Source organism: Arachis ipaensis, chromosome B1, assembly GCF_059453495.1.
Source record: "Arachis ipaensis isolate K30076 ecotype BB chromosome B1, ASM5945349v1, whole genome shotgun sequence".
NCBI classification, from domain to species: Eukaryota; Viridiplantae; Streptophyta; class Magnoliopsida; order Fabales; family Fabaceae; genus Arachis; species Arachis ipaensis.
In genome coordinates, this window is record NC_142436.1 from 149,039,541 (window position 1) to 149,180,941 (window position 141,401).

Genomic DNA, 141,401 nt, shown 5'->3' on the forward strand with positions numbered 1-141,401 from the left:
TGAAAATTAAATTTGATTTTTAAAACTGTTTAAAATTTTCAAAACAAAAATATACTTCATCGAATTTTCTTTATTTTTTTTCTTTGGGCAGGAGAATATGAGTTTTTGGCAAAGACGGAGAATACGTTTAAACTTTGGGTTGGATTTTGCAACAAAAATAATGAGGCACAGCCCAGCGTACTTAGCTTATTAACCAGTCTAGTCGGCCCATAAACGTTTAAATTGTGTGGCTAAATTAAAGTTTGGACCTTCACATTCTCTATCATATTAAAATTAAGCTCAATGGCCAAAAAAAAAAAAAAGAAGCTCGTTATCACTCCCAGTCTCCCAAAATAAATAGTCCCCCCCCCTTCTTCCAAGTGCAGCAAATAAAAGAAATGATTATAATTAGAATTAAGAAAAAGAAATGATTTCTTTAATAATTGAGAGAATGAGAGCCAAGAGGAGTTTCGATTTCATATGATTAGTAAAAAAACATAAACTCATGTTTCATTTCCACGACCAAAAAAAAAGGACTCATGTTTCAATTTTGATTGAACATGTATTTTTAAGGGCAAAACGCGCATATAAGCCCGTGGCAAACCAAAATTTCACAATTCAGTCAAAAACAAAAACGATACATGAATTAACTAGAAGTACATTTTTATATAGTTCGAATTAGTACAATTCGAATTACACATTTAAACGCACATAAGTACTAATTCGAATCAAGGTGATTTGAATTACACATACACTATCCACACTAATTCGAATTGGGTAGCTTCGAACTACTCAAGTTTTAGTGCCCATAGTAATTCGAAACAGGGTGTTTCGAATTACTCATGTTTTGCCTATAAAAGGAGTTCGAACCAACCTCATTCGAACCACCATTCCAACACCTTACCCCACCAAATCCTAGAGAAAACGACCCAAAACGACTCCAACAAAGGCTTGAGCATAATATTTAGCCGATGGGGGATAATCTGGACAGACTTTATCGTTTGGATGGAGTAGCCTATATAGCTGGTGTCATCAACGAAGAGGTTAGTATGAACTTGTTCTTTTAAAAGTAGGATCGAGTAACTTATTTTTTTTAATATATTTTATGTTAGTGGTTTTGATAGTGAATGATGTTGGTGACATTGTTTGTGAATGATTTTAGGGTTTTTATTAGTGATTTTGATGGTGAATGATGTTAGTGGTTTTGTTAGGGATTTTGTTAGTGGTTTTGGGGGATGAATGATGTTAGTGGTTTTGTTATTGGTTTTGTTATTGGCTTTGTTAGTGAATGATGTTAGTGGTTTTGTATGTGGTTTGGTAAGTGGTTTTGTTAGTGGTGATGTTATCGGTTTTGTTAGTGGTTTTGTTGGTGGTGTCGTTAGTGGTTTACTTAGTGGTTTTGCTAGTGAGATTTTCTAGTGGTTTTGTTAGTGATATTGATAGTGGTTTTGTCTGTGGTTTTGTTGTTGGTTTTGTTGGTGGTTTTGTTGGTGGTTTTATTAGTGGTTTTGTTAGTGAATGATCTATTGTTAGTGAATGATTAAAGTTGTTTTTAATTTTCTGGTACATTATATTTGCAGCCCCAACGATGTATTTCGAGCATGCGATGGCAGCAGGGTATGCGTCTGGACGAGAGGTACGTTCCATACTTGCAGATGGCCGGCTTATACCATCTTGCGAGGCTGAACGAGAGATGGTTCAGACTGGATGAGTCCCTGGTCAGTGCTTTCGTTGAGCGCTGGCGTCCAGAGATGCACACATTTTATATGCCATTCGGGGAGTGCACTATTACACTGCAGGACGTGGCGTACCAGTTAGGACTGCCGATCGATGGACGTTATGTTAGTGGTTGCCTGACAGATTTCCAGACGTACATCCAGGGTGGCCGCTCAGCTTGGGTGTGGTTCCAGAAGTTGCTTGGTGTGTTACCTCCTGCGAACCAAATACAGAAGTTTGCAGTGAACTGCAGCTGGTTCCAGGAGACCTTCGGAGAGCTCCCTGAGGGAGCCGATGAGGCCACAGTTAGGAGGTATGCCCGGGCCTATATCATGATGCTGTTAGGGACTCAGCTATTTGCCGATAAGTCCGGCAACCGCATTCACATTAGGTGGCTCTCATACGTAGCTAGGCTTGAGGACATGGGTGGCTACAGCTGGGGATCAGCTGCTCTCTCGTGGTTATACCAGTGCATGTGCCGAGTGGCGAACAGATATGTTGTGAAGTTAGTCGGACCGTTACAGCTACTTCAGTCATGGATCTTCTGGCGCTTTCCTGGATTTAGACCTGCTGGATATGATACGTTCAGCAGGCCCTTGGCCTCGAGGTACTGTTATTTTTTTTTTTGTTGTTGTCGTCTACTATTATTTTATTCTATCTACGTTTAGAATGTTATATTAGTAGGTGTTATTTTCATTTCGTGATACCACGGGCGTGAGTTGTATGTGGTCAGGTCACAATCCTTCAACGAGCGAGAAGGGACCTCGAGTGCAGATGTGGAGGCTCAGGATAGACCTCTTAGCTGGGGATGTAAGTATATGAACCACTCCTTCATATTATATAATCTTTCACATTAGCAAGTGTTGTTGGCCTAACGCTGATGCACCATGTATTCGCAGTTTATATGGATGCAGGATGCCGTACAGTTCTCCTGACGTTCTTCAGGTTGTGCATCCGAAGATATTGGAGCCTAGGCATACGACGTTATGGAGGTGTGTCACGGCGCTGATATATTTTGCCGTCATAGAGTGGCACCAGATCAGGTGCTACTGCAGTTTGGTGGAGTACAGCCCCGACCCTAGCCCGCCCTTGACATCGATTTCTTGATGTCGGAGGATGGCAGAGGTGGTGATCGTTGGTTTCCGTACAGCTTGCAGTTTTGGCACTTTTATTGGGAGAGCCGGGCGAATTATGTTTTCCGATTTGATGTTGTGCCAAATCCAAATCCGTCACATGATTTTCTGAATTGATGGGGTCAGCATGGTAAGAGATTTAATTTATTTTTAATATATATTTATATTTTAATATGTATTTTATACTGAAAACTGACTTTAATAACTAATTTTGATAAGTTAATAATTAATATTTAAACTAAATTGAGCATAATTTTATCCCTTTTTTGTTTCTCTTACAACAACAATAATTTCATCAGCTCCATACCGAGGCTACTTAACTGAATAATCATATGATTGAGACATCTGTTTTTCATTTTTCTGTGTATATTTGCCTTTCTAGCAATTATATTCACATTTGACATTTCCAAGTTTCTATGGTAACCCTTTTCACACTTTTAAAAGATTAAATAAAGAAAAGAACATTTTCACTTTGGAATACAGAATGTCAAGCATGCCCTCCAGATAGTTTCCGGGTAATTCCACAACATTTCCACTCTTTTGTCTGCAGACTTCCAAAGTTCAATTGGTCAACCACGCCATCAAAATCAAAACGCAGCACAACACAACACAACACAATAATACCGTAATCATAATTATATTAGAATGAATAAAATAAACAGTTAAATAAATATATTAATAATATTAAATTAATATAGGACTATAAGATTGAAGAGTATATCATACTAGAGACGGCAATGAGTTATATACGTCAGAGTCCACCATTGCTTTCTTCTTTTTTTCTCTTTCTAAACTCTCTCTGTGCATCTCTCTATGCAGACTTTGCTGAATAGTAAATTCTAAAATTATTTGATTCTTCTTATCTGTTATATATATTAAACAAAAACACAATCTTCTGAATTATTTTCAAGTGTGAAACCGGATTTATGAAATTTTCCTCCATAGCCGCCTCTTATTGTGTGTGTTTGTTTCTTTTCCCTTCTTGCTATGCTTTAATCTCTAACCCCCTTTCTTCCTCATTTCCCAAATCCCAAAATCCCAGCTTTCCTTGGTTTTCAGCTCAAAGTTCTGTCCTTTTGTCCTATTATGCTGTCCACGTGTTTCGCCTATGCAAGGAATTGAGTAATCGGAGTTGTTCTAAGTTCTAACAACACTTGATAGCTTTCCATGGTCTTGGATTCCATGCCAGCTGGCTCCTTGTGATTTCTTTTTGTCGGATTCTTCGAACTGGGTGTTTGAGGTTGTTGAAGAATTTCAAGCACCCGTGATAAAAAAGGCAACTTCTCTTTTGCTTTGATCTCTCTTGCCTTTTTTTTTTCCTGCACAAATTCATCTTGGCCTTCTCATTTCATGATAGCCCAATTCAATTTTTCCAGTGAATTGGGCTAATAGATTTATCGATTGTTGCTAGGATAGTTCAGAGAAAGGGGGAGAGAAAGGGGAAAAGCTTCTCCTTTTGTTCAGTGTTTTTGAACTGTGACACCAAGAGTCATTTGGGGTTTGGTGAAGTTCCAGGTACTATTTAGGGTAAATTGTGATATGATGCTTTGATCAGGTTTCTTTTGGTTTTGTTTGGCAGAAGTTGTATACACCAGCTTCGTGCTAGCTTCTCTAGGTGTGTGTTACAGGGAAATGCTTTCATTCTATAGTAATACTGAGAACTGCAATTGGACTGCACTGTTTAGTTGAGAATGGCCATCTTTGCATTATTATTGATGCTGTTACTCCAATTGTCAATAATTTCTAGCTCAGCAGTTATCTTGAGATCAAATGATTGTGGCACTGATTGGGTAGCTCATTCATATTCTAGTGATGGTGAAGAACTGTTTTACATAAATGGGAATGTAGTTAACAAAGTTGCTTTCTGTGAGGCCCTCCAATTGTACATTGCAAATGGTTGCGATTTGAAGGACTACTTTGGAAGTAACAACTGCGTGATGGATGGCTCATTTGGTATGGATCACCGAGATGTTAGTTTATGCACAGGCTAAATTTCCAGAATTGGAAACAGCTTCTCTTTTAACCGTTGTATTACAATCTATTGTTTGCAGTTAACTTACCTTCGATGGCAGGAAGGAAACTACTTCAGAAGGATTCGAGCAGTAAATCCGAATCGCAAGGGGTTTCCAAAGATGTGTCTCCCAAAGTTGGGCTTTTCGCGGGTGGAGCATTGTTGGTATGTTGTGCTGTTCTTTGTCCATGTATTTATGGGAAGAAACGAAAAGCAACTGCTCATGCTGTTTTGACCAAGGACCCGAATTCAAGTGAGTTGATTTTAGCACTGTTGTTTATCTTGTTTTTGGACTTTCCTTTGATAACCTCTGTGGCAGGCATTTTAATGTAATAATATTATGAATTCTGGATAGGATCTTTTGCTGTATCATTTTAAATGTTCAGCTTACATTATCATATGAAATTGTGCTTCCCATCATACTTAAATGAGGAATAACGAAAATTTTGCTGTAGTATTGGACTCAGCTTCCTCCTTCGAAGCAAATTCTGTCCCGGAAAAGGTCCAAGTCCCAGCCAGTCCACTTCGAGTGCCACCTAGTCCTTCAAGATTCTCAGCGTCTCCAAAACTCAAAAGAATTGAATCATTGCATCTCAACCTCAATCAGATTGCAAGAGCTACCCGTAACTTCTCAGAAACATTGCAGATAGGAGAAGGAGGTTTTGGAACTGTCTACAAGGCTCAGTTAGAAGATGGCCACGTCGTGGCTGTAAAACGTGCAAAAAGGGTAAGAAGTTGATTGTCATATGTAGATTGAAATTCTGTATCCTACTTTTAATGCTAAAGTTCTGGATTCTGTTTCTAAGGGGATTAAGTATAAGTTGATTTTCAATCTCTTAAAAGGGTAGAAGTACTTATTTTCTCTTGCTGAAATGACTTAATTGTTTAGGAACATTTTGAGAGCTTGAGAACTGAATTCAGCAGTGAAGTTGAACTTCTGGCTAAAATTGATCATCGGAACCTAGTGAAGCTACTAGGTTATATTGAAAAAGGACATGAACGCCTTCTTATTACAGAGTATGTGCCGAATGGTACTCTTCGAGAACACTTAGATGGTAAGAGCCTGTTCTATTCTTTACAAATGGTTGTCTTCAAATAGAAAATGATTTGGAATCTCACGTTCATTTAACTCACAGGTCAGCGTGGAAAAATCCTAGACTTCAATCAGCGCCTGGAAATTGCTATTGATGTTGCTCATGGCTTGACCTATTTGCATCTGTATGCAGGTCAGTAATCTCTCCATTTTGCAACTCTCTCCCGTTCAGTCTTTTTCCATTCTCTCTTTTTATAAGCCTTATTCATTAATATTGTACACTACAGTTTAGATGATCAGAGTGTAAATAAGACTCCAAGAATCTAAAGTTAAAAGAACTTTAAATATGGTTAGTGTGTTATTTTTCATGGAAGCACACTCTATTCACATGGCATAATGCTCAAGTCATGATCATTGATACCTTTTCAACATATGCTTACTTTTTCCCGTTTTGGGACCGACTCTCTCTTTACATTGATAATGTCCAGTTATTCATGATTGATAACGTTTTTTTGGCGGGGACCAAATAAAGATAGATACTTGTTCCCTTGCACAATTGGCATCTTTGTGCAATAGTCTACTCTTTATAGATCTGCCAATTGATTCCTAGCCGTTGTCTTGGAACAGAGAAGCCAATTATCCATCGAGATGTGAAATCATCCAACATTCTTCTGACAGAAAGCATGCGAGCTAAAGTTGCTGATTTTGGATTTGCAAGGATTGGCCCTATGAACTCCGATCAAACACACATTTCTACCAAAGTGAAGGGAACAGTTGGTTATTTGGATCCTGAGTATATGAAAACATACCAACTCACTACCAAGAGTGATGTTTACTCATTTGGAATTTTGCTTTTAGAAATTTTAACAGGTCGTCGTCCTGTGGAGTTGAAGAAAACTGTTGAAGAGAGGGTTACACTCAGATGGGTAAGCTCATAATATATTCTTATTTAGGTGAATTGTGTGTTTTTTCATTAGTGTTAATTGTCCATTTATAGTTGCTTAGTACTATAATCCAAAGCTTTGTTGTCTTTCCTCGTTTCATTTTCAAGCATTTAAACTAATACAGCTTGGATTTTTTTTTTTGCAGGCTTTCAGGAAGTTCAATGAAGGAAGGGTGGTGGAGCTGGTGGATCCGTTAATGGAAGAAGCTGTAAACTCTGATGTTCTGATGAAGATGTTTGATTTGGCATTTCAGTGTGCAGCACCCGTCCGGACAGATAGACCTGACATGAAAGCAGTGGGAGAGCAATTGTGGTCAATTAGGGCAGATTACTTTAAGAATTCAAGAAGTAATTAGTGAAAACTTCTTGATGGGATTGTGAGTTCTCTTGTTTTTGGTTCTTTTTTTCTTCTCTTGTATCCTGTCTAAACATGTTTTCTTTCAGGCATTGTGAATTGAAGTTTATTTCTTTCTATTTGGGTCTTGTTCTCTTTTTTTTTTTTTTTTTTATTTCTCTAACAATAATACTGTATAAACTCGTTCTCAAAGTGGGTAAAGTGGAAGGTGAAGCAAGTAGCAAAAAACATGAAAAACTGTTACAAAACTACCTAAAGTAGAGTGAGGAGCTTCCACTTGTTTCCAATGTAATTTTTTCACTGTATAGTTGATAATGAAATTTGAAACAAAAGATTATGTTAATGAATTTATTCTGTGATTCCTGTGGACCACAACTATCCCTATAAACAAATAAAAAAGATGGCTACAAATCTGAGTAGGTATTAGATGATTATACACCACACTTCATATTTTTTTAATATGAAGAGACCAATTATTATGACATTTGAAGTATGAAGCTATAAAATATAAAAAGAAAACCTACTTCAAATTATAGCCCTACTTTTCATGGAATAGCATGACATTGCCAAAGAACAAAATTTCATGTGAACATTCCGGGGCAATCATGTTTCTTATTTGGTCTATCCACTGTACATATGCGAATCAATAATTGAAGAAAAAGTGACTTATGGGCATAGCATGGCTAGATTTTCGTAAGAACCAAATGTGATTCTCCCCATTAGCACCTTCATGAAGCTGGGTACTGTGTACTCATGAATATGTAAGCCTTGTCCAACACGAGAATATCTACCATTGTTGCAAGTTCAAGCTTTGGTAGCATTACTCAGAAGCCAGAGAAGAGATTTCCCAGACAAGGGAACCGGAACCTTAGTCTTTTCCACCTGCTACTTACCAGCAAAGGATGCACCCCCAATATATGTTCCGGCATGAAGTCGTGTCGCGTTAGTATACCCACTACAGGTGATCTCTGCAGCCAGCATGCACAAAATTTAGATAGAGAACAATAATGGTGAATTCCTGGTGTGATGATCTAAAAGAAGCTTGTGAATTGAAAGGTAGATAACACAAGACATGTGACAAACCAGTTCCACTCCACCAACCTATTACCTAATATAATTGCATTGTTATAGGGGAAATAAAACAAGGACACACTACATTTTCCAAATTAGTTTAGCACTCAGCTTTTACCAACCACAAAAGCATTTAACTTTTTCCATAAGAAATTGCAGCAAGGAGAGAAAATACTTACACCAGTGATCTTGGGTATCACTAGCAGGTGCCTTAAACCTACTTCTCGAAAAAGTGTAAGGGCCTTTCCCAGTGACATTGTCTCCACAACAGTATATGGTGATGTATTTGTAAATGGATGTAAATCTATGAACATTTCCATCTCTTCCTCTGTTAGTTGTATATCTTCTATCTTTTCACCTTTGTTTGAACCCTTCTTTGCAAAATCATCTGATGTAAACTTCTTGAAGCCATCATCCCCTATCGCCCTTGGTGTGGATGAAAAAACTTTATTCTTTAACAAAGTAACAAGATGGTCACGGAGGATTAAACCTGATAAAACTGGTGCTTCAGAAAGTGGAGGCTCATCGATAACAGGAAACCCATTGTGCCTTGTAGTTTTGAGAATGAACACTATATTGCGGACTTTCTCAATGCCGTTAAACATCTGAAGTGGCCCCGTGACAACGTCACCTACCGTTAGCTGCCTCATATACGGTTCAGCATGAGTTTCTAAATAAGGGAAACCTTTGGCTTTCATAATAAGGTCATATATATTTGCATTGAAAGCATCAGCTACAGTCTTCGATACCAAAAGCACCATCATGATCAATGGTAGCAATAACAAATTATTTGTCAATTCCAGCATAATTACACATAGCGAAACTGTTGTCCTCATCGATCCACCGAGAAAAGAAGCAGCACCAAGAACAGCATAAAGGCCGTGGTGAAGATTGGTCCTTTTACCTACCAACATGCCAACAAAGCGACCATAAGATGCACCAGTAACAATAACTGGCACAAAGAGACCAGCTGGAGCAACAACACCATAGCTAAAGATACTTAAGAAAAAGCATGTGATGAAAAAGATGAACATTGATGAATACTGAAACTCTTCATTAGTGTCCCTGCTAAATAGATTCCTAATAGCATCATCGTTTGTGTTAAAAATGAGGCTGGCAAGATCATTGTAGTGATCGGGTGGGCATTGGAATTTCTTGAAGTTGCCGGATCGGCCTATTGTTGGACAAGGCTCTGCTGCATCAAGAGGACAAGGTTGGCAAGATGCAAACCATGGCAATCCAAAAAGAAGAAAGGAGGTAAAAATGGAGATTACACAGGCAAGCACAATTTTGCATATGGTGCCTTTCCTGCAATATTAAATGATGACGAAAATTAGCTTGGAATAATACATTATACAATATTATAAAATGTCTAATTTTGTTGTAAACAATTAAGTATAGTTATGCTTACTCATTGATAAAATTGTATACACGAAGAACTTTGCTAAGCATAAAGTTATATAAGCTTCCAAGAATCCCTCCTATAACGCCAAGAATAAACACAAGAGGAACTTCCGCCAAATGATATGAAATACTTGCTGAATAAACATCAAACATTATCAGTCCCCCTTTACCAAATAACCCACATTTACCACTTAAACATACATCAATCATAGCACGAAGCACAATTGCAACTATTGCTGTTGTGAAGAAAGCTCTCCAGAGAAGTGCACTTCTCCACCTATAGAACAGAAATTAATGCTTAATTAGCTTCTTTGTGAGATACCGAGGGGAACAAAATTGACTTGTGGATTTTGAAGTTAACAAGATAAATCAATGACAATGTATTGAGCAGAATTGGAAGAAAACCAATTTGTACAAATAAAAACACAAAAGTGCAATTATGTGACTGCGATTCCAGTTTGAAGGTTGAAGAAGTTTCTCAATCAACCCTTTTTATGTAAACATTTATAAGCAGAATTCAAAGTGTCTGGATTAATGTGTATGATATCCATTGTAAGTAGGAACCATTGACTACAGAGAAATTGCACATCAAACAAAACCAACAACAAATCCTTTTCGAACTCGCCGATGAGAGAAAAAAATTGATTCGAATCCTTTAGCAAAGTAAGTAAAGTTAACAGAATTTACTAGAGTCAATAAAAATTATAATGACATATATGCATAGCAGTACAGGAGTTGGGAAAACACACCAAGATGTCATCTCTTCAAGAGCAAACAACACCCCACCAACTGGGGCACGAAAGGCAGCAGCAATTCCAGCAGCTGATCCACACATTACCAAATCTCGTCGATCTCGGTCATTCTTAAAAAAGCGTAACCACTTCCACGTTAAACCATATCTCTTCGACCCGCCCTGCCCCAACAACGATGCCACACATGCACCTGTATGGACCAAGGGCCCTGCTTTCCCAATAAGAAGAGATGATGACACTGCTGTAATGCTTCCAATAATCTGTACATAAAACCAAACAGCACAGTAAATCTCTACTTCAGTGCAAACAACAATCCTTGCTAGACTGAACAGATTGAAGAAATCCAGAGTACTAATTAGGAAACAACAATTTCAGTAAATACATTATGAAGCTGAAATCATGGAAATTTCAATCCGAATTAGAGCTCCATGAATGTGAGAGCCTGGTATTTGTGTACCTTAACAAACAGAGTCCGTACAGTAAAAATTCCAGGTGCATCCACCCCATTTAGGTAAGCCTTCACCTCCGGTATACCGGAACCAGTAGCTGCCGGTGCTATCAAAGCCGTGATTACAGCAGAAAAGATAGTGAGACCCAAATTCGAAGCGAAAAATACTGCAAATGCCAACAGAAACCTGTAAGAAATTAATACATAGACTTTATCAGCAACTTCACATTCTAAAAACAATTCAATTCATTACTGCACACCAAAAAGCACAAATTCGGAAAACAGAAACACAGTTTCACAACACTGTTTCCAATCCATCAAAACTAGAAAAGAGAGGCAAGGATGAAAAATTGAAAAGTAAAAGTACCTCCTTTCCAACATCATATTGGATGTGATAACAAACTTGATGCCAGCGAGATTCTCAACAGCGAGATTGTTGCAGAATGCGATGAGGCTAACGATCAAACCAATGAGGAAGCACAAGAGCCACTTCATGAATATGTATTGGAATATCTGAGAGGCCCCTCTGCTCCTCCAATCCTGCTTGAAGAACTCGTTCTCTATGATCCTGCACAAACCAATGGGATAAGATTGGGAAATGGATAACGGAAAAGTTTCCAACTTTGGAAGAAAGAAGGAAGAAGAAAAAGGACTGACTCGTAGTCAAGGCTCTCAATTGGGGAGACATTGGAGCCTACGATGGCAACCTGAGAAGTAGAGTTGACTAAGGATCTTTGGGAAGAAAGCAAAGGTTGGTGAAGAGACTCAGGGTCACCATTAACCGTGTCTTTCCTCAACGCCAACGGCATGGCTTCCACGACCGCCGTGCTGCTGCCGCTGCTGGTGGTGGGTGCGTTTGGTGCTCTCTCTTGTCAAGTTTTTTGGTTGCCTGTTGAGTAGTGAAGTGAAATTATATACTACTTTTTCAGCTGGAAAATATCAGTTTTTTTTATTATTATTTTAAAAATATCATTTAATTGAGTTTGAAAATTTTAAATATTTTTTATCCAACACGCTTAAAATTTTATTACATTTAATAAAGTGATAATACATAGTTAAATTATTTATATAAAATTATTTTATACTGATTAATATATAAAAATTAAAATAATTTTTTATTGTCGTGAATGTTTAGTATTCTAATTTGTGACCTGAAATATATCAATTAAGAATATAATTATGTTATATATATATTAAAATTAATTATTAATATAAAATATATATTAAAAATAAATTAAATAATATATAATATAATTAATTTTAATGTATAAATAATATTTTTTTTACTCAGCATGATGAAGGAAAAGTATGAGTCAAGCTTTAAAGTGATCCGTGAAATTACACCCGAGTCTTAAAGTGGTCCTGAAGTTAATAGTTATCCAATTTTATCATTGAACTTGGACTCCGGAACTCATACTAGTCCTTAAAACACTTTCCGATCATCAGAACATTGAAACGACGTTGTTTTGTATTATATATATATATATATATATATAAAACAACTCGAGCCTCCACCTCCTCTTCCCTTTTCCCAACGCCTATTCCTTTTTCTCTCATCTCTGGCATCCTTCTCTAGCCACCACCAATGCCCGTCTCAACTTTCTCTCCCTTTTTACCAAAATCTGCATCTTTCACCTCTTAGAATCACTTTCCACTTCTTGGGCTTCTCGCTTTCTACATCAAACACGCAAAGAAAAAGATAAAGAAAAAATAATAAGTCTTTTGGACTTGTACCATGTTTTCGCTAGAAGGAGAAAGAACAAGAGCTATCCTCTGTTCTGCTGTTTCTCTGTGTCAATGAGAGATTGGTGAGCTGGAGGGAAAAGTTGGGGGTCGTGTTCTGTGAGTGATGATGAGGTCGAAGGGAAGGAGCGAGCCAGCGGCGCAAGGTGGTGGCAGCGGTGGCTGGTCTTGCGCAAAGGGGAGGAGAAAAATAAGGAGAAGAAGAATATGAGGAGGAGGGAAGAATAAGGGGTTGTGGGGTGGTTTCTGGAGTTGCTAGTGGCTGGCAGCTTGGGAAGGAACGATAGAGGGAGACGTCGCGGCGGTCTGGGTTCGACAGCGGCACTAGGGTGGTGGCAACCGGCAGCGAGCTTGTGGAGAAAAAGGACTGGCTTCGGTGGTCCTATGGGTTGCACCGGTAGTCCGCAACAGAGAAGTCAAGGAACAAAGAATAATGGAGAAAGAAGAAAAGAAGGAAGGGGAAGAGGGAGGGTCGGAGGGGGAGGTCAGTTTTTTTTTTTTTTTAAATACAAAATGACATCGTTTTAGTGTTCTGATGAACGGAAAGTGTCTTAAGGACTAATATGAATCTCGAAGTACAAATTTAAAGATAAAATTAGGTAAGTATTAAATTTAGGGACCACTTTAAGGTTCGAATATAATTTTAGAGACCACTTTGAGACTTAACTCGAAAAAATATAAAAGTAGAGATAGATAGAAGGAAAAAAGTGACTAAATCCCCATTTTGATCCCCGAGATTCATGGGATTACCCATTTTGGTCCTCAAAATTCAAAATTATCTATACTGGTCCTCCAGATTTAAGTTTGGACACCAATGTAGTCCCTCGACTTTTTTCGGCGATGACTAGGTAAATGGAATGCTGAGATGACACCTTTCCTACCACACTGATGATGAGTAAACGGCGTCATTTATCCTTGGCGCTCAAACAAGTTAGAAAAGTCGTCTAAGTAGACAACTCTTTTAAACAAGTCAGACTTTTGAGGCTCCACAGTGTTGTCTACTTGAATGACGTTTCTAACTTGTTTAGGGGCTAAGGATAAACGGCGTCGTTTACTCATCATCCAGTGTGGCAGAGAATGTGCTATGTCAGTACTCCATTTGTCTAGTTATCGTCGAAAAGAATCGAGAGACTACATTGGTATCCAGACTTAAATCTGGAGAACCATATAGATAATTTTAAATTTTAAAAACCAAAATAGATAATTACGTGAATTTCAGAAACTAAAATAAAAATTTAGTCGAAAAAAAAGGGTAAAAAACTACTACTATTTATACTCATTGGTATTATTATTAGGTTCCCCTGTTAGTATTATTATGTTATATATAGAATACTTAAAAGACATTTATAGTTAAAAGATATGTAATAAGATCAGTTTAAATAGCACATTTATAATTACTTTTATCTAATTAAATTATAACTAAATCAGTTAAGGATAAAAAAGTATATTTAAATATTTCATAAAATGATACATGTACTTTTTTTTTTAATGGCTAGAATATATACTGTCGAACATATTCGCCAACCTTTTGCTTATTTCAAAATACTTTAATTTATAATATTTTTATTATATTATATTTTTTGGCATATGGGATTGGGAAGAAAGAATAAAGTGGGCGTGACTCACTTTTTAATTGCATACTTGTATATTTCGTTTGCGAAATTGTCACCTTAGTACACATGAATTTAAAATTACAAGTGTGGACCTAATGTCTAAGGGCATCGTACATATTTATTATTTGCAAATAAAAAAATGTTTCATACTTTTGAGTGACAATAATGTGTTAGTGACTTAGTGGGACTTAGTCGATTGCGATAGAAGCAGTTCTCTCTAGCGAAAGACTTCATTTTTATATTTTTTTATTGTGAATTTCTAGGAGAATATCATTTTGATGTCAAGTTATTGGCAACTCCATGCTTAATCAAATAATCAAACTATCTGACACTTATTTGATTAATAAAATATTATATACATAAGATAAAATTAAAATTTTTAATATTTATTTAAATAGATCATAGATGAATAAATTGACTACATGACAAATTTAGGTTGAATTAATTCTGTATACTTTATTTTGATTCTTTTAAGATACTACATTGCTTATCACATTCGTCATCTATGAGTCGCTGAATTAATCCATCTGTCCAGATGAGTCACTAAATTGATCCATCAATCAAAGGTTGAAAATTATGTTTTGGTTTTTAACGATAAACTCAATAGAAGGAAGTGCTTTCTACTTTTAGCTATTAGCTTTTCGCATTTATTCTTGTGCGCGTGTACCAATTACATATTTACATTGCTACCACTGCTTCTTAATTACTATTATTTTATATAATAAATGTTTTTTAATTTTTTAGGTAATCTAGAAAGGTTATTATATTAAGAACTTGCTACTTATTATGTCAAATGTGAGCGGATTTTATAAATTGAAGTAGGAAAAAATGATATAGATCCATGTGGCAATGTATATAATAAATTTTATTTTAATATACTGATAATATAAAATATTTTATATAATTATATATCTATTTTTTTAAATAATTATTCATACGGTGAATAAAAATAATAATTTTCTTAATGATATAATATTATTGTAATAAAAATTAAATTTTATATTATACCTATTCAATTCGTATAGTCTAAATGGTTCATAACGTTTTATATCTATTCATTTATTAACGAGAATATTGAGATTTCGATTTTCAATTCATTTTGTTGGATCTTCACCAGAGAAACATGCGGTGAAAGAAGACACGCAAATAAAACAAGGGACGAAATGTTAAGGTAATTACTCGTTTATTCCTTTTTAAATTATACTACTTATATACTAAAATTAACAACTCAAATAAATTATTAATATAAAATATATATTAAAATATAAATACACATTAAAAATAAATTAAATTATATATATATTTATATATAAATACATTATTTTTTTTATTTTTTATTTTTTTTTACCAAAGATAGGAGACTCGAACCCGCAACCTCTTAATTGAGTATTGAGAGTCTATGCCATTTGAGCTATTACTCATTGGCATATATAAATACATTATTAATTGATTTTAATATACAAATAACATTTTTAATTTCATTTTGGGTCTAGCACATATATCCTGCAAAGGCAGAATTGTACTTTTAAAGAGGAAGAAAAATAATTATTTTTCATTGTTTGGTTGTGAAGAGAAATTAAAAAGGAAAGAAAAGGGAGGAAAAACTTATTTTCTCTCACCACTTTCAATATTATCCTTTCACTTTTTTCAACATATTTTATAATACAAGAATAAAATTGTCTTTTTATAACATTTTTTTTCTTCTTATTTTTTTATATTCAAACACATTTAAAGAAAATAAAAATTCACTCAATTTTTTTTATTTCTTTTCTATTTCTTTTCTTTCTATTTCTTTCCTTCCAACCAGACATAGCCTAAAGGAAATTCTTTTTTAAACTTTAAATATTATTTTATTTTAAACAAAAAAAATTTACTAGAGTTTGAAAAAAAAATATTACGTATAAATAAAATAAGTAATTATAATTAAATGAAGTAAACATTTAACATAATCTACTCTACAAGTGTCTCGGTTTTAATTAGCAATGAGCAATGAGCGAAGCTTCCTTATGCAATGGCGGCAATGCCAATGAGTATGTGTTTGGTACATTCACGAAATTGTTTCACACATGCATACGCAATAATAATTGCATTTGATTAGATAACTAACCTTCCGTTCAAAGGAAGACCATTAGACAAGCACCTAGGTGTAACCAACCAGAATTGACTCAAGTGGGGTATGTTTGAGGTTTCTGTGTCTCGTTTATATTATTGGAAGAATTTTAAGTATACCGAAAATACTAGTATTTTAGTTGTTTTAACCGTTGATTTGAATTATAAAAAATATATAAAATATATATTAATTAAAATTAACAGTTAAAACAATTGACTAGTGTTTTCAGTACACTCGAAGTTTTTCCTTATTATTATTCAAGTCAAGTTGCTTCTATCATGAAGATAAATAATGTAAATGATACATCTACTGATTGTTCCTACTGCATCGTAGTGATTCATTTCACATTCCAATATCATCATAATAATCACAACTTCCCCGAGAAGGGAATAATGTATGTAAATAGTGATCATATTATTGGGAACAGGAGCGTATATGTATATAACGTTCAACATGTATATCAATTATGATAAATTAAAGTTACTTGTTACTAGCTACTACCTTACAAATTTGATTTTTGATTTTATAGCTAGGACATGGGCATGGTAATGAGTGGTGTGGAACTGGAAACGCATTATATCATTTTTCAGTGATATCTGATAATACTGTGCTAGTGTGCTGCAACTTTTTATTTCATTGTTAGGGTGGGTATATTATTGAAGCCATTTATGAACTGACAAGGAACAATAATAACATGTATGTAACATTATTATCATTTGCTTCCTTAATTCTTTTTTTTCATATATATATATATATATATGTTATTTTTTTTTTCCTGAAAATGTCAAGAGAGAGTTGTTTTTAAAGACTTTAAACCTGCATGAATAAATTTTGTAATAAAATGTCAAGGACTAATTTTTTAGGGATGAATTCGAATCTCTGATATTTTTTTTTACTAATGAATTAATCAGATAAATTTTATTCGGGGGGGGGGGGGTCAAAGGGTTGATGTAGTGATATCTGTTATTGGGCTTGGACTATGAGGAGCCCAGTTATGTTGTGATATCTAAACCAATGAAAACCTTGTATAATGCGCTACACTTTTCATTTAGCAAATCAAGCTCAAGCCCATATAGCCCATAGTTAAAAGCCTCTTTACAAATTTCAATAATAAAAATGCCTCTCCGCACACTTGACCAAAAATATAAAATCACATCACACAGATAAAAAAACAAACATTCATCTTGTAGTATATTTTTTGGAAAAAACCCAAAACAGCCTGATAATTACCTCGAAAGACAACGAAGTCCTTGACAAAAATAATACTCAATTCGGAGCCCTTGACAATTATTTCGAAAGGTCAATAAAATTCCTGTACAAAAAAAAGTCAATATTATTTTCTTTGGCATAAAAGCTAATTAGTCCAAAAAAAAAAGATCAGAAACCAAATTAAGTATTTTTTTTTTAGGGTCTCATTATCCTTTCGAAATAATTACGAGAAGTCGGGTGGTTATTCACTCTATATTTTTTGTACAGGAAGCTTATCCTTGTGATCTTGTGCTCCCAAATTACGCTTTCAAGAATAGTTCATTTTATTTAGTTTCGTATCTCCAAATGGCAATTGGCGATTGGTGCACTAAAGAGCTGGAAACCTGCTCAACAAGAAAATGTCCTTTTCACCAAACAGAAGAGTCCATTTGTCACAATTTTAGGATTTGTCATCAGGCCAATATAGTCTAGGTCAAGTACTAATCATTTCTTAAGTAATTTTTGTTCTTGTCTACATAGTATTTGTTAATTTGTATATAAGTGGGGACCTAAATTTAAACTACATGTGCCTTAAAACTTAAGACTGGACTTAGCCCGTGCTATAAAAAATATCAATTATAGATTTCTAGCCAATATTGTCATGTAGCAATCTTTTAACGCTTCCTATAAAATGCAAGGGACCAAGGGTGACCTAGTCATGCGTATCCACATATAACCATTCACGTTATCCTAAAAAATGGAGAAATTTCTTTAAAACCATATAAAATATAAAAAGATCTCAACAACATGACATGAGTAGACGGATCCCTATTCCCATTATCTTCAGCCGAAAATGGATTGACTTGAATTTATCGAATAATGAGTAATTAATTAATTAATTAATTAATTATGTTTACTAATTAAAAAAAATAAATGCTGACATGGCGATATTCCATTGGTGGGACGGCTTAAACCTTAATAAACGGAAGAAATTCAATTTAACGCAACCAAAGAGTGCGTGTGTGCGTGACTCTCTGACTTCCAATGAAAAAAGAAAAAGAACGTAGACCGAAGTCAGAGTTTTTAGTTAGTTGCAGTAATAACTAATGAGGTGGTTTCGCTGTCTGGCTCTACCTCGATTAAACCGTAATAAACTTCTAAGTTGTAAAATTAAGCTCCCGCTTAACAATAATCACTATCACTAATCAGTAATCACCGCTTCCGTACAAGTACTACTCCACTAGTTACTGTAGTAACAATTATTGTGATTCATTTCATTCTTATCACAGAGAGAGAGAGAGAGAGAGAAGGAGCATCGTTATCACACGTTTTTCCTCCCCGGGATCACAAACAAGCACCGAATCGGTGTGACTGTAGAAGGAAGCAAAGAAAAAGAAAAGGATGGGTTTCGTGTTTGGGTTGGTGGTGGGGGTAGTGGTGGGGCTCGCCGTCATCGTCGGATTCGTCCGCTCAGAGAATGCTCGCTCCAAGCAGCGATCTCAGCTCGCCGCCACCATCGCTGCCTTCGCCAGGATGTCCGTTGAAGATTCCAGAAAGCTCCTCCCGCCTCAGTTCTACCCTTCTTGGGTCGTCTTCTCCAACCGCCAGAAGTTATGCTCTCTCTTCTTGTTCGTATTCTTTGCATCTGGCAACTAATTAACTCATTCGTTAGACTCTCACACTGTTCATTTTCTTTTCTTGTTTTTGTGTTTGTGTTTCTTCAGTTAACGTGGCTCAACTCGCATCTTACTAAGATCTGGCCCTATGTTAATGAAGTAACTTCAACTTTACTCTCATTATGACTTCTGATTAATGAACATATCTTGGATTTTGGTTCATTAATTCGCCTAATTCATAACTGTTTTGTTTTGTTTTGGTTTCTTTCTATAATTTATTAACTGTTTTGGTACTGTTAGGCTGCTTCTGAGCTCATAAAGATGTCGGTGGAACCGATTCTAGAACAATACAGACCCATTATATTGGCTTCTCTCAAGTTTTCCAAGTTTACTCTTGGCACTGTTGCACCACAGTTTACAGGTTTGGAATTTTCTTAATTCAGTCTTTCATTTGCTTCAATTGAAATTTAGAATGGTTATTTGTTTTCTAGAATGTGGACTTCGTGTTTTGTTTGTTTTATGCAATCGTGTTATTCATCTTAGTTTCAAATGTTTCTTACTGGAGCTTCTGCTAATGGATGTCATGAAATTTCGCTGTTCTTTAGGGGTTTCTATAATTGAAGATGGAGGGGATGGTGTTACAATGGAGTTGGAAATGCAGTGGGATGGCAATCCAAGCATTATACTTGATATTAAAACTTTGCTTGGTGTTGCACTGCCAGTGCAGGTGAATGTCTTCACTTTTACTTATGGCGGTGTATCTGATTAGATCTCTTCAAATTAACCGGTTGCCTACTTATTTATTTTGACGTCCACTTCTCCAGTCCTTATATTCAGTTTCCCTGCTAATTTTGCCAATGTATAGAAATGTTTATGATTGAGGCTTTCTAAATTCAAACATCATTCGTTTACACAAGTCACGATATTAAGTTGATGTATTCATTTAATCATTTCCATCCAAAAATGAAAGAAGGATTGATGAACTCCTTGAACGGTTATAGTTGATTTTGTATTCTTGCTCCTCTCTCTCGTTTCAGGTAAAAAATATAGGATTTACAGGTGTTTTCAGATTGATTTTTAAGCCACTAGTTGATGAATTTCCTGGTTTTGGAGCCATTAGCTATTCTTTAAGACACAAGGTACGATATTTTTTTCTTGAATTTAGGCACTTTCCACGTGTTTCAGTGCATCTGCATTAGTATTAGGCTTCCAATGGTGGTATCCAATGGGGACAAATGCAATCTTGAGGTTCATTTTCAGTCAAGTTAAACTGAGGTTATATGTTTTTGCAAGATCATCCAAGTAATATATAAAAAAATTGCATTTAGGTGTTTATTAAATTTCTTACATATTAGACAAGGCTAGGCACAACAGTAAGAGTGTTAATTCTGACTTGATCTGAGGTACTTGCCATGGGAACTGTCTCTTTGCTCATAGCTCGTATATTTAGTGTTCTCAAATACACCCACACTGACCGCATGCAGTGCCTTCATCCCAACATTCTCAGTTTGTCCACTTGCCAAGCCATATTTCTACAAAGACCTGAAAAGCTCAAGAACCTATGTGTAATATATTTAATTTTTCAGAACTTTTAACTTTCAGAAAAACTTGGATTTTACGTTGAAAGTCGTTGGCGGTGACATATCAGCAATCCCTGGATTATACGATGCAATTGAGGTTTTAACTGCTACCACCATTTCCAATTCCTGCCTCTAAGATGAATTGGTTACGTGCCTAAAATCAAGGTATTTTATAATAATTAGGTCTACTATATTGTTTCAGGGGGCAATTCGGGATGCTGTTGAAGATTCTATTACATGGCCTGTGAGAAAAGTTGTAACTATCTTGCCAGGAGACTACAGGTATTCAAGTTATAGGAGTACTTTAACTACAAATCAGAAGATACTGTGGTATGATATTGGTTTGCTATATTCCAGATTTGCCATTTTGGTCCTCATTGTATTTTATGGTTCAGTGATCTGGAGTTGAAGCCTGTCGGGATATTAGAGGTAAAGCTTGTGCAAGCAAGGGAATTGACAAACAAGGATATCATTGGGAAATCAGATCCATATGCTGTCTTATACATACGGCCTTTACGTGACAGAATGAAGACTAGCAAGACAATTGTAAGTTAGATTCATCCATCCCTTTTCTGTCTCTATTATATACCATTCTTTTGCAAGCATTTAATTTATTAAATTGTGGAAGAAATAACACTCTTTTTCTTCTTCCCTGCAGAACAATGATTTGAATCCTATTTGGAACGAGCACTTTGACTTTATTGTTGAAGATCAGTCCACTCAGCACTTAGTGGTTAAAATCTTTGATTCTGAAGGTTTACAATCATCTGAATTGATTGGGTGTGCTCATGTCAAGCTTAGTGAACTTGAGCCTGGTAAAGTTAACGATAAGTGGTTGAAGCTGGTTAAGGATTTGGAGATCCAAAGAGATAACAAGAACAGAGGGCAGGTGAGAATTCCTATTTTGTTGGAAAATCTACCATCAGATGACTTTCTAAGAGCCTTAGATGATAAATAAAGTCTATTTGAGCCATCATCAACCTATCCTTCTGGGATTGTTAGTTTGTCAACTGTCTTATCTTCCTATATATTATGAGAAAAACTTAGCTTGTTGGCTCCATGTATTGGGTATATATAACAGTTATTCGAAAAATAACTTGGTTGCTTCATGTAGAAATGGGATTATGCACTTTGCAACTGAAGTCCCTTTTTTTTTTTTTTTTTTTTTTTTTTTTTTTTTTTTTTGAGTGACCCTCTTTCATTCACACTGAGCACTTGTCCATTTTAAACCACAAAGATGTAATATCATTTTTGAAGTGTAGATGCTTTTGCTTTCCATAGTTCAAAAACTGAATGGTACTAATCAATAATGTTTGAAATTATATTCATTTTCTTTGTTTGAAAGCATTTGTTTATATATAAAAAAAAAAAAAAAAAACTGTTGTTAAAAACATATTTTCCACTGTTTGTCTGACATAAAAAGATTTTGTTTTTCTCTTAATTTTTGTTCTATATGCTCAGGTACATTTGGAGCTTTTGTACATTCCTTTTGGCATGGAGAATAGCTTTACCAACCCATTTGCTCCCAAGTACTCAATGACATCCTTGGAAAAGGTTCTCAAAAGTTCAACAAATGGAATAGAGTCTAATGGAAATGAAAATGAATTTACACAGAAGAGAAAGGAGGTTATTATTAGAGGAGTCCTTTCTGTTACAGTGATATCTGCTGAAGATTTGCCTGCAACCGATCTCCTGGGGAAATCTGATCCTTTTGTTGTTCTTAGTTTGAAGAAAGCAGAAACTAAAAATAAAACCAGGGTATGGTCTTCTCATTTTGATGGACCAAGTACAAAAAGTAACTTGCACTTCAGGATCATTTCGAGAATCATAGAAATGGGTCTGAAACAAATATAGTTATAGTTAACGAACTCTATTATACTTACTTTTATATCTTTTTCCTTTACTCTTGGGGTGGATTATGGGGGAATTGTGGATGATATCTAGAATGGTGCATTTCATGTTTTCCGCTGCTTTATATTATTGCAGCTTAGTTAATTATCAATACATTATAAACTTACCTGACCCAGGAAGCTTGTTAAATTCACAGGTTGTCAATGACTGCTTGAATCCTGTTTGGAATCAAACATTTGACTTCGTCGTTGAGGATGGATTACATGATATGCTAATGGTGGAAGTGTATGACCATGACACATTCGGAAAGGTAAAATATTTGCACCGTTTGTTCAATTATTTACCAAGATTGCCCCATTTTTAATGTCTCAATGAGTTTAAAGTCAATTGGCTCTAAAGTTTATATACCAATTATGTGTGGACTGACAATGTTGTATCAAGAGCATTAACAGCTGAATGGAGGTTATAAATCTATGGATGTGTCTTCTGTCCACACAAAAAAAAGATGTCAATTTATCATTTTCTGATGGTTGCGCCCTTAATTGATGCAGGATTATATGGGAAGATGCATATTGACGCTTACTAGGGTCATATTGGAGGGGGAATACAAAGAACGTTTTGAGCTTGAAGGTGCAAAATCTGGTTATTTGAATTTGCATCTAAAGTGGATGCCCCAACCAATTTACCGTGATTCTTGAGTTTCTGACACAATATGTAAGTTCATAGAGAGTACAGTTGTGCATAACGTAGACCATATTGTCACCAACATACTTCTGCTATTGTATTGTGTATTTTGAATCTTTCTACTGGTTACAATAAGCAATGTACATACTCATCAAACATGGTAAAGATATAAACATTTTTGTACCACATTATCCCTTGAAATCTTCTTGCCCTGTTAATTGCTTTGATCATTAGCTCTAACCTCTAAGCCACCGCCTCTTGTCATGCTTATATTTTATCGACCTGCTGTTTTCTGTCCAACGTCATATACACATCCAAAACAATTGTGAAACCTAAAATCGATTTCTATTTATAAAATGAATTTTTGGCACCTGTCAATATACTTTGATATCAATATAGTTAAAGGAAATAAATCTTTAAAAGGCCACGATCTCATTTAAAATTGCTATTCTATCCAGCCACCAACAAAACTGTGGTATCAGATTTGATCATTGACAATAACTAAAATTGAGAAAAACAAACATTTATATATAGGTATGACTTTTTTTTCTTTTTTGAAAGCAGGAGCTCAACACAGTAAAGTGGAGCATATAGAACTAGACAAAGATCAAAAGTCTACTTAAAAATAAAATAACGCAATACACGTAAAAGTTCCCATGTCATTTTCGGCATAGTCATCAACAATCAAAGGGATCAACACCTTTTCACTTATTAACGCTCGTTACGGTCATGTTGATCACTTCTTCAACACTTCTGTTCTAGTTCTGGAAAATCTTCTTATTCTTTTCCATCCATATGTATAACTCTTGCTGAGTACTGAAATAATAATAATAATAATAATAATAATAATAATAATAATAATAATAATAATAATAATAATTGTACTGTATCCCTAGTACATCGAATGAATCGAGTTATACCTCGGCACGTTAAACTACATTCAAAAATTAAAACGACTTTATCCTAACAAACCATTCCCCATGATCTCGCCCCAAAGTCAGTCACGAAGATCTCGACTCAAGCCGATGACTCATTCAGTACCAACCAGTCTATAAATCAGGAACAAGGCGGACGACGGGCACCAAATCATCCAACACACCAAACTTACTGATTATATACTTAAAGTGATCTTTTACCGACTTGAGCGTCGGAGTCCTTTTTGCAGGTACCACGCTTGGGTCCGAGTTCACGAGGATACTCCAGATCTAGATCGAGCTGTCAGGCGCTCCGGGTTAACACCAGACCGACATATAGCTCGGAAAGAGTATTTTTTCCAGAACATTTGGCGCCCACCATGGGGCTACACCTCGCCATTAGTTTTGATCTAACATTACTATATTCGACTTGTATCTTCTTTTCTTTTTAGAAGCCGAAGCATGACGGATCATTCAGTGACTCCTCAGACCAACCCAATCAATGCCGAACTCTTAGCTGTTAATGCTGCTCTACAGGCGAAAAACTAACGAATGTCCGAACTGTTAGCAGCGATGCAGAACAATGGCGAAGAAAAGAACGACAAGAAGGCCAATGCCGACCTCCATGAAGAACGCTAGTCATAATCAAACGCGAAGACAAGAGAAACACCTCTCAAAACAGAAAGACAACGGACTGTCCCTTTTTCTGAAGAAATAATAAATTTTAAAATGCCAAAAAATTTTATACTTCCAATGATTTTAACACCATACAAGGGAATCGGAGACCCTAAAGTTCATGTCACAAAATTCGAATCTATGATGTTTATCAATAGTGACTCCGATCCCATCTTGTGCCGATCTTTTCCAACTTTTTTAGATGGAGTTGTTTTATTATGGTTTTCTAACTTACCTGCCGGTTCGATATCCAGCTTCGACTAATTTGCCAAATTATTCATAAACCACTTCGCGGCGTCCAAAATCTATGTGCGAGATTTAGACTATCTCAGACAATCAAGCAAGGACAACATGAGAGTTTGAAGGACTACTGACGCGCTTCACAATAGCAGCCATGGAAATCCTAGACCTCAATCCAGAGGTACAGCTACACGCAACAAAGAGTGGCCTCCGACCTGAAAAATTTCAGGAAGCAATAGCAGTCGCAAAGCCAAAGACATTGGAAGAATTTAGGGACAAAGCGACTGGGCAAATCGAAATTGAAGAATTATGTGAAGTTTGGAGAAACGAAAGACCATTATCTTGGAAGGAAGAGGAAAAGCCTCCCAAATTTCAAAGCAAGGATCTCCTAAAGCCCAAGCACTGGTCGACTTCATCTCGGACTTTACAAATACAGAAGAAACGGTCAAGACATGGCAACTATATGTAGATGGTGCATCGAATGAAAGCGGATGTGGAGCAGCGATCCTACTAAAAGACGACACTGGCGTACAAGCCGAACAGTCAATCAAATTCCTTTTTCAAGGCACCAATAACCAAGCCAAATATGAGGTACTTCTAGCAAGCCTCAGGTTAGCAGAGAAAATAAAAGTAAAAAATATATACGTATACTGTGATTCTCTCCTCGTAGTACAACAGGTAACTGGCTATTTTCAGGTACGAGATCCACTCTTAGAAAAATATTTAACTTCGGCAAAAAACATGATACAGAATTTTCAAAATTTTGAAATATCACATGTACCCAGATAACAAAACTGTAGGGTCGATATTTTATCCAAATTAGCTACATATAAGGTAACTGATTCATCAGACAATTATATCATCTCAGACTAATAGAACCAAGTCTAGATGTCAAATCTATTCTAAGTGTGTCACAGGAAGAATATTGGCGAAGCCCATTTATTCGCTATTTGAGAACTGAAGAAATACCAGAAACAGAAAATCTGAGGTCATTTAGACACTAAGCGAGCCATTACACCATAACAAGGTATCTCCAAACCATTACTAAAATGCCTCAGCCAAGCAGATGCAGAAAATGCCATTGCCGAAGTCCACGATGGCATCTGTGGACACCACACTGGAGGTAAAAGTTTAGCCATAAAAATCCTATGGGCAGGATACTACTAGCAGACGTTACGAGAAGACTGCAGAAATAAGGTACAAAGGTGTGATGCATGCCAGAAATGCACACCACTCATTCATAGCCCACCCGAACTTACACACTTCAGATGTCAGTTGGCCTTTTCACAAATGGGGAATGGACATACTCGGACTGTTCCCGGTATCGCCAGGATAGGTAAAATTCATATTAGTAGCTATTCATTACTTTACAAAATGGATAGAAGTACAGCCACTTGCGAAAATAACGTCGGACAAGGTACAAAACTTTATTTGGAAATCCATTATATGTAGATTGGTTTACCTAGAGCAATTATTTACGATAATGGCAAGCAATTCACAGATAAGAAAATTGCTTCATTTTTAACCGATCTGCATATCAAATATCATTTTTCCTTCGTCAAGCACCCGCAAAGTAACGGACTCGCAGAGGCAGCTAACAAAGTTATTTTGCAGGCCTTAAAGAAAAAACTAACAGATGCTAAAGGACGCTGGGCCGAACTCATACCAGAAATATTGTGGAGTTATAACACAACACCACAATCCACAACAAAAGAAAGCCCATTCCAATTAGTATACGGCACAGACTGCATAATTCCCATAGAAGTCAGTTAGGGGTTGGTGCAGAATTTATAACCCACAAAATAACCGGTAAGTGTACCAGGTCGTACCAAGTAATACCTCAGGTGAGTGAGGGTCGATCCCACGGGGATTGATGGACTAAGCAACAATGATTGCGTGAATTACTTAGTTAGGCAAACAGAAAAGAGTGTTTGGGTTTCAATTGCATTAAACAGTAAATTCAGAGAATTAATAAAGCAAGCAGTAAATTGGTGTGAAGAATATATGAGTAAAACAGTTAAGGTTTTAGAGATGTTTATTTTCTGGATTAACTTTTCTTACCAACTATTTTAATCATGCAAGATTCAATTCATGGCAAACTATATGTTACTAAACCCTAATTTCTTAGACCTTTTTAATCTCCTCTAACCTTCATCAACCGCCAATTCCTTGGTCACTTGATTCCGATTAGAGGGTTAAGTTCAAAACTAGTTTATGTGCCACAAAAACCCTAATTATCCAAATATAAAAGGATCATATGTCACGTATCCCGTTAAGTCTAGATAATTAGTGATTTAGGAGAATTTGTTTTCAAGCTGTTGTTCAGGTAAATTGCTTTTTCAAGGTTTACAAGAACTCAATTTGAATAAAGGTCATACTTCCGTTTCACCCAGATTTATAAGACAAAGAACGAAAACAAATTCTTGAAATTAAAATCAATACATGAATTAAAATAGAAAAGTAATAGTATCAATTCATACAATAGACAGAGCTCCTAACCTTAACAGTAGATGCTTAGTTGCTCATGGCTCAAAGAGAAAACTAGGATTCTGAAAAACTATAAAATGCGGAATCAGGTAAGAGAGACGAAAAGAGTCTGAAGGGCTGAATCTTTTCCCTTTTATATCTAATCCTAATTAATGTAAAATATATTTTCTAAACTAAATAACATCTTTTCCTATTTTAAAATAAAATAAAGTTTAATAAGAAATTAATAAAATCTTCGCGCTAGCTCCTTGGACGAATGGGGACCACCAAATTCACTAAGGGTGGCGCCAAACTTGAGTTGAGCCAAGTTTGGCGCCATCATACCGTGTAGAATCTTGCAATTACGGTGCTTATGAAGTTAAATTTGGAAAATTCCATGTTTGACTTCACTTCAACGCCACACACTCTTTCTGATTCTTTAGCATTGGTGCCAAACTCCAAATTTCTCAAGTTTGGCTTCAATTCCACGTCATGCATTCCTGGAGGTAGGTGAGTGTGGGGCCAAACTTGGAGAATCCCAAGTTTGGCGCCACCAAGGCAGTGATTCCAGAAAAAAATATAGACTATTATATATCGTTGGAAAGCTCTAGAAGTTAGCTTTCCAATGCCGTTAGAACTGTGTCAATTGGACTTCTGTAGCTCAAGTTATGTTCATTGGAGTGCAATGAGGTCAGGATTAACAACATCATCCACTTTCTTCCTTTTCTTCTACACGAACGCTGTCAAATCTGTCCAAATATTACCTGAAATTAATCAAATTGCACACAACTCAAAGTAGCATCATAGTGGCTCAAAAATACTTAAATCTTGATTAAACTTAGTAAATTCGAATGCAAATTCACTAGGAAAAGATAGGAAAGATGCTCACGCATCAGGGGTAAACTCGAACCGAATACTTTGACAAAAGCACCAACATGGAAGCCAGATCAGCCGAGCTTGATACAATAAGCGAAGATCGATGCCTAACCGAGCTCAAACAAAGATCCATGCAATTAGCTATGCAAAGGCAGTATAACAAGAAAGTACGATCGAGAACTCTAAAACAAGGAGGCTTGGTGTTAAGGCAAATAGAAGAAGTTCGGAAACCACCAGGGCAAGGAAAATTAGCTGCGAATCGGGAGGGCCCCTTCCGATTATCCAAAGTCATTGGAAAAGGAGCTTATTGTCTCGAAATGCTAGATGGAACAGCCCTCCCCAACACTTGGAACATTTCGTCTCTGAAGATCTATTATAGCTAACTTCTCTTTGTAAACAAAGTGGGGGTGGACAGGTACTCTTTTTCCTGATCACGAGGTTTTTTCCCTAAGGAGGGTTTTACTCGGACAGGTTTTAACGAGGCCGACCACCCCACACCTTTCAAAAACTGAGAGGTCTTTGTCACATATAAATAAATCTAATCCTCTTTCTCTCTCTGATTATTATAACAAACTATACTTTGTCAGTCATTAATATCGAACCAACAAAACAAAAGTTGGAAACAACATTCATATGTATGCAACACACATCCAAAATATTCATAAAGTCAAAACCGACATCATACGTCGGACAAAGTATTCCAAAGTAAAACCGATTCAAATATCGGTACCCAAACTACAATACCAAACAAAGATAGTCATATGTTTCAAATTACAAATATCAACAATTTTTTCAAGAAGGGGGAGGAACATTCTCAGCATGGCCCTCGCCCATCTCATCTTCCACAAGCTGTCTATCAATCACGGTCTTCGTCACATCAAGTCTTCCGACATCAAACTCGGGAGAAAACAGAAGGACCTGACTAACAGCACGGTCAAACCCTACAGCAAACATTTCAAGCCCCTCTTCCTCCAGTTCATGAATTCGAGATGTCATATCACCCTTGGTCTTGTCATTTTCCTTAATCTCGGCTTGGAAGAGACAAATCTGATCCTGAAGCTTTACAATTTCCTCCTCCCCACTTTTCATCTTTGTAGTTACGTTAATAATGACGTCGTCCCTCTCCTTCACAGATCACTCTAAGCTAACCACTTTGTCCACGACAACCTGCTGCTCCGCTCCCAACAACTTGGTCGCACAACCAACACATAACAAGCGCGAAGCCACAATCTACATAACAGCTAATCAATGACGAGTACATATCAAACACAAATTTATAAAGCAAAAAATTCACTAACCTGGATGAATTTTTCCATTCCTTCTACACCAGTTCGCCAAGTCAGCCGCATATCCCCAGAATAATGGGAAACTCGGTCAGCAAGCTCACCAATAGGAAATTGGTAGCTCCAAAGGGACTGGGGATTCACTCCCTCAATAAACCTGTGAAGTCTTTTCTGCCTCTCGAATACCAATTTATCACCAACTACGACATCCATACCTTCTTTGGATATGACTTCCAAAGACTTATCCGACTCATCTCTCTTCCTCTTTAAAGATACAGAACGTTGAGCAGCAGAATGAGCAGCGTCTCCACCAGTTTCCTTCACCATTCCAGAACCACTACCAACTTTTTCCTTTTTCCGACTCAAAAAGGATTGGAGCCGAGAAGTGTTCAGGTGAGACACTCGTCCACCTACAAGAAACAACAACAATACGTCAACAATCAGAAATCATTAAAAATAAAAACACAGGTTCAGAATTACCTATATATGCTTTCAACCCTTCTTTATCATTTTCCTTCTCAAAACGTAACAAATCAGGAATAGACAAGTATTCACCAGCAGCAAAATTTTCTATTAGAAAATCTAAAAAGAGGTCTTCTTCCTCGCTCCTCTCAGTAGTCTCAAGAATCTGCATTGGCTCCGAGCACCAATACAGAGGATAATTCTCTATCAGTTCACTATCTAAATAAAAAGGGTACTCGGTCTCTAAAGATTGAACCTTTACAAACAAGGATTTAAAGTTTCTAAAGGAAGACTTATACAAAAGAAAAATGGAGCGTCCGGAAAAACTACAGAGAAAAACCCAAAGGCCCTTCCGCACTCCCTTTGATTGAAATAAAGAAAAGAAAACATTTAGAGAAGAGGAAAACTCCAGAAAATCCATCAAACATTCATACGCACGCAAAAATGTCCAGGAATTAGGGTGTAATTGCGAGGGAGCACAATTAAGTTGAGTCAAGACTTTGCATTCAAAATAAAAAAAAGGGGAATTGCACATGCAACTCAGTAAAGCAAGGAGTATACATGTAGAAATACTCCCAATTAGAGGTGTTCGCGGTGCGGTTTGGATCGATTTTGAGTGAAAAACGCATCCGACCTGAACACTAATTTTACTTGCGTTGCGGTTTGGATTGGATGTTTTTTTTTTTTTTTTTAAATATGATCCGATCCGCTCCAATTTCAAGCGGTTTGGATTGGATTGGATTTTCGGTTTTGTAAATTAAAAAAATTAAATACATATAACAAGTCTCAACATCAAATTTTAAATAATCAACAATGATATAACAAGTCTCAATAATATCTCAAAAAGCTAACAATAACATAATAATAAAAATAAAATTATAAGTTAGTTAAAATAAATAAATAAATAACATTTTGAACATAAAATATTTATTAAATAATAATAATACATGAATAATATAAAAATGTATAACGAATTGAACATGTTATAAGTATAATTGTAAATATAATAATAAAATAATAATATTATAGTACATTGTCCGGTTTGGATTGGATTAGATCGGTTATGAAAAATAGATCTGAAATCCGATCCGATCCAGCGGTTTGCAAAAAATAGAATCCAATCAAATCCAAATTAGTGCGGTTTTAATCGATTTTCGGTTTGAATTGGATTGGATGAACGGTTTAATTTGGATCGTTTTAGATTTGAACACTCCTACTCTTGATCCCCCTCCTTTCGCAGACTCTCTCCTCACTAGCACAGGAGAGAAGTTCAACGCAAATCCCTGACCCTTCCCTAGCAAGCTTCAGAGCTTCCAGCTCACGAAGCAACTCGGCATCACAGTACGATGACGCGCGAATCTTCACATCAACATGAACCGAATGGTAGAGATTTTTCTTGTTCACTTCAACTACTGTGACTTTGTCTTTTTCCTTTTCTCTAACCATTTCTTTTCGAAAAAAACTGAGACAAAGAAAGTGACAAGAAGGGGAGAAAACAAACCTTTTGAAAACATATCCTTTTCCCCACTCAAGCAAAAACGATCTGACTCGTGCATTGTATTTCTTCCCAATGAGAAAACGGCAATAAAATTTAATTGCAATCCACTAATTTAGAGGAAAGTTAAAAACTAAAACTGTCTACATACCCAATACAAACAGTCCGTATCCCAATTGGTCAAACAATTTATTACAGCCCAGTTAACAAGGTAAACCATTATTAAATCCCATTTTTTCTTTTTAAAACCGTTACATATCTAATAAAATTATGAACAAAAATAAAACCCAAGCTTGAAAAGTCAGCAACGAGCGTTGAGTTTGAGGGCTACAATACTTACTATTAAGCACCGAGGTATAACTGTACAGAGTAAACTCAACTTGTTAAACTACATTTTTCAAGTCAAGCTTGGGGCTATGTACTATATCCCTAGTACATCGGATGAACCGAGTTATATCTCGGCACGTTAAACTACATTTAAAAATTAAAACGACCCTATCCTAACAAACCACTCTCTATGATCTCGCCCCAAAATTGGTCACGAAAATCTTGGCTCAAGCTGATGGCTCATTCAGTACCAACCAATCTATAAATCAGGAATAAGGTTGACGACGAGCACTAGATCATCCAGCACACCAAACTTACTGATTATACATTCATTTTCTTAAGTGATCCTTCACTGACTTGAGCATCGGAGTCCTTTTTGCAGGTACCACGCTTGAGTCCGAATTCACGAGGATACTCCAAATCTAGATCGAGCTGTTAGGCGCTCCGGGTTAACACCAGACCAACATATAGTTTAGAAAGAGTATCCTTTCCATAATAATAATAATAATAATAATAATAATAATAATAATAAAAGCAGTTGAATTGAATTTTATATGCACGTCCCCGTTACATTACACTTGAAGTAAGGTATAATTACCTTGACGCAAAACGTTGATTATTTTCCCTCCCTCAGTCCTCATCTCCAAAAGTCCAAATAGTAACACTAATTAAAAATTTAAAACAAGTATGGACTCGTGACTGGTGACTTGATCATCCTTCTACTTAGTACACAGAATAGTAATTTGGTTTAGGCTTTTTCCTCTTCAGCTGCAATCTTGTGATCTCACAATCATTAGCGTGATAAGCAGACGCTTATTACATTTCTAAAGACCTGTATTTCACTCATCCCAAAACTATTGAGCAGAATATACTAGCGAGCGAGCGTTTTTGACTTTATTCTTCTTCACTACCCCCAACACATGCATTCTTCGAGCTACTCTCTTAGATGGTGGTAATTGTATCTGCATCAAATAGCCTCACTAGAAGATGCTTGTTCAGCTTTCTTCGCCTATGACTTCCCCTGTAAATACAACAAATGGGAATTATCATATGGCTTTCACATAAATGTAACATAATAAGCCTCATAACAAGAAGATGCATCATTCATTTACAGATTAGTGAAAAATGAACCTACCAATACTGGTTATGCAACACGAATGAGTCAGTTTTGACTTTCTTGCCATCATCATTGCGATTCCAGTGGTAGACAGCATGGGTCCTATTCATTATTTCCAAAGTGGAGTGTCCATAGCTGGCTTCTCGAAACGCAGAGTATTGAGGCTGTGGTTCCGTAAACCTTGGCCAATAAAAGGTTTGAAAATTGAAAATTACATTACATCATTGATAAACGATTACAAAGGACACGAACCTTGAAGAGATTAACTAGAAATGAAAGCAAATATTAAGTGATCTTTTTTTGAACAAGATTAGCTGCCTATACTGGACAAAGTCAAAGCATTTTAACTCACCTTGAAGCAAGACCTTCTTGATTTCCTCCATCTCCAACTGTTATGTAAATAGGTGCTGATTTGTCCGGTACGGGATACCGGTGACCGCTGGTGATGTTGTAGTCAACATTGGAGTAACGATACTGAAAATGCGGGCGAAAAAAAAAAATTGACTATTGAGTATATGGTAAGATATCACAAGGGTACAACACTTAAGTATAATTTATTTTTTTTCCGAAAATATCAATATTCTCTATGCTAGACTGCTAGTATCTCCAAAATCATGTATTCACATGCTATCTATCGTTTGGGTAGTGCAAGGACAAAAACCATATCAGGAAAAGAAAAAAGGGTAGAAACCATACTGATCTTTCATAAGCATGAACATGACCAGCAAAGATCACATCAACTTTATGATCGATGAACCAGCTCTCGAAAGCTGCTCGCATGCTTTCACCCTCCATGTAATGCGCTTCATTACTGTTGTAGAGTGGCACATGCATTAGAACAATGAGCCAAGGTGTCTTCTCCCTATCAACTCGATTGAGCTCATCTTTGAGCCAAGTCCACTGAGGTGTGTACTTCACTGTCATGACATATCAATATTGTTAGGAATATGTGTATATATATATATATATATATATATATAGAGTACACTCTACAATAACATTTTGAAAAAGAACAGCAAGTACAGCAAAAGATCGCAGTTCTTTTGCAACTAGTACAGATGGGCTCTTACTATATGATACTTTTAAGGCTGAAAAAACATAAAAAAGTGGGTCACCAACATTGTTAAAGATAAACTAACAACTAATCAGGTCACTTTCTTTTTAAGTTATCAAGAGGACTTTTTTTTCGTAAATTTAGAATGAAGATAGAAGCATTTGCTCCTTATTGCTCTACATCATGCATAGTTTCACCTAACACATGCTTTTTATGGTTATGAACACTATAAAACCCAAGTTGCGAAACTATGTAGTAGAATATAACAGATAACCAGCTTTTTTTTTTTTTTGTCAAGAGTGAGAGATTAGGGATTTCGTGACATCATAGATACATAGCATTTTTCATAACAGTGTGGTTCAAGATCATAGACAGATAATCAACATGTACAGAAAATCAATAAATAGATAAAAGAGGAGATTTGTTACCAAAAGGTGAGTAGCTGGATATCACAATAATATGAGCAGATGCACGCCGGATTGCATACCAGAGGGGGCTGCTGCTTTTGGAGGCCAAATAAGGAGTAGGAAATCGGTTAAGAAAATTCCTGAAAGGAACAACTTCTCCCTGCACATGCATATGTATTGAGGAATATTAGGCCAGGTCTATAACATCCAATGCAAAGATTTTGAAATTTTGAAACATTTGCATCAAGAGAAAATGGAAGTTTTATGATTTAGAACATTTGAAACATTTGCAACAAACCTCATGAAATTTACTTTATCAACACAAAACTATTGGGTCTGAGCAACAAAACAGTCAATGGCTTTTTCTGTATAAAATAAGTATTAATCATATTAAATTTGCTACAAAACCACAGAAAATAGCAAGGGTGGCACGAAACAAAAAAGACATCTAGCTCAAACCATAGTTTGCATTTAGTAAATATGCATGCATCAATATCAGTTCAGCTTTGCGATGTAAGAGAACATCACTGGAAAATAAAATATGATTCTATGGGTAAAAATCCCACATCAGTCAAGAAAATGATCACACAGTTCCCCTGTTCCAGACATGGTAGTTTAGTTGTAGGATAGAGTGCACTTTTTCACATACCCTCCAATAGATAAAAAAGAAAAGGGCCACAGTTAGAGTTTACTATTCTATAGGTGCATAAAGTAATCACTTCATTTTACTCTACCAGTGCAGAAAAGAATAACCAATACTCATCCCAGACTCAGGTTAGTACTCTTACCATATAGGGCATGTAATCTATTTCATGATTTCCAGCAGACCAAATCCATGGTTGATATGCTGTACTTTTTTCAACAAACCGGCCCCATGTATCCCACCGCTGACCAACATCATTGTACTGATACCTATCAGCATAAGAAAGATCCCCAACAAACAGCACAGTCTCGGCTCCGCTCTCAATGTAGTGATCAAGTGTGGAAAGCGAATTAAATGTCTGGCCCAAATCACCTGCAATGTGCATACGATAATTTATTTATGAATGAATCTAAAATCCAGGATGTAAAAACCATGTTGTAGTTGAACAAAAATGGGAAAAAAAAAAAAAAGACAACTTACCAATGATTCCAAATTTGTAGGGAGCATCTGGCCCAACTTTGGGAGGTGTTTTGAACCAAAAATCTCGAGAAGAATCACCACTTCCTATTCTGTAATAGTATTTAGTGTCATACTGAAAAGGGGAGATCAATGAAAATTAAATGAACAAAAGCTACAATGTGAGATGATAATTATACAAAGATAGTGTAATCTTATGAAAGTTAAAACACATGACAAGAGCTGGATTTTCGTCCTCAAATTTTAATTTTGACACTGCAATGGAATGCCGCTGATGATAGTTCTACTTTCTAATTTGATCAAAATATTACCTCAAGATCTTCAATAAGGCACTGATGAATGAAACCAGACTTGTATTGATAGAAAGTGTAGTTTGTAAATGAGCCATCTGCAGAATCATGAAGTTTATTCTCTGATGTTCCATATTGCACTTTGCAGGATCCTGGTTCATCAGTTGTCACCCAGGAGATGATCACTGCTTTTCCATCATAGTCACCTTGGGTGATATGTACCTAAACAGATTTAATTAAGGCAGCGAGTCATTAGCTTATAACATTATCATCATTAATATTATTTCAAAACTTACTTGTTGAGGTGCATTGTAACCCTTTGGAACTGCAAATGCTTCATGGTCGAGGGGGATGTCCTTGGATGGATACTCTGAGCGAACGAAAGAGCTTGTGATCCTGGCACTCCCATCTTTGACAGAGCTGAGGAACACAAAGGAAGCTAGGAAAAAATGAAGCAACATCGTTGTAGCTGGTGAAGCAACCCTTGCCTTTAGTCCTTTACCAGCCTCGAGAGCTTAAACTACATACATTCAAAAATCAAATGAAATTCATTTTTAACTGTACAGTAATACAGTGTTAAGAGTTTGTTAAGTTCATGTTGAATTAGGTCTGGGAATGACTTGCTTTATCGAAATATAAACCTTTTCTACAGAATTCTCTCGAGACTGTAATTAGTTAGATTTGATTAGCATTTCCTTGAATCCACTAAAGAGAAGGTAGCATTTTTTTCCAACTGAGATGCAGAAAGCAATTCCTAAATCCCTAACTAATAATAATACGAATATGAGGGAGGCAAGAGAGTTAGCATTTTTTAGAAACAAAGGCGGGTGAGGTTGAATAAACATTCCATGTCGAAAACAGAGATAATCGCAATCATTGAAGAAAGAATAATTAAAAGGAATGGGAGGTATTAATGAGGATTATGACTTCATTGAAGATGCTATTCCGATCCTATAATTGCATAGCAGTGATTAGGAAAAACGCGGAGAGGGAGGGCGAGGTGGTTACCTTTGGATCAAAGAAGCATTTGCAGAGAAGATGTAGAAGAATGAAGAAGTAGAAGGAGTGTATTGAAAGGGAAGAGGAAGAATTGAGAAGCCTTCAAGCCCTCTGGTTTTGGGCTTTAGGTCGGTGTAAGGTATTGGGAACCGGAATGAGACACGACTGCACGAGCAAGTGGTTAACGTGAAACGGAGGATAGCACACGCGCCTCTTTCTCATTCGTCCAAACTTTCCGGCTTACTCTGTCACATTCCCTCTCTTAAATCTTAATCTTCTTCATCATTGCTGACGCACACTTCAAATACACAAAATACAAACATTTTAATTAATAAAATACTGACATGTAAATGACATGGTGAATTTTTAGATGAGAAATATTAGGCATCAGTAATTTTTATAATTTGTAGTCATTAAATAATCATGAATGATAGTTTTAATGGTGTGAAATTGGTTTGGGATTTCATTCAATGACTCATTTTTTTTTGCTGGTTACATACTGACCAGAATTTAACAAAATTGCTGGTCACCTAGACTTTCCCTTAATAAATAGTCATATATATTTGATTAAACGAGTTAATTGAATTTGCAATTAAACTTTGAATTCGTGTTTAAATTTAAAATTGTCTTAAATTTATTTTGAATTTAATAATTATTATTTTTGAGGTATTGTTTTGTGATAAATTGATGATGTAGTTAGACAGAAATCAGATTAAATTTGTAAATATTATTTTTTTTATCTGATCTCTAAATATAATTAAAACGATATTGTTTTAAATATGGAGAGAAATTTAATATGTTGGTATTATTGTGTCTTTGTTTTTCACAAAATTTCTTCTTTTTTTTCTCTTAATCCTTGCAGCTACTTAGCAATTGTTAGTGCTGTCACTGCAGGAGCAATTTTTCAACGTAAATTGGCTTAAATAGATATTACAATTTTCTCACATTCGAAGTTCTCATGCCCTGTCTTTCTTCTTTTTTTTCGCCTTCGATCTCCACTCCATTTATTGCCACCTAATCACTCCTAAAATCAACCCCTCTCTTTTCAACGAGAGCATTTAATCTTGCCATTAGACATACTTCCATCCCTGCTACCCCAAATTCTCTCCCATCGGCCGTTGATGCTGTGTTGTCAGGGGTGAATGCGGATCGGATCGGATATGATCAAAATCTATATCCGATCCGCACTAAAATTATCGGATCAGATCCAATATCTGCGATTTTTAAGTTTAGATCTGATCCAATCCGATCCACACATTTGCAGATCAGATCTCGAATATATCCGCAAAATATATAAATATTTTAAAAAGCTTATTTTTATTTAAAATACTATTTTTTTACTGTTTTAAACATGTTTACTCTTAAAATATTATTAAATATATTTTTCTTAAATAATAAAAATAAAATCATACAACATATATGATAATTGTTAGTTGAAATAAAATATAAAAAAATATTTACTTATTTATTTATTTATTTGTTCAAATTCACGGATATGCGGATCGGATTGATATTCGCAATTTCTAGATCAGATTCAGATAAATACCGCAAATATGCGGATCAGATTCGATCCATGAACACCCCGCTGGCCTCCTCTCCGCTGCTAAGCTACCTTTTCTCTCCCTTTCCATGACTGTTGGTTGTCTACCTTCCTTTCCTTCATATACAACATATGGGTTAGAGTGGATTTGGAATTTCCAGTGGCGACGAGAGTTATTTCAATGGAAGCTGGAACTAGTAAACTAGTTTCATGCGGTTCTGCAATCCGTGAAACTGACAACTGAGAGAGAGGACATGGTGGTCTGGAAATTTGATAAAAAGGTGTTTATTCTACTAACTCTTTTGTGCAGATATTGTAGGTAGAGGTACTTTCGGCAAATATTACAAGCTATAGCTTCACTAGTATTATTTGGAGAGGATTCGTCCGACCAAGGGTTGAGTTGTTTACTTGGTTTGCACTGGTTGGTACGGTGAATACAAGGGAAAGACGGTGTAGATTAGGTGTTATTGGCCAGAATGATAACATGTATGTTTTATGTTATAATTCTGTTGAAAACTACATTTCACTTGTTCATTGGTTGTGAGCTCACTTAACAAGGGTGGTGTGCTTGGTTGTTCGCTCTTGGAAGGATATGAACTATTCCAAGTACGCTCAAGCATCACTATGAAAGTTAAACGGATATATCAGCGAGAAAGATGGAACGGAAGTGGTGGTTGGTTGGCTTTCTTGCGGTCATCTGGACTAAAAAGAAATGATAGAATCTTCAAAAATCAAGGTTTAAGTGTGGTGGATATTATTAACAAATCCTTTACAAGTTACGATGAGTGGATTAGTGGTGAATCATGTGGTTGTTGATGACAATGCCAAAAATGGCTAGGGGTTGTTATTTTTAAGGTCATGATTTTTGTTTCTTTTCTTTTGCTCTATTTTATTGTGTTGAGTTTTTTTTACTTTAAAAAAAATTCTAATTAAACATATGAAATTATTTAATGATTTATAATGCTATTTTTATAAAAAGATGTCATCATAGAGTATTTATTTTTTAATTATTGTAATTGAATTATTATTTTTTGTCAATAAAGTTACAGTTTTATTTTTTATTTTTGGGTATTCATCAATGTTGCATTTTTTCAAGATAAAAAACTGATGGTTGATAAAATCAACTTTATATAAACATATATGAGAGTTTTTATTTTTCTGTAAACACAAGATTTGATACACGTATCTCTTCTATAGAACTTGAAAAAAGAAAAAACGGCAAAAAATAATAAAAAGTTAATATAATTGTTACGGTGGGTAACCAGAGATTAGTGGGTCGGATGACGTTGGTTGGCTCAAACGCGTGAGGGAGGTGGCTATCGAGTGCACCTGAAACTCGGTGTTCCTCCGTCCGACTTGTGCGTGTGGAAGAATGGGGGGTGGTACCTGCAATGACACTCCAATGCCTAAGTTAGCAAGAGTGTGAGCAAGTTGAGAATGTATTGGGACTTAGTGATACCTGAGGGATGTCAGGGTATTTATAGTGGTGAACCAATAACCACCGCTGAAGTAGTGCCACCTTTTTAGGTGGATAACCGTTCCCATATCTTAGGGAGGTTAAGATATGGCTCTATGAAGTGGTTAGAGAGTTTCTAGGGGCAGTTACTCATTCGAATGAGTGTTATCTGCCAGCTAACCCTCGTATCCGACTTCTTTGGAGCAGGTCGTGTTCAGTACCGACTTCTGGGGATGAAGGCTGGTACTGGGGGAGGGCCAACCCCTTTGGGTTGGGCTTCTTTGCTTGGATCCTGGGCCCTATTTATTGGGCCAGGGTATGAACAGTGCCCCTACTCGAGCCCAATTTATTTTTAAGAGTTGGGTTCGAGTATTCAACTCGGGGTCATAGCCGATTTGTGAGAGGACCGACGTGATGGTTTGAAAACCGACGTGATTTTTCGTGACCTTTTGGTTCTGACAGTTACGTCCAATCAAGCGTCGTGTCCGTTAGGGGTGTGCGTAGGGATTTAATAGCCTTGGTAACGGTGCATCTTCATTAATGATTGCCCCGATTTTACCGTTATGCCCCTAACGTTCTTATAAATATTTTCCCTCTCTTTCGTTGTTTCGTTTCTGCGATCTTTCAAATTTTCCTTGCATTCGTTCGTGCTGCGTTCTTGCGTCTTCGAAGGCTTTTTGCTTCCAACCCTTATTTCCGGATAAAGGTTAGTTCTTTAATATGCCTTTGTAGATAAATTTGATTTGTAGACTTTAGTTTCGCATCCTCCTCCCTTTAGAGACCGTGTTGGTGATTTTTCTTTTCCCCTTGTAGGTTTGTTACCCCTTTTTTATAAAAAGAAATGGCTTCTGTAGATGCTCTCTCTCACTGGGTTGATGTCACGGTCTTAGGGGAGGAGCCCTCAGTCGATTCTGAGTTCATTACCAACCTTCGCACTCATCACAGAATTTGTACTTCTGAGGATGACGAACCAAAATACGAATTGGTAGTCCCGGGTCCTGAAGACCGGGTTTGTTTTGGAAGAGTCGATGAGGCGGCCCCTCATTTTTTCTTTATGTATGAGTGCATGATCACCCGTTTGGGTGTTTTTCTTCCTTTTTCGAATTTTGAGATATCTGTTTTGCGTCACTGTCGAGTCGCTCCCACCCAGCTTCACCCCAACTCTTGGGGTTTTTTGAAAATTTATCAATTTGTCAGCCAGGCTTTAGAGTTCCCGACTTCTTTAAAGATTTTTTTCCATCTTTTCCATATGACAAAACCCTTCAGTGGGCTAAACAATAAACAACAGTGGGTGTCGTTCCGAGCCATACAAGGTCGGAGACTTTTTACCCTTTTTGACGAGTCCTTTCATGACTTCAAGAACTACTTTTTCAAAGTGCAAGCTGTAGAGGGTCACCACCCCTTTTTCCTGGATGATAATTCTTCTCCCCGATTTCCTTTATATTGGCTGGAGGCCTCCCCTTGCGAGAAATATGGTCTGGATGACTTAAATGAGGTAGAAGCAGCCATTGTGGGGTTCCTCCGAGAAGCGTGGGGGAGGGCCCCATACTTGGATACTAAAAAATTTCTCCAGGGGTCGCCGACCTTTGTCCAGTCACAATTAGGTAGCTTTTTGTGTTTCTTGCTTATTTCCGACTTGCAATTTCTTTTACCGACTTTGTCTGATTTTAGCTACCAATTTGTCTTTGCAGAGATGGCAAAGAAAAACGCTCAAGAGTCTTACCAGAGGGTTCAGGAAGCCAAGGCAAAGTCTCGAGCCAGGTCTGGAGGTGTTAGGACGGTTGTCTCTCCCCCTCCTCCTCCTCGGAACGTTGGGACTCCTTCTCAACCTATTGTAATTTCTTCCTCTGCTTCTTCTCTGCCACCCCCTCCCATCCGACCTACTCCCGAACCAGAGCCAAAGAAGCGCAAGACCTTAGAGTCTGGTGCTTCTGGTGAGGCGGACGCTCTTGCGTTCGTCCTAAAGAACATCTATCCTCATGCTCGTATGAGTATGGATGATGTTTCTGTTCGGCACTACCTCACTACTGTGGTTGAGGAGAGTCTCAAGACGGCAGGGGTTTGTGGCAAACTCTTGGATATATTTGAGAAGACTCCCATCAGCTCTTTAGGGACGACCTCGAGGGTCGAGGAGCTGGAGGGTAGGCTTCGTATATATCAGGAGCATGAGAAGGAGTTGGAGGGGAAAGTCGCCAAACTGGAGGGGGAGAGGAACAGCCTCCGAGAGAAGGGGCAGAAGTTGCAAGCCCAATGCAACATGGAGGTGGAGTTGAGGAAGGCAGCGCAAGCCAGCTACAATAGTTTATTTGCTGATCTTGTGTCTGTAAAGAACGACTTACTGAACGCTCGGAAGGCCTACACCGAGTTGGAGGACTCTATTGCGGATGGTGCTGATGAGGCCTGGAGGATTTTCAAGGAACAGGTCGGAGTTATTGCTCCTGACTTGGACCTTTCTCCTTTGGACCCTGATAAGGTTGTTATTGATGGTGCCATCGTGGATCCTCCTGCCCCCATAGTGGAATCTGAGTCTGATTTAAAGACTCGGGGGCAGAGGATCGTAGAGTCCCCTCCTCGCTCTAAGGACGCTCCGAGTTCTTCTACCGTTCCTCCGACTTCCTCTTCAACTCCTGCTCCTGGCGTTCCCCCTGACTCTGCTGGTGGTGATCTTCTAAAAAAGTGATTTTGGCTATTGGGGCCCGGCCTGTGGGCCCCTTTTTAAACTCTTTATATTTATTTGTTGGTGTTTTGAACAATTTTTGGCCTTTTAAGGTCGTAAACAAAACAGTAATGCCCTTTTTTAATAGGGGTTTAATTTAGCGTTAAATAAATGCCCTTTTTGGATAAGGGCTTTGAGTTACCTTATGCGCGCATGCTTTTCGTGGTTCCTTTGACTCTTTGATCTTTTCTGGAGAAAACCTTTTCTTTGGGACTTGCCTGCTTTTCTGAATTTCCTTGATTCTCAAGGCAGCCTTTTTCTTAGTTTTTCCTTATCTCTTTTTGTTATTCCTAGTACTCAATTTTGTTTTATTGAGTTTTTCGTGACTTAGGCTACTTTTGCGATTCATTTTAATTTTACTCGGTTTCGCATTCCGCCCTGTGAGTCGGACTGATCCCGAGTTTATCATGATTGACTTCTATAGCCTCTTTACACCGACTTGTACCTCGTCGTTTTATCCTGACGACCATCTAGGTCGGTTCATGGGATTTTTACGTTTTGTCGAGCTTAAATCGGCGCGTTTCGTAGAAAGAAAATAAAAAGGGAATTTTGAAAGAGATATTTAAAATGAAAGAGTTCTTTATTAATTGAGGAGGTACCTTATTGCTACTAAGGGCTTTTGCTAATTTGTTTCCCTTAGCCCCTACTGTGATGCCTCGTTAAAAACCCTTCTTCAGAAAAAACCCTTTGATTCTGGGAAAAAATCATGAAGCTGGGAAAAGAGTACATCAGGGAGTAGAGTTTGCTTTTAACTGTAGTACCTTTTCATATTACAAGCATGCCATGACCTCGGTAACTCGGTGCCGCCTAAGTCGGTCACCTTATAATAGCCTTTTCCTAAGACCTCCTTGATTTTGTATGGTCCTTTCCAATTGGCAGCGAGCTTTCCCTCCCCAGATTTGTTGACCCCAATGTCGTTTCTGATTAAGACTAAGTCATCTGGGGTGAAACTCCTTCGAATGACTTTTTTGTTGTACCTTGTAGTCATCCTTTGTTTCAATGCTGCTTCTCTTATCTGAGCTTCTTCTCGGACTTCAGGGAGCAAGTCGAGCTCTTCTTTATGTCCCTGTATATTCCTGATCTCGTCGTGGAAAATCACTCTTGGGCTTTGCTTATTGACCTCTATTGGGATCATGGCCTCTACGCCATAGACTAGTCGGAAGGGTGTTTCTCCAGTGGCGGATTGGGGAGTTGTTCTGTAAGCCCATAGTACTTGTTGGAGTTCTTCAGCCCAAGCCCCTTTCGCGTCTTGTAACCTTTTCTTCAGCCCTGCCAGAATGACTTTGTTGGCTGCTTCGGCTTGCCCATTGGCTTGTGGGTGTTCCACCGAGGTGAACTGGTGTTTAATTTTCATACTGGCTACCAGGCTTCTAAAGGTGGAGTCGGTGAACTGGGTTCCGTTATCTGTGGTAATGGAATAAGGTATCCCATACCTTGTGATTATATTTTTGTAGAGGAACCTCCGACTTCTCTGTGCAGTGATGGTGGCCAGTGGTTCTGCTTCTATCCACTTTGTGAAGTAATCTATTCCCACTATTAGGTATTTAACTTGTCCTGGCGCCTGGGGAAAAGGGCCTAACAAATCCATTCCCCATTTTGCAAAGGGCCATGGAGAAGTGATACTAATGAGCTCTTCTGGGGGAGCCACGTGGAAATTTGCATGCATTTGGCATGGCTGGCACTTTTTCACAAATTCTGTGGCATCTTTCTGTAAGGTTGGCCAGTAAAATCCAGCTCGGATCACTTTCCTGGCCAATGACCTGGCTCCGAGGTGGTTCCCGCAGATTCCGCTATGTACCTCCTCCAACACCTCGGTGGTTTTTAAGGTCGGTATACACTTTAACAATGGTGTTGATATCCCCCTTCTGTAGAGAACATTTTTCACCAAAGTATAGTGTTGTGCTTCCCTTCGGATTTTCTGGGCTTCTTTTTCCTCCTTAGGGAGGATGTCGAATTTTAGGTATTCGACTAAGGGGTTCATCCATCCGAGGTTTAATCCGACCACTTCAAAGACTTCTAGTGTGTCTTCTGTTTTTACCACTGAAGGTTCCTGGAGAGTCTCTTGAATCAAGCTTCTGTTATTTCCTCCTGGCTTGGTACTTGCTAGCTTGGATAGGGCGTCTGCTCTGCTGTTTAGATCCCGAGTTATGTGTTTCACCTCGGTTTCTGCAAAGCACCCCAGGAGCTCCGAGGCTTTCTCCAAGTACCTTTTCATAGTTGGGTCTTTTGCCTGGTATTCCCCACTTATTTGGGAGGTCACCACCTGGGAGTCGCTGTATACCATCACTTTCGTGGCACCGACTTCTTCAGCCAGCTTCAATCCTGCGATCAAGGCTTCGTATTCTGCCTGATTATTTGAAGCTGGGAATTCGAACTTGAGGGAAACTTCTATCTGGGTTCCCCTTTCATCTACCAATATTATGCCTGCGCCGCTTCCTGTTTTGTTGGAGGACCCATCCACGTAGAGTTCCCAGGTAGTCGGTTTGTCCTCTTGATCACCTGCATATTCAGCAATGAAGTCGGCGAGGCACTGGGCTTTAATCGCCGTCCGAGTTTCATACTTTAAGTCGAACTCGGAGAGCTCTATTGCCCATTGTACCATTCTTCCTGCAATATCCGTCTTTTGGAGGATTTGCTTCATGGGTTGGTTCGTGCGGACTCTTATTGTGTGAGCCTGAAAGTAAGGCCGTAGCCTTCGAGAGGCTATTACTAAGGAGTAGGCAAACTTTTCTAATTTGTGATACCTTAGCTCAGGGCCCTGTAGAACTTTACTGATGAAGTAGATTGGGTGTTGTCTGACCTCATCTTCTCTTATCAAGGCTGCTGAGACAGCCCTGTCTGCCACAGAGAGGTATAGGATGAGGTCTTTTCCGGCTATAGGTCGGGTCAAGATAGGAGGTTGGCTCAAAAACTTTTTGAACTCCTGGAACGCCTCCTCGCATTCGGGGGTCCACTCAAACTGGTGCCCCTTTTTTAGTAGGGAGAACAGTGGAAGGGATCTTAATGTTGATCCTGCCAAAAATCTGGAGAGAGCTGCTAGTCGGCCATTCAGCTGTTGGACTTCTCTCAAACAAGTCGGACTTTTCATCTCTAGGATAGCTCTACACTTGTCGGGATTGGCTTCGATCCCTCTTTGTGTTAGCATGAATCCTAGAAATTTTCCTGCCTCCACTGCGAAGGCGCACTTTGCAGGATTTAGTCTCATCCCGTGCGACCTTAGGGTGTCAAAGACTTGTGAGAGGTCGGATAGGAGGTCAACTTCCTCCTTGGTTTTTACCAACATATCGTCGACATATGCTTCCATTAAGCTCCCTAAGTGGGGGGCAAACACCTTATTCATCAGCCTCTGATATGTGGCCCCTGCATTTTTCAGTCCAAATGGCATGACCACGTAGCAATAGTTGGCTCTGGGCGTGATGAATGATGTTTTTTCCTGGTCTGGTTCATACATCGGGATTTGGTTATACCCTGAGTAGGCGTCCATGAATGACAGGTATTGATACCCCGAGCTAGAGTCCACTAGGGCGTCAATGCTTGGTAGTGGATAAGGGTCCTTGGGACATGCCTTATTTAAGTCGGTGTAGTCGACGCACATTCTCCATTTACCATTTTGTTTTTTGACTAGTACTACATTGGCTAGCCATGTTGGGTATTTGACTTCCCTGATGAAGCCGGCTTCTAGGAGCGCCTGCACTTGCTCTTCTACTACTAGGGCTCGCTCTGGGCCGAGCTTGCGTCTTCTTTGTTGTACAGGTCGGGCCCCTGAGTAGACCGAGAGCTTGTGAGACATGAGCTCGGGATCTATCCCAGGCATGTCGGAGGCCTTCCAGGCGAAGAGATCGGAGTTATCTCTTAGGAGCTTAGTCAACCCTTGTCTTAGGGTTTCCCCTAGGTTGGCTCCTATGTGAGTGTTTTTTCCTTCCTCTTCGCCGACCTGAATCTCCTCAGTTTTTCCCCCGGGCTGTGGTCGCAGCTCTTCTTTAACCCTTGCTCCCCCGAGTTCTATTGTGTGGACTTCTCTGCCTTTTCCTCTCAGGTTTAGGCTTTCATTGTAGCACTTCCTTGCCAGCTTCTGATCTCCCCTCACCGTTGCTATCCCCGACGAGGTCGGGAACTTCATGCAGAGGTGGGGCGTCGATACCACCGCTCCGAGTCGATTAAGGGTAGCTCTGCCTATTAAAGCATTATAAGCCGACCCCACGTCGATGACTATGAAGTCTATACTCAGAGTCTTTGATTTTTCCCCCTTTCCAAAGGTGGTGTGGAGGGGTAAAAATCCTAGTGGCTTTATCAGCGTGTCACCTAATCCGTACAAGGTGTCGGGGTAGGCTCTTAACTCTCTCTCATCTAAACCTAGTTTGTCGAAAGCGGGCTTAAAGAGGATGTCTGCTGAGCTTCCTTGGTCTACTAGTGTTCTGTGTAGATGGGCATTTGCCAGGATCATGGTAATTACCACTGGGTCATCGTGCCCAGGGATTACTCCTCGCCCGTCTTCCTTTGTGAATGAAATGGTCGGAAGATCGGAGGACCCCTCTTCGACCTGGTAGACTCTCTTGAGATGTCTTTTTCGAGAGGATTTTGTGAGTCCCCCTCCCGCAAATCCTCCTGAGATCATATGGATATGTCTCTCCGGAGTTTGTGGTGGTGGGTCTCTTCTATCCGTATCTTCTCGCTTTCTTTTCCCATGACCGTCCGACCTTTCTATGAGATATCTGTCAAGCCGACCTTCTCTGGCCAACTTTTCTATCACATTTTTAAGGTCGTAACAGTCGTTTGTGGAGTGCCCATATATCTTATGGTACTCACAGTAATCACCGCGGCTCCCCCCTTTTTTATTTTTAATAGGTCTGGGGGGAGGCAGTCTTTCAGTATTGCAGATTTCTCTGTATACATCCACTACAGGAACTTTCAATGGAGTATAAGAGTGATATTTTCTTGGCCTATCAAGGCCGAGCTCTTCCTTCTTCTTCGCTTCCCTCTCCCTTTCTTTCGTTGAGGGAGGGTGCCCGAGTCGCAAACTCGGGTCTCTTAGCCTAGCGTTTTCTTCCATATTGATGTACTTTTCAACTCTTTCCTGTACATCATTTAAAGAAGCGGGGTGTCTTTTTGATATGGACTGTGAGAAGGAACCTTCTCTAAGACCATTGACTAGCCCCATGATGACCGCTTCGGTGGGCAGGTCTTGAATCTCCAAACATGCTTTGTTGAATCTTTCCATATAGGTCCGTAAGGACTCCCCGACCTCCTGTTTTATTCCCAGGAGGCTTGGTGCATGTTTTACTTTGTCCTTCTGGATGGAGAACCTCATCAAGAATTTTCTTGAGAGGTCTTCAAAACTGGTAATTGACCTCGGAGGGAGACTGTCGAACCACTTCATCGCTGCTTTTGATAAGGTTGTCGGGAAAGCTTTGCATCGCGTAGCGTCAGAAGCGTCGGTCAGATACATCCGACTTTTGAAGTTGCTCAGATGATGCTTTGGATCGGTAGTTCCATCGTAGAGGTCCATATCGGGGCTTCTAAAGTTTCTCGGAACTTTTGCCCTCATTATGTCCTCGCTAAACGGATCTTTCTCTCCTAAGGGAGAATCTTCTCTATCGCCGTGGGAATTCCGACCTTTGAGGGAGGATTCTAACTTTAAGAGTTTTCTTTCTAACTCTTTTCGTCGCTCCATCTCCTCTTTTAGGTTCTTTTCAGCTTCCCTTTGTCGTTCCCGCTCCTGTTCTAGCTGCTCGAGGCGGCTATGGATTAATCCCATAAGCTCACTAGCGAGAGGGGGTCCTTCTTTTTCTGACTCGCGCCCCTCCGAGGAGTTTACCTTCGGATTTTTTATTCCGGAAGTGCCTTCCTTATTTTGATCATTAGCTTCCTGGTGGAGGTTCTGATCTGCTTCGTTGTTTCCAGTGTTCAAATTCTCTTGATCAGAATCTGTCTCCACATGGCCTTCTTCAGGGGATCTTTCCGCCATCACTGGTTAATCTCTCGGGTCCCCGGCAACGGCGCCAATGTTACGGTGGGTAACCAGAGATTAGTGGGCCGGATGACGTTGGTTGGCCCAAACGCGTGAGGGAGGTGGCTATCGAGTGCACCTGAAACTCGGTGTTCCTCCGTCCGACTTGTGCGTGTGGAAGAATGGGGGGTGGTACCTGCAATGACACTCCAATGCCTAAGTTAGCAAGAGTGTGAGCAAGTTGAGAATGTATTGGGACTTAGTGATACCTGAGGGATGTCAGGGTATTTATAGTGGTGAACCAATAACCACCGCTGAAGTAGTGCCACCTTTTTAGGTGGATAACCGTTCCCATATCTTAGGGAGGTTAAGATATGGCTCTATGAAGTGGTTAGAGAGTTTCTAGGGGCAGTTACTCATTCGAATGAGTGTTATCTGCCAGCTAACCCTCGTATCCGACTTCTTTGGAGCAGGTCGTGTTCAGTACCAACTTCTAGGGATGAAGGCTGGTACTGGGGGAGGGCCAACCCCTTTGGGTTGGATTTCTTTGCTTGGATCCTGGGCCCTATTTATTGGGTCAGGGTATGAACAATAATAATAATAATTTTATTAGTGAATGGCCCTTAGCCTATCAAATCTGAAAAATAATGTAATAATATGAAACTAGGAATGCAATAAGCGGTGAGGGATGATTACATGGCAATCAATTTACATGCAAAAGAAGCTCATTGATTTGAAGAGCAGCATATTCCATGTGGCAGTGGCACCTTTAAAGCCTTGTTCCACACTCAGCATTCCTCACACTTATTAAAAAAAAAAAAAAAACAAAGGAAAGAAAGAAAATTTAGTGAGACAAAAAGGTCCTTTCCCATTTCCGATTCCAAGCTGCAAATAGAATCCAAACAGCATCACGAAACTCGAAACAGTTTTCTTTTCTCTCTCTCTCTCTCCGTGTCTCTGAAAATACACCATGGAAGACACAGATAAGAACAGCACCCCGCAAGTTCTAGAAGTCCTGCAAGCACTGAAACAAGCATCACAAGAGCTTCAACACAAGCACGATAACACATCACTCGCCATTAAAGCACTCCTGGAGCTCCACACTGAGTCCGATACAATACTCTCCAACGACCCAAACCTCTCTGCTCTCTCCCACCATCTTTCCCGCCTCAAGCACCTCGTCGACCACATTAACTCCACCACTTCCCGCCACCGCCCTCACTCCCTCCGTTCCTTCCTCTCCCGACGACTCTCCACTCACTCCATCTCCAAGCTCGCCAACTCCATCGAGTCCGAAATCCAAGCATGGATCGACCGCGAGAGCATCCACTCCCTCTCCCGCCACCTAAATGACCATCTTGCCCCCGACCACTTAATCGCTCTCTTGACTCAGTTCCGTCAACGACTCTCCCAGGGTTTCAACCGCGACCTGCAGGACCTAGTTCTCAAGAATAAGATCTTCTCTTCACTCGAATCGGTTCTCTTCGACGCTAAGTGCTCCCTCAATGTTCGCGAGAACGCGGGGCTGGCTGTGGCGGCGCTGATTCGATTCAACAAGGACGTCTTCGTCGGCCAGGTTCTAATGGGCCCTACCATTCGAGCTCTGGTGGGTATGGGCTCGCTGCGTTCGATTGAGGCTCTCTGTTCTCTGATCAGGTCAATCAAGTCGCCGTTTGTGGACGAGATTGAATCGAACGGTGAGATTCCCAACATCATTGGGCTTTTGGATTGCGAGGAGTTGGAAATGAGGGTTTTGGGGATGGAATGCGTGCTTGAGATTGGGTACTTCGGGAGGAAGGAAGCGGTGGAGGCCATGCTCAAGGAGGGTTTGGTGGAGAAGCTTGTGGAGCTGCAAAGGTCGGAGCTTGGCGGGGATTTGATCGATTTAGATCACGAGAAGAAGAAAGAGGAAGAAGATGAGAATGATTGTGATGAAGATGGACAAGTTAGAGAAGGGAAGAGGCAGAAGAGGTTCTTGGAGGGACACCCTTTTGCGAGCTGCGTAGCGAGGTTTGCAGTTATGCTGGAGGTTGGAGAAGGATTGAGACAGAGAGAGAAGAGGGCATTCAAGCAGGAAATTCTCGTTAGGGTTAGGGAGGCTTCTGTTTCTGATGCAGAAGCTGCCACCATTGTTGCTGAGGTTTTGTGGGGCACTTCGCTTTAAGACTTCGTTTGGATAAACACAACCTGTTTAGAAATATTTTTCTATTTTCCTATCTCTGCATTTCACTTAAACTAGCTGCCAAACATGGCCTAAAGAGACAGGAAGAAAAGAAAAGTTCTTATTTTTGTCTATTTTCTGTACAAATTAGATGTGCCAGGAAATGTAGGAATTAGGTAATTGGATTGTTCAATTGTTAGTGTAGTTAATAATTTTGTGTTGAATTACATTTTGTATATCTTGCAATTTGGGTGAAGAATAATTCATGTCATTGAGATTGAAGACCAAGCACTTTCTTTGTTCTTGTTTGTTACTTAATGTGGTTTAAGGATTTTGGTAAAGGGGAATCAGCATAATGGGAAGAACCGGAGAAGGATTCGGATGCATAATATGGTGGGGACAAGTAAGGTGAGGTGATGGCTGCTGAGGGATCAAGATTCTGTATTAGGATCGTTTTATGGTATATGCCATTTTAGTGGTAGGGATGCCTTGGAAACAAATAAACAAACATAAGGTATACGTAGGAGAAATAATAATAATAATAAAAAAGAAAGAGAGACAATAGTTTGGGATTTGTTTTTGTTTTGTGGGCTACTTCCAATGAATGTGTTGACGATTCATAAAAAATGCAATGACATGTTTCTTATTTGGAAAAGTATATGGAACCAAAATGTGACCAGTCAAAAAGTAAACAAAACCGTTTAATTAAAATTACTCTTTGAATAATATGTTTGAAAACCGCTCCTGAGATCACGGAGCACAAACAAAAATCCGATTTTTCATGAAACTCAAACACATTTTAGCTGATTTTTGGCTGATATATTTTTGGTTCCCTAGTTGTTCTCGTGAAGTGAATGGGAATTATTATTCGTTTATGCGAGTCAAAGTTACATCCACAAACATGTTTCTATCACGTTGTGCACATTTCTTCGTTAATTGCTGATGCATATGGGCATATGGCAGACACGGTTACACAGGGAGGGTGATTTCTTCAACCTTGATCCTACAACTACCATATAAAAGCAATAAATTATAAATGTGTTGTGCACATTTGAATGGCTTATATTTATAAGCAAGCGATCGTTGCGGTAAATTATAATATCACATGGACTCGTGTTTAAAACGAAGACTTATTCCATTTATTAAGCAAGACTGACCGAATTATACAGCGTTACAGTATCATATTGTAAACTATGTTCATAAATAAACTAATTATTATGAGCTTATTAGTTTCACCTGTACGTTCATATCCCTCTACTTTTTAATTATTGTACAATTCTTGAATCATTATTCCATTGGTGGAACATATGTTGTCTTTCTTCGTTGATGGTTGACTCTTTTGTTGGTCGTATAATTTGGTCATGCTCATAATATTTTGTTTGTCCTGAAATTGCTAATTGGAGCTAATACTTTATAGCTTATATTTTCAATTTTGCAATTAGCAGAAACAATTAGTCAAAGGTTCAAAGGAGCGTGAAGGAATTGGCATCTTCATGGAAACATCAAGAGAATTGCAAATTTCAACGTCAATTACCACAAAGCACGTTTCTCGGACCACTGCTTTATGACACTGTAGAAACAAGTTTAATGACCATCAACCAAGTTGCCCCATTCACCATCCTTACTCTTTTAATCCTTATCCCTCCCTCTATCCTTCATCCCATATTTTCCACTCTTCTTAGATCCATTGAAAGAAATTACAACATTGCAGTCAAACAAATAATCATTTCTCATGAAAACAAGAATATCCATACACACAAATTGTTATAGATTTATATATAGGGAATTGCTCCAGAAATTAGAGAGTAAAATATTTTTTGTGGTATAAAATGACATGGTAGATTTATTATACATATTTTTAAAGCATAAATGATAAAATTATTATATCTGTAATCAACTTAATTTATAGTTGAAGTTTTGACAAAAGGTAAATTTTGCAATATAAATATATCAAATTCTATATTTTTAAAAGAATAAAAATGATATGCTAAATTAATTATTTAAAATTCAATTTAAAAATAATACTCCATAATTTCATAAAATACATAAAGATAATTATTTTATGTATTTGATATATACACAATTAAATTTATTTACTCTCAGAAGAGTTCCATAGAAATTGACTTTTATAGATGCAAATTTAGAAGAGCATGAAGGCTCGCGCCGCACGGCACATGGTCTTTGCATAATGGAATTCGTCATCCATGAAGTAAACCCGCACGTCAATAATCAATAATAATAATAATAACGAGTAAAGTAGACAAAATGTCAAAATCACGATCCTTAGATTTTAAAGCTCACAAGGCCAATCGGTTGAATACAAATTTCTCCTACCTTCAATTTCGTTGTATATGGAGGGAATCACGTGAGAAACTCGTCTTACAAAGAACCCTCTATAAAGATGGACGACTATATATCACGAAAACCCTCTGCACTGTGTCGTAGTATCCTCTGCGATTCTATTGCGTAAAACGATCCAAGTAGTTAAGGAGAACTAGTACAGGTAACAAAAGATGACAACACATTCTGAAAGGACCTGAATTTGAATCTTTTCTATGACTGCTTGTGGAGGTTTTTTTGGTAGGTAATCTGAAAAAAGAAAAAACAATCCAAGCATAGGAAGTAAATATCATTGAAGCCCAAGACGATAAAATAGTTGACTTTATATAATGATATTGATAAACTTTCAAAATCGTAATTTTAGATAGTTAACCCGATCTAACAATTTAGTTCAAGACGACCAGTGATGTTCTTATCATCATTCAATTAGGCAACAGAAAATAAATTTAAAACCTTAAAAGGTTTTCCATATTTCAATAAACAATAGCTCCCAATGAGCAACAGAGAAAAATCATATGCTGACTTATTTGAACAAATTACAGTTTTTTGGGTGGGAAAGAGGGGGGGGGGGGTTCTTTTTCCTCTACTTTACTGTACAATTATCGTTCATTGTACCAGAATGAATATCAAGAAGTCCTGAAGCTCTAGAACTTATTATTGAGCACCAATCTACAGAAATAAATAGGTTCAAAGATGCCAGCCTTACCTATAAGAGACTTCCAAAAACAGGCAATATGCACCTCAAGTATCAACAAAAAGAAAACTCCAGCTAAACTCTTCAAAAACATCCCATTCTAACCAACTGTCTTCTATGTGATATTTGGCATGTGGACAGCTTCAACACCTCTACTTCCATGAACACAAGAAGAGGGTACCAATAAACAAACAGAAACTAGTCTCTCACATCCTTCCCCGTGTAGTTAGCTCCCCTTTTACGTGATAGGGCCTTCAGAACTGAGAAAACAGCAACCAAAGCAATTTGTAAATTCTCAGAGCTACTTGTCTTAATGCATATTTTCCCCATTCCACGACTACTTAAATTAGCACTAACAGTTGCTCTCGTGCTTCTACTCAGCCTCAAGTCAGCTTGTAAACTTCCACTTAATACAGTCTCTTTGTTGAAGGAAAGGACAGTTGCCGTTAGACTTAAATTGTCATTTCTTACAGGATAATCTCCCCCTCGTATGGCAGCTTCAAAACTCCCACCATACGCCACCTGGCGAGAACCCTCCATTAAGCCTGCACTCATGACAAATTTTAATATATTCCCAACTAACAAAGTATCCTGAAGCTTTGCACCCACATAATACTTCTTTGCAAAGGACATCAAAGAAACACCACAGTCAGTAATATTGTGCTTTACGATTCTCAATTTTGTGTTGCTACGAACCGTACATATCAGATCTTTGCCTGCCGACTGAACATCAAGACTCGCAGAATAAGTAGGACCCATGGGATCAACATAAGCAGCAGAACACTCGGACTGAATACCAAAGTCCTGCTTATCCTTATTCATCTGTCCCACAATCATGGCATAAACATTCTTCTTTATTTCTGTGGTTGTCTCCAAGTTTATACCATCAAACCCCACATCATGATCCCATCCTTGTGGATCAAGAACAGGTCTCACAAGCCACTGGTCATCAGCAACAAAGCAACGATACCTATGTGTAGGGCAATCTGAGTCAAAACTTGGAGGAACAGCCATGTCTGGTAACAGAACAGGCTCTGGAGGAGCTTGCTGATCATCAGAATTATCACTATTCAAAAGTTGTTGCTCATTCAGGAGTAACTTCTCTTTACGCCTACGGTAGTCTTCTTTCAACTGTTTCTTTAAGTAAAGAGTCTCCCGGTAATCCATCTCATCCAGATAATCTTTTTTCTGGGACTTGGATAACTTTTCAAACTGTGATTTTGTCAATATTCGAATTGATGGAAGTGTATCATACTCATCTTCTTCTTCCATGTCTGAGAGTAATATTTCCTCAACTTCATCATCAATTCCACTTGGATTGGATACAGGACGTTGGTGCAAAAGAGTTGAAAGGAGATGGGGTAGTGAAGGAACTCGGGCACTACTTGCAGGTCCCAGTTCTACACTGTTCTGAAACTTAAGGATGGAATTGACATCACCCAAAACTTTGGTACAAATGCAAAATAACAAGAGCTGAGATCTCCAAACCAGTCCATTAGGTAGAACTCTTTCCCCCACAATATTTTTGGGGCAATGAGGATGGTTTTCAACCAAAAGTACTGGGTTTTCTAGCCTTGAATCGCACACTGCCTGATGTATATAGTGCTGCATTAAATTGGTACATTGAGAAGTATATGACTCGTAATTAACAGCATACCCATTCGGTCCTTCAGGAATAGGTGAGGAAGAATGAGTCATGACTATGATGGTGTTAAACCAGATTTCTGTACCAAATACTTCAGTCATAAGCTTCAAAAGCGGCAAGTCACTATTGGCAGAATTCATCAAATCAAGCCGCTCAAAGTACAAAACAATGTCTGGAGGGGACTTTCTTATGAATCTCTTAATAGAAAGCATGATCCTCTTATTTCTCTTCACATTACTCGTAGAGGAAGGCAGGAAACCAGGGGTATCAATAAATGTTAGGTTAAGACCATTGACAGTTCCCACAACTTCTTGGATGCAATTGGTAGCAGGTCGGAAAGCATCAGTGATGGTTTTTGCTTGACCAAATATAGAATTTATAGTAGCACTTTTACCAACTCCTGTTTTACCTACAACAAGTATTCTGCAAGAGAAATCCAATTGGGGTGTACCATTTTCCTCCTGTTGGATTGCTATTGCTCGGGCTCTACGACTACTAATGTTAACTCTTTTCAGATCTGGTTCCCCTGCACGAATTAAAGTTGCCAAGTGAATCCGGTAAAGGACCTTTGGGACCATGAGGTTTTCTTGTGATTGGCCAAGGCGCTGGAGTAGACGGAAGAACTTAATTTGGAGATGTTCAACCTTTGCCAAATTATCCTTCCGTCTTCCATTGACATTATCTTCAGATTGAAAAACTTCCGTATCTGAAACTTGCGGCAAGATAGAAATACGCTGATTGCTCTGACCATCATAAGAAAGGTCTGATGCAGAAGAAGTTGGAGATGCTACAGAGCTAGATGAGTGACCTGTATCCAACAAAAAAAAAGTATCCGTTCTATCACTGGGTTTGACATATTAGTTTTTGAGACGGAGGAGGAGAAGGAATTCATGCATTGAAAATTAGCATCGAATTTACCAAACTATTCTTAGCCATCGAATTTAGCATCGAATTTACCAAATATTAACTCATATAAGTATTAAAATTAAGAAAAATTAAATCAACATTATGCAATTCTGCAAAACACTAAGCAAAATTAATCACAATTTACTTGTTCACTGGGCAGGGCATGCAAAAGAACTCTATTGTCCACGCATGGGCTTACCTAATTCGATGTTCTGTAAGTGCATATTCAGTAAAACCACACCAACATTAAAATCAGAGTGGTACCTTGTTCATTATCTTCTTCATCCTGATTCCCTTCATCATAGAAACTGCTTGTGACAGATATCGGTGTCGATGAGACCAATGATTTGGACAGTATCTGAGAGAAAACCCAATCTCTAAAACCTTTCATCCTACTGCAATATATGAAAGGAAGAGTCCATAAAGACAATAATGGTATAAACTAAAAGGAAGGAGCAGAAAGATTGAAAATAGAACCACAAAATACATTAGAGGCATCAATCGAAAACATATATATATGGCATCCGATTTAAAAGCCAGTAGAAACAGTTATCTCTTTCTTACAGGTATAATCCGCTCCTAGTTTTGAATTTTGGAAGGATTCAATAGACATGCATTCTTAGTGAGTGTGGCCGACCAATTAATATAAGTAAATTTCAACAATGTTATTGTTTTTACATGCATCAAAATTAAACTCGTGATAAAAATGAATTGAAGCTAAAAGTACACACAACAAAGCACAAGCCATGTTTGGTAAGTGCAAACTGAAATTCCAACATGATATAGAGAAATTAAGTCAGTGAGTGGGCATGATCAGGTAGCCCTTTATTCTGACACATGAAGATTCTGAAATTGACATATGAAAAATCCGGTGCATAGAGTAAATAAATAACGACGTACAAACCAACAAGACAGAGTTTAGCAAAACGAAGAATAGCTAGTAAAAAAAAAAAAAAAAAAGCTCACCTGAAATACCAGATTCTTGGACTCCTACACCACTTCGAAATTTGAGCATGAACAACAAGGAATATTGAAAATTGTGATTGGAAAAAAGAAAGCACAGCATACCACGCTTTAGGAAGCTCAAATCCCGAGAGGCACCTTTTTATGCTGTGAGGTCGAACCTACAAGTACGAATCATAACCATAGTGTCGCGATGGTGATGAATCCGCGAATAAAAACCCTAATTTGATTATTGAAACGGAGAAGGAAAGGGCGGCAACAAAACAAGAGGCGATGAACGCGGAAAAGTGAAGAAAGTGAAAGGGAAGAGAGGGGAGGATGAGGACGAAGGTGAAACGGAAGAGTCAAAATTGCAAGAAGGAGGAAGGAGGAATGGTTGAATGGTGTAAGAACAAAAAATCGGAGAAGATGGGATAAGACAGAGAGAGATGACACCTAACCGTTTCTTCACTCGCCTCCATTGTCTCTCTCTCTCTCTCCCAATTTTGTTTTTATCTTCGCTTCTATAATTTTTTTAAAATTATTATTAAATTTAATTTTCATTTTATAATCTTCACATATGATATCGGTAAAAAATAAAAAAAAATAATTTTCATGCATTGTACATATAAAATTATTTTACATACGTATTTATCACATAATATTAATAAAAATTACTATAATTACTATAAATAGTTATCCAAAAAATTAGTTATGATTGTATCACAGTATAAAACATTGTAAGTACATTAAAATTAATTTATAAAAATAATTATTTTATAAAATTATTATTTAAAAAATTATCTAAACACATAAATGTAATTGTATACCAAGATAAACAGTTTAAAAATAAATAAATTCTTTCCGAATACATTAAAGTTAAATTTTCTAAAAAAATATTCCAAAAAAATCAAATTTTCTTGAATAACTTTTAACTATTCAAAATTTGAAATAATATAGGTATAATAATTTCACAAGTTTTTAATTATGATTTAATTAATATATGTCCTAAAAACATATATTAAAATTATTAGTTAAAAATATTTCATAAAAAATATATAATTTAAGTTTTTGTTAAAATAAAAAAATTTCTACAAAGTCGTTAATTAAACCTTTCAAATTATTATTTCCCTAAAATATAACTTCTTTTCATTAATACATGAACTGATGAAAGATGGGTTGACCAACAGGCCTACAACATCACAAAGTAGACTAAAAGAAAATAAAATAAAGAGTATATACTCATTTTGGTATAAAAAAATTTTAAATTGGATACTTTAGTCTTCAATTAAAATTAATTACTCGATTGGTCTCTAATAATTAATTCCATCAGTCACTTAGGTTCTTTACTTCGTTAACTTTAACGGAGGACAAAATAGTCCCTGACAACTCTAACAGGGGACAAAATGGTCCCTGACAACTCTAACAAGGGACAAAATGATCTCTGACCCCTTTTTTCGAAAACGACACTGTTCTTCTCCAATTTTTATCATATTTCGCATAACCTTAATATTCATACTCTCCTTCTTCACCTTCACATTCTTCTTTTCCATCTTTTCCTTCCTCCTCTTTAGCTCCAAGATTAAGCTATGGTGTAATTGTCACACGTATTGCACATACTTCAACATGTTATGGACCACACACTTCCTAAATCTTTGTTACTGGTACATCCATCTCCTCTGCACTTCACCTACCAAAAGCATCCACTTTCACATCTTTGATACATCACCTCCAACCCGGACACGTCCACGACATCCTCAAGACTAAGTTCCACAACTATTCCAAGAGCACACGTTTCTCCACTCTCCAACAAGCAATATAGATTGATTCCATTAGATACCTTGATGTGTTTGCTAAGTGATTTTAGGTAGAAAATGGTTAGGAATGGATCAAAGGAGTGAAGAGGAAAGCAGGCAAAGTGGAGAACATATAGAAAAGCCAAAGATCTGGATACATTCATCCACGCGCACGCGCACTGTACGTGCACGTGTGGATCACGAAAGCTTTAGGGACACGCACGCGTGATGTACGCGTACGCGTTGGTGGCCGCACGTGATTTTAAAGTGAAAACGTGCCCAGCGAATTTTGAGGAACTGTGGGGCCCAGTTTGCAACCAACTTTGGAGCCAAATTGTATAAAAGGACCAAGGATTGAAGGGGAATGCATCAATTCACAATCATTCACATTCATTCCATCATTAGGGACATTATGATTAGTTTTAGAGTTAGTTTTAGAGAGAAAATCTCTCACTTCTCTCTAGGATTAGGATTAGGTTTAGGTCAATAAGCTTAGATCTAGGGTTTAATTCATGTTCTCTTCTACTTCTTCTTCTCAATTCTTTGTTGTTACATTAATCATTCTTCTATTCTTTTGTTGTAATTTCTTCTATTTTGTTACTATGCTTTGTTGTAGATTCACTCTTGTCTCTTTTATTTTCTTTCAATTCAATTTGAGGTAATTCATAATAATTGTGCTCTTTTTGATTGTTGCTGTTAATTCCTTGCAATAATTGTTGTTAGATTTCACTCTTCTTGTCAATTTACTATACTTTTCTTTTGTGCCTTCCAAGTGTTTGTCAAAATGCTTGAGAAGATGTTAGAGTAGAATTTTATGCTCTTGCCTTGGAAAGGTAGTTTAGGAACGCTTGAGTTGCTAATGTCCAAGTGATTGATAGTTGGTAGCCATTGACTCTAGCTCTCATTAATTCAATTAGTCAATAGCTAGGACTTATGGACTTGGATTGATATAGCTCATTTGACTTTCCTTTACTTGTTAGAGGATGACTTAGTGAAATTCATCCTTGCAATTATCATATTGTGGTTAGTGATAAGGATAGAGATCCTTGACCACCAAACCTTGCCAAGACCTTTTTGGTCATTTGATTTTCTTTACCATTTACTTTTCTAGTTTCCTAATCAAAACCCCAAAATATACATGTCCATGGCCAATAACAAGAACACTACCCTGCAATTCCTTTGAGAGACGACCCGAGATTTAAATACTTCGGTTTATAATTTTAGGGGTTTGTACTTGTGACAAACAAATGTTTGTATGAAAGGATTATTGTTGATTTAGAGACTATACTTGTAACGAGATTTCATTAGTGAATTCTAAACCACACGAAAATTCGTTCATCAGAGATGATAGGGAAGAGAAAGAGGGAGATGGCAATGACGACGACGGGTCTTAACAAATCAGACTTGCTGTCTAGATTCATGGGATCCATCGAAGACGATAACTAGTTGAGAGACATAGGCATTAGTTTCCTGAATATGAATTGGTTGAGAACAAATTGAGGATTTTTTTTTTCTTCTGAACATTAAATTTATAGAGTGTGCATTGTGTAGTTTGAAGTTACAGTGTTAAACTGCTAGTGTTGTGCGAGATATGATGGAAATTGGGAGAGAACAATGTCGTTTTCAAACAGAGGAGATCAGTGACCAATCGAGTAATTAATTTTAGTTGGGGACTAAACTGTCCAGTTTGAAATTCTTTGAGGACCAAAATGGGTATATACTCTAAAATAAAAGATAGAGTTTTTGTTAACAAGTGTTTTATTCGATATTGTTATTTATTTACCAAAGATAAGAAAACTCGAACCCACGACCTCTTAAATGAGTATGAGGAGATTATATCATTTGATCTATAACTCATTGACTATTTGATATTGTTATTTAAGATAGATATTTTTAAATTTTAATAATACATAAACAATAAAAACATAAAAGATTTCTTTTTTTTTTTAATTTTTATCATTCATTTCAAAAATTTAAACTAATAGGAGAAGGAATCATAAATAGTTATATCTTTAACATTCTTTCTCAAGTAAAAATCTCTTTTGAATTTATTTGATTTTTGTAGAGATCTTCTTTTCTATTTTTTTTTATGATTTACTTTATGCTATTTTTTTATTTTCGAAAAACTAATAGAAAAAAATATTATGAATAGTTATATCTCTAATACTCTCTCTCAAGCAATATCTCTATCATAGAGACACTTGTTGGTAATTCTACAAAAATAAATTACCTAGAGCGGTAAAAATAAATAAAATTGAACAGATCAGTAAAGAAATCTAAATTAAAGAAATCAATTCATGAGAGAGCAATGAGGCCGAAATTAAGAATTTAAGATGTCCTGAGGAGATCTAGTATATTTGTCATGTAGTCCAACATTTGATATATTCAATAATTTTGCCAATGTCTTCCACAGATCCACTCTTCCTTATGTGTGTGATGGAATGTTTTTACCGAAAAATACACTTGGGGACCATAGCACTCTTAAGATAGCAAGAAGAGTATTAATTAGGAGCAGACCCGTTATGCTTGTTATTGTTATCTTATGGTCCTCGCCACTTAGTGATTCTGTATGGCTGTATGCGTATTTGGGAGTTGGGAAATTATAGTTAACAAGATTTACGAAGGTGAACTAATTATCTCTAACAGACAAATATCCATGTATGAATAAATTATCCCGAAGGATACCTCCACGTCTAAGTCTCTCCCATTGATCAAATACTTCATCTGCTTGTTTCTAAAGTTGGGAACTTATGATTAAAGAACTTGTTGCCATGAAAAAAATACCAGGAAATGATGGAACAAAAGATAGAAAAGAAAGAACAAGAAACAACTTGGTTAATCCATACCCTCAATTTTCCAAAAAGTTGGAGTGCCTCAAAAACTCTGGCTCCTTTCTTGATCCAACTTGAAAGTATAAATTAACTCTAAACTCCTTTAGAAATCATACAGATTGCTAGATATGAAGGGAAGAAAAATTGGGTTCCATTCTTTTTTTTTTTTTTTTTTGGGTTTCCTCATGTATAGATGGAACCATGGTATATGTTGGTGATAAAACTGGTATAAACCAACGAATTCCAATGATTCTGACCCATCTCCTGTGAAAATCACAAGGCAACCTGTTTATCTGTTGCCTTATAGTAAAGCATCTTCTGTACATAGAACATCATGTAACCCTGGGCCGCCCTCACAATGTTCTCATCAACTCGAGTAATCCAAGCATCGTCGCACTTGTACCACTGATTGCTTAATCGCAGGTAAGTTACATAATGGCCAGCATCTAGCTTGCCAGAGTGAGTAACGACAGCAAACAATTCAAACTCCGAAGACAGGTCATTCGGAGCATCGGGCTCGTCTCCATCAAAAGGAAAGATTCTGTTCCCAAACCGACTCCTTAAGATTGACGAGGAAAGATAAGGAGCCATGTCCAGTGAGAAGGGGAACTGGAGATAGCGGTCCACCTTTCTCGACATCTTTCTTGTTGAAGAATGCTCAAATCTCTTTATATGGAAGCAAGAAACAAGGGGAAGCTTCCTTATGGACATTTGCTTGAGAGTTTCCTGCCTGACTTGACACTGCTGACAAAAAAATTTTTGGTCCGACCCCAATCTCTCTGCTCTTGTAAATCTCTCCAAGCAACCCACTAGGGTAGATGTCCCACAGTTTTGGCTAGAACTCATTAAATCGGACTCACCATTGCAAGAATGATTGGATGTTGCTGCGGCCTTCTTGGTAGAACCTACTTGATTTGGTTCCAAGTCCAGTGAGATGTCTATGCAAGGGTCATAAGTTGTGGATGTGAAACCACAGGCCATACACATAACATCTGATCGCAGGATACCAGAGAATACCCTATGAGCAATACAACAGTCACCACTGCCTGCACCATCAATGAAATTGAGGTCACACAAAATGTTACCTTAAAGTGATTCGTTTATGAGCAAATCTAGCATTGAAAATCTTTTTTTTTTTTTTTTTCACATTTCAGCAATTTCATTAACTTTTTTCAGCACATAAATAAGGTAATATTTTAATTCCTTTGAAGTTAAATAATTAGAAAGTCAGAAACCAAGCTCACCCCAATCTTAAAGCTGAGATGCTAAAGTGAGAAGAATGAGTTTAAACCGTGGAATCAACACTCGTACATTTATCAAGTTACGCGGCCTAATTTTCACCCTTCGGGTGAGATGCTTGTGCATCGGACTATCCTTTTTAAATAGATTATTTCCTAGGCTCCCACCAAGATGCACAGGTCAGAGTCCACACTCCACAATACCATGCTTCCTAAACAGATAGCTGATAACTGGTTGTATACTACAACATAAACAACTAAACTTAAATGCTCCTCATTGACCAAAAGAAGGACACATAACTTGCATGAAAGCCAAGGAGGCATAACTGCAGGAAAACTCACAGATTCTAACACATTGATCATTGCCCGAAAACTAATGCAACCTTGTCTCCCTGACAGAGCATGCCTTGTTTAATTAGAACCTAAACATGGAAAAAGGTGGAGTTAATATTAACATCACTTGATCTGGAATCTCCTATATGATTATTGAAGAGGCTAAGGCAAAATTGACTTACTGGGACACACTGGAGTATAGCTGCTAACACCATCACACCAGAAGATTGTGGTTGAGAGAATAAGCCCTAATTGTTTGAGCAATTGTCAACTCCTAATGCAATAAGCAAGAGACCTAAACCCTCCCCTGCAGTTAAATATTGCAGTAACTCTGTTATCTTATTTGAACAATTTTTAATGCAAGAAGGAAAACTGAAATCAAGACAATGTGCCCTATTGATCATCTTCCTCAATCAGCATGGTTGTAAGTTGTAACTATGATTAAGCTGAGCTAATTCATCAATTTGTCAGCCGTTGAAATTGGTAACAGATTAGTCTCTTATAACATCTAAGGGATTTGTGTTCTTGACAATCCAATGCTACTTCAGAATACCACAGAGACAAGTCTCCTAGTGTCCAAAGTTATCAAATCCTCTCAAATATTATATTATTTAGTAAGTAATAGAATTTGATCACTGGTGAAATCTTCTCAACATGGTAATAACACCATAATCAAAGATACAAAATGAGAAGCATTGCAACAATCAATATCCTGGTTTTCTAAGGACTATGATAGGGACATGAATGCACTGAATAAACATAATACAGAGGATCTAAAAAAAAAAAAAATAAAACAATACAAAACCCTAAAGAATGGTACCAACTTCAACAAGAGTTAGACAACAGCTACAAGCCATTGCTATTTAAGGAAAAAAGAAGATTCAGTTTTATGAAGAAAAATAATTAATTGTATAAACCAGAAGAAGCCACTTTCCTAATTTTAGCAGTGAACTCAAAAACGAGTAAAGAAATTTCAACCAGCCTTAAAAGTTTAAATTTCACTTTGATTTTCGGATTGTTTGTTTACACAAAAAGCACCGAAATGAAAGTGTCATCATGCAAGAAATTTCTTTCATGCCATAAAAGTCAAACCTAGCGGCCTCTTTCCTCCCAAAAGAATGCAATGATATTTGTGCAAATAAAACTTGTCCATCAGTTACGCCACACGATCGATAACTAACTTCCGTACAAACAAAGATCATTCAAAGTTACTACGAAATGACATGGAACTCTTTTTATCATCTACAAATTCTTCATTTCCGAATTTAACAGAAAGAGAATGCTCATGCCACATGTTTTGTAAGGCATTTCATGCTAATCATCTGTACTAGATATGATCACTGACAAAGAAAAACATCATGGATCCCATCACGTGAAAAATGAAAAACTTATGACCTTCACTATCCAGCTTGCGGCGATCCTTCTCCACCTTTTCATGGATCCCATCAAGCATGGAAATGAAGAACTCATGCGCATCTTGTTGTTCATAACTGGCAAGGTTAGCTGCATGCTGCCACCAACTGAAAGATAACAAGAACAAATCAAACTGATAAGTAAACTTTCTATATTAGAGTGACCTTATCAAAACAGAACCCACCAGATTTATACATGTATAAATAATTAAATATAGAAACAACACAACAACAACATCAATCAATCTACAAACATAGAAACAAAACAAAAACTACACAGAGGAACAAACAAACCCTACATACAGTACAAAATGCAAAACCATGGCTCTATAAGCACCTGTATAAGAATTTTGCGGGGCTATAAGGAACACGATCTCCCGAAAACGCAGCTGAGAACATAGCATCCATGTCACAAGCCAAGCATACTCGCGCATTATTGCTCCCGTTAGAGCCACCACTGTTGCCTCCGCGTCTCTTCGGCCCATTGCTTCCAACACCGTCACCGGCATTGCTCTTCCTCTGACAAAAATACCGGTTGTGCCGATCGCTCAAGAAGTAGTTCCTCAAGGGCGGCGTATGAAGCAGCGCCTGCAGCACCGAGTTCATGAAGCACGTGTTCCCGAGATTGTTCAACCCGCGCAGTCCCCACGGCAACTCCGGCGAGGAATTATCGCCGGCACCAGCGATCGGGCCGGAGCAGGTCGCGATCGTAGCTCTCTCGCGCAGATCCGGCGCCCAGGGCCGGTAATCAACCCTGCGTCGCTTCCGGAGATTCTCAGGCTGTGGAGGCGGGATCGCCGGTGATCCAGCTCCGCCGAGGGTGGAAGCGGCGGTCTGCGCGATCACGACGGCGGCGTCGAAGTCGCGATCGTAGACCTGGTCACGACACGCGCAGCAGAAGAGCTCAGCGCGGTCGACGTCGACGGCGATCTGGTGGCCGTGCGGCATGGAGGCGGCGTGAGCTGCAGCGTGGGAGGAGGAGCCGGCGGCAGGGGAATGGCAGGAGACGGCGGCGCAAGTCATGCAGGAGTAGAGGCGGGAAGGAGCGGAGAGGCCGCAGGCGGCGCAGCTGGGGACCTCGTCGGGATCGCGACGTAGGGCGGCGCGGCCGCCGGGAGGCTTGATCCGGAGACAGGCATGGAGAGCGCGGAAGGGCTTGGAGGAGGTGCGGCGGAACTCGGCGAGGTGGGGACAGGGGTGGGGGACGATCTGGGTGTTGATCTTGGAGGACATGGCGGTGGAGGAGGGTGAAAATGTGGCGGCTGGTGGTAACCCTAGGATTGGAGGGCGTAAGGATCATGGACGGCTGAGATTGGAAGAATGGGAGTGAGGGCGCATTGAGTTTGATGAATGATTCGTTTCTGTTATTCTTCTTCTGTTTGGTTGTGTTTCGTTTCTATTTATTGCCTACTATTGCGGATGGCTGTGTCTTTGTGTATTCTGAATTGTGTGTTGTGGGACTGTGGGAGTGGCTCTACACTCTGCGCTTCTCTTCCCTACTTCATTTTCTTTCTCACTTACTTACTCTCTTGCTCCTCTTTCTTTCGGCCCAAATAAAGGGCCGAGTTCAACTATTAAATGTGAGGAAAAAAATTCCAACAACTGTTTTTTAACTATTTAGGATATTTTGAAAATAATACCAAAAAAAAAAATGATATTTTGAAAAATTTTAGACTTTTTTAAAAATATATCAGTTATGTTTAATAAATCAAAATAAAAATTTTAAGAATAATATTAAAAAATTAATACTAAACAATTAATTTCAGTCAATATTATAGTAAATTATCAAACAAGTCTAATATAAAATCCACCACACATAAGTATTTTTTGATTTTGATTTTTAGATGTTTTTATTTTTAAGAGTTTTGAATTTTTTTTCCTTATGTTTAATGTTGGCTGTAATATTACCTTTGTAATGTTGGCTCCCAAATTTTTTTCAAAATTTAATAGATATAAACAAAAATGCTATGTGCATACTAAAATAAATTATTATGTATTTGTAAATAAATATATATATTATTTAATTTATTTTTAATATATATTTTATATTAATGACAGATTTAATATCCACTTAATATAGTTGAAATAACTTTAAATCTTTAATAAATATAAATGTAATAAATATATAAAATTATATTAAATTTGTTAACTTAAGAAAAAATATAAATTAGTTTTAAAAAATAGCTTTTAGAAACATTCTTAATTTTTTAAATATGATTACACAATTTTTTTTATTTACTAAATATAAAATAAAGTTTTCGTACTTTACGAGTGCATGTGAAGAAGTGCTTTTAATTTCTACTTATAACGAAAAATCTTAATTTCCCCCCTTCATTTTAAAAATATTTTTATATGCATTGATTAATAAAATCTCTACATTAAATAATAAATAGACTAAACCACTAAAAATAACCATAAAAGATTGATTCGCTGACAAAAGTAACCATATAAGATCATAACTCCTCAAATGTCCATAATTAATTAGCTCCGTTTGTCAAAAATAGCTAAACTTGTGTAGCCTTAACAGAGTGGCATACATAAACTATTTTCTTCGTTCTTCTTGGTTGGAATCCAATTTTTGCAGGATAAAATCATACCCGAGCACAATCATCCATCGTTACGAACTACTCCACAGGAGAACCCTGAATTAATTTATTCTCATAAAATTCGACCAAAGTTAAGGAGAGAAGTAACTATAAGTGAAGAAAGCAAATTTTCAGGAGCTTCACATACGAAGATGAAGAAGAAGAAAATTCCGGATGAAAGATGTCATTAGGTGAGTATGTTGTCTTATTGGAATCTTTGACGGCTACTAATTCTGGAAGATGGTTTATTCGTTGTCCCTCTTCGAAGGTATGGAACATTATTTATGATAGTTAGACAAGTATGGAGTTCTTCTGCATCTGTGATATTTCAATTTTTTTGGCTTATGTAGAGTAAATTGCAATTATTTTGTTTGGCCTGATGAAATGACGGGGATAGCAAAGTTTGGCAAGGTGTTTGATTAGAATACTCAATGAGCATGAATGTGGTGTTGCTAATCAAGATGTGACGACTGAGAAGAAGATTAAAGGTGAAATCAAAACTATGAGAATATAGCTTGTGTCTGTGGTTATTTTTGTCTAACAGAACTAATCAATTGTGGATATATAAAGAGTTATGATCTTCTATGGTTACTTTTGTCAGCGAATTAATTTTTTATGGTTACTTTTGGTGGTCTAGTCTAATAAATAAAACATAACCTACAGTCAATTTTTTTTCTTTTTTTTTTTACTGTTATAGACGGATCTAGAAATAGTATCATGAGAGGCTAATAATATATATAATATTAAAAAATAATACAAAAAATTATATAATGGAAGATTTATTACAAAATATACCGATAGAGAATATGTTTTAAAGTACAAAAAATATGTGTGTACTTTTTACTAACGAAGTGGTCGATTCTTCGTATCATAAAATTCATCGACAATAAATCTGTATCAAATTTTTTAGCCAATTTTCTTTTCAATATAATTAAAAGATAATTAGCAAGAAATTCATCTTTCATTTTGTTTTTGAGTTATTCTTTATAATATTCATAAATAAAAAAAATTTCTCAGTTATAACAAAAAGGATGGTCACAAAAAGAAAAAGAATCCACTTTATGAAAATTTAAAAAATTTTATTTAATTAAAAAATATTAGTAATAATATCTTTTTCAATTATTTTTTAATATTATTACTTATTTTTTAGATATTAGAAATCATTAATATTTAGGTTGAATTAAACTTTTATTTATAATAAACTAAATATTAAATAAATTTTTTAATAAATTAAATCATATTTAATAACTTATTACTATTATTTCTTTTAAAAAATAGTTGGGGCGAGGCCTCCCTCATCGCATATTTCCGTCCCTATCTGCTGCTTTATCCTCTCATATAAAAAAATTTAATGACAAAAAAAACAGAAGAAAATAAAGATCTCCATTTTAAAAAGGATTATTAATCTATTAACAAGCTAAAAGATTTGAAAAACATAAAGATAAAAGTAGGATATGAAAAACAAACAAGCATTACAACAATATCTTTTCTGTTCCAACATTCATAAGTTTGATTAATATTTTATTCCCAACTTAGAGATTGGTATTTGTCACATACATAGTTACATACCCATCTAACATAAATATTTTAAGTTTGTTTCATTTGTTGTTCATTTGTTTGTTTGGTTTTTTAAGTTGTTGTCATCTTTGCTCAACTTTTGTGTTGAGCTATTCTTTAAAAAAATATATAGAGGTAATGACCAAATCAGTACCCGAAAGATTCAAACGCTGACATTTTGGTACCTCACTATTGTTATTGATAAAATGGTCCTTAAAAGATTTTAAAATTTGACAAGCGTATCCACGAGTTCACCGGAGCACATTTCCAGCAAGCACAGTGCTGATGTGGCCACCGTGTTTTGGTGACTTGGCAAACCACCCCCAAAGTTCCCTCCCAACGCACACTCCCTCCGCTTCCCTCTCCCTCCCTGTCGCAGCCCCCATCCCCAACGCACACTTCTCCCTAATCGCAGTCCCCGCCGCATCACAAGCCCCTCCCCAACGTACACTTTCTCTTTCTCCCTCAACACCACCATTCACAGCAACAACAACTTTAACATCAACAGCAACAACAACCTCCACCACTCTCTCTCTCTCCACCACTCCCCTTTTCCCAACGCACACTTCCCTCTCCCTCCCTTAACACCACCATTCACAGCAACAACAACCTCAACATCAACAGAGTTGCCCCAAATCATGAATTGTCCCAAATTTTTAGGTTAAATTATCATTCAAAAAGATTAATCACAATAAAACTCAGAAACAAATTCATATACAATAATCAAAATAAAATAAAATAAAATAAAATAAAACTTAATACAGACACCAAGATGGAACCCAGACAGAGGAGGCATGGCAACGACTGGGGGATAGCAGTAAGCAAATACAAGCAGTGAAGACGACAGCGGTGAAGGCGTGCAGACATCGCAATGCTACGAAAGAGACACTGGCGGACGCAGAAGACCCGACGACGAGATGGCGACAGTGCGGTGTCAATGACACTGGCTCTGTAAGACTGAGAAGGTTGAGCTCTACTGCTGTTTTGGGGGAGAGTGAGTTAAGAGTATGAGACACTGTGTTGGGAAGGGGATTAGAATTCAAAGAGGCAAGGGAAGGGGATTAGGGTTTAGAAAGGAGGATTTTGGATTGAGGAGGAGGGAAGTGCATTGGAGATGGGGAATTAGGGTTAGAGAGGGGGAAGGAAGAATTAGGGTTGGAGAGGGGGGAGAATGCATTCAGAAAGGGGAAGGGGGGAGTGCGTTGGGGAGGGGGAAGGAGAAGAATTAGGGTTGGGGGGATATTTGCCATGTCATCAAAACGCAGTGGCCATGTCAGCACTGTACTTGCCGAAAATGTGCTCCGGTGAACTCGTGGATACGCTTGTCAAATTTTAAAATCTTTTAAGGACCATTTTGTCAATAACAATAGTGAGGTACCAAAATATCAGCGTTTGAATTTTTCGGGTACTGATTTGGTCATTACCTCAAATATATATATGTAACTTACTTATAATGGTCATGAATGATGAATGATAATCATGCTTCAGGGTTTAGCATTTCCCTTTTGAAAGTCACAAATGCCTTTAAGAAATTTGAGATAGGGAATTGAAGGAAATCCCAGAAACACGAACGACCAGCAATCATCGGAAAGCGTTGTGACAGCATTGCAGCATGCTTGTGTTAAATTGCTGCTTCTTTGGAACTGAAACAGTGTCTCTGTGACTGCAGACACACACTCTGGTGTGTTGTAGAATGCTTTGAGGCACTTTCCGGGATCTGCTTGGCCCAGGCCCACATGTGAAAGCCCAATCTGAGCCCAAATCAACATGCATGCAGCTCCAACTGCCACCATTCTCGTCAAACTCAAAGCCATTGCGATTGAGAATTTGTGCAAGTTTCTGGCTAACTATATATATATAATTAATTGATGAGTTACTTAAGAGAAGTTTGGTAACGTAGGGGTAATTAATCCATCCAAATTACCGTTATTAGGGATTAAATTATTAATTATCTACGCCCCATAACGTTACTTGGTTGAATGAATCACATGCATGTAGTTATGTAGTGAAGGATTTCAGCTTTGTGCAAAATGTCACGTTTCATGATGAAGTACTTTGTGCTATGGAAGAAATCATGCATGTGTGGCACATGATGACACATGCAAACACTATGATTTTGTTCCATTTATTTATTTATTTATGGTAAACGAAGCAATATAATCTGGTTTTACATACATCACGTAAATTTATCCTATAGTAATCTATCTTTTTATGAATGATGTTATGATATCTAAGATCAGGCCACTTGATTTGGGGAACTAAATTAACATACATTAGAAGAAAAATAATATAAGACTAACTGATAACCTAGTTGCCCCGTAATCGCGGATTGATTAGTAAAATTCTCCATATCTCAAAAATAACTAAACATTAATAATTGTATCAAAGCTTAGTTGTTTCGGGAATGAAGAAGCTCATCCCTGCGTTCTCTAATTTTATCCATATCAAGATTTCTCTTACGCTTTTGTTAGATTAAAATAGGTTTAATTATTGAGTAAGCTGATTTTGGGATTCACTAAGGATTGAACTCTTGACTTTTCAGATCTAGAACTCTAATACCATGTCATGAAACCACTCATCCCAAAAGTTTAAGCTAATGAAAAAAGGCAACACTAATAGTTATATCTCTAATACTATCCTAAACCTTCATTGTACACATTGTACAACTATTCTATTGGCTCCCTATATTTCCTCTTAATTATTACATTGGTCTTTAATTTTACCAAATTTGTAATTAGATTTCTATACTTTTTTTTTCTTTTCAATTAGATCTCTACACAATGTTTTTAATTTTGTAATCAGATCTTTGTCTATGTAAAAAATGTTAGAATTGACAGAATATTTTTTTACATTGAAGGTATCCACAATTAACAACCTAATTAGATCATTGACCACAATGTTTTTAAGAAAAATATTTCGTTAATTGTAATGTTTTTTTATACGAAAATGATTGATTATAAAATTAAAAATTGTGTAGAGACCTAATTAAAAAAATAAAAGTATAAGAACCTAATTATAATTTGATAAAACTATAAAAACTAATAAAATAATTAAACTATTAAAATATGTATGGATACCAGAATCATGAGAAGGAAGAAATGAAAGATGTAAAGAGAAGCATATGAAAAAAGCAGTCATAATATTAGAAAATTTGAAGAGAAAGCTCGGCGACCTTAAATTAGCTTTGGCCACTATTCCGTATTATCCCTATCATGACAATCTCTAAACTCCAATTTTAATACTCCAATTGGGATTTATTCGGAACCCTTCCTTTTTTTTTTCTTTTTAGAATTGGTGGAAAATGCATATTTGGAACCAAATAAGAAGACTAAATACCTATTTTGGTCCCTTGAGATTCACGCGATTACTTAATTTGCTACTCGAAATTTAAAATTATCTATACTAGTCCTCCAGGTTCGAAATTTAAAATTATCTATACTAGTCCTCCAGGTTCAAGTCCGGGCACCAATATGATCCCTCGGCTTTTTTCGGCAATAACTAGGCAAACAGAGTGTTGAGATGGCACCCTCTCTGCCACGCTGGATGATGAGTAAACAACATCGTTTACCCTTGGCGCCCAAACAAGTCAGAAATGAAGAATAGCGGTGATAGAGAAGAAAAAGAATACTTTATTTTGAGTCTCCATTGTTTCTTCTCCCTTCGTATACAAAGCGACGACATTTATGACTTGTTTGAATGTCAAGGATAAACGACGTCGTTTACTCATTATCCAGCGTGGGAGAGAGGTGCCATCTCAGCATTCCGTTTGTCTAGTCATCGCCGGAAAGAATCAAGGGACTACATTAGTGTCTGGACTTAAATCTGGAAGACCAGTATAAATAGTTTTGAATTTCAAAGACCAAAATGAATAATCGGGCACAGGACCAAAATGAGGATTTAGTTCAAATAAGAGGATTTAATCCAAATCAGAAAGCATCTTGAATCTCACTAAGCTCTTCGGAATCTACATACCAAGATTCAGACAAGAGATATTCAAAAGCGCACGAGAAATCACGCGGAATGCAAGCAAATTATTCATATTAGAATCGCTAAGAACAAAAAACGAGAAGCAGATTAGAACCAATGAGAAATATTAATATAACAATAATAATCGTTCACATTTTAATAAAGCAAGATAGGTTTACTCAACAAGGTTACTAATTTCTGTCCTAATCACTAAACTCGACTCAAATCCATTCCCCGAGATACAATTTCCTACTAATACAATTCTGAATTCACTTTCTCTTCTTAGATGGTGGCTGTGGAGTCTCCTCTTCATCTTCCTCCTCCTCTTCTTCCTCATCTTCCCCCTCATCATCATCATCTTCCTCATCCCCATCATCGTCATCATCATCCTCCCCATCATCGCTGCCTCCAGCACCATTAGCCTCAGGATCATCTTCAGGATCAGCCCCTTCCTCGTCACCTTCATCACCTGAATATTCCTCTTCTCCATCATCATCCTCATCATGTGCATCCTCATCATCGTCGTCGTCATCATCCTCATCCTCATCTGTTTCACTATTCTTGTTTTCTAGGAAAGCATGTTTCCTCTCACGAAGGTCTTCTAAAGGAAACCTGACCAAGATTTAATATATGTCAAAATATTTAATTAAGTTAAACATTATTATATCAAAACAACTGCAGTATCTTCAATGTCAACATGAATTTATGCTTACCTTGCATCAGTCAAATCTGAAGATGCCGAATTACTGACACTCCTCAGCAGATATCCAATCTGAGGGGAAAAATCAGACAGAAGTAAAACAAAAGATGTTTACTGAATTCAATGCAACAGATTATAACAAGTATATTATAGTTCATACTCAACAAACACATCTAAGATAAACTGAAGCTATGGCATGCATATGTGGATGAAATTCTATGTCACAAACTTAAATCTACTAATGCAGTTTTAAGAATTGTTCATATCCAAGAAGAAATTGTTTGTCATCCGTTTTCTCTGTAATCTTCACAATGGGACTTTGGACAGACAGATCCACTTTAGTATACAACATACAAAGAAACTAATAGAAAACTTTGCATCTGCTAAGGTCATATTTGATATATAAAGAAACTAATAGAAAACTTTGCATCTGCTAAGGTCATATTTGATATATAAACTCTAAACTCTTAACCCCATAGGAAGGGAAAAGCAAAAGGAATAAGTGGAAAATTGTTCTTTCCAATTGATGCGTTGTGTATTTCCTTTATGCTGTTATGCATGAATACCTTTGTACACGTAATATAGAGAAAAATGAAGCACAAGAAGTACCCCCTTTACAAGCTATAGAATGGAAAGCCCAAACTACATCAAATTTTACAGCATAGAGGCCGAAAATGCAACAACAGGCATGCACATACGAGTGAAATGCAACATCTGAATATGCCAATAACACTTTGTATAAACTAAAAGCAACGCATCTATCTAAATCTAATAGCATATTTAGTCATGACTTACAGCAAGCACCAAAACACATCATGAATTGCCCAAAACTCAAAACCCGGTAGCTAAAAGTGGGAACAGGTAAGCAGTTCCACTTAAATTCAATCTAGTTACATGAAAGTGAAACACAACTGTAAACGGAAACACTTCTAGCATAGGTACTAAAAACAAGATAAGACACGGAAACAAATCCACCATTCCTTCTTTGTTCTTACTGAACTAAGCAAATCACATGGAAACAATGAAAAACACAAAGAACCAAAAATTGTTAGAAACAGCAATGATTGAATGAGGTTCGAAGTGACTGAAAAGTGCAAGATTCTAAAGAGAGAGAGAAAGAGGAATGAATTACGAGAGCGAGAGATTGGGCAGAAGCGAGGACAGTGTGGGCCAGAAGAGAAGGAATCTGAAGCTGAAGAACCTCCATTGGCAAAAAGAGTGTGAAGCTGAAGCTAGAAAGCAGAGAGTCAATGGGTTTCGGTCCGAATCTGGTTACAGTAAACCCCTCTTTCTCCACCGTTTTAGGGTTTTTGTGTACGCCAATCCGATTCCCTCTTTTTTGTTATTCTCACCCCCCAACTTTTCTTTCCTTCCACTCCCAACCCTATTTTATTATTTTATTATTTTGATAATTGAGATTTGAGTCTGAAGCGCGTTCTGGTCTTCTGGAAGTGCCCCTAACAATTTTCTATTTTCCCAAATTCCACTTGTGACCTTCTTTTATTTTTATCCACTAATTTTTAGAGCTGATTTCTTTCTTCTTCTACTTCTTTTTTATTTTCTTTTTTTGGGCCAACAAACTCTAAATTTTCGAGTCGTCTTTGGATCTAGTTACCCTGTGGGCTTCGGCCACTTTTTGTGACCAAAAACAATAATTTAGTAGAATTACTCTCTGAATAAAAAAATTCAAAATACACCATTTTTACTCTGATTTTTTATTTAAATAAATAAAATAAAAATAATAATTACCGAAATAAATATTTTTAAAAAATCTATCGATTTGCGTTTTCAGTCATATCTCATTTACACTGTAAACGAGATATGACACGTCAGCTGCAACGTGGCTATCTCGTTTACATTGTAATCGAGATACATGGAGTATTATCCCAACAGCTATAAAAGGATGTGTAACCCTTGATATTCTTCATAATCTTTTTCTATCCTTTTTGTGTCTCTTATTTCTCACAAATACAAGACATTAATAGCCAGTAGTCCATACATAGTTGTGCTTGTTTATCCCAACATCCATGGGAGGATCATGGTGGAGCAAGTAAGGAGCTTTCTGCAGAGGTGGGACACGCCGACACGGTGGCGGTGGTCCTTCCGTACACTCGACCTATGTGCAGGACGAGTATCCCAAGCTGGTCGAGACTGCTGCCCACCGGAACCGGATGAATGACACGCTCCTTGCCCCGAGGGAGGGGGAGGAGGTGGAGGAGTCGATCCTGTAGGTGAAGCGACACTGTGTACTGGTACGTCTCCCTCATCCTCCTGACGGTCGAACTCCGCCACCTCCTTCGACTCTGCGTCACCCCTAGCCCGTTGAGGCCTGGCCCTCTCCCTCCTGATGGGCTCACCTGGTCCACGCTCTCTCTGCCCCCGCTCCCTCCTAGCAGGTCAGTGAGTGGCCTCTCTAACCTCCCTCGCACGTCTCCTCCAATCCGGCATGCCCCTCGGAAGAGTCAGATCGTCTCTCGGCTGGCTAGCAGTGGGCTGGACGTCGGGGGGCAACTCTACCAGCCTGGGGTCCTCCAAAACCTCCTGCCCCGATAGATGCCTCACACGGCAAGCCCCATGCCACCAATCGTAGTACTTACTGGTAGGCCTAGTGTCAAACGTATGGTGGACGATAATCCTGCGACCGGGCTCGAACCTCTGCCTCCAACCGTCGTACCACTCCTGGAGTCGCTCCGGCCACCAGACATCCTCACCATGACCAGTGGTGGTCAGATACCTATTGTTAAACACATTACGTAAATAAAGTAGTATCACTATCAGAATAACAAACAACTACAAATGTATAACTTTGAAGAAATTAACCACCATTCATACCTATCAAGGTTCACCGGAATGCCTGGCACTGGCTGCTCCCTGTTGAACTGCTGATTCACCCGATCAACGTGGTGAAACCGGACAATGTTGAAGCACACCAGTGGAACAGCCGACAACCATGTACCCCACTCCTCCTCCTCACGGAACCAGTGCGGGCACAGGGCCTGCAACGCAGGGTCATCGTATACCCTCCATGCAAACTGAACAAAAATTTGGGTAACAAAATAACAAGTATTACAACACAGCAAGTATTTAAAATAACAAAAATCTTTAATTACATGACTAATCTCATCGAACCGTAACCAGTCGATCGATACCCTCCAGTACAGGACCCTGGCCTGGTGCTGATCCCTACTCTGCTGCTGCAGTCCAACTAACCTGACAGTAACAGGGATATATACAATTCATTAAGTAACAAACCATGCGAATTAACAACAATGTTTAACGCGAAATGAAAAAGTAATATTTGGATACCTTGCAGCTAGCGGATACTGGTAGACTCCTCTATCTGGTGGACACCACTGAGGAAATCTCTGGTAAATCCAACTCATCAGTAGCGGAGTGCAACCGGCGATGTCCGTGACACCCCACTGTACCGCCAAACAGAGTGACTGGTAAGTCCAGGCCAGCACAGCAGAGCCCCAAGATAACGCCCTACATTCCGCGAGGCACGAAGTCCCGGAGAAGCGGTAGCCACCGTACGTGAACCAGGTTGTTGGACTTGTCTGTCAACAAATACCCTCCGATCAGTAACATAATATAGCATCGGGCATACTGTCGGAGGGTCTCAGGATTGTCGGTCGGGGGTATCTGGCGGACACGATCACGCAACCAAACCAACTTTAGCGTGAACGACTCCTTCCTCTGCACAGCCTGCTGTGCCGCCACCGGAGGCCTGACACCAAGCAGTTGCTCAACCATGGCCCACGTCTCTGTGCCGTACCACCTACCAAAGTCATGAAGGCACCCCCCAACGGGGTTCCCGTGTGCACGTAGGCCTAGGTGATACGCCACGTCCTGCAGGGTGATAGTGACCTCACCCCACGAGAGATGAAACGTGTGTGTCTCCGGACGCCATCGCTCCACGAGTGCCGAAATCAGGGAATTGTCAAATGTGAAGTCCCTGAGGGGCACTGTGTCGCCGAATCCAGCCTCAGCCAGATACGAGACGATGGCGTCCGGTGGAGTAAGGGTATGGCTAACTCGTCGGGACAATAGAAAGCGAGACCTCTACGAAACGAAAAAAAAAAAAAAGATTTTTAACCTATAAAGAGATAATAATAAATTTTTGTAGCCTACTTAAGAACAAAGTACTACTACTATTTACGAACATACTACCATGTGTCTACTCTACAGATGTCTTTAAATTACTTATGTCGGTAAGCAAATCTTAATTAAGTCATACCAATCTTACAGAAGCAAATATTGTTCCAAATTAATCCTACAGTCCAATCCCTAAAGCATTTTACTCAGTGCTTGTCACTACCAAACTACCCTAACAATATCTACATACTTAGATTAATCAAACATAACGCAACTAACCTCGAAGTCGGCCGCCCCGGCGTAATGCGACGTCTCGTTTAGTCTGTTGATGTCCCGATCGTTCCCCGCCTGGCGTGCCATCACCGTATCGAACTCAAATATAGTAGGAAAGGGTAAAAAGAGGGGAGAAAGAGTTTGACTAAGTCAAAATGGGGTCCAGGAACAGCATGTAAACGACTTATACTTATAGGCGCCGTTCGCTCTTATCTCGTTTACAGTGTAAACAAGATAAGGGTCTATCTCGTTTACCGTGTAAACGAGATAGCCACGTTGCAGCTGACGTGTCATATCTCATTTACACTGTAAACGAGATATGACTGAGAAATATAAATCGGTAAATATTTTTAAAAACATTTATTTCAGTAATTATTACTTTTATTTTATTTATTTAAATAAAAAATCCATTTTTACTCTCTTCTATTATGCAATTATTTTTTATTTAAAAATTTTCCAATTTTAATGTCCTAATAAAAAAATTCAAGCTAGAGGCAGGTTTCCAATATAAATCGTAGTCACTTTCACACATAGATATAACAAAATGTTACTGTTATCAACCAAAACAGAAAAAAGTGAAACGAGTATAACAAGTGAGCAACCGTATATATGTAAAATGAAAAAACCCTGAAATAATTAAAACTTAAGCCAGTTAAGTGTAACTGATACAGTTTTGTATTAATGGACAAAAAGACATCACAAAAGTAAAGCATTACGACAACCACAAGCACAAGCAAAGTTGGGACCATAGCCTGATTATGATTATCAATCAGTGACTTTATAGTGGGGATGCAATTTTGCAAAGTAGATGTGACAAGGAAATGATGCTATACCTAGGTATCACTATGCATATATATTCAAAATCGAAACATACAACATTACCCCCTAAAGATTCATTATATATAATTGATCAAAAGTGTTTGTAAGTGTTAATTTCAAGGCTGAATCTATGATTCCTGCACTGCCATTGTGTCACAACCATTCAAGGAATAATTGTATTCATAAATTTCCTCTTTGCAAATGCCAACCACCATTTATTTGGTGTGCCATTAGGCCTGTACGCAACGCTCAATAACCTCCCACTTGTTTCTTCCCTTATCTGCTTCAAATAATTCCTGAACAATTCTGCATTTGAAGAAATCACAAAGCTTGGAACATAGGGATATATATAAATATGATCTATAAATAACTTATCTAAAATTGCAATTGCACCCATAAATATCTGACTAAAATCGTAATGAATGTAAAACCAGAAGCCATGGCATTCAGTTCAGTTATTATAGATGATCAGGTCTTTGAAAATACGAGCACATAGTCACAAATCCGTTTGATTAAACTCTCAAGGAAAAGGCATCATTAAAAATATACACGATATATGAGAGAATAAACCATGCATAGTGTTATAAAAGTCAAGAGTTTACAGTTTAAGTCATGGAATTTTATTAGTTAATGGAAGTATTCGCATAACCAATTTTAGAAAGCAGCATCCCCCCCCCCCCTCCCTCTCTTTCTTTCTTTCTTTCCCCGGTCGAAAGTTTAACCACTATAGCACGAGAATGGATCCTCTCAGTTTTTTTTCCCTCAATTGTTTTGTAAAGTGTGATCTTCACCATTCAACATCTTCTATCACATGTTTTCTCTTGGACTCACTTAAGGAGTGTAAGGTGAGAGATCACACTTTACAAAACAATTGAGAAAAAAAATGAGAGGATCCATTCCCAGTTTAGCACCACTACAAAATATGGTTTCCAACTGCCAGATTATAGACACGACTCAATTAAAATTTAGAACTATTTAAAACAAGCCTTTCTAAACCAGACGATAACAGCCTTTAGTTAACTACGGCTCATGCAGTATTCTCAAGTTATGAAATGCCTACTCGACTGTAAAGGTCCTAGTGGCTGCAACGGTGAGGCCCAATGCCCTGACACCAACACACATGAACATTGAATCTAACAAACCTGATTAACTTATGATTTAACATATGAACCCAGGAAGGAGTCTTATACAGCATTGTACTCAAGATGATGCTAGTACAATCCCTGCCGCCATGCAAAAGCAGGGACAAAGTACATATGCCAAGCTCTGTTATGGGGTTTACAGACCTTTAGGCATATTATCCTTCAAGCCTAACTATTCAACAAAATATTCCATTCTCTACCATTGTGCCTTTACAGGTACCCATGCTGCCACAACTAGCTGATGGTGCAGCTCTTGATCTCTGGCATGACCGAAACCACTGCATACCACCCTGCCCGCGGCAGGAGGAGCAACTTCTTCTGTTATTCCCAAATTGTTACTTTCATTCTCATAAGGAAAATATCTTAATACATGGCAGATACTTGTTTTTGCCCAAGACTTCAACTATAATAGTGGATCCTATTTTCGTTTTTATTATAAACCATCCAGAACTAACTTAGAAATCCAAGCTACCAAGTTGATTGTCACCTTGGCATTCCTGCTTGAATATTTACCGTAATTCCTGGATTCAAAATGATGAGGCAGTGATACAAGTTGTTTTGTAAACAATGTTACACACTAAAGCATATGCAAACACATTTCCCCATGTGAGTTGAAAATGAAGTAAGGCAGCACATGTGGAGATTCTATTCTACCAAATCATCAGCAAGCAACTGAATAGAATATATCACAAAAATAAGGCAGCACACTAATTAATTGACTTCACCCATAAATCAACATGTTCCGATATATACGCTTATACATCTGGCCATAGGAACATAAAGGTAAAGGAACAGCTCAGCTATCACACATTCACATTAATATAAGGGATGAAAACAAGAGATTGACCTGCTTCCTCATGTGATTGAGGAAGTGGAAGAAGGCCCGGAAAAGGAAATCCAGACTCTCCAGGGACGGGAACCTTCTCAAGTCCCAAATTGATGATAGCTTTTGTCCCTTCAGCTAAAGTTCTGCAACCTTCAAGCCTCTTGAGAGCAACATTGATGTAGAATGTCAAATATATGAGAAGCTTATCAGCAGGGCTCTTGATATCAAAGTTCCTGAAGAACACATTCGCTCTGAAGAAGGTTATGGCTTCATCCACTATATCAGTTCTATCTGCACCACACACACAACAACAACAACAACAACAACAACAGCATGAATCTCAGATTCTGAACAATCACAGCAATTTAATAGCACAATCAAAGAAAAGAATTGTGAAAACCTTGATCTGAAACAGGAGCAGGTCCCTTGATGTGGCTCTTGAGAGGAAGTAGAGGGCAACCACAAGCGCTATCGACTTCATCTTCATTCACAAAACTAGAGTGATAAACCTAACAACAACCACAGACTTCATTTCCAATTTGCTAATTAAAATTAAGAATTTGCATAAGCATGAGTGTAATTACAGAAACAAAATTGAATCCCCATACCATATCTCATGTGACGGTAATAGCAATAATTGCAGCGCCTGATCTAGATTACCCCCTCAGAGTTAATTCATGAACCGAACGTGAAGAGAACGAAAATTGCGAGCAACTAACTTGCGGTAATCGGAATGGATCTCTCTAGCTTTTTATATTTTTTGTTTTCTTTCGTCGAAATAAGTTTTCAACAGTTAAACACTTAAAAGGGTTTTTTTTAGTCAAATGGATTAGATAACCCATTTTAAATTTGGCCGTAACAGACTTCACGTAAAATTGATAATTCAGAGTCGTTAAATGATTTAAATGATTTTGACTAAATTTTTATTTAACAGTTTTTAGTTATCAACCTCAAATAAAATCAATTGTATCTAAATTTTTATCTTTTAAATATTACATAACACACTCACACACTTACCATATATTACAGTAACAACTAAGAGATTTTTTCAATCAATTACAACGAGTAAAATTTGAATTCGAAATTTTTAAGTGTAAAATGAGAGACTATATCATTTAAATTATAATTAATTGGCGTTAATTAAAAGCTTAAGTTAACAGAAGTGAACATGTGGGCCCAGACGTCCTATGTTAAAGCCCAATCCATCGGGCCCACAACAACTTTTGTAGCCAGTAGCCAAATCATGATTTTGACTTGCCACCTGCCACCAAATTCAGTTGGATGTTTTTTACACATTAATTGTCTTTAACCAGTTTTCTTGTGTAAATTGTGATTAGCCAATTGCTATATTTGTTGCTGTAAATTGTAGTTGAGAATTAATTAATATCAATATTGTGTATCCTCCTTGTCCAAATATCAGAGATGCGTCAAATTGATAGTGTCTCGGAGTTCATGTAGGCTGGGGCCATGTAGGTATAATATTTTTTTGATGACTGAAATAAATTAAACAAAGAAAAACAAAAGAAACAAAACAAGGAACTGCTTAAATAGAGAGACAGTCCCGTTTAAAATTACTCTTAAACTCTTCCCAAGGTGAAAGAAGTTCCACTTGCGAAAGTTGTAACTTCATCGCCATCTTTGCCATAGTATCTGCCACCGTGTTTGCATCTCTCATAATCAAACGAAAGTCAACCCGCCAATTCCAATGCATGATATCTCTTATTTTGAGCACCAGTGGATCAATAAATCCAAAACCATCTTGAGTAACAAGATTAAATGCTTCCACACAATCCGTCTCACAAATAACATCTCGTTGACCCACATCCCAAGCTAAGAGATATCCTCTCCAAATAGCAAACAATTCTCCTTGAAGAATACTATTACTCTCAATCATTCCCAAACACCCCCTTTGCCAGCTCCCATTACAATCTCTAATAACACAAGCAAAACCAACACTATCACCCGAACCAAAATAACTAGCATCACAATTAATCTTAAAAGTACCAATGGATGGGGATTCCAAAAATTATGTAGGTATAATATATTTTCTTAATCTTAGTCCTAGGACTATATTATATTATTATATTATATACACATTCTGTTGTTATCAAAACATTAATATAGTATTCACCACTTGGGCCTCATGAGGTACCCACATATTTGCACTAGGGAATATTCAAAGGGAAAATTTTTCCTTGACATCATCCTAGAGCCGTTCATTCAAATACTATACAAAAATTTGAAAATGACCTAAGTTTTCGTGCTTGCAGAAGAAAATATCCATCTTATAGTCAATGCAAATCTAGCAATCTAGTTCTTTAATCACATGAACAACCAGTAGCAACCTGGCAATGTTTTCCTGGTATATCAGTTTGATTTATCATACAATTACAATAAGAATGGTAGTTACATGTGAAGTGTCTCTATCTTATTGAATTCAATTTGGATTTAGAGATTTTTTAAAACACCCTTAACTTTTTTTTATACCTAACAATAGAAGGCACGACCAAGTATAAGCACATTTTGAAACAACATTGCATTACTTGTATGATAGTAGCATTACCCAAGAATGGCAAGTGGCAGTGATTGTTATTGGAGTTGCGTCACATGTTTTCGGCTAATAACACTCTGTCTCCAGCTGCAGCCACAGGAAACTAACTAACATAGGCATAGCCCTCATGTGTGAGGTTGGTAATGTGTTTCATGTAAATGAGAATGATGCATTTTTTTTTATGTTTCCGTCATATTCAATGCTTTAATATAAGAACACATTACACTGACTTTGTCGTATGCATTAGTATTTTCATTATTCTACTACCAGTCATTTGATCCAGTCAATACTGTGTGAAATGTGAATGCAATGTCTAACTAAGTGTCTCAACCATGTTTCTTTGATTTTGGATAAATGTATGTAATGACTTTTCAATTTTTCTTTCTTCTTTTTTTGTCACATTGCTTCTACCAAGCTTAACAGCAGCAAGATATTCAAAAACACGACATTATATGTTATTTCTTAAAAGGATAAATCAAGTAAGCATAGACAAATAATATTTCTTAGTAAAGTGACCCGTTACAAAGCAAAATCTTGGTTTATGAAATGCTAAATACAATTCCAAGGAGGAAAAGAAAAAGGGGAATTGAACAAAAACCATTAGACTGAAGTGCAGAGTACAATGTTAAACCCATTTCTTATAAACAAGAGAGATTTTTTACCAGAATTTGTAGCTCATAATGGTAAATCCAACCCACTAGGATAAAGAATGATGCAATTTGAAAAGCTAACTATACATGTCAATTCTAGTGGGGGACAAGAAAAACCCAAAAAAGAAAAGACTAGTGGGAAGTTGCAGGAGCAATCAAATTTTAGATTAGGCTAGAAAATGAAGCCGTCAATTCGTATGGAAAGTTTGACGGCTCCCTTTGCGCAGCTAGTTCATGGATGTCCCTCACAATGTCAAAGACTGCCTCTGGTTGTGCTAACTTCAATGCATTCTCTGCCATTTTTTTCCGTTCATCTTGTTTTGTGCTGAACCACTCTGCCACGATTTTCGCTGTTTCCTTAGAACTCCTGGTGAAGACACCAGCTCCATTGTCTACCACATAGGGTACATTTCCCTTTTCCTGTATTTATTATCATTGAAACTGTTAATCAATATTGGAATGAAGACAAAGACAGGAAGAGTGAAAGGCAAGGATCAGAACCCTTTTAATCATTCACCTGTCCAGGGATATAATCATTGAGAATTATGGGAAGCCCTCTGATCAATGCTTCTGAAATTGTCCCTGGTCCAGCCTGAGAATATCATGGAACCAATGAGCCTATGCTAAAATATTAACATGTGAAGTTGCAAATATTGAGTCAGCAAATTGGCTTAACTTACTTTTGTTATGATGCAATCACAGGCTCCCATCCATTTTGCCATTTGTTTCTCAAATCCTCTAATCTACACAAACCAAACAACAAAAGTTTGATTAGCGTGTCCTATTCTGTTATGCTCATCTCTAGTACTTGCAATTCATACACCATAGATTTAAGGAGTGAAGCCTGTTAAATTGGCACCTTTACTGGAACCTTCCATTCGATAGCTTCAAGGGTGGATGCTAGGTTCTTGTTACGACCGCAAATGATTACTATCTGGCCGATTGGCTTCTGAGCTTCTTTGTCATAAAGCGATTCCCCCAAGGCCTTTGCAGTTTTCTTGACAGGACCAAATCCTTCACCACCCCCCATCAGCAAAACTGCAGGCAAGACGGGATCCATCTCGAATTCTGCCCTTAGTTCATCCTATAAAATTAAAAGGAGAAAGCCAGGTCCATCACTGAAAGCAAAAGCTATATTCATAGTAGAGTTTCAGTATGCATAATGCATTTTATGCATACCTTCACTAGAACTGCGCGTGCGAACGAAGGCCTAATGGGCAAGCCACAAACTTTGATTTGTTCCTCACTAAGGCCTTCTTGTTGTGCTTTCTTAGCCACCTCTTGTGAAGGGCAGTAGCATCTATTCACCCAAGGATGAAACCTACAAACATGTTAAACATAGCACCTAAACATTAATTGATGAATGATGAACTTTTACTTCAGAACAAGGGGAACTAACATAATGAAATGTAAAAATATATAGTTAACTTACCAAGTAGGATGGCAAGTAGTAAGGTCTGTAATGACAGTGGAAAATATAACTTTTTTCTGCAGGCCTTGCCATTTTAGAACCCACAATGGAATATGCTGCATCAATGGATGCACGCTGATTATAATAGCCGGCTTCACCTCCATCAGCCCTGCTTCCACATCCCTAAAAAATTACATATTGCATTAGAAAAGTGGAAAGATTCTACAGCTACAGAATTTATTAATTGTTACCATTGTAGTTATTTTACGAATGATAATAATGATGACATAACATGTTGCAAATGAATCAATAATTTAACACTATAAAATGAAGTTAGTCATTGGATGGCAAAAACTAATGAGGAAATCTCAGGAGAGGAATGTACCTAGCATAGTAGGCGGCAATGGCAGCTAAATATGCAGAGTGTATCCATCTTGGAGAAGTACTATGAAAAGCAACATTCCAAAGTTGAACATGCTTAACCATGAATTTGTATTGTCCCTCCATATCATTCAATGGCCACCCTGTGTATTCCTTCCAAACATCCTTAATGAATACCTGCAAAATTGAGTAGGCCACCTTATCAGCATAGAGAGATTTAGGTAACAAACTAAAAGAAGAAAAACCAGCAAAAGGCAACAAATACAAAAAACTAATCCTTGTTTCACAAAGAGAAAAAGATTGAAAACAAAAGCCAGAGGGCAAAAAGCTCCAAGAAGAAAAGAAAAGTAAGCCAAGTAGCGACAAATTCTGCGTTACCACAAAGCTAGCTAGCTAGCCAAACATGAAAGACAAAAGCACATGAATGATGAATCACAGAAAAATATCCCACAACCATAAAAATTATATATTCTTGAAAAAAAAACAAAATTTTTCAAATTTAAGGCCAAAAAAAGAATCTTTTGCGGCAGAATTTGAAAATTTTTGAATGAGCTGCAGAATTTGTTACAGTAAAGATGGGACATACAGAAGCATCAAAATTGAAAAGCATCAGATCCAAATCAAACACCAAAGAAGCAATTAGAACAAAATAGTAAAAATAGAAGGTAACAATGGATGAATCATGAATTACCCTGTACTCATCACCGAATTCGATTTGGAAGGCATCACGGATGGCCTCAGCGGAAGCTCTGTGGCCACCACCGGTGTCACTCATGAGGATCAAGACATTTTTGGTCTTTTCAGCTCCAATCTCCATGAGCTCCATTCCTGCATCAGCTCCATCAGCATCCTGTTGGGACGAAGAACTCTCATTGTTGAAACTCTTCTTGCTTCCGAACACCTTCTCAGCCAACGTCTTCTTGGGCGGCGACCCTTCCACAACCTCCATGAGAGGAAGAACAACACAAACCAAAGAGGAGAAAAAAAAAGTTTCCTTTTTCTTCCTGGAGAAGAAACAAGTTTTGCAGCAGAAGCAGAAGGAAAAACGGTTACCAAACGGTCAACGGGCGTTCCCGCCAGCAGAGGCGGAGGAAAGAGTGGAAGAGAGAAAGGAGTGGAAGAAATGATTGGTTGGTAATGGTGAAATGCAAATTGGTACGTTCCTTTTCGTTCGTTAATAATGGGTCATGAGAAATTGAGATGCTAGAATTATGCTTTGGAATTTTTCGACACTGCTGTGACTTCGCTGCCTCATGACCGTTGGATCTGTTGTTCCTCGATGGAATGTTCGGCTACCAAGATTCGAATCTTTCTTTGGGTTGTCATAAAATTGTAACACTGCTTCTGCTGAGTTGTTTACATCATGCTTCTATTTAAGTATTTATAATTTACGGTCTATGGACACTCTTCTTTTTTGCTCTCTTGCCCTCTTCATTCCATGTATTTGCATTTGTCCCCCTTTTCTATCTTCCTGCGTGTAAGACAAGTAAATAGGATAACTTAAGTTATGATATTAATTAACCGGCTAAAGTATATTTTTTAGAGCTCTGCTACACATTCAAGTCTTTTTGGCTTACAAGCTATACAAATTGCTCCAAGTCCAAGAAAAAAACACGCGCCCCTTTCACAACACGTTCACTCTTTCTCTTCTTCCTCAATCAAAACGCAAACCATCAAGATTTAAGGGACATTCGAAACAAACTACTACGATTCTGCAGAAACGTTCCAACTCTTCGCGAAGAGTAGAAGAAATCAAGAAGAAAAGATACAAATCTCTATAAAAATCACCAGAAAAAAGGAAGAAACATTATTCAAGGTACTGTTTTACTGTTCTTCTAGGTTTTTCTTTTAGATTGTCTCTGTCATGTGACTCATCTTTAACCAGCAAAACATTAAAAGATTTCAAGAAGAAATATACTGTCTCCCCCTGTTTTTGGTGTATTTCTTAAATCCTTTGGGTGTATTTCTGTAACTGTTTGGATGTATTTCTGTAATCATTTGGATGTATTTATGTAATCGTTTGGGTGTATTTCTGAAATTCCATTATCTTCAAAACGATTTCAAAGCTTGATTTCAGAAATTACAAAAATCGAAAAAAAACGAAGCAAAGAGAGAACGCACGAAGGAGATCCAACAAATTTGGCAATAAACTCGAAAAAAGAAACGAAATCTTTTGAAAAATGGAAGTTATATATTTGTGCGTTAATTGATTTGAATTGATTTAAAATTCTGTTAAAAAGGCACGTAACATAAGCAACGCGTTTAATGGGTGGGTTTCGTTCAGACTTGTAAATGCAAAACACTTGTATGTAGAGATTAATCCTATTTTTTATTCATGAACTTTGTTAAAGTTTTAAAAATATTTTTAAATTTTAATTTATTTTAATTTTATTTTTAATTTTTTTAATTTGTATCAATTTTATTTTTATGTTCACATTTTTTTTTGTCAAATTGATGTAAATCGAAAATATTAAAGATAAAATTAGGGCTGACAATTTATACCCTATTTGCGGATACTTAATCCGGATCAATCCGTTCGGGTAGAGTTGTTTATCCGACCCGCTGCGCGTAGGTTAGGGTGTGGTGCGAGTTCGCCTGTGATTAGGGTAAGGTACAGGTTCAAGGTATACCCTACCCTACCCTACCCTATCCGTACTCCTAATATATTATATAATATATATGTAAAAGTTATGTATGTAGTGAAGAAAGTGAGTGTTGAACCACAATCTTTCTCTTATAAAAACTTGAAATAACTACTAAACTAGTTGATGATTATATTATTTGTAATTTTATGTTAGATTTCTTTAAAATTTTATTATTTTTAATTTTAATTTAAACTTAGTTTTTTATTTTCTATTTTATTAATATGTATGCAATTTAGAATGGTTGAATTTTATATTGAGGAATGCTAGGGGGCCAGCAATTTTTGTGTTTTGTAGCCATCAAATAGCCATCAATGATGATTTTAATGGTGTGAGATTGGTGTGAAATTTCATCCAATGGTTTACTTTTTTTGCTGGTTACATGCTGGCTAGAATTTAACAAAGTTGCTGGTCCCCTAGACTTTTCCTTTTATATTTACTTAAATTTTTTTTATTTTTCTGCAGATAAGGTCGGGTAGAGTAGGGTTTAGAATTTTAAGGTGCAGGTAGGATTAGGGTTGAAAAATTCTCAACCTGCAAATAGGATACGGTAGAATTTTAAAAAAGTTTTCAACCTGCGGGTAGGGTTAGGGTAGAGTCCAAACCCCCTACCCTACCCATTGTCAGTCATAGATAAAATTAAAATAAATTAAAATTTAAGGATATTTTTAAAATTTTTGACAAATTTCAAAAATAAAAATATATTTTATCCAAATTAATTCTACCACTTAGAGTTTCGTATTAAAATAATAATACATAATAAAAATTCACATGTAATTATTTTTATGTAAAATTAATAATAAAAAATATTAAAAAATATATTTAACTAAATTATTATCTAATAATTATCTACTATTAACTTACTACATATAAGTTTTTACCATGATGTATAGATTTCATAAAATAATTATGTTAAGTATACAATAAAATTAATTACTAATATAAATATACTTTAAAATTAAAATATATATGAAAAATAATTAAACTACATAAATATATAATGACTGATTTTGATATGTACATAGTACTTTTTATTTAAAATATATTTTTTATTTAAGGATATTGCTAATAATTATTTAAAGATATTGGTTAAGAAAGTAAATGATAAGAAAAAATAAAAATTTGCATTAATATTTTTAGAATATTTGTTAGTAAATTTTCTAAGTGCAAATTTGATTCAGTAAAAGTTGGATTGATATGTTTATCAAAGGTTAAAACAAAGAAAAAAGGTATAGATTTTGGCATCTATATAATAAATGAAAGTTAAATTTAAGGTGTTTTATTCGGTAGATGGTATTTAAAAGTTTAAACATATCCTAGTAATTCATTCTTAGTTTATTTTCTGTGTCCATCCACCATCCATTTTTTTTTTCTCCGTTTTATTCATATTGCCGACATGTCCTCATAGCATTGCATATTTGCATGGCAGGCGTGTATATTTTTTGTTGCATACGCAGATATTAATGTTTGGCTTTGGTTGTTGACAAAATTTGATTGGACTGTTTTGCCCTCGCCATCTCTTGTAAGCATTGGCTTATGGGGTTTGCTTCCAAGGAAGAAATATAATTTTTAAATTTTACTTTAAGACAAAAATGATTGAATTACATAATAACCCACTTTGGGTTGAGAAACATCTATTTAATTTCTACGATTCGTCACTTAGTGGGTTCCTCACTTCCTTGACTTAGATGTTTACTATTGGCATTCGAATATAGAAAAACGCTAAACGAATACGATTCTGCTAGGAACCAATTTGAGTATAGTATTATAGTTAATTGGTTGAAAAATATGTTAGTTGCATAAAAAAATAAAATAATTTTTTATTATTTTATTTTTTAAAATTTTAAAATTAAAAACAAAAAAATTAATTGAATTGACTTATGCTATAATTAATTTTCTAGAGCTTCTCAAACGAATATTATTTGCGACTTTTAAAAATAATAAAAAAAGAAAAAGAAAAATCGCATACAGTCTTTATGCAAAATAAATAGTCGATAAGCGTTAGATAATAATTTAGTCAAATTATTTGATAATTCTCAACTATTAACTTCACATGATATTAACTACATGTGAGTCTTCGCCTAATAAAAAAAAAAGTTTCCTTTTAATTATAAAAAATACTATTTATCCTTTAAAATTCAGTCTTTAATCAGTTATTTTAAGAATTTATTATTATTTAATTAATTTAAATACTTACTTTTGGGTTTCAATTGTTCAGAATATAAAAAAAGTTATTTATTTTTTATTATTTTTTTCTAAAAATTGAATAAACGATAATATTTAAAAGATACTTAATTATATAAAATATTATTTATCCTTTAAAATTTAGCCTCTAATCAGTCTTTTACAAAAATTTATTATAATTTAATTAATTTAAATATTTATTTTTACATACTAATTATTTAAAAAATAAAAAAATTATTTATTTTAAATAAAAATAGAGTAAAGGATAAATTTGTCCCTAACCTTTTTTTCCGCAGACATTTTCGTCCCCGAAGTTTGGAAAATATTTTAATGTCCCTGGCCCTCCGAAAAAGTGGACATATTTATCCCTCCGTTAGAGTCGCTCCGTTTGCCCTGACGGAAAACAGTGACGCGGCTCCCATAGTGCTGACCTGGCCGTTACGGGCAGCCACGTGGGATGGACTTTTGAAAAGAGGACGTATTAGTCCTTTCACACCAAAACGTGTAGCTTTTCAAAACAGGACATATTAGTCCTCTCACCCCAAAACGACGCCGTTTCTCCCCACCCCTCCAAACACACTTTAATCTCCTTCTGCATTTCCAATCAACAATACTTCACCAAATCCAGAAGCAACAAATTCAGTACTTCCAGTTCTGCAATTCCAGAATCATTAGCAATGCATCCAAAACACATAAACAAAGAATCAACAGAGTAACAAATCGCAACAACATCAGCGAAATTTCAAGAAAAATGAGAGGCAGGAGTCTAAGCAAATTCATATTCAATATGCAATTCAGCGACATATTCACCAACAACAGAGCACAAATTCAATTTCACAGGCTCAGTTCACAATTCAACCAATCCAGATTGTGCAATTTATGAAGAACATGTAAGAACTCCTTATAACTTTGGAAAAATTGCTACACTCTCAAATAGAATCAGCAACTTACCAGAAATTGCATATGGAGAAAACGGATCTGAGAGAATAAGAAAAATTATGCAAACAGCACCTGAGAGCTTGAAGGAGTGAGATCAGATAAACTCTCCGGTGCATCGATTACATGCCACCGGACACTGAAGCTCCATTTTTCGTCAGAATTTTCGTCTGGAAGCAGTCTAGAGATATGACCAACAGCAACATGAAGATTTCGGCCCACAACATAAATATGGCAATCGCAAGCATTGACAGCAAAAGGCTTGCATATTTGCTCAGGCAAAGGGGGGCCATCTATGGCATCCCAGGAGTCTGTTTTTGTGTCATAGACCTTTAGCTTCATTCTTTCGAGCTCAGAGACAACAAACAAGTGGCCATAAACAATGACACTTGAACCGGTCCAGCCTTCTCTAAGTCCAACAGCCATGTTTTTCCAATTATCTGTTCTGGGATCATAGACTTGTCCCCTTGGAGAGACATAAAAGGGTCATAACCAGCCTTCCTTGACGAGAAGCTTCCCGTTGAGAACTGCTGCATCATGAAGGGAGTGGGAGCGAGCAAGGGCTTGTGGTCGAGCGAAGACGATGCGGAGGTTGAGGAAGGAGAAGAGAGAGAGCCAGCACCGCTGCATACGGAGACGGAAACGGAGGAGAAGCTAGCGGGAGTGGTTCCGATTCCGGTGGCAGCGATGATTGAGGGCTCGGCCTGGCGGAGGAGCCACTCGATGGTCTGGCCGTCGGACTTGTGGCCGAGCTCTGTCGGATGCCATGGGTCGGAATGCTCCCTTTCTTCCTTCACCCGCTTCACCTTCACACTGCATTCAAAGGATTAGGGCTCAAGGATTTCATAGATTGGGGTGGGGGAGAAACGGCGACGTTTTGGTTCCTGAGGACTAATACGTCCTCTTTTCAAAAGTCCATCCAACGTGGCAGCCCGTAATGGCCAGGTTAGTGCCACGGGAGCCACGTCACCGTTTTCCGTCAGGACAAACGGAACGACTCTAACGGAGGGGTAAATATGTCCACTTTTTTGGAGGGTCAAGGACATTAAAATATTTTCCAAACTTCGAAGACGAAAATGTCCACAAAAAAAAAAGTTAAGGACGAATTTGTCTTTTACTCTAAAAAAAAATATTTAAAGGATATCTCCCTCATATTTTCTCATCAAAGATATGCAAAGTGGTAATAATGAGTGACTAGTGGAAGTGACATAGATTCTAAGACCCTCATCCCATTGAGAGAGTGTCCAGCTTTGGAGGGTTGAGCTGGCCAAGAACAACATGTCTAAACTGTCAGCCTGTAATTGTTATTAAGAGGCAGACAAAATAACCCAATCCCCAAAATCTTACGCCACATTCCTAATAATTAATGACACTCTAAATTCTCCATTATTGTGTCTTGTGGATTTTCTTGTATTGTTGGGTGAGGATATTAAATGCATATCCCTATCCAACAACTCTGGTTCTCTTTTTGTTTTCTTTCACTGATTTACTGTAACATACGATGTGTTTTGTTGAATTCTATGTGTTATTCTCAGTTCAGTGTATTTCACGTTTTTAAAAATTGAATATAAATTCTTGAGTTTTTTGGCATAGCTGTTTCGGGCCAACAAAATATAAATTCCATATTGCTGGTGTAGGAATAAAGACGTCAACGGGCCTTATTCATTTGGGCTAAAGGTCGAGTTTTGTTTTTGGATATGAAGCGTCCAGTGCTTTAAAAAATTTTGTCCTCAAGGTCCACTTCCAAACAGTGTTTTTAGATAACAACAGAAATTGGGCTATTTGGTTTTCCGATAGGAAAACTAAAAGCCCCGTTTGACTTTCTTTCTTTCAGTTCATCTCCACGGCCTAAAATAAAAAGAAAAAAAATAAACCAACTTGGATTGGTCACTGACCACTCAGCTCCCTCATCCACAAACATTCGAATTCCGCACTCATTGGCCAGCCCTTAGGCTATGTTTGGTTGGAAGGAAAGAAATAAAAAGGAAATAAAAGAAAGGAAAGAAATTGAGTGGATTTTTATTTTCTTTAGATGTGTTTGGATGAAAGGAAAATAAGAAGGAAAGAAATGTTATAAAAAGATAACTTTATCCTTGTATTATAAAATACATTGAAAAAAGTGAAGGGGTAATATTGAAAGTTGTGAGAGAAAATAAGTTTTCCCTCCCTTTTCTTTCCAACATTCCCACCAGTTTTTTTCCACTCCTTTTCTTTCCTCTCCAATTTCTCTTCATAACCAAACAATGGAAAATGATCATTTTCCTTCCTCTTTTCTTTCCTCCCTTTTCTTTCCTTCCATTTTCTCTTCAAACAAATATAGTGTTAAATAAAACTCAGATCCGTGACGGATTAGTCTTGACTTGTCGGGTTGAAAAATACCGTAGAAAACTAAAAAAATAAAAAAAAATTATGCATACATTAATACCAACCACCGTATATTTTTTAATATTAAATTATTAATATATTAATGACTGATTTCATATACCTCTTGATCTAATTGATAAAAGAATTAAATATCATATGACCAACAGCTTTTTCCTTATATTTATTTACCTTGCACTTAAGCCAATACTACCCCTTTTTTTTTTCTTTCCACTAAAAGGGCCAAAATTGAACACTAATTTCAATTAGTATGGTCATTTAAAATTTGAAATCATGAAACATTTACAGCTACTAGAATCTATATGTCATCCATCACTCAGATAAGTTAAGCTTTTAAGTTGTTACATACTATTATTATGATACCCTATGCATCTATTGATAAGTGATAACTATTAAGAGTATAAAATAAGTTACACAATCTCTCCCTATGCTCAAACCCTACAAGATTAACCAGAGATTCTGTTGACTGATACTAATAGTCTCCAACATATTATCCAAGCTGAGCTCATGGTCTTCCATTTTGTTATCTTCCAAAAAAACCCTTCATCATTAGTTGCACATGTTCAACTTCATGTTGTAACATTCATCCCCTTGGAAAATATTACTGTCCTTTAACCTGCAGAAGTAGACCTAAACACACAGGACATGAGGGGTCCCGTATTTCTTCAATACAAGTTCTCTGCTCCAGACAATCCGCATGATAAATGTGACCGCATACTAAAACGGCCACAACAGAGAGTTCACAGCAAGAAAGTGAACCTCCGAGAAGATTAAATTTCCGCCTCAGTGGCTTCTGACAAATCGCACAAACCGTCTTCACGGCATCGGGGGATACTGCATCCATTGCTATTGAACTTGACCGGATTCTCTCCGGTCTGGAAAATGTCTTCTCTCTGTATTCTGGGGGGAAAAAGGATGGCAGAAAACGAAGATCAACTTTTCTAGTGAATTGATCTGAATTTTGAAACACTACTATAAAATTGAAAATTTTAACTCGTGTGGCAGGAATATAAGCACTAATGACTCACCAACAAGCTGTCTCGATTGTGAGTTGGGTTGATAAGCCAACTTAAAAGGAAGTCTATCATCATACGAAGAAACACCCTTGCCACGAGAAGACGATGCATTGGCATGATTGGCAGAGTTGCGTCGTGAATACTGGTGACCATAGTAATGTCTTGAACGCTTCAAAAATATTGAACGGCCAAGACCCTGATGATGATGATGCGGCATAGTTGGATGGGTATTCAGTAGCTTCATAGATCCATCTATCATATCCAGTCCGGGTTGCATAGGGGGTGCACTAGAGTTGCCTGAATGTGAAGGTTTCTGCAAAGACGCATAGAAAGTTGACAAATGATGGAAGTCAATGTTATCGACTAAGTAATATGAAATCAAAAGAAAGCAGTGGATGCTTGTGAATTACTTTCATACTACTTCCAAAGATAAGCAGAAGTGTACATTCTGTATCTGCACAAGTTTATTCATGTATAACCATCTTCATCAACCAATGGTGTAAGGATGAAAAATGAATAAGAACGAAGAAACTAGAAGTTGCAAAAGCAAACGTTACACGAGGAAATACATTAATCAAGAGAAAAGAAGCCAACCTCATCTGACAATAGTTCCATGTTAGAAGAGTGGAGAATGGCTTCTGAAAAATTAATAAAATACCAAAACAAGCATTTAGTAACATGGCCAATCACTTACATAGATTACCAAGTACAAATAAACAAGCAAAAAACAGAAGGCCAAAAGATAAATCGGACAATTTCTGCCCATCCTAATTTCTTCTAGACAAAAATTCATGAACATGATATCGTCCGGCTTGCAATTCCACCGTAGATATCCTGCTATCATAAGAAACTGGACACAGATTGACCAACTCCCAAACCACCCAAGCCAGCAAACAAATAGCATGCTACAACAACTCACAAATTCTGAACAATTTCACTATTATCAGAGAATCCAACAAAACCACCCACACAAACTCATATATATTAATAATCTCAATGCTACTCCATCTGGAAAAAACCACAGCAAAAATTGAGGTATAAAATGCAATATGATCATGTCTAAAGATGATCGCAATTTGTTAAGCCAATAATTGCAGAAAGTGAGCACCTTTAATGGCAATGCACATAAGTATGGAGAATGAACATTGTGCAAAAGACATTTGAGATCCAACTTATGAAACTAACCCAAATTATCTCTAAAATGTGTAAGTGAAAAAAAAAAAAAAAAGAAAAAAAAAAAAAAGAAGAGCACTAGTGTAATAACAAAACCATTTAAAAAGAGAACGTCATCAAACTATAGGGATAAAAGACGCTAAAACACATGAAAATGAGCTCAAATAATAAAGTAAGGCAAAAAGAGGAAACAATGTAAACTCGTTTATTTTTCCCCAATTTCAGATTGATCTTAGCTTAGGAAAGCTATCTACCTAAATAAAAACTGTCTATATCCACTAGATTTTCAAAGATGTTGATGGAGTAACAAAGACATCCAACTAGGGAAAGAAAAATAAAAACTTTTCAAGGATCACGAAACCCTCAAAACGAAATTAAAACCACATAGAACAGGGCTGAATAAGGGTAAAGCAAAGTCAAAGTAAATTGCTTTCCTTGACTTTCTCGTCTAGAAATCACAGAAGAATAAACAAGTGCAGTAATAATGCGCATAACACCCGAAATTCAAAAGAATTAAAAAAAAAGAGTTTGCAGAGTCATCACGTTTTCTCGAGTGCCCCCATCAATGGCACCTCTTTCAAAGTTATATATATATTAAAAAAAGGAATATTGTTTAATCGTTCACTTAAATTTCATGATCACATTACAGTAATAAGTAAGAAAACCCCATGAAAGAAGAGAAGAGAAAAAGGGGAAAAGCAAAAGCGTACCGGTTGAAGAAGGAGAAGGGTTGTGAGGATCGGATTGGGGGTGAGAGTGATGAGAAATTCGTTTGCGTTTTCCCATTGTTGGAATATAAAAAGCGAATGGGAAATGGGTTTGATGGTTGAGAAAGAAAGAAGCAAGAGAGGGAGGGTTTAGAGTTTGTTTTGTGAAGCCCCTCTCTGTGGCTCTGCGCTCATGAAGCACATCAAAGAGGTTTTGTGAAATTAAAAAAAGGGGAAAAAAATGAACGGTCAATATTCCATTTTCTTTATTTTTTTTTTATTTTTATCTTATTTTTTTTACACTGTCTGTGTGTGGAGCAGTTTTCCTTGTTTAGAGGTGAAGAGGAATGAACGAAAAGTCGGAAACAGAACAAACCACGTGAGTTAATGAGTTTGGTAACTTTGGTTTAGGAAGAGAAGTGTGACGTCATCATTAGGCTTAAATGGGCCAATTGTGAGTCCAAGCCCAATAACTGCTAATTTTTTGTAACACTTTTGGGTCCAAGCCCAAACAAAAACACATACAGGTCAAACTTTTGGGCTTTTAGAATACTATAAAGCTTTATAGCCCAACTTATAATTTTTATCAGAGAATAATTAAGTCTTTAGGGTTAAGCCCAATCCTGAACAAACCTAAAAGAAAAAAGCCTTAGCACCTCTTCCACTGTCCAATGAAGGCACTATCAAAATGATTAACATAAAAAAGGCATAGCACAATCACTCGGATTTGGATCCTCTAAAGTTTGAATTTCACTTTACAGAGTAAAGTGTGATCTTCTCCCCTTGAATAGTTTCTCTTTCATATTTATTATTGGTCCCACCTATGAAATCAATGGTGAGAGATCACACTTTACTCTCTAAAGTGAAATTCAAACTTTAGAGAATCCAAATTCCAATCACTCTTGGTATTGGAGTCTTTTAGTAAGATCTTTTTTTTTTTGATAGTTGAGTTTCAATCTCGATCCAAAACGGAGAGTGTGTTTAAAAGATGATAATTAGAACTTGACCCAAAAAAAAAAAAAGATGATAATTAGACAATTAAATTTTTCTTTGTCATTGTCATCAAGTATAAATAATTAACTCAACTTTCATCCAAAAAAAAAAGTTACAAAGATCCCTAAACCTAAATATACCATCACAACACAAATTAACTATTATATTTAGACAAACAAAAAGACCATCTCAAGCATGTGTGACACCAAGAGTATAATCATCTTGTCATTATCTACTCATGCTAAATTTTGTCAACACATTCACTTTCTTTCAATACTTTCAATTCCTCTCCTCGTATATATCCGCAGCGGTACCATTTAAATTCCTCATGATTCTACCTAAACACCGACGAATCATCCACATCTCTTAGGTAGTCTTTGGTGGAAAGACAGAGACAAAAAATTTGAAACTGAGAGACATAGACTAAGAGACAGAGATTGAAATAAATCTCAATATTCTGTTTAGTGCGAAGTAGGAAACAGAAATTGAAACAAGAATAAAATTTTAATTTAATTTGTATAAAGAATAAAATTGGAATTAATAAATTGAAATAAAAGTATTTTAGGTATAAAATGTTATTAACATTTCAGTCTCCATCTCTAAAAATTTTAGTTCCATGTATCTCCACTTTTTAAAAGTATTAAAATACTGAAATTTTAGAGACAGAAACAAAAACTTTAATATTAGTCTTTGAATTAACAAACATAATACTGAGTTTCAATCTCTCAATCTCTGTCTCAATACCTCAAAATAAACGCTACCTTAACGAGATCTACCTGTAGAGTCATAGAAAAAGTTTCAGAACCCAAAAGAAATAACAAAGACAAGAAGTTATTTACGGATCTAAGGCGTACTGTTTAAAATTATTTCATACTTTACAACTACAGTTATTTTACATAATCTTCTAATTTCTATGTTGCCATGAAATTATACGCTGTAACTGAATTGCTCAAGTCTTATTATACACAGAATCTAAAAAAAAAAGCTAAATTTGTTTATTCCACAACATACGATTAGATATTATTAGTGTTTGTAAAATGCGTGTAGGGAATGAGAAAGGAAGGGATCAAATAGGTACGAAAGGGAATATCCAAGATTCGAAGAGCATAGTACTTTGAATGAAATTTCGCTGCGCCAGCAATAACAAGCATATGGTGTGCCAAACTTTAATCCTTTTCTAAGCATCGATTGGACAACACAACAACATCAATCTTCAATCATATAAATCCAACGTGCAAACCTGAAAGTAACGAAAGTATACGAACTTTATGCTCTTCATCATATTAATTCCACAACCAGGTCCAGCTTATTTAGACAATCAACATTATTTCCGGGCACAAATTTGTTAATGGTCAAAAGAAAAAGTATATGAAGCAAGAGGTGATGAAACAAAAAATAATTAACTTAATTAATTTATAATTATATTTAATTAATATTATTTATTTTTAATTTATAATATTTGATATTAATTGTTTTTTATTCCAAATTAAAATTCTGAATGATACGTTGAAAAAATAGGGGTGGGGATCACTGAATTTCTAACAATTTCGATTCTTAGTATATAAAAGAACATTAATTTAGTATGAAAAAAAAAACATTCTGATACTTAATAGAAAAAATATCCTAATGCCTAATATAAGCACCATCCACGTAGAGGTTTTAGATTCACTCAGAAACATTCGGCTGATTTTTTGCTGGTACCCTCTTGATTCCCTAGCATTGTTGTGGTAAAAATAATCTTAAAAGATCACGTGTACTAATTATTTTGCGATAAAATATTATCTAATTAATCAAATGATCAATTTGATTTGTTATTATATTTTTTAAATATTATTTTAAAACATATAATATTTCAAGTAACAAAATAATGCATACATAAATTTTTAAAAGACTATTTTAATCCTTAAATCCAAATTTAGATATTTTCTCGTATCGTTTGTCATAAATTTAAATCAATACTAACTAACTCTTTATATTATAGTGAAGTATAAACTTCTGTATAATTTTATTTTTTTATTATTTATCTTATGTTAAAATTTTATTTTTGGAAAACAACAAGTTTATATATATATTTTTTTGTTGGCTGATATTTAAACCAAAAGTAGTATATGTAAAAAAAAACAATCATAATATATATTTATATGTTTTGTTGTATATTTTTAATAAATATTCTTATATTATATATAATAATTTGTTTGATAGCTGAATTTTAGTACAGCTTAATATAATAATACCTAAAAGAAAAATAAACTTTCCGTGCGTGTTAAACTTTGAGAGGTTGGAAATTCACTACAAATCCAAATGTACGGTTAAAAATGAAGATTATTATCCTCGTAATAATATCCCTTTTTTAAAATACATTGAAGAGGAAGTCTAAAACAAGTGGATGAAGAATCGTTCTACACTTGCATTATATGTATAATTTTTTTTCTTTAATTATGTTGGGAATTGTTATATATTTGCTACATGCAAAGGATGAAAATTGACGTGAAAGTGGATAAGGGTTAGATGGCCGTGTTAATCTGAAACCCTTCCCATCCAATCCAATTCCATCTATTTATTAACTCACTCCCTCATCAAACTAGGACCACATAGAACTAAAAGACTCTTTTTCATTTTGAGAACAGAATAAAATAATATTTTTTATTTAAATTTTTTTAAAAAAATATAACTATAAAAAATTAATAAAAAAAAAGTTGTATTTTTTATTAGTATTTTTGTATTTTTTTTGTCTATAAAATATACTAATTCAATATTTTTGGACACAATAGTTGTATTTGTTTCCAGAGACAGAACATTGAAATAGGAATACAGAGACACAAAATCGTGTTTGACAGAGATAATATATTCAGAGACACTGATTAATTAATATATTTTATATTCATCCTGATAGAAAAGACACAAAAATACTAATAAGAGACACACATTATTATTTCTTTTTTTATTATTCTTATTAATTTTTTATAATTATATTTTTTATTATTATATTTTTCGTCTCAAATTTTTTGAACGAAAAAAAATAAATTTTTATAATTTATTTTAGTTTATCACCAAACAAAATATAAAAATATAAAATTTTATATTTCTGTCTTTTATATTTTGTTCTCAATATATTGTCTTGTTTTATTCTTAAAAAATAAATACAGCCAATATTACCAGTGGCGGAGCTTGAAACAAAATTTTGGAGGGCCAAATAGAAAATAATTGTCAAGATACTTTTGATATGGACCACATTAGAAATAAGTTTGTCTAACTTCATCTCTCTAATTTGGGTGATATTGCCAAATTTGAAGCTGTTTTCCAGGGTCTCGTTCCTAAGAATTAAAGTCAAACTCATCGGATGCAACTCTTTAAACTTTTGAAGGTTATATATCTCATTTTTTCGTAATTCATTAAAGTAGAAGAACTATCTACATGTGTTGATATTGTAAAAGTTATATGTTCTCCTTCTTGAATATTAGTCTTCCTCTTAAAAAATACATCAATTCTTTAATTTTTCACGATTATTTTATATAAAAATTTAAATATATATCCTATAAAATATGTAGAAAAGAAGTTAGAAGTACAAATATTAAAATTAATAATATTTATTAATTTTTTTATTAATTTATATAAATACAATAATATCAATAATTATTGAATATTCTATTTTTTATCATATAAAAAATAAATTAAATAAACAGTAAAATATAAAATAATATTAAATTATATAAATAAAAAATACCTAATTTTTATATTTGAACTCGAAGGGAGAGGGAGTGTTGCTTATTGAATAGAGAGTTTTAAAATACAAATACACTCGGTTAAATCCAAATTCAACATGTTTTAAATGTTTAAAACTAAAATTTATTGTACAATAAAAATAAGAGATGAAGATTAAACTTTGATATTTTAAGTCATAATAAAACCAATTGAACTATTTTTTATTTTTTAAAAAAATACTACTAATTTTTTTAATAAAAATTTAGGGGATATGGTTCTCCTTGTCTCAACTAAGCTTCGCCACTAAATATTACTATCTATGTCTTATATGCAAAATACGATTTTATATTTCTATGTTTGTGTGTATATATCTATGAACAAACACCGTAAAAGTTTTTCAACATATTATTATTGTTATTATTATTATCCACTCACTTTGTACCATATAATGCTAAAATACAATGGACCCTTTTTCAGTATAAAAACAAAAAATGTTAAATACTACTCGTACTATTAATTTTAATTGAGCGCTATATTTTCTTTTAATTTGAGGCAGTTTTCCAACGCAAAGTTGGGTCATCCGAAAGGCAGATCTTATCTTAAAACTTCATTATGTAATAATAAAGCAAAACGTAAAGTAAAATGTTACCATAATAGTTACATGTTAATCTCATCTACAAAATAAAAAAATATCCCGCTACAACACTTACGAGGATATGACTCAACTACATGATTTCTTTTTCTATTAGAAGAAATAATAAAGAATTTTATTTTCATATAGTATTACTTTAAAATATTGTGTATTGTTATATAAATAAAAATAACTAATTTTTAAATTAAATACCTAAAAACTTATCTAAATATATAAATAAAATAGATAAAGATCGTATACACAAAATTAAATTCAATTAATAATATAATAATCCTGTATGCAATCTTGTGCAACAATATTAGTTACGTTTCTTATATATTATATATTCCCACGCCTTTTTTAAATTTATGTATCAATCAAACATATTATTATAAGCTTGCGTGAGAAATGTTTCTAAAGTTTATTAATATCCACCGTTGCTCAGCATATCTTTTTATATGATTTTCCCATTATGCCCTTGGAGATATTTTCGTTGGAATTGACTGTAAGATTTATGCTATTAATTCGAATTGACATTAAATAGTATAGTTCCCCTGGATTAGAACGCGTGGAACATTTATCACACTTTTAATTGGTACATTAATGAATTATTAATGCGTCATTAACAAAGCCATCGGTAGTCAGAAAGTGGCACTGCAATGTGCAAATTATTCTTAAACTATTTTACTCTAATTTAGTAATTTATTTATTTATTATTGTTGTGGTGGTAGGATTAGGATAATTAATTTCTAGATCAATCTATAGACTCTTTCCATTTGGTTCTTATTACTTTTCAGAACGTTCATGGATAATGACCAATTTTTAATATATATTTAATTAAGGGAATGCGTGTTATTTTGGGAAAAATTAGTTAACGGTCTAGATTGAACATAAACTTTGTAAATAACTGTTTCCTTTATCATCGTCTAATTGAAGCAAATAGCTAATAACTAATTAATTACCTCCTAGAAAATTCCACTAAACATGATGAATAAGATGATTATCATGAATAGTGGTTGTATAATTAATAAATACGGCATTATTGACATGTAATTTTAATGAAAATTCGTCTCATGTGTGAACAATTCATATTCAAACATTTAATATAGAGAAAAATTTCGAATCAGCAATTTTTATTTATATTGATTAATATTTTTAGATAATATTATATTTATATTAGTATTTTATTGGTATATTTGATTTTTTTAAATATAATTAACATAGAGTCCTGTTAGGGAGTCAATGGAATGTTTGTATGTGTACAATGGATTATTTATTTGGCTCAATATGAGTTAAAAAATGAAATCACTCATCGGATCTTAAGCTCTGATACCATGTTATGAAACCACTTATCCCAAAAACTTAAGCTGATTGGAAAAGGTAACACTAATGGTTATATCTCTAATAATGAATCGGACATCCCTAAACCTCCATTGTACACATTGTACAATTATTCTATTGGTTCCTATATTTTTTTTTAACGATAATATTAGAAAAATAAAAAAATAAATTTATTTTATTTAATATTTATTAATTTAATATTAATTAATAAATATTATATAAAATAAGTTTTAATTTTTTTGTTATTAAATATTTTTGTATAATTAATTTATTAATTAACAGCTAATAAAAATAATAAATTATGCTAATTTTAATATTTTATAAAATGCGGTTTAACATATTAATCACGAGACAAGACTCCGTACATATATATATATATGACAATCTCAATTAGCGAATAACCTCTATCTATCACATAAATAACAATTATGTGTTACATATATTCAAAGGTTTCAGCTGATGTAATAAATTTATACTAGTTGAATTGAAGGAAGGACAATTTTAATTTATTCATCATGAAGAAAGGCCACCGACAAGATTGAAGGCATATTCATTGTTCTAAATACAATGTTTGAATGTTACAACTTACAACGCCTTATAGGGACTCGATGCAATAGTATAATTTTGTTAAAAAGAAAAAACACAAAAAAGAATCGTTTTCCTAGTGGTTATTACATACATATATGGTTGGCAAATTATGGATGATAGATTAATTAAGTAAACAACACTCGATTAACGAGTAACAACGAATGAATAATGGCACAGTGGTGCGGTGTGACCCGAGTCCATGGAAGGAGATTCGCACATTAATATAGTACGAGAAAGTTTAAGAATTAACATTTTTATTAAAAATTTAGTAAATATTTAATTATTAAAAAAAATATAATTGTATATTATTAAATATAATTTTATATTATTAAAAATATTAATAATAATTAATTAATGGCTATAAATTACAAAATGTATTAATTTCTTAATAATACTGATATAGCACATGTGTCATGTGTGTATGTATGAATATATGTAAGTCGATGAAGCAACTTGTGATCCGATTCCATCCTTCAAACCTTAAAATGGCGACAACAATCCCACAAATCAGGATATTTTGGAACCGCACTTTTTTCCAAAATAACATGCTCTTAGCTAGCTATCTATTTATATTTTTCTACTAGGTGTATGTAAACCTTATCTTGAGTATTTATTTGTCAGAGCTTAATTAAAAAATCAAAATTTTTCAGTTAATATCAATAAATATTTTAAAATTAATTTTTTATTATAAATTTAAATCCTAATTTTTTAAAAATAAAAATTAAAAATAATTTTAAAAATAAATTAATATTAATTAATTAAAATTTAATTCTATATACATATTTTATTAATTTGTCGAAATTAACAACTAATTTATAACTTCATTGGTAACTTTTAACTGACATATGAAAATATTAATTATAAATAATTTAATTTTAATACATTAATAATTTAAAATATTTTATACAAATAAATAATTACATTTGTTTTTTAATAATTATTCACACTATTAATATAAAAAATAGTTATTTTTACTTATGCAATATTACGCCATTAGATGCATGTGATGACTCAAATTATTCCTAAGAACAATTCTAATGGTATATTTTTGGGTATCGTTTTGACTTTACTGATTTAAAATTGAGATGTGTATTGAATATAATTTTTTAAATAATACTGATATCAATAAAAAGATATATGGTATCATTTTAAAAAATAATAATAAAATAATATTAATATCAATAAAAAAATATACCATTTCATTTGTATATTTATAAAATTCATTAAATAAATATTATAATATTATTATGTGTTTTTGTTAAATTAAAATAAAACTAAATATTAGAATGATGAATTTTTTTTTTACTAAAAATAGGAGATTTAAACTCGTAATCTCTTAATTGAGTATGAAAAGACTATACCATTTGAACTATAACTCATTCGCTAGAATGACATTTGAATTTCAAATCAAATTTATATAATATATAATCCTACAAAGTAGCTACATGTATATATTATGGTCCCATATTATAATTCGGACCCTCCACCCCCCATGGGCCATGACAGCGCACTCTTAGCTTCACTCACTCACCCAACCATATGTGCCATGTGGGTCTCTTTTCTCTGCCAGGTAATATATACCCCCTATTATTCTTCTAACAGAGTCACTTTAATTTATTTTTGTTTTAATTTGAAGCATAAATAGTTTTTAGTAAGTTTTAGACAACGTTGCGTATCATTTAGAGTAACAAATGATACTTTATTATAAGTTTGGTTAAGCTGTCTATACTTATGTTGGTTAATAAGAATAAGTGGATTGTCTTGCAGGCAAATAATATATATTATTATTAGTGAAATATTATTATGAGGGGAAATTAATTAATAAGTTAGGTGACCATGTCTCATCCCAAATAGCATGCCAGGTAGGTATTGTATAATCGATGTATATGGTAAGTGAAACTTTATATTGAAAAATAAATACATTATTGTTAAAATTAGGTCAAATAGTAACTAATAACCAACAAGAGTTATTAATTAAAACTTCACATGAATAGCTCTTTCTCTGCATGGATCTTTAAGTCAAATATTTTCACGTACAATAGTAGAGACTGAAGGTCAAGCGCATTAAGTAATTGACTGAGGATCATAAAAGGAGAATGCTTATAGAACAGATGCAGGGTGAAAGAGATAAATGGCTTGCTGCGATCAACACATCCTTTGATCATATTGAAGGTTTGCAACTGTTAACAAACTTTTTGGAAATTATATCAGATTAAGAAACAAAAAATTGGTGCTATATATCAAATCTTATTTTCATACCCTTTTTATTTTGTACGTCTTGAAATGCCAGTATTTATGATACAGGATGATTTGCCAACATACAAAAATAAAATAATTTCATGTCTTTTCAAAATTTCTTGTGATTTATAGTACCTAATTATTGCATGTAAATACGGTGATTTCCTCTTTAGCATATATTGCTTCTTATTTTGATTTTTCAAAATTAAACCGCATTTTACCATGTAAATGAAACACAATAAATGTTGGACGTTAATTTCTATCCTAATTTTGATAATTATTTTATTTTATTGATATGATTCAGATTCTTTAATCCTGAATAGTCCAAAAACTTTCCGTCTTTTTTCTTAGTTGGATTTTGATAGAAACGTCAAGATTTTTGCAATCCTTACCAATACTGGGGCTGAACTGTGCTGTGACTCTCTATAAATATAGCATGGATGATCACCATACTTACTGTTTATCTGTACTGAAATTCATAATATTTGAGTAATTTTGTTGTGGCAGGTAGCAATGGCCGTTAATTTCTATCCTAATTTTGATAATTATTTTATTTTATTGATATGATTCAAATTCTTTAATCTTGAATAGTCCAAAAATTTTCTGTCTTTTTTCTTAGTTGGATTTTGATAGAAACGTCAAAATTTTTACAATCCTTACCAATACTGGGGCTGAACAGTGTTGTGACTCTCTATAAATATAGCATGAATGATCATCATACTTACTGTTTATCTGTACTGAAATTCATAATATTTGAGTAATTTTGTTGTGGCAGGTAGCAATGGCAGCTAGGTGAATTCATGTGCCATGTGGTGAATTTCACAATATTTTTTTTTATCTTTCACTAAATATGAAGACTTTGATTTTTAGGTATGATCTCATCAAGTGTATCAATGCTGGTCCAGAGCATAAGGTGTGGAAGCTCAAAGTACATGTCATTAGACTTTGGACCGTTTCTCACTTTGCAAATTCTGGGGTGAAGGCACCTATTGAGATGGTTGTCCTTGATGAAGAGGTAAAATATTCTCTTTGCATTTGAGATTTATTTTCGTAATGACTGAGTAATAAACCTCATTTATCTATGACTCTATAAAACTAATGCATTCAGGGGATACAATTCAATGCTCTATTAAAGGCATATTTGTTCCTATCTTCGAGGGCCTACTCGCTGAGGGCAACGTGTACGTGGTCACTAATTTCACAATTTCTTTGAATACCATCAAGTTCAAGTCTACTAGACACGAATTTAGAATCAACTTCAAGAGGGACACGAATGTGCATCCGGTACAAGACTCTTCAGTTTCATTGAACGGATTCAATTTTGTTTCGTTCAAAAAAATTCATGCAGAGTCTAAAGAAGATGGTTATTTAGTTGGTAAGTACTTTGTTAGAGTAATCTATCACGCATGTGTTGTTTAATTCTTTGAAGTCTATATTTAACGCAAAATAATTTATCATAATTTTTGTATTACATAATATGTCTATATTTAATGTATGTCATTTGAATTAGCTGATGCGTCTTTTTTGTTATAGGTATAATACTAAAAAAATTGTATTATTTAGTAAAATTATTCTTCAATTCATTATTGGCTTTGTTTTCTATTATTTTGTGTTTTATTTTAATACATCTAAACATAGATTTCATATATATAACAACTAAAGAATTAGTACCTTTAAAGGAATCGTTGGTAACAAGTACTAACCTATTTATTTTTTGTTTCTTCACGAACTTCAATTTCTAGGCTCTAACTATTTATTAATAGTCTTTTATATTTTTATTTTTAAGAAAATTAAAAAAATCTGATTTCAACATGGATGAAACTTTGAAAAAGATATGTCATTTTTTGACAAAAATTTGAGCAGATAGAGTTTTGTTAATGGAAAGATTGGTGCCTTTATTTTGTAGATGTGATAGGTCAACTTGCCTCTAAGGGTAACTTGGTCGAGTTCACACGGGACGGGAAGCCGTCAAGTTATATCACGATAGAACTTGATGATCTTGAGTAATGCTTAATATCTTTTTGATAGTGGCTTTTGTTTTAAAATCTTATTTTGCAATTTTGTGCCTCTCTTTACTTTACAAGCATTGCTATTTCTTATAGGGGTGGACAGAAATTAAGGGTAACGTTGTGGCAGACTTTGGCTTTTAACTTGATCAAATATTTGGAGGAACACCCATGTCTTACCTATGTGGTTATTCTCCAAATGGGCAAGATGAAATTTTATAGTGGTTTGTTTATTTTACTGGTATTTGAATGCATGTTTTGTGTCATCATATACTTCTGATATTTTCTTTAATTTGTTATGTCTTTTTGTAGGGGTCATGGGTGTTTCCAACATAATCTACAATTCAAAACTATTTATCAATGTTGAGTTTCTAGCTGCCAGGAATTTCTTTACAAGGTACAGTGTATAGATCAGTAGTGTGGCCAGCAGAATATTTATACAAGGCTTTTGATTATTTAACTATTAACAAATTTCATAAATTTTGATTTAAAAATGTAAGGGTGAACAAATTGGATCTTGTTGACGGACAAAGCATAATGCTGCTGGTCTGTGATCAACCTGTTTCAATTGAGGAAGATTTTTTGCGTCTGTCAGTCTACAAAATAATTACCGGGATAAAGGAGCATAATCAGGTAAAATTCTTTCTTTATTAATCTTCCTTTTTTTTCAATTATTATGTCTAATGTTTGTTGGATCATAATCTCAATTGTTGTGTTGTACTCTTACATACATTGATTTTAGGATGCTGTATTTGTTACTGCTGGGACAATTAAGGAAGTTGAGACCGAGTTTGGTTGGTGGTACAAAGAATGTAAGAAGTGTCGTTGTGGCTTAAGGGAACTTGAGAAAAGATATTTCTGTCCCAATTGTGTTGAAGACTACGGGTTCTATGTATCAAGATATGACTCACGATACTTTTTTAATATTGACACACTACATACTCTGTCTAAGAAAATAATGGTATAAACCAATTATTTGTATTATTTCTTGATAAATTTTGTTGTTGAATTCTATCATTCATGATTCAGTTAGCCTAATAGGTTAAAGATAATTGATTTTAAATAAGCCTAACCATCTCTTTCAAAGCATAACATATAGCAAGAGTTAAACATAATTAACCAAATAAAAGGGTTTCATTGACTTAAAAGTGTCGAAGAACAATAATAATACAAATTTTGACGTACATAAAAATGTGCATCAGATTACTACAAGTCAAAGAACAGTGTGTCGAAAAACTGGTACCTCATCTAATATTCTCAGTTTACAATCTAGTGAAGATAAAGGTGACATTTTTCTCACTGTAATTGACTCGTATTTATCTAAATTTAATTTATATCAGTTTAATGATGAAAATTTTCTATATATTTCTCATTACTCATTCATAGGGAAGCAACTATCTATGTATGATGTACACTGTGCCTTGCATGGAATTGGACAGAAAAACACTCCTCCTAATTATGTAAGACCTTCTACATCAGAGATAAGATCTAAATCTTTAACTCTACGGACGGATCCCTCATTGACAAGAACTCCACTGTCCGTGTTAACAAATAGTACGTATAATTAATGATTGCCAAATGATTCATACACCAATATTTAACAAAAGGTATACTTCATCGAAAATCATTTATATAACATAGATTTATTACAATTCTAGCATACTCCAGTGTACAAGGACCCGCCAATAATCTAACGAAAAAATATAAGGACATTTAATTCAATGTTTTGTTTTACATCAATGGCCAGAAAAAATTGACCGAGGGGTGAACAATGGGACTGCTCCTCCAATTTTTAAGCTTGGGGGTCAAAACTACCATAGCATTGGTAGCTTACTTCCTCCTGATAGTTTGCGACTAACATTTGCCCAGCTATATATCTATGACACAGAAAATGAGATTGATAATCGAATAGGCACACTTCGGTAATTTTCATGCAACCAGTCAAATTTTTTAGTTATTTCTTATCCATGAGAGAAAATAACATAAATTTTATTATTTTTTTTGTAGCTCCAATAAAGCTATAAATGAGCGGGATAGAGAAATTGTTGCAATATTAAGAAACATGCTAGACAAATATAATAGTTTGGCAAAGAGTTTTCGCTATGCAAGAGATAGGTACCAACAGAAAAATTGCACAAACATAAAGTTTAAGTTGATTAGTAAAAGGACTAAAGATGGCAAGACATACAACTTGCCATCTGCATCTGAAGTGGCTGCATTGATTATTGGCGATGTCGAACAACTTAGCAAAGATAGAGATATTATTATAGAGAGTCAATCTAGAAAGCTCCAACGGATTGATGTTTTTCATCCATCTTATTTAGCCTTGCAATATCCATTGTTGTTTCCGTATGGGGAGGATGAATTTTGTTTAGGTATTGAAACATCAGATTCTATCTCTGCTAGGCCTACAAAGAAAAACAAAACAATCACTTTGTGACAATTCTTTGCTTTTCGATTACAAAAAAGGACGTGTGAATCTCCATTAATTCTGAGATCAAAGAGATTATTCCAACAGTTTCTGGTAGATGCCTACACAATGGTAGAATCAGAGAGGTTAAAATTCTTTAAGTGTAAACAACCACAGTTGAGGGTTGATAAATACAAATGTCTACATGAAAGTCTTATAATCGGGGATGTAGATGCTGCAAGGCTTGGCAAAAGAATCATTCTTCCCAGTACTTTTACCGGTGGACCTAGGTATATGATGAATAATTGTAAAGATGCATTTGCAATTTGCAGATATGCAGGATATCCTAGCTATTTTATCACCATGACCTGTAACTCTGAATGTGATGAGATAAAAAGAGAAGTGACTTCCATTGGATTGAAGGCAGAAGACCGTCCTGATATATTGTGTCGAGTTTTCAAGATCAAGCTTGATGGTTTGATTGATGACCTAAAAGAGGAAAAAAATTTTGGCAAAATTTTGGAATGTAAGTCTGTGTTTATGCAACGCTTTATTAAAATCTTATGTTGTAATGCTTTGCTCATTTGTCTTTTTCAATTTTTAGACGTTTGCACTGTAGGGTTTCAAAAGAGAGGGCTTCCGCATGCACATATCCTTTTATTCATGAGTAACGAGTTCAAGCCACAACACACCAGATGACATAGACAAACATATAACAGCTGAGATTCCTGATGAAAATGAAAGGCCAAATCTACATGGAGCTATTCAAAATTACATGGTACATGGTCCATGTGGTTCGTACAACAAGAATTCACCTTGCATGAAGAATGGATCCTGTTCAAAGTTCTATCCTAAAGAGTTTAGACAGCGAACACTCATTGATGAGGCCAGATTTCCCAAAAAAAGGTATACTGATAACAGTCAAACAGTGAAGAAAAGGGAATGTGTACTAGACAATAAGTTCATTGTTCCGTATAATCCAGAATTGTTGCTCAAGTTTGGGTGCCACATAAATGTGGAATACACATGTCAAACAAGTTCTATTAAGTATCTGTTTAAGTATGTACACAAGGGTAATGACTGCGTAACAGCTACTCTATACAATGCTGGTGATCTGTCAGAAGCCACACAAGTTGTTGACGAAATTAGGAATTACTACAATTGTAGGTACATTTCGGCATGTGAGGCAGTCTGGCGTCTATTTGGATACGAAATCCAAGAGAAAGAACCATTTGTGATTAGAATTCCATTCCATTTGGATGATGAGCAACCTTTGGTTTCTGGTGAAACTTCTAATGTGAATGATATCGTCGAAAGAGTAATATCTCATAAGTTCATGTTTTTGGGATGGATGGCGGCGAACATGTCATATCCCTATGCTCGAAGTCTGACTTATCTTGAGTTTCCAACCAAGTTTGTTTGGAAGGACGATTCTTCAAAGTGGTTTCCTCGAAAGAAAAGCTTCGCAATTGGAAGGTTGACTCATGTACCTGCAGGTAATGACAAGTTTATATTCAATTTTGATCTTACTTATTTAATGATTTAAATTTAAAATCTTAATAGCCTGTACCCCACGTCCATTTTATTCGATTTATCTACACTAAAAAATAAATGTTTAAATAACTTTCAACAGTTATAATCTGTAGATTATACAATTTTTTATTTTCTATATTTTTTAGGAAACTTATTCTTATGCGGATGTGTAACTACATAATAATTAAAATAGCGTAGCTTAATCCATTTAACAACTTAAAAGTGGGATTTTAACCAAGTTTTTTGCAGCAAATACTGAAGAATATTACCAACGACTTCTCTTGAATACTCAAAGAGGATGTATGAGTTTTCGAGATATAAGAACAGTAGGAGGAACAATTTATGCTATGTATAGAGATGCATGCTTCGTCCTTGAACTCTTGTAAGATGACAAAGAATTTATTGATGCAATTAAGGAAGCAATCCCATGGGCCTCAGGATCATATGTTAGGAGGTTATTTGTCATTCTATTAACATCCAACAATATCTTAAGACCAGAACATGTCTGGGATAGATGTTGGCATGAACTCTCAGATGATATTTTGTATCGACAGAGAGCCGTGATGAACATGAGGGGTGAGTTTTTATTAATTACAATGATAAAAGTTTTTCCTTATTGATCATTTTTAGTTTAATTGAATTTTTATAGTATTGTATAATATGCAGAGTTAACAATGTCAGATGATGAGATTAAGCAGTTGTGCTTAATGGATATAGACAATATCTTACATTCCTATGGTAAAACCTTGAAAGACTATCCTCCTATGCCTTTAGCAACTGAAGTTGATAGTTCTTTGTTAACTGAAAGTGTTATTAGGGAAGAGCTAAACTTTAACATGGATTATTTAAAGAAAAATGCCTCAGACATGTTAGCCATCGCAACACCTGAGCAGAGATATGCATTCGATAAAATTGTTACAGCTGTGTATTATGATGAAGGGGGGTTTTTCTTTGTATATGGTCATGGGGATACTGAAAAACATTTCTCTGGAACCCTATGTCTGCTGAGATTCGCTCAAGGGGTGATATAGTGTTAAATGTTGCTTCGAGTGGTATTGCATCTTTACTTCTTCCCAATGGAAGAACGATACACTCAAGGTTCAAAATACTGCTGAATATAACTGAGAATTCTGTATGTAACTTCAAACCTGGTTCCCCTCAAGCAATGTTGCCGTTGAAAGCCAAACTTATAATTTGGGATGAGGCTCCAATGGTTAGTAGGTACTGCTATGAAGCGCTGATAAATGCTTGGGTGATATCATGAGGTGTTCTTCAACATATAGCAAAGATTTTCCCTTTGGAGGAAAAGTGGTTGTACTAGGTGGAGACTTTAGACAAATTCTTCCTGTCATTCCACGAGGATCGAGACAAGACATCGTTCATTCAACTGTGAATTTGTCTTACCTTTGAAAGTTTTGTCTGGTGCTCAAACTAACAAAAAACATGAGACTCTCTGTAGGGACGACTGCTTCAGATCAAGATGAGACAGAGCAATTTGGTGAGTGGTTATTGAAAGTTGGTGATGGTCTAATAGGTGACAATATGGATGGTGAATCTGAGATATGTCTTCCAGGAGATATTGTTATTCCTTCTTCGGACCAGGCATTTGATGAGTTGGTTCATTTTTCTTTTCCAAATATTTTGGAAAACATGTCCTCAAAGGATTTTTTTCAAAGTAAGAACTATACTGGCTCCCACACTAGACATCGTTGAAGAGGTCAACAACCATCTGATGGCTATCATTCCTGGAGGGGAAAAATTATATCTTAGTTCGGATTCCATTTGTATGGATGAAGGGAATATGGAGAGTCAACTAGATATCTATAGTCCTGAATTACTGAATAGCATAAATTGCTCTGGTTTGCCTCCACATAAATTAATACTCAAGGTTGGTGTTCCGGTGATGTTACTGAGGAATATTGACAAATCCAGTGGTCTTTGTAATGGTACAAGGTTACAAGTTAGGAAGCTTGGAAATCATGTCATAGAATATGAAGTCTTAACGGGTAACAATGTTGGTCATATTGCTTTGATTCCAAGAATGAATATGGTACCAACAAATGAAACCGTCGCAGTTAGATTCCAATGAAGACAGTTTCCCATAATGGTATCGTTTGCCATGACAATTAATAAGTCTCAGGGACAAACTTTATCTCATGTTGGATTGTATTTATCCAAACCAGTTTTTACACATGGCCAACTATATATGGTACTTTCAAGAGTTAAGAGTAAGAGAGGTTTAAAAGTTTTACTTATGAATCACGTAAGAATGTCTGCAAATTCAACCATCAATGTTGTTTATAGAGAAGTCTTTGAAAAAATAGTATTCTAATGTAAATATTTTAATTTTATTTTAAATTCTGTATCAGTGTATAATTATTTTACTTTAAAAAATATAAAATAATTATTACTCACTTTTTTAAGTTAAACTTTGATTTTGATAATAATTTTATAAATTTCTTAAAATAATAATTATTTTGTACTTTTGTTTTAAATATCGAAGCATATAATTTTTTTTTTACTTTTATAAATTTTTCCGTGCTGAACACGGGGTCATACACTAGTTTTTATTAAAATTTGACTAACACTTAATTATTAAAAGAAAAATAAATAATCTCATACGATTAGATGTAATATCAAATTATTAAAAATATTAATGATAGTTAATTGATGATTACAAATAACAAAATCTACTGATTTTCTAACATTCCTCCACCTTAAATCTTATTACCTGACAATGGGTAACTAAATTAAATATTATAAATAACTATTCTCTTAATGGGCAATATTTTACAGGTATATACGTATATATGCATAATTATGAACAATAAACATATACAATAAAAGAACAATCTCATTAAGCAATTATTAATTAACATGGTCTAGTCAACAACTATGAAGCACGGATTCGTTCGTGGTGCCATCGTATTCGTGTCGGACGCCAATCCAATACCGACACGCGGTGGATACGTTAAACGAGTGTATCGTGTCTTCTTACGGTGCAGAATTTTAGTGAAGCGGTCACGAATTCGAACGAGTCCGACCCGATTTAGATATTTATGAGACGAATCTTTCAGCTGGACTACAAATCTGCAATTGATTTTGTGATTTTATGGCCCGATTAACCAATTTTTTCTTTTTAATTTTAAAATATTTTAAAGTAGAAACAAATCAAAATGTAAATTTAAAAATAAAATAATTAATAAATCAAAACCTAAATCTACTTACCGTTTGCCTTTAGCGGCTTATTTACTCACTAGTTTAGCCGTTCTTGGTTCTCTGCGTTATATTGAAGAAGAAGAATAGAAGATACAGAAGATGATGGATTTGAAGCTGTGGTGTTTGTAGATGATGGACTTGGAGGAGAAGAAATTGATACATTTTCTGTTAGCGAGATGACAAGAGTAGATTAAAATTTTTTATTTTTTTTAATAATTGTATAATTTTAAGACTTTTTTATGCAACTATATTTATTCTTATATTTACAATATGATACTTTATTAATTTAATATATTATTTAAATTTTAATTCACAACGTATCCTAAACGTGTCGTATCCAATTTTTTATAAAAAAAAAATGTGTCAATATATCTGTGTCGTGTCGTGTCCGTATCGTGTGTCATATCGGTACTTCCTAAGTCAACAACAAATTAAATAAACATTTTTAAATTATACTTTATACTAATTAATTGTAATTATTTAAAATTGACTAGTTAAAAGTTATTTACCTATATTTTTTCATAAAAGAATTACACGGCGACTCTTAATTACACATAATTTTTATGTTGGATTTCAAAGGTATTGTAGTATTTATTATAAGTTTGATTTAAGAGAAAAAAAAATGAAAACACATGTATTAGGAAAAACGTAATCTTATTCGTTCATAAGCTTTATTTATAATTATGTATTTTATGTAAAAGATGTTTTTTTAAGAAAAATATTATAAGAGTATTAAAATTTATTATTTTTAACTATCGGTTAGTTATTAATATTTAAAAATATGAAATAATATATATTATTGAATTATTAAATTAAAAGAATTAAGTTGATGAGTAAGTAATGACAAAAAAAAATATTCTTATGGCACTTAGCATTGTTTTTTAGAGAAAATTTCACTCCCATTTTCTACAAGATGCTAAAATGGCACTCCCCTCTTCTCTATTTTATAAATGTACATTTCTCTCTTTTCTAACTTTTAAAAAATCTCCTCTTTAATTCATTTTAAATTTTTTGTGTTAACTAATGTTAACTTTATCCATTTTTTAAGAAAAAGTAAATTATTTTTTGAAAAAATATCCATTAAAAAATTTTTTTTTATCATTAAATTTTGCTTACCAAAATATCCTTTAATAAATTATTTTTTATTAATTAAATTGTATTTTTACCAAAATATTTTTAAAAAAAATTAATAATTAAATTATTTTTTTTAAGATACCTACCTTTCAATAATTTTTTAATTATTAAATTATGATTTTACTAAAATTTTTGTTAACAATTATTTTTATATTTACTATTAATTTTTTGATATCAATATATATTATTTTAACATTAAATAAAAAAATCTTACCATTGTTAATATGTATAATAATTAATATATATTGATATTGAAAAATAATCTTACTAAAATTTTTTATTTAATGTTAAAATAATATATATAGATATCGAAAAATTAATAGTAAAATATAAAAAAATTGTTAACGAAAATTTTGGTAAAATTATAATTTAATAATTAAAAAATTATTAAAGGATATTTTTAAAAAATAATATAATTATTAATTTTTTTAAAAAATAATTTAATCAATAAAAAAATAATTTAGCAAAATTTAATGATAAAATATAAAATTTTTGTTAATAGATATTTTTTTAAAAAAATAATTTTTTTTCTTAAAAAATAGATAAAGTTAACATTAGTTAACACAAAAAATTTAAAATGAATTAAAAAAAAGATTTTTTAAAAGTTAGAAGGAAGGAGAATGTATATTTATAAAACAGAAGAGAGAGAAATGACATTTTAGCATCTCGTAAGGAGGAGAGTGAAATTTTCTCTTGTTTTTATTAACTCCTTGAAACACTCACGTCTCTGTATTTTTATTATTTATTTTTATCATTTTATGAGAAGAAATGGAAAAAATTTCTTATTTGATCTTAGAACAGTTTTAGTTGAATTGATGATAATATAAATATATGATAAATTGCAAAAAGATTGGATAAAGTTTGTTGTACTACAGAATGGCGCCTTCTTTTTCCAGAAGTTTTTGTTGAAGTTCTCAGTCGTTCCCACTCTGATCATTGTCCCCTACTTATCCGATGTCAAGGAGTTCCTATCAAGAAAGGAAACTGGCCTTTTAGATTCCAAGCGGCATGGGCAACACATCCTGATTACAAGGTCATTGTTCAAAAATCTTGGGATAGTACAGACTTTGGCATCCATAGGAAGTTGCTGGGGGTCCAATAAGCTTCGTTGGAATTCAACTCTACGGTCTTCGGCAATATTTTTATTAAAAAGAGGGAATTGGAGGGTTATTTGAATCGTATTCAACAGAAAATGGAAGCTGACGATGATCCGATTCTGAAGCACAAAGAGGAAGAATTGAGAGCTGAGTATAATATAGTTTTGGCCCAGGAAGAATTGCTTTGGTACCAGAAGTCAAGGGATCAATGGGTTCGGTATGGTGATAGAAATACTAGCTTTTTCCATATGCAAACCATCCTTAGAAGAAAATCTAACAAGGTTCATGGGTTGCTAGTCAGTGATGGGTCTTGGTCTGATGATCCGGAAGTTTTGCAAAGGGAGGTTATTCATTTCTTCAAAAATATTTTTTGTTCTACTAAGCCTGTTGAGGTTAATTACATGGGAGAAATTCTTATGCCATCTCTTAGCCAGGATGCTTGTGATAATTTGTCTAAAACAGTAACAATGTTGGAGGTTAAAGAAGCTCTGGATAATATGAGCTCGTTTAAAGCTCCTGAGTCGGATGGTTTTCAAGTTTTTTTCTTTAAGGAATATTGGGATGTGGTGGGTCATGAGGTATGGCGTACTGTTCAGAAAGCATTCTTAGGGGAGACGTTAAGCCATTCTTTGTTGGAAACTTTGATTGTTCTTATCCCTAAGTGCGACCCTCCAACTAGATTGAAGGATTTTCGGCCAATAAGTCTTTGTAATGTAATTCATAAGCTAGTGACTAAAGTGCTGGTTAATAGATTACGACCATTTTTGGATGAGATTGTTAGCCCAACTCAGGGAGGGTTTATTCATGGTAGAGGAGCACCTGATAATATTATTGTCGCCCAAGAAGTTCTTCACTTTCTTAAGCGGACAAAGTCTAGAAAATGAGCTATGGCTTTTAAGATTGATTTAGAAAAGGCTTATGATAGAGTTGATTGAAATTTTCTTGAGCACACTTTTGAATCTTTTGGCTTTCCTTCTCTAATTATTTGGCTTGTAATGAATTGTGTTCAGGTCTCAAATCTTTCCATCCTTTGGAATGGGAATAGATTGGACAGCTTCCAACCTCGCAGAGGGCTCAGGCAAGGAGATCTAATTTCTCCGTATTTATTTGTTTTGTGCATGGAGAGATTGGCGTGCTTCATTTCCAAACAAGTTGACGAGGGTATTTGGGATGGTGTGGCTGTTTCTAGAGGGGGACCTAGAGTTTCTCACTTGATGTTTGCAGATGACCTCCTTCTTTTTTGTAAAGCGAAGAAAAGTCAAGTTCAGAATGTTGTGCACACCTTGGAGTTGTTCTGTAAAGCTTCAGGTATGAAGGTTAACATTGAAAAATCTAAAGCTATTTGTTCTAGAAATATCTCTAATAGAAGGAAGAAAATGTTATCTGGTGTTTCTCATATTCCTTTTACTAGTGACCTAGGCAAATACTTGGGGGTGAACCTTAATCATCCTCGAGTTGCTAGATCTATTTTTTCGGACTCTTTAGAGAAGATAAAGAATAGGCTGGCTAGTTGGAAAGGTCGGCTCCTTAACAGAGCAGGCAGGCTTTGCTTAATTAAATCTGTTGCTTCTTCTCTTCCTATTTATCAGATGCAAGTGACTCTTTTTCCTACTTCGGTTTGTCAAAAGATTGATTCTGTGCTTAGACAATTCTTGTGGAAGGAAAAGGTGGGGGAGCGTTGCTTAAATTTGGTCAAGTGGAGTCACTCCAAGAAAATATGGAGGCTTGGGAATTAGAGATACTCAATGCATAAATTTTGCTTTACTCGGAAAGCTTGTTTGGCAATTATTGCATAATAAAGATAAGCTTTGGGTAAGAATTATGTTGGCAAAATATTTATCTGGGAGGTCTTGCTTTTCACCCAATTTTTCTAATAATGTTTCAAGCACTTGGCGAGCGATTTATAAGACAATAGAAAAGCTTCGTGATGGTTTTGATTGGTGTACAGGCAGGATGTCTCAATCCTTTTGGTATCATGCTTGGCGACCATGTGGAACGCTAGCTCCTTTGGTTCCTTTTGTGCACATTTCTGATTCTCACTTGAAGTTAGAAGATGTCTTGCACCTTAGGCATTGGCGGTGGGATATTCTTTGCACAATGATTCCGGAAGAAGTTAAACTTGATTTGATGCTCTTTGATCCTATCAAGCAGACAGGAGATAAAACAGGTTGGTTTTGGACAAACTCAAATACTCTCACCTACTCGACTAAAAGCGGGTATAAATGGCTATTGAAGAAGAAATTTGGCTGGAATGATAATGAAAATTGGCTTTGGCTTTGGCGCTTGAGAATACCGGAGAAAATAAAGTGTCTGCTCTGGCTTTGCCTCAACCACGGAGTTCTCACAGCTAGTTACCAATTTCAAAGAGGTATTTCTATTTCTGATTGTTGTCAGAGATGTTATCTTGCTCTAGAGGATATTAACCACTGTTTTAGGACTTGCCAAAAAGCTCGTCAGATTTGGATTAACTTAAATTTGGGAATGACCGCTGAGGACTCTAATTTGGATTTTGTGTCTTGGATTCGTTCTAGCCTCAACAAAAATGAGTTTCTCTTTGCATCGGCCTTTTGGTGGATTTGGAGGGATAGGAACAATGACATCTTCCACCAAGATGATCCATGGAGTAACGAGAAAATTGTTCACTTAGTTAAACATGCTGCTCGAGATTTCTCTAATGTTGTTATCAACCAAAAACATATTATTCCTTCTTCTTTGAAATATAACTGGGAACCACCTCCAATGAATGTCTGTAAAGTGAACTGCGATGCAAGCGTCTTTGAAAATGAGCAATTAGCTGGCTTTGGATGTATTATTAGAGACAGCATGGGAATTTGGATAAAAGGTTGTTCTGCCAGTATACCTCTTTCTAGTGTTCTCTGTTGTGAGCTTCATGCTATTTGGAGAGGGCTTGTTATGGCTTGGATTGCGAGTGCAAAGAGGTCATATGTGAAATTGATAATTTTGATGCGTTTCTTCTTGTTTCGCGAGGCACAACCAGCATGATTAGGAATGACTCTGATCTGCTTGACAAAATCAAAGAGATGCTCTAGTGCAATTGGACAGCTATTTTAGTGCTCATCCAGTGAACAGCAAACAGAGCGGCTGATTTAATGGCTAAGACAGCTGTTTTAAACAAACAGATGTATCTAGAGTGGTTACTGCCTCTTAATAATTTAGACATTATTATTAGAGAAAAATATTACTTTTTTTTTTAAGTTTTTTTTTTCTTTATTTTATGTTCCGTCACCAAAAAAATATATGATATATGCGAATCTATGAAAGGGTGAATGTGACAATAAAACTAGCACGGTGTTATTAGCTCCAATAATAACGAGAGAGCGAATATTATTGGTAGGCCATGTCATCTGAAATGCATGGTTGGGTTCCTTAGAACTCAATGAAGCGAAATTAATATCACTGATCTCTATGGTTTCATTATAGTAAGAAATTAAAGGGTGTTCCATCATAATCTTGCGTTGCATGCATTATTGTTATGTTTTTGCAATGACGGAATATAGGAATAAGGTTCAATAGAAATTAAAAATTAATAAAAGAAAAAAAAGGTAAGAGGTGGAAGAAGAAAAAGTGGATTCTGGGAATAAGAATAAGATGCGTTTGAAATTCGATGTACTTAGTCACAGTGATATTGAAGTTATCTGAATTCAGAATAGAATATCACACCCATGCACGACTCATCACCGATACTCTGACCCTAATTAAAGACAAACTGAAATATATCTTCAAAATATTTTTCCTTTAATATATTTATATATGGATTTTATATATATTTATTGATCAATTCACTTATATCGATCGGAACGGGTTTCAACATATTATTTATGGAATAAATTATTACAATAAAATAAAATAAAAGTTCAACGCATATCTTTTTAAAATACATTATTGTGAATTTTTATTACACTACCTAAACATATATATTAGTTGTGTTAGACATATACAATTAGAATAATTCTCCACATACAAGCATTTTTTTATACAAGTCTTTACAAGTTATTTATATCGGTTTCGCTACGTTACCAACAACATTTCTGCCAACTTCTGCCAACTTTTAGCTATAACTGTGTTTAATAAAAGTGTCTTCGTAGATGTGTCTAATAAAAATGTCTTTTTTTACGGCTGTATTTAATAGAAGTGTCTTTATAGATATATTTTTTGGATGCGTCTCTTTATATATGTGTTTAAAATATAATAATTAATTATTGTTGGTAATACCCTATACTTTTCCTATTTATATTAACGCGCTTCAAACTGTTATTGCACGTTTTCACTGCACCTTCTTCTTTTTCTTGCTGCACGTTCTTCTTCTTCCTCCTCCTCTTCTTCTTTTTTTTCTTTCGTTTCTTGCCTTTTCTTTCTCCTTCTTCATTTACGTACTTTTTTCTCTGTTTTCTTTTTTCGTTAATCTCGATTTCCATTGTTTTTTGAAATCAAGCTCTGAAATCGTTTTTGAGAAAGAAGAAACAGTAGAAGATGAGGAGGAGAAGGAGAAAGAGTTCTGAATTATGCATAAGGTGTACTTCAACGAATTTTGGGTGTATTTCTTAAATCTTTTGGGTGTAGTTTTATAATCCTTTGGGTGTATTTCTGTAATCCTTTGGGTGTATTTCTATAATCGTTTGGGTGAATTCCTATAACCATTTGGGTGTATTTCTGTAATCATTTGGATGTATTTCTGTAATTATTTGGGTGTATTTCTGAAGTTCCATTATTTTCAAATTTGGCAAGAAACTCGTTTTCATGGAGGAGGAAGAAGAAGAGTCGTTCATAATGCATGGTGAGTAGCGCATTTTGAAAACAGGAAGTGGTTGAATAACATGTATTTATTTACTCTTAAATGTGGGAATATAATGCATGTATTTTATTGAACTTGTGCCAACTTGTAAGACTTATAACCTAAATAGACTTATAGCAAGCCTCTCATCATACTATGGTTTACATGTAAAGGGACCAATTTACTTCAAAACTTGTCAGGTGTTTCTACTACAATTTATGAAAATTTTTTAGTAATATATAAAGATAATATTTATTTGTTTTTATTAAATAATTAAATTTGATTTTGTTATATTAAATTATTATAAAATTAGTTAATTATATCTTTTAATATTTCTTTTAGAAGTTAGTTTTATTCTTCTTTTTTTAACAGAATAAATATCAAAGATTTAAATTATGTATTGTATATGTAGCGAGTAATTTATTAGTCAACAATAAATTCTTAAATAGAATTTCAATTTATAATCATTAATTATCATTGACTTGCTCATAAAAAAATACTATGAATAACTATATTAGTTAAAAGAACTTTTTAACTATAAATATCATAAAAATTTAACTCTGTAATCGTATAAAAGAAAAATTTTTAAATAATTATTTAATAATATATATAAAAAAGAGACATTTATTTGTTCTGAAAGTAAAAAAATTATTTTGTTAATATAAAATTTGGCTAGAGAATATAATTCTAAAAATTATTATCATATTATATTTATAGTTGACAATCATCTTACATATATATAAAAAATTATTCACTAAATTAATTATAAATTAAAATATAAAATAAATATTTAAATTAAAATTAAAATTATATATTTATATATAAAAACATTATTAGTAATTTAATAACTAATTTTTTATATACATATAATAGTTTTTATATTTTATTTTTACCGTCAATTTTTTTTTAATTCACTGCTGTTTACATGTCCATTATATTTAGCATACAATACAATGAATTAGACAAACTACATATTCTCTTTCTTTTCTCCCTTCAGAGATGTTTTACTTTTACTTTCTCAATATATACAATATTTTTAAAAGGTGAAAACTTAGCTTTAATCGATTTCACATGAAATTATTTTTGAATGGATAACACGTATTATTATTTGGTTTAAAAAACTAGTTTATTTTATACAAATAATTTAATTAAAAAATCAATTGATATAATTATAATGTTAAATTTTTTACCGTATTTTATTTTAAAAATAAATTAACTAATTTAAATTGAAAAATTGTAGTTAATTGTTTATTATATAATTTTTTTAATCAAAATTATAATTAAAAATTATTAAAAAATAATATTATTTAGTATATTGGACTAACTCAAAGTTAGTCAGATTTTTTATTTCTATTATAAAATATAAAAAAATTTAATTCTAAAAATAAAATCATGTTATTGTTTAGGATTTAATTTTTTTTATTGTATTTTCATAAAGTTTATATAAAATTTATTTATTTCATTGACTAAACTTGTTTAGTTATGTAAAATTTGTTTATAAATTTAGCAAACTTGTATACGTTTTAATACGATTTGAATTGTATTAGTATATTTATATTTTTTAATTAATTTAATTTTATTTAAATAATTAAAATTTTAAATTATAAAATTTTTATTAATTTATAATTTAAAATTTAAATAGATATAATTTAAATTAATAATTTATAAAATTATATATATTCATATTAATATTATTATACTCATATAATTAATTATATTTATTCGATTAAAAAAAACCGTTATTAATTATATTCATATATATATATTCTTTTTCTCGCCCGCAAAAGTTCCATTTCTTATATAGGTTGAAGGGCGTCAAGGCGAATTTAATTTTTATTTAATTTTAAATAAAAAATAATATAATAATATTTTTTATTCTCTATTTGATTATAATACATAAAATAATTTGTGTCTCTCAAATTCATACTCTTATTCATTATAAATCTACATAAATTTTGCAAATAATTAAAAAAATACACAATTTATATTTTTTAATGTTATTGATTTTTTTATTTTAAAAAGATTTTATTCTCTTAATTGGCCTTAGAAAAATATTAATTATTATTACCATCAATAAATTAATAAATGAGTAATAATACTAGTTACTTAATTAGAGAACCAATACTTTTATCAACAAAATAAAAAATAAGATTAATTAATACTTATTACTTAAATTATTTTTTATTAATTTAATATTAATTATAATTAATTATAATAAAAGTACATAAAGAGTACATATAATATAATTACAAAAAAAATTAATTTAGATATTTCTTATGTACTCTATATATATTTTTACAATTTTCTCGTTTCATTAGCAATTGCAAAAGTTCTGTTTGCAGCAGCCATATCCATACGTGTGCTAGTACAATTTTTTTTTTATTTGGATTTGATGAAGTGAAAATCCTTTTCCAACTTCTATTTATAGAGTGGTAGAGTAATTTTACTATGCGTTACCGAATTATTTGAATTTGATGAAGTGAAATCCCTTTTTCAGCTTCTATTTATAGAGTGGTAGAGTAATTTTGTTATGCGTTACCGAATTGGGTGATAGGCACAATTTTGACTACTATAATCACACTATCTGTATAAACAAACAAACGATTCAATGAACTCATCGATTTTGGATAGTATAGTATAGTAAAATTATATACATTCAACTATCCAAGCATTTTTTTTTTTTTTCTAAAGTAAGGAGTGGAATTTGAACTGACATCTTTAAATGAGAATAGAGAGACTATACTATTTGAGTTATAATTTATTATCAAAGATTAATACTTATTATCTGAATTATTTTTTATTAGTTTAATTTTATTATAATTAATTATAATGAGAATACATAAAAAAATATATAAAGTGTAACACAAAAAAATTAGTTTAAGTACTCTTTATGTACTCTTACTATAATTAATTATCACCAACATTAAATTAATGAAAAATGAGTTACATGATAATACTTACTCAAATAAAAAAAATAATTCTTAAACATTTCTTGTAATGAATATCTTAAAGGATAATTAGTATGTCAAACATTTTTGAAGAAGTATCCTCGTAAGAATAATTTCTAGAAAGCTGAAAAAACCTTTTATAAAAAGAAGAATTTGAAGTAGCCTATTACATTGTCAGATTAGAACTTCATTAACTCTGATGTATAAGAGGTATGACAAAAATATATCTCAATTGTTTTTGAAAATGGAAGAGCAGAATGCCAAACCTTTTCTATATGCTTATAAAACATTAATAGACTCAGAAGGTTAGTAAAAAAAAATATTATTTATATAAAGCTAACGGTTGAGACTTGATACTATAAAAGTCTATCAAACCGGACTTAAAAATAAAGTATGTTTTAGCTGCATAGTATATTTCTACTAACCTTCAAGAGAAAAGCAAAATTTTATTGAAGAAGATTAAAAGTGACCTGAAAAAAAAATGATGGGTTAGTAGATATTTGTTATCTCTATATAAAAATCCAGGTAAGGAGTATGACGTGGCAAAGATTTGGAAAATTTGCCATAGTTATCTATGTTAGAATAAAAGAGTTTTTTTGCAGCAATGGAAATTTTTGGAAAGTTAAAAAAAAAATATCGATAAAGTACTCGGAATGATGTCAAGAAAATTGAGGATAACTTCCAAAGATTGCTTGGTTTTGCTAAAAGTTTACATAATCAATAAAATGTTGGCAAAGAGCACAAAATTCATTAAGCTAACGAGAGACTAGAGACGGTGAATAACAAATGAGCATATCGACTTTAGATAGTATGGTAAAACTATACATTCAAGTCCGGAAAGTATAAGAGATAAAAACTATTTTGTAGAAAAAAATCATGTACAACCATTTCACGTTATTTATGTCTACATATTTTGCTATTATGGTGGAGCAATGCTAGGAGGGGAGACGTTAATAATTTAGAGAAGATTATGCGCAAAATGAAACAAGGTAGTTACAAACTGTGATAGATTTTTATGGATGTGTTGGCAGATCAAGCGGTTTTCTGTAGAATAAAAGATCAGTTTATAAAAAAATATTTATTATTTTTATTTTTTAAAAAAATTAACAGTCATAACCCAAATTATTTTATATTTAGATAGACTTAAAAAAATTAAGTATTAACAATGTTTTTTGTTTTTATTTTTTTAAATAAAATATTGTTAGTTTTAGAAAATAAAAAAACAAATAATTTATCTTTTTAATAAAAATATTTTTTTTTAAAAGACGAATCTAAATAGATTTATATTATGAAAATATTATGCTTTATGAGTTAATTTTTGAGATAAATTAAACCCACTTAATTTCTTATAAAAATTATATTACATTTAACAAATATAATGTTATAATTTCTAAATGAATTTTACTTTTAAAAATGTTTTTAAAATTTAAAATATCATTTTTAATTTCACTTGTACCAAAAAAGCTATTATTATCACTATATTGTTGTGAATTTGGGGCACACCATATTTTTTAATTTAGATACGGAAACAGAAATGGTGTAGGACGCAGTTATAGAAGCTTAGGGTACTTCACGCAATTGTGGTATCAAGATCAAAGTAATCGGACAGTCCGAATTTAGGTGAAGTAATAGGACGGTTCGATTTAAAATAAACAAATCGAACCATTCGATTTGTGTTTTCCCAACCACGTGTGGCGTATGCGTTGTTTGGGTGATCCCGAAGCACCTCCTTTCATGAACCTCCACTCTCTCTCTCTCTCAAGTTCCTTTTTTCAACTCCAACCACTATTTTCTCTCTTCTTTATCATTATAACTCTTCTTTAAACCTTCACTCAAAAATAATTACAATGTCAATAAAGCAAAAATGTAAAGATATTAATTATCTTAAACTTCATATTATCAATTATTTCTATCATTTTGATTATGTAAGTTTGTATTTTAAATTTTTTTATTTAGTTGAAATATTATAAATAATATTAAAAATTAAGATTGTTAATGATAGTTAATGTAATAGTTAGAAATATATATTTAAATTTAATTAGTGAATATTTTAATCAATAATAATGTTTAGACTATATTAATGTAGTAAATTCATAAAAAATATATGTTTAAAATTTTTTGTAATAATTATAAAAATTATAATTAATTATTATTAGAGCTACGTTATTATTGTATAATTTTTGTAAAATAGATTTATAGAATATGATATTTTTACTCCGGTAATAATTATTTATTTATTATTAGACATTTAATTAACATAAATATATTATAGTTGAGGTTTTAAAGTTTGTAACATTGTTAGTTAAATTAGGTTTGTCATACGCTTTAGGGTTAATTAGTTATTATTATTAGTAAGTTAGTATTTATTATTAATGATATAAGAATTATTACTCGGTAAATTATTTATGGATAAATAAATAATTATGTAAGGAATAATTTAATAAAAATTTAGGAAACAGTTTACTAAGGCATTTAATATGAATAACAATATCATAATTTTTGAAAATTAAAAACTATTAGAAATAATTTTTAGTTTTATTAATTAAATTTAGAAGTTAAATTATTATTATTGTGGAGTTTAATAAAATAGATTTAGCAAAATCAATTTATTTTTTATATTTTAAATAATTAATGATTATTGTTAGATATTTAATTAATATGTTTTGTGTAGTTAAATTTTCAAATTTTTTAATAATGATAGTTAAATAATTAGTAAGTTAGCCGTATTTATTTATACATGCTAGTTGGTAGTTACTAAATTATCTAATTAATAGTAAATTTTAGTATTAGTTTAATAAATTAGTTACTATTATTAGAACATTATTAATTTTTAGTAGTAAATTAGTAATTATTAATTATTTAACTAATATTTTGTTATATTTTTTTAGAGTTTACGGATGTTGACATGTAACCACTTACTGCCTCTGGATCCGTACAATCTAAATGTGGGGGAGTATTTACAGTTTATTGATTTTTATCACGTTTTTCATATTGGAATAGTTTGATGTCAATCAGTAATGGTAAATGCTCTAATCGAGAGGTGGCACCCAGACACACACACATCTCACCTTCCGATTGGTGATTGTGCTGTGACATTGGAGGATGTGGCTGTTATTCTTGTTTTTTCGACAAACGGTCTTCCAGTGACAGGAGTGACTATAAGTAGTCACGAAACCTTAGAGGCAGAGTGTTTGCACCAATTTGGGAGTTGTACTGAGAAAGTCAAACTGTAGAGAAAACTTCATAAAATTGACGTGGCTTCAGAATTTAAAAGATCGTTTATAGTTGATTGATGAAAATAGCATTTAGAGGTATGTGAGTGATGCCAGGGCATTTTGGCCAGTTTCACTGACCTTTTTTTTACTGTTTTAGGGTAGTTTCATGCATTTTCTTAGTTAAAAAGCAAGTTTTTGATAGATAATCACTGACATCTTGATTCAAGCAAACATTGTGAATTTTATATGATTTTATGAGAATTATGCATGAATTGAATGATAAAATGGATGATGCATGATCTCATGAGTTATAACCTAGCTTTGATGCACTTTACTTGCTTGATTTCAGGACAAAGGAAGCAAGGAAGATGCCACGTTAATAGCCACGTTAGTCTAACTAACGTCCCCATTAACGTGGAATGGGAGCTAGCTTGCAACGTTAATGAGAAAAGTGATCGCCAATAACGCCTTCATGAGTCATCATAGCCCACGTTAGTTGCCACGTTAACTACATTAACGTGGAAGCTAATGTGGAAGAGAAGTAAAGCTCCAACGTTAGTGGTAAAAGTGAATACCACTAACGTTGAAAAAAGGGGCACACTTAGCCACGTTAAGAGTCACGTTAATTACATTAACGTGAACTCTAACGTGGAAGGAACAAAGAAGTGCCAACGTTAGTGACACCCACCTTTGTCACTAACGTTGGACCAAGCCACTATTAGCCACGTTAGTTGCCACGTTAATTGCATTAACGTAGAAGCTAACATGGAGGAAAGAAATGATGAGCCAACGTTAGTGACACTCACCTTTGTCACTAACGTTGGACATGGCAATCACCACCACGTTAGTGGCCATGTTAATACAATTAACGTGAGGCACTAACGTGAGAAGGGGCGTTTGGAGCGTTAGTGACAAAGGTAAGTGTCACTAACGCTCTCGAAGCTGAGGCATGCCCACGTTAGGGGTCACGTTAGCTACACTAACGTGGACTCTAACGTAAGGAGGAAGGGCAAAAAGCAAACGTTATTAGAAAAGGTGAATGCCAATAACGTTTGCGAAGGACCAAGAGGCAACGTTAGTGGTCACGTTAGTGCCACTAACGTTGAAGTTAACGTGGACCATCTTGGGTTAGGAACGTTAGTGAAAAAGGTGATCGTCACTAACGTTCTCGAACCCACATTTTCATTTAACGTTAACACCACTAACGTCCTAACTAACGTCCATGCCTAACTCACACTTTCTCTGCAAGCAAAGCTGAGCCCACTGAAGACTGCAACTGCTTCAACTTAAGCTCCAAAGGCCCATATCCAAGACTTGAAGAGCCAACTAGAAGATCAGAAGAGTAGTATGTATAGGAGTAGTTTTGAACTAAAGAGCAGCTTTTGGCATTGAGAGAACCACTCTATGTATAATTTTACTTTCTCTGCAACTTCTAGTTTTACTTTCAGAATGTATTTTCCATCTTTGCTTTCCATTCCCAGAGCTATGAACAACTAAACCCCTTTCATTGGGTTAGGGAGCTCTGTTGTAATTTGATGGATCAATAATTGTTTTCATTATTCTTCCTCTTTCTTTTCTCTTGATTTTACTAGAAAGCTTTCAATCTTCATCCAATTGGGTGGTTATCTTGGAAAAGAAGCTATTCATACTTGGATCTCTTTGGAACCTTGGAAGAGGAATGAAGAGATCATGCTAGAAATGCTTTCTCATGTTGGACCAAATTGGGGTTTGGACGGATATGGTGACATATAATTCTCCCAATACTTTGATTTGGAAATACATGTGGTATAATCAGTGACCATACTTCATCTCTTCTCATGAGCAATTAGACCAAGGAATTGGCTATTGATCAAGATTTGAGAGATTGAATTACCAAGGAATTGGAATTCAATCACTTAAGATTGCCAAGGAGATCAATGAATGCATTGATTGAGGAAGAGATGAAAATGAACTTGATCCGGAGAATGCAACATCTCCTGAGCCCAATGAATTCCCCATTTTTGATCTTACCCTTTCTCTTTATTTTCTGCCATTTACTTTTATGCTGAATTCCCCATCCCCCATTTAAGATTCTGCAATTTATTTTCTGTCATTTATATTCAACTCTTTATTTCCAACATTTACAATTTCTGCTATTTACTTTCCCGCCATTTAATTTTCTGCAACTCTCAAATCAACTTCTGCTTAGCTCAACTAGAACATTCCTCCAATTAAAGTTGCTTGACCAATCAATCCCTGTGGGATTCGACCTCACTCTATTGTGAGTTTTTACTTGACGACAATTCGGTATACTTGCCGAAGGAAAATTTGTTGAGAGACAAGTTTCTGTGCATCAAGTTTATGGCGCCGTTGTCGGGGATTGATTTTGTATCAACAATGATTAAATTAGTGGATAACTAGATTGAGCATTTTTTTTCTTTTGTTTGATTTAATTTCATTTGAGCGATTTACTTTCAGTTGTAGGTATTTTCTTTCCTTTACCCATTACCCGTTTGTAGTGTTCTCTTATTTGTTACAATTCAGTTCACTAACCCACTAACTGTTTGATATATTGCATCACTCACACTAACAGCATTTCTAATAAGAATACTTGCTGCATTTATCTCTTTCTTGCTTGTGCCTTGTTGGTTGTATGACAGGTAGAAGAAGCGGGGCTTCAACTTCCTTTGATTCTGAACCTGAGAGAACCTTCCTTAGACTAAGGAGGGAAGCAAGAGGAAAGAGAGTCGTTAGTGCTGAGGAAGAGGAGGAGTATTTTGAACCAGACATGGATGAGAATATGGAGAACCATCATGAAGAAGAGGCTCACAACCATGGCAGAGAAGGTCCAGTGCATCATGCTGGACAAGAGAGAAGGGTTTTGGGATCTTACATCAATCCAAGCCCAGGAAAACTGTGGAAGTAACATCCAAAATCCAACCATACATGCCAATAACTTTGAACTAAAGCCACAGCTCATCACCCTTGTTCAGAACAACTGTTCATTCGGAGGAAATGTCCAAAAAGACCCAAATCAACATCTAACCACCTTCCTGAGGATATGTGATACTGTGAAGTCTAATGGTGTTCATCCTGACACCTACAGAATGCTTCTGTTTCCCTTCTCACTCAAGGACAAAGCATCTAAATGGCTGGAATCCTTCCCGAAGGAGAGTTTAACAACCTGGAAAGATGTGGTGAACAAATTCTTGGCGAGATTCTATCATCCTCAAAGGATCAACAGGTTGAGAGCTGAGGTACAAACCTTCAGGCAACAAGACGGTGAAACTCTCTATGAAGCATGGGAGAGGTTCAAAGACTTAACAAGAAGGTGCCCGCCAGATATGTTCAATGAATGGGTGCAGTTACACATTTTCTATGAGGGTCTTTCATACGAATCAAAGAAGGCAGTAGACCACTCATCCGGGGGATCTCTGAACAAGAAGAATACCATTGAAGAAGCCATAGATGTCATTGAGACTGTAGCTGAGAATGACTACTTCTATGCTTCTGAAAGAGGCAATACTAAAGGAGTGATAGAGCTGAACAACGTGGATACATTGCTGGCTCAAAACAAGATGATCACCAAGCAGCTGGCTGACCTTACCAAGAAGATGGAAAGGAATCAAGTAGCAGCAATCACTACCTCATCAGCAGCTCAAGAAGGAGTGAATACAGAGGCAGAGGGTGATCAGGAACAAGCCAACTATCTTGGAAATTTACCTAGGCAAAACCATGATCCATACTTCAAAACTTACAATCCTGGTTGGAGAAACCACCCAAACTTTGGGTGGAGAAATCAACAAGATCAAGGCCAAGGTCAGAGATGCCACAACCCCAACAACAATGCAGCTCACCAACATTCCACACAGAGATCATATCTACACTCACCTAACAACACATCTCAACATCCATACCAAAGCCAAAATGGCCCTTCTCATCCCTCCAATCTCAACTCATCATCATCCGAAGATAGACTCTCAAGAATTGAGACTCTACTTGAAGGCATATGTAAGGAAATCCAAGATAACAAGGTGTTCAAGGGGGAGGTGCGAGCCAATATCAAGAACCAGGGAAACACCATCAAGAGGCTGAAATTTCAAGTGGGATACCTCTCTGAGAAGATTCCCAAACCTACTGATAGCTTCCCAAGTGACACAGAGAAAAACCCGAGAGGTGAAGCAAAGAAAGTCAGATGGGAAGATTGCAAGATTGTCACTATAAGTGATAAGGGGACCGAGGAAGAGCTGAACAAACCATTAGAAAAACCTGGAGATACCTCAGTAGAGAAACAAGAAGAGGATCACCGAGGAACTAAAACTACACAAAAGGAGATTCTGAAACTCTATGCACCCTTTCTCCAAAGACTCAAGGGTGGTATAGAAAAGAGAATATACTCAAAGTTCCTCGACATGTTTGCATCCCTTCATGTGAATATACCATTCATCAAGGCTCTCCAACAAATGCCCTCATACATTAAGTATATGAAAGAGCTGCTGACCAGGAAAAGCTCACTCAAAGGAGGACAAACAATAGTGATGAATAAGGAGTGCAGTGCTCTTATACAACCAGAGTTGCCTACAAAAAGGAAGGATCCAGGGAGTTTTCACATCCCTTGTGTCATAGGAGAAACAATGTTTGATAAAAGACTCTGTGACCTGGGAGCGAGCATTAATTTAATGCCTCTATCTCTCATGAAGAAGCTGCAGATCAATGAGCTAATGCCCACAGACGTAATCATCAGGCTGGCTGACAAAACTCAAAAACAAGCAGTAGGAGTAGTTGAAAACGTGTTGGTGAAGGTTGGGAACTACTTCCTTCCCACAGACTTTGTCATATTGGAAATGGAAGAGAGTCACCTTCACCCAATCATATTGGGAAGACCATTCCTAGCTACAGCCAGAGCGCTCATAGATGTGGAGCGAGGAGAGCTAATACTGAGGATACATGACGAACAACTCGCATTCAATGTCTTCAAACCCTCACAAGAAGCAGATCAGGAAAACAAGGAACCAAGGGGAGAGCACGACAAAGCACTGGTGGAAGAAACAAGCATTGAAGCACAAGCTGTACACCTGGGAATCCCTTTGGTTGATGAACAAGACAGTCGGCAGTTGTCACAGCTAAAGGAAAACCAGGAGGAACCTAAACCACCAGAGTCATATGAGACCAGCAACAAAATTTTCTTGGAAAAAGAGGCCACAAAGAGCAGGGCAACATCAAAAGGAACAAAGAAGAAGGCACCAAGGAAATGGAGGAACAAGAAGATCCCTACAGAGGACTTCTCTCCAGGGGATAAAGTGATCTCAGCTTATTTTCCAATTATCCCACCCCATCTCCCCACCATCCCATCTCAGCTACCTAAAGTTTTCACCATCAACAGAATTCTCTCCTTAGAACATGTGGAGATTCTTGATGAAGCCAATGGAGATAGATTTACTGCGAGGGAGGAAGATTTGAAGCATTACCAACCACCCTGACAAAGGCAGAACGTCAAGCTAGTGACGCTAAAGAAGCGCTTCATGGGAGGCAACCCATGTTTTATATGCTTTTAAAGTAGTTAATAATGCAAGGCTCATGAATTCCAAATCAACTTTGACACATACTTGAATGAATCTTTTTATGCAGCATATAGTGAATAACAAGTTTGGTGTTCAAGGCATACTAAGAGAGCATAAATGCAATGCATATCATGTCACTCTTAGAGCCTTGAACAAAACTTTGTACACCACACGGCCACAAACTAAGTTTAGTGTCACCAATGTTGCATACATAGACAATTAAATAGTCAGTTGGTTTGCATTCATGAATAGCACTTAGTTAGTTAGAAACAAAAAAAAAACTTTAAAAAGTAGTTATACCATTTTTTTTAATTTTGCCGCCACTATCCACAATTTCATTAATCACATTTCCTTTAGTTTGTAGGAGAATTGATGGGACAATTGAAGGAAGAGTTCGGCCACTTCAAAAGAAGAGGATTATACACATGTCTTCAAGGGAAATGCATTGGAAAATATTGCCATGCAACATTGAAAGAATGACACGCTTGAAAATTGAACCAACCCCATCATAAAGCTGATGATCCTTGTGCTCATCCCATGCTAAACCCCATCCGTTCATCATACACCCACTCCATCAATCCACACCTTTCATTCACCCACCACTTCCCTATATAAGTGATTCTTATTCCGTACCCCCTTCACATTCCAATTTCCATTCTCTATACTTAGCACTCTCACCCACTCCCTTAACTTCACCCCATCTTAATCGGTTGAAGTCCATCATTAATCAATAATTCTCAACACCTTCCTATCTCAAAAATCACTTATGGCATCATCAAGCTCCAAAAGGTGAAAGGGAAAGGAGCCTATGGAACAACGCCCTTTCGATGAGAAGAAGTTTAGAACCTTTCACCATGCATTGTAATTCAGGTGGATGGTTGATAAGGAGATCATATATGAGCTAGGTTTTTAAGTCAGAAAAATTGAGTGTCCCGAAATCACAGAGAAGGTAGAAAAGAGAAGATATGAGCTCCTTACTGACCCAGTCATAAAAGTAAATGCAACTCTTGTAAGAGAGTTTTATGCAAATCCAGTCAGGTATGATAAGGCAGATGACTCCTATATAAGCTTCGTGAGAGGGGTGACCGTGGATTTCAGTCCCATGAGCATCATGAGGGCGTTAAAGCTACGAACTATACCATTTGCAGAAGAAAGCTATCGCTCCAGAATAGATAGCAGTCCTGATCATGACCAGATTGTGTAAGATATTTGCGTCATAGGGGCTGATTGGGTACGAGACCCTCAGGGGAAGCCCAAGTTCATCAAGAGAGGGGACCTCACTCCTGAAGCAAAGGGGTGGTTCAAAATTGTAAGGAGATCTATCCTCCCCATTGGGAATAACTCAGAGGTGAATCTTAAGAGAGCAACAACGGTGCAATGTATACTTAAAGGGGGAGAGATCAAGGTTCATGAACTCATAGCCCAGGACATTAGGAAGATGGCTGAGAAAAGCGACTCTGGAGGAAGGTTAGGCTACCCCAGCACTATTTTCCGTCTGTGTGACATGGCTGGGGTGGTGTTCAAGGATGAGAACCCCGAGTAGATAAAAGTAGGCATCCCAATTACTGTTCGACGGATGCATGCTGTTGCATCTCTCCTACCTCAACGAAAGCCAAGAAAGAGGCTAGCCCAACAAGTGGTAGAAGGACAAAACCTAGAGGAGCAAGCCCCTCTGGACATGCACCAACTACAGGAAGCCATTGATGGCTTATCTAGACAATACTTGAAAAATCAAGGGGCACAGAAAGAGCTTCAACTGTAGTTGATGGACCATCAAGAAGAATCACTCTCTAGATGGATGAATCAACATGGGGAGTGGCAAAAGCAAATAATGGAGCAACAGCTAGAACAAGGGAAACAATGGAGTGAATCCTTCCACAGGTTGGAACAAAGGCAGGATCAACAACAAGAAGCCATCCAAAAGCTAATCAACATCCAAGCACATCAAGGTGCACACATACATGAAATGCATCGGAAACAATTAGAACAGGCAGAACTCTTCGACGAATACAGGGCGTTCTCAGAAGGAGTTTACATGAACGAGACTGGACATCATGTGAACACTCAAGCCAGACTCGGATACTTAGTTGGACAACTGCCTATATTGCATCCGGGAGTCACAAGATATGAAGAAGTGAAAGATGAATTAGTGCGAGAAGAAAGAGAGAGGGTAGAAAAGAGTCATGAATCAGTAAGGAAGGCACTTGAGGAGTGGAAAAAAGTCAGACTAGCACGGATACAAGGAAACACAAGTGGACACAAAGAGGACAAACAAGAGGGAGAGCATGAGCACCCCCATGAGTAAAAGGTGGTGGAGTTCCCTCATTGTCCTATCTTTTTCAAGTTTTAAATAAGAAAAATCATGTATGAAATAGAACATGTTTCCATGGTAGTTTAGGATTTTCAATTCTGCCTTTAAGTTTGCATTGCTTAGGTCTATGCTTGCTAGTCTAATGTCACTACTGCATTTTCACCTTGCTTACTTGTATGCTTGTTCTTTAAGTCAAACAAAAAGAGATGTTATGAAAAACCAGAGTGAGGTTCAAATTGTGGAGTAAGTTCTTAAGCTTGTGGTGTAGTAATTACTTAGCTAAGTTGGTTCACCAACAAGGTAGGAAGGCAACTATTTGTCCTGAATCATATGCTTGAAACACACCCCATGAGACTAGCTAAATAACAAGATCCAAGTAAGAAAAGGGGAAAGAAAAATGAAAGTTGAGAAATAAAGAAAAAGAGTAAGAAATAAGGCTAGGCACCAAGGGTTGAATCTTAAGGCATGTGTCTGTGGTGCTCCTGTGTAAAGGATATACTTAGATGAATAAGCTCTCAGGGGTGCCTTATCACTTGGTAACTTGGGTTAACTAACCCGGAATTATCAGCTGAAAGTCCACTATCAAGAGTAACCTTTGCTACAGAATACTTAGTAACCCAAAGAGGTGCTGGACACCAAGGTCTCAAGAAGAAAAATAACAAACCATGTGCCTGTGGTGTGTATGTATGGGGGAAAGAGACTTGAGGGAGTAAGTCCTTAGGGGTGTCGTAACACCCAGCACCTTGGACCAACTGGTTTGGGAGTGCTGACTGAAAGCTTATCTTAAAGAGTCGCCTTCTCACAAAGCACCTAGTCTAAGAACACAATTAAACCTTGAAAAGACAAGGGGATCAATGAATAAAAGTCTCATAGGGTGCAATCAAGTAAGTATTCCAGGGCATGATAAAGGTCTGAAAGCCAGCAAAGGAATGAACCTAAGTTGCTATGCATGAAACCCCATAAAACCAAGGATATGACTTCCACAATAATGACTCATTTCTCTTGTCATTTCATTCATCATTCTCATGTTTCAGTATTTGCTTAGGGACAAGCAGGCTTTAAGTTTGGTGTTGTGATGTCAGGGCATTTTGGCCAGTTTCACTGACCTTTTCTTTACTGTTTTAGGGTAGTTTCATGCATTTTCTTAGTTAATAAGCAAGTTTTGGGTAGATAATCACTGACATCTTGATTCAAGCAAACATTGTGAATTTTATATGATTTTATGAGAATTATACATGAATTGAATGATAAAATAGATGATGCATGATTTCATGACTTAGAACCTAGCTTTGATGCACTTTACTTGCTTGATTTCAGGACAAAGGAAGCAATAAAGATGCCACGTTAATAGCCACGTTAGTCTAACTAACGTGACCATTAACGTGGAATGGGAGCTAGCTTGCAACGTTAATGAAAAAAGTGATCACCAATAACGCCTTCGTGAGCCATCATAGCCCATGTTAGTTGCTACGTTAACTACATTAACGTGGAAGCTAACGTGGAAGATAAGTAAAGCTCCAACGTTAGTGGTAAAAGTGAATACCACTAACGTTGGAAAAAGGGGCACACTTAGCCACGTTAAGAGTCACGTTAATTACATTAACGTGAACTCTAACGTGGAAGGAACAAAGAAGTGCCAACGTTAGTGACACTCACCTTTGTCACTAACGTTGGACCAAGCCACTATTAGCCACGCTAGTTGCCACGTTAATTGCATTAACGTGGAAGCTAACATATAGGAAAGAAATGATGAGCCAACGTTAGTGACACTCACCTTTGTCACTAACGTTAGAGATGGCAATCACCACCACGTTAGTGGCCACGTTAATACAATTAATGTGAGGCACTAACGTGAGAAGGGGCATTTGGAGCGTTAGTGACAAAGGTAAGTGTCACTAACGCTCTCGAAGCTGAGGCATGCCCACGTTAGGGGTCACGTTAGCTACACTAACGTGGACTCTAACGTAAGGAGGAAGGGCAAAAAGCAAACGTTATTAGAAAAGGTGAATGCCAATAACGTTTGCGAAGGACCAAGAGGCAATGTTAGTGGTCACGTTAGTGCCACTAACGTTGAAGTTAATGTGGACCATCTTGGGTTAGGAACGTTAGTGAAAAAGGTGATCGTCACTAACGTTCTCGAACCCACATTTTCACTTAACGTTAACACCACTAACGTCCTAACTAACGTCCATGCCTAACTCACACTTTCTCTGCAAGCAAAGCTGAGCCCATTGAAGATTGCAACTGCTTCAACTTAAGATCCAAAGGCCCATATCCAAGACTTGAAGAGCCAACTAGAAGATAAGAAGAGTAGTATATATAAGAGTAGTTTTGAACTAGAGAACAGCTTTTGGCATTGAAAGAACCACTCTCTGTATAATTTTACTTTCTCTGCAACTTCTAGTTTTACTTTCAGAATGTATTTTCCATCTTTGCTTTCCATTCCCAGAGCTATGAACAACTAAACCCCTTTCATTGGGTTATGGAGCTCTGTTGTAATTTGATGGATCAATAATTATTTTCATTATTCTTCCTCTTTCTTTTCTCTTGATTTTACTAGAAAGCTTTCAATCTTCATCCAATTGGGTGGTTATCTTGGAAAAGAAGCTATTCATACTTGGATCTCTTCGGAACCTTGGAAGAGGAATGAAGAGATCATGCTAGAAATGCTTTCTCATGTTGGACCAAATTGGGGTTTGGACGGATATGGTGACATATAATTCTTCCAATACTTTGATTTAGAAATACATGTGGTATAATTAGTGACCATACTTCATCTCTTCTCATGAGCACTTAGACCAAGGAATTGGCTATTGATCAAGATTTGAGAGATTGAATTACCAAGGAATTGGAATTCAATCACTTAAGATTACCAAGGAGATCAATGAATGCATTGATTGAGGAAGAGATGAAAATGAACTTGATCCGGAGAATGCAACATCTCTTGAGCCCAATGAATTCCCCATTTCTGATCTTACCCATTCTCTTTATTTTCTGCCATTTACTTTTATGCTGAATTCTCCATTCCCCATTTAAGGTTCTGCAATTTATTTTCTGTCATTTATATTCAGCTCTTTATTTCTAGCATTTACAATTTCTGCTATTTACTTTCCCGCCATTTAATTTTCTGCAACTCTCAAATCAACTTCTGCTTAGCTCAACTAGAACATTCCTCCAATTAAAGTTGCTTGACCAATCAATCCCTGTGAGATTCGACCTTACTTTATTGTGAGTTTTTACTTGATGACAATTCGGTATACTTGCCGAAGGAAAATTTGTTGAGAGACAAGTTTCCGTGCATCAGTGAGCCAAAGAACCATTTTGTTAGGAAGTCATTGGATGATCTTCAGGAAGGCCAGGTATATTTTTATTAAAGAAATATTTGTTTCGGGTTTAGCTTATTATTATTTGGCTTGTAATCATCTATTTGTTTTATTGTGTGCAGTTTGTATGGGAGGCCTATGATCGCATTGAGCCAAATGTAATTCCTGCAGACATCTATATGAATTCAGTTGTGTGGAGCGCTACGGTGCCATTGATATCATTTGAATGCAGTGAGTGACATGCAACGGATAGGTTTAGGCGATAGTTTGGTTTCATCCAAGAAGTTTCTCATCAGAAACGGAGTCTAGACAAGGCACACGGGGAAGTCCTGACTGATTCTAAGAATCTTGACTGGTCCACAGCCACGACTCATTCATTTTGGGTGATCCAGGGCCTCGTACAGATTTACTTTTTTTGTTATTTGATTATATTGTACTCATATTTGGATGTTTTGTTGGTAGATGCGACGTTACTTTTATATTCAAGTAATTTGGTTGATATATACAGGTGAGGCACGAACTCTAAATGAGATAGGCATAGGCTACAATCTTAGAGTTGATCCACCACGTCGTAGCGCTAATCGATTCACCCCATCCGCGTTCAAAAGGGCCGCCAAGAAGAGAAAGAGTTTTGTGAAAGATGTAAAAGTGAACGATGAAAAAGTAGTTGTTGTGTACTTAACTACTCTATGTATCATTACTATGCATGTCATGGAGTACTTGGATAAAATATAAAGTTTCAAATATCATAGAGTGTTTGGATAAAATATAAAGTCGCAAATATCATAGAGTAATTTGATAAAATAGAAAGTTACAAATGTCATGGAGTACTTGGATAAAATGTAAAACTCGGATAAAATATATAACTCCACTGAGCATTATTGCCAGCACTTACACCACCCGACTGACGGAATCTACTACGGCTATGGCCCTCGACCCGACATTGCCTACATCACCTAGGACCACGTAACATTCACGTGTCCATCTCGTTCAAGAAACGCGTCATCCTTGGGCGACTTTTGGTAACTCGTCTCTAGAACAGATTTGGTACGAATCGACGCCCGTGGTAAGAAGGCCATGTAGTGGGATTCCCCAATGGCCTAAACCTAGTTCGGTAAACCTTTTGAAGTTGGTCCATCTTATAAACATCATGAACATACACTTGCCAATCTAGCCGTTGATTCGCACAAAATGCAAATACATGTCGACATGGAATTCGGTCCACCTGGAACTTGTCACAGTCACATCGTTGTCGATGACATACTCCAATCACTTGGCATCTCACGCACTTCAAATACCCCATTCTGCCTATCGAAGCAATTAACTTGGATGTTTCCTAATGCAAGTTGATTTGCATGCAAATTTTGAGGTCACAAGCTTAGAAAAAACATGTCCCGCACTAATTCAAGCCTCTGCCCCGGGTCTTTTTTGGCTGAACAACTCATTAAGCCTGTAAAATGTTTATTTTACAA

General features: G+C 35.5%; 16 protein-coding genes across 23 annotated transcripts; 6 read left to right on the top strand and 10 right to left on the bottom strand.

Moving 5' to 3' along the window:
* The first annotated feature begins 3,550 nt into the window (after nt 1–3,550).
* CRCK3 (calmodulin-binding receptor-like cytoplasmic kinase 3) lies at nt 3,551–7,289 on the top strand. Of its 3 annotated transcripts, XM_088502186.1 has the most exons (8): nt 3,565–4,104; nt 4,584–4,781; nt 4,880–5,092; nt 5,295–5,566; nt 5,729–5,894; nt 5,976–6,065; nt 6,500–6,798; nt 6,962–7,289. In XM_088502186.1, the coding sequence occupies exons 2-8, from the start codon at nt 4,766–4,768 to the stop codon at nt 7,169–7,171; spliced, it is 1,266 nt and encodes a 421-aa protein (XP_088358312.1). In that variant the 5' UTR covers nt 3,565–4,104; nt 4,584–4,765; the 3' UTR covers nt 7,172–7,289. The 3 variants fall into 3 exon arrangements, with proteins under 3 accessions (XP_016199468.1, XP_088358312.1, XP_016199474.1); XM_016343982.3 differs by having other exon boundaries at nt 3,551–4,781; XM_016343988.3 differs by having other exon boundaries at nt 3,571–4,781; nt 4,901–5,092.
* Nucleotides 7,290–7,447: 158 nt separating this feature from the next.
* LOC107615335 (Voltage-gated chloride channel family protein) lies at nt 7,448–11,732 on the bottom strand. The gene is made up of 7 exons (XM_088502185.1): nt 11,503–11,732; nt 11,213–11,413; nt 10,855–11,032; nt 10,395–10,657; nt 9,653–9,922; nt 8,421–9,549; nt 7,448–8,138 (listed from the first exon to the last, which is right to left on the bottom strand). The coding sequence occupies exons 1-7, from the start codon at nt 11,652–11,654 to the stop codon at nt 7,995–7,997; spliced, it is 2,337 nt and encodes a 778-aa protein (XP_088358311.1). The 5' UTR covers nt 11,655–11,732; the 3' UTR covers nt 7,448–7,994.
* A 7,023-nt stretch (nt 11,733–18,755) lies between these two features.
* Nucleotides 18,756–23,431, top strand: LOC107640473 (synaptotagmin-5). Its single transcript, XM_088502183.1, has 12 exons — nt 18,756–19,115; nt 19,229–19,274; nt 19,416–19,536; nt 19,721–19,842; nt 20,153–20,254; nt 20,718–20,792; nt 20,898–20,977; nt 21,091–21,241; nt 21,354–21,584; nt 22,157–22,453; nt 22,743–22,856; nt 23,098–23,431. The coding sequence occupies exons 1-12, from the start codon at nt 18,901–18,903 to the stop codon at nt 23,242–23,244; spliced, it is 1,701 nt and encodes a 566-aa protein (XP_088358309.1). The 5' UTR covers nt 18,756–18,900; the 3' UTR covers nt 23,245–23,431.
* A 6,104-nt stretch (nt 23,432–29,535) lies between these two features.
* On the bottom strand, nt 29,536–30,011 carry LOC148578856 (uncharacterized). Its single transcript, XM_088502187.1, has 2 exons — nt 29,700–30,011; nt 29,536–29,631 (listed from the first exon to the last, which is right to left on the bottom strand). Exons 1-2 carry the CDS (start codon nt 30,009–30,011, stop codon nt 29,536–29,538), a joined length of 408 nt encoding a protein of 135 aa, XP_088358313.1.
* A 2,480-nt stretch (nt 30,012–32,491) lies between these two features.
* Nucleotides 32,492–37,236, bottom strand: PAP26 (purple acid phosphatase 26). Its single transcript, XM_016344002.3, has 10 exons — nt 36,965–37,236; nt 36,253–36,476; nt 35,978–36,178; nt 35,670–35,781; nt 35,335–35,561; nt 34,568–34,706; nt 33,782–34,002; nt 33,438–33,559; nt 33,104–33,265; nt 32,492–32,989 (listed from the first exon to the last, which is right to left on the bottom strand). Exons 2-10 carry the CDS (start codon nt 36,415–36,417, stop codon nt 32,911–32,913), a joined length of 1,428 nt encoding a protein of 475 aa, XP_016199488.1. The 5' UTR covers nt 36,418–36,476; nt 36,965–37,236; the 3' UTR covers nt 32,492–32,910.
* Nucleotides 37,237–41,644: 4,408 nt separating this feature from the next.
* On the top strand, nt 41,645–42,631 carry LOC148578857 (uncharacterized). The gene has a single exon (XM_088501243.1). It carries the CDS (start codon nt 41,645–41,647, stop codon nt 42,629–42,631), a length of 987 nt encoding a protein of 328 aa, XP_088357369.1.
* A 6,642-nt stretch (nt 42,632–49,273) lies between these two features.
* On the top strand, nt 49,274–51,063 carry LOC107640491 (uncharacterized). Its single transcript, XM_088502188.1, has one exon. The coding sequence runs from the start codon at nt 49,585–49,587 to the stop codon at nt 50,776–50,778; it is 1,194 nt and encodes a 397-aa protein (XP_088358314.1). The 5' UTR covers nt 49,274–49,584; the 3' UTR covers nt 50,779–51,063.
* Nucleotides 51,064–52,997: 1,934 nt separating this feature from the next.
* On the bottom strand, nt 52,998–57,827 carry TOC90 (Avirulence induced gene (AIG1) family protein). Of its 4 annotated transcripts, none has more exons than XR_015902608.1 (4): nt 57,327–57,806; nt 56,625–56,755; nt 53,822–56,262; nt 52,998–53,364 (listed from the first exon to the last, which is right to left on the bottom strand). XR_015902608.1 is itself a non-coding variant. In XM_016344026.3 (3 exons), exons 2-3 carry the CDS (start codon nt 56,749–56,751, stop codon nt 54,008–54,010), a joined length of 2,382 nt encoding a protein of 793 aa, XP_016199512.2. In that variant the 5' UTR covers nt 56,752–56,755; nt 57,327–57,827; the 3' UTR covers nt 53,587–54,007. The 4 variants fall into 4 exon arrangements, 2 of the variants coding, with proteins under 2 accessions (XP_016199512.2, XP_088358315.1); XR_015902609.1 differs by having other exon boundaries at nt 57,429–57,785; XM_016344026.3 differs by lacking the exon at nt 52,998–53,364 and having other exon boundaries at nt 53,587–56,262; nt 57,327–57,827.
* A 4,079-nt stretch (nt 57,828–61,906) lies between these two features.
* Nucleotides 61,907–66,465, bottom strand: LOC107640517 (ubiquitin C-terminal hydrolase 22). The gene is made up of 3 exons (XM_016344034.2): nt 65,250–66,465; nt 64,896–65,020; nt 61,907–62,975 (listed from the first exon to the last, which is right to left on the bottom strand). The coding sequence occupies exons 1-3, from the start codon at nt 66,143–66,145 to the stop codon at nt 62,203–62,205; spliced, it is 1,794 nt and encodes a 597-aa protein (XP_016199520.2). The 5' UTR covers nt 66,146–66,465; the 3' UTR covers nt 61,907–62,202.
* A 6,663-nt stretch (nt 66,466–73,128) lies between these two features.
* On the bottom strand, nt 73,129–75,152 carry LOC107640534 (uncharacterized). Its single transcript, XM_016344051.2, has 3 exons — nt 74,853–75,152; nt 73,734–73,792; nt 73,129–73,632 (listed from the first exon to the last, which is right to left on the bottom strand). Exons 1-3 carry the CDS (start codon nt 74,925–74,927, stop codon nt 73,290–73,292), a joined length of 477 nt encoding a protein of 158 aa, XP_016199537.1. The 5' UTR covers nt 74,928–75,152; the 3' UTR covers nt 73,129–73,289.
* Nucleotides 75,153–76,002: 850 nt separating this feature from the next.
* LOC110267286 (uncharacterized) lies at nt 76,003–77,103 on the bottom strand. Its single transcript, XM_021112474.2, has 3 exons — nt 77,027–77,103; nt 76,553–76,930; nt 76,003–76,454 (listed from the first exon to the last, which is right to left on the bottom strand). Exons 1-3 carry the CDS (start codon nt 77,101–77,103, stop codon nt 76,118–76,120), a joined length of 792 nt encoding a protein of 263 aa, XP_020968133.2. The 3' UTR covers nt 76,003–76,117.
* A 1,637-nt stretch (nt 77,104–78,740) lies between these two features.
* Nucleotides 78,741–81,674, bottom strand: ARPC3 (actin-related protein C3). Of its 2 annotated transcripts, none has more exons than XM_016344057.3 (4): nt 81,484–81,674; nt 81,276–81,384; nt 80,897–81,166; nt 78,741–79,213 (listed from the first exon to the last, which is right to left on the bottom strand). In XM_016344057.3, exons 1-4 carry the CDS (start codon nt 81,484–81,486, stop codon nt 79,071–79,073), a joined length of 525 nt encoding a protein of 174 aa, XP_016199543.1. In that variant the 5' UTR covers nt 81,487–81,674; the 3' UTR covers nt 78,741–79,070. The 2 variants fall into 2 exon arrangements, with proteins under 2 accessions (XP_016199543.1, XP_088358316.1); XM_088502190.1 differs by having other exon boundaries at nt 78,970–79,203; nt 81,484–81,655.
* Nucleotides 81,675–83,906: 2,232 nt separating this feature from the next.
* On the bottom strand, nt 83,907–87,214 carry MGD2 (monogalactosyldiacylglycerol synthase 2). The gene is made up of 8 exons (XM_016344065.3): nt 86,560–87,214; nt 85,873–86,045; nt 85,509–85,670; nt 85,256–85,397; nt 84,936–85,160; nt 84,757–84,819; nt 84,594–84,668; nt 83,907–84,496 (listed from the first exon to the last, which is right to left on the bottom strand). Exons 1-8 carry the CDS (start codon nt 86,815–86,817, stop codon nt 84,239–84,241), a joined length of 1,356 nt encoding a protein of 451 aa, XP_016199551.1. The 5' UTR covers nt 86,818–87,214; the 3' UTR covers nt 83,907–84,238.
* Nucleotides 87,215–94,315: 7,101 nt separating this feature from the next.
* On the bottom strand, nt 94,316–97,283 carry LOC107640558 (uncharacterized). Of its 2 annotated transcripts, XM_016344078.3 has the most exons (5): nt 96,912–97,108; nt 95,623–95,666; nt 95,439–95,482; nt 95,041–95,341; nt 94,316–94,912 (listed from the first exon to the last, which is right to left on the bottom strand). In XM_016344078.3, the coding sequence occupies exons 3-5, from the start codon at nt 95,442–95,444 to the stop codon at nt 94,614–94,616; spliced, it is 606 nt and encodes a 201-aa protein (XP_016199564.1). In that variant the 5' UTR covers nt 95,445–95,482; nt 95,623–95,666; nt 96,912–97,108; the 3' UTR covers nt 94,316–94,613. The 2 variants fall into 2 exon arrangements, with proteins under 2 accessions (XP_016199564.1, XP_016199558.1); XM_016344072.3 differs by lacking the exon at nt 95,439–95,482 and having other exon boundaries at nt 96,912–97,283.
* Nucleotides 97,284–110,946: 13,663 nt separating this feature from the next.
* On the top strand, nt 110,947–113,381 carry LOC148578858 (uncharacterized). Its single transcript, XM_088503232.1, has 4 exons — nt 110,947–111,107; nt 111,150–111,343; nt 111,513–112,313; nt 113,017–113,381. Exons 1-4 carry the CDS (start codon nt 110,947–110,949, stop codon nt 113,379–113,381), a joined length of 1,521 nt encoding a protein of 506 aa, XP_088359358.1.
* Nucleotides 113,382–113,793: 412 nt separating this feature from the next.
* On the top strand, nt 113,794–114,439 carry LOC107615342 (uncharacterized). The gene is made up of 2 exons (XM_088503233.1): nt 113,794–114,025; nt 114,147–114,439. Exons 1-2 carry the CDS (start codon nt 113,794–113,796, stop codon nt 114,437–114,439), a joined length of 525 nt encoding a protein of 174 aa, XP_088359359.1.
* Nucleotides 114,440–141,401: the final 26,962 nt, after the last annotated feature.

Excerpts from the sequence above, each read along its gene's own strand:
- CRCK3 (XM_016343982.3), top strand. The coding sequence starts at position 4,520 with ATGGCCATCTTTGCATTATTATTGATGCTGTTACTCCAATTGTCAATA. Across the intron at positions 6,066-6,499 it reads CTATTTGCATCTGTATGCAG|AGAAGCCAATTATCCATCGA; the intron begins GTCAGTAATCTC and ends GTCTTGGAACAG. Across the intron at positions 6,799-6,961 it reads AGAGGGTTACACTCAGATGG|GCTTTCAGGAAGTTCAATGA; the intron begins GTAAGCTCATAA and ends TTTTTTTTGCAG.
- LOC107615335 (XM_088502185.1), bottom strand. The coding sequence starts at position 11,654 with ATGCCGTTGGCGTTGAGGAAAGACACGGTTAATGGTGACCCTGAGTCT. Across the intron at positions 11,033-11,212 it reads AATATGATGTTGGAAAGGAG|GTTTCTGTTGGCATTTGCAG; the intron begins GTACTTTTACTT and ends AATTTCTTACAG. Across the intron at positions 10,658-10,854 it reads TACGGACTCTGTTTGTTAAG|ATTATTGGAAGCATTACAGC; the intron begins GTACACAAATAC and ends TTTTATGTACAG.
- LOC107640473 (XM_088502183.1), top strand. The coding sequence starts at position 18,901 with ATGGGTTTCGTGTTTGGGTTGGTGGTGGGGGTAGTGGTGGGGCTCGCC. Across the intron at positions 19,116-19,228 it reads TCCAACCGCCAGAAGTTATG|GTGGCTCAACTCGCATCTTA; the intron begins CTCTCTCTTCTT and ends TCTTCAGTTAAC. Across the intron at positions 22,857-23,097 it reads ACCATGACACATTCGGAAAG|GATTATATGGGAAGATGCAT; the intron begins GTAAAATATTTG and ends TAATTGATGCAG.
- LOC148578856 (XM_088502187.1), bottom strand. The coding sequence starts at position 30,011 with ATGGTGAAGGAAACTGGTGGAGACGCTGCTCATTCTGCTGCTCAACGT. Across the intron at positions 29,632-29,699 it reads GAATGGAAAAATTCATCCAG|ATTGTGGCTTCGCGCTTGTT; the intron begins GTTAGTGAATTT and ends GCTGTTATGTAG.
- PAP26 (XM_016344002.3), bottom strand. The coding sequence starts at position 36,417 with ATGTTGCTTCATTTTTTCCTAGCTTCCTTTGTGTTCCTCAGCTCTGTC. Across the intron at positions 35,562-35,669 it reads CTACAAATTTGGAATCATTG|GTGATTTGGGCCAGACATTT; the intron begins GTAAGTTGTCTT and ends TGCACATTGCAG. Across the intron at positions 34,707-35,334 it reads TAGATTACATGCCCTATATG|GGAGAAGTTGTTCCTTTCAG; the intron begins GTAAGAGTACTA and ends ATGCATGTGCAG.
- LOC148578857 (XM_088501243.1), top strand. The coding sequence starts at position 41,645 with ATGGCAAAGAAAAACGCTCAAGAGTCTTACCAGAGGGTTCAGGAAGCC.
- LOC107640491 (XM_088502188.1), top strand. The coding sequence starts at position 49,585 with ATGGAAGACACAGATAAGAACAGCACCCCGCAAGTTCTAGAAGTCCTG.
- TOC90 (XM_016344026.3), bottom strand. The coding sequence starts at position 56,751 with ATGAAAGGTTTTAGAGATTGGGTTTTCTCTCAGATACTGTCCAAATCA. Across the intron at positions 56,263-56,624 it reads TGAAGAAGATAATGAACAAG|GTCACTCATCTAGCTCTGTA; the intron begins GTACCACTCTGA and ends TGTTGGATACAG.
- LOC107640517 (XM_016344034.2), bottom strand. The coding sequence starts at position 66,145 with ATGTCCTCCAAGATCAACACCCAGATCGTCCCCCACCCCTGTCCCCAC. Across the intron at positions 65,021-65,249 it reads CCCGCAAAATTCTTATACAG|TTGGTGGCAGCATGCAGCTA; the intron begins GTGCTTATAGAG and ends GTTATCTTTCAG. Across the intron at positions 62,976-64,895 it reads CCGCAAGCTGGATAGTGAAG|GCAGTGGTGACTGTTGTATT; the intron begins GTCATAAGTTTT and ends TTGATGGTGCAG.
- LOC107640534 (XM_016344051.2), bottom strand. The coding sequence starts at position 74,927 with ATGGAGGTTCTTCAGCTTCAGATTCCTTCTCTTCTGGCCCACACTGTC. Across the intron at positions 73,793-74,852 it reads CTGCCCAATCTCTCGCTCTC|ATTGGATATCTGCTGAGGAG; the intron begins GTAATTCATTCC and ends TTTTCCCCTCAG. Across the intron at positions 73,633-73,733 it reads TCAGATTTGACTGATGCAAG|GTTTCCTTTAGAAGACCTTC; the intron begins GTAAGCATAAAT and ends AATCTTGGTCAG.
- LOC110267286 (XM_021112474.2), bottom strand. The coding sequence starts at position 77,103 with ATGAGTTGGATTTACCAGAGATTTCCTCAGTGGTGTCCACCAGATAGA. Across the intron at positions 76,931-77,026 it reads CAGTATCCGCTAGCTGCAAG|GTTAGTTGGACTGCAGCAGC; the intron begins GTATCCAAATAT and ends TGTTACTGTCAG. Across the intron at positions 76,455-76,552 it reads ATTCCGGTGAACCTTGATAG|GTATCTGACCACCACTGGTC; the intron begins GTATGAATGGTG and ends GTTTAACAATAG.
- ARPC3 (XM_016344057.3), bottom strand. Across the intron at positions 81,167-81,275 it reads TGCTCCTGTTTCAGATCAAG|ATAGAACTGATATAGTGGAT; the intron begins GTTTTCACAATT and ends TGTGTGGTGCAG. Across the intron at positions 79,214-80,896 it reads TCAATCACATGAGGAAGCAG|AATTGTTCAGGAATTATTTG; the intron begins GTCAATCTCTTG and ends CTTCAAATGCAG.
- MGD2 (XM_016344065.3), bottom strand. The coding sequence starts at position 86,817 with ATGGAGGTTGTGGAAGGGTCGCCGCCCAAGAAGACGTTGGCTGAGAAG. Across the intron at positions 86,046-86,559 it reads AATTCGGTGATGAGTACAGG|GTATTCATTAAGGATGTTTG; the intron begins GTAATTCATGAT and ends TCAATTTTGCAG. Across the intron at positions 84,820-84,935 it reads AATGGAAGGTTCCAGTAAAG|ATTAGAGGATTTGAGAAACA; the intron begins GTGCCAATTTAA and ends TGGTTTGTGTAG.
- LOC107640558 (XM_016344072.3), bottom strand. The coding sequence starts at position 96,987 with ATGGGAAAACGCAAACGAATTTCTCATCACTCTCACCCCCAATCCGAT. Across the intron at positions 95,667-96,911 it reads CCCTTCTCCTTCTTCAACCG|AAGCCATTCTCCACTCTTCT; the intron begins GTACGCTTTTGC and ends TTAATTTTTCAG. Across the intron at positions 94,913-95,040 it reads ACAATCGAGACAGCTTGTTG|AATACAGAGAGAAGACATTT; the intron begins GTGAGTCATTAG and ends TTTTCCCCCCAG.
- LOC148578858 (XM_088503232.1), top strand. The coding sequence starts at position 110,947 with ATGGTAGAATCAGAGAGGTTAAAATTCTTTAAGTGTAAACAACCACAG. Across the intron at positions 111,108-111,149 it reads ACTTTTACCGGTGGACCTAG|ATATGCAGGATATCCTAGCT; the intron begins GTATATGATGAA and ends TGCAATTTGCAG. Across the intron at positions 112,314-113,016 it reads GTTGACTCATGTACCTGCAG|AGTTAACAATGTCAGATGAT; the intron begins GTAATGACAAGT and ends TATAATATGCAG.
- LOC107615342 (XM_088503233.1), top strand. The coding sequence starts at position 113,794 with ATGAGACTCTCTGTAGGGACGACTGCTTCAGATCAAGATGAGACAGAG. Across the intron at positions 114,026-114,146 it reads CTCAAAGGATTTTTTTCAAA|GGAATATGGAGAGTCAACTA; the intron begins GTAAGAACTATA and ends GTATGGATGAAG.